Source organism: Bubalus bubalis, chromosome 3, assembly GCF_019923935.1.
Source record: "Bubalus bubalis isolate 160015118507 breed Murrah chromosome 3, NDDB_SH_1, whole genome shotgun sequence".
NCBI lineage: Eukaryota > Metazoa > Chordata > Mammalia > Artiodactyla > Bovidae > Bubalus > Bubalus bubalis.
The window spans coordinates 30,921,569-31,065,747 of record NC_059159.1 but is presented as its reverse complement, the minus strand read 5'-3'; the positions used below and the strand labels follow the sequence as shown (position 1 = coordinate 31,065,747).

General features: G+C 44.5%; 1 protein-coding gene and 2 long non-coding RNA genes across 3 annotated transcripts; 2 read left to right on the top strand and 1 right to left on the bottom strand.

Annotated features, from left to right (window-relative positions):
• Positions 1-27,915: 27,915 nt before the first annotated feature.
• On the bottom strand, positions 27,916-31,182 carry LOC112583714. The gene is made up of 2 exons (XR_003107886.3): positions 30,846-31,182; positions 27,916-29,220 (listed from the first exon to the last, which is right to left on the bottom strand). It is a non-coding gene; the product is annotated as an uncharacterized LOC112583714 (long non-coding RNA).
• Positions 31,183-31,297: 115 nt separating this feature from the next.
• Positions 31,298-141,787, top strand: LOC102397580 (protoheme IX farnesyltransferase, mitochondrial). The gene is made up of 7 exons (XM_006068247.4): positions 31,298-31,455; positions 36,326-36,459; positions 38,354-38,675; positions 54,918-55,042; positions 113,708-113,778; positions 127,561-127,793; positions 139,927-141,787. Exons 1-7 carry the CDS (start codon positions 31,413-31,415, stop codon positions 140,328-140,330), a joined length of 1,332 nt encoding a protein of 443 aa, XP_006068309.2. The 5' UTR covers positions 31,298-31,412; the 3' UTR covers positions 140,331-141,787.
• LOC123332638 lies at positions 39,730-51,160 on the top strand. The gene is made up of 2 exons (XR_006549560.2): positions 39,730-39,783; positions 50,834-51,160. It is a non-coding gene; the product is annotated as an uncharacterized LOC123332638 (long non-coding RNA).
• Positions 141,788-144,179: the final 2,392 nt, after the last annotated feature.

Genomic DNA, 144,179 nt, shown 5'->3' with positions numbered 1-144,179 from the left:
CCGTTTGCTCCTGGGGTTATTTGCCACCTAGAGTCTTCTCTTTGTGCAGCTGGAGACTGGGAACCAGAGGAACCAGCACAGCTGACGTCAGAATGTGCCTCTTTCCAGTTTTAGATGCTGAGCAGTTTCTTCTGTGGACTTTCCAGGTGGGGCTAGTGGTAAAGAACATGCCTGTCAATGCAGGAGACATAGAGACCCAGGTTCAACCCCTGGGTCAGCAAGATCCCCTGGGAGGAGGGCATGGCAACCCACTCCAGTATTCTTGCCTGGAGAATCCCATAGGCAGATAAGCCTGGCCGGCTACAGTCCATAGGGTTGCAAAGAGTTGGACACAACTGAAGTGACTGAGCACGCACAGGTTCTTCTGTATCACAAACCCAGGCCACCCCCATCTCAGGGTAACCTTTCCAATGGGACACTCTGAGTCTGCAGGGGGACTAATAGCCCTGGTCCCACAATCTTCTGGAATCTCTCTTGTCTTGACTTTTATTGGAGTATAGTCGATTTACTATGCTGTGTTAGTTTCTGTCATACAGCAGTGAATCAGAGACCCGTATACATGTATCCACTCTATTTTAGATTCTTTTCCCATATAAGTCATTACAGAGTACTGAGTAGAGTTTGCTGTGCTATACGGTAGGTCCTTATTAGTCATCTATTTTATGTACAGTAGTGTATATGTGTCCAACCCAATCTGCCTATTTATCCCTCCCCTACTTATCCCCTCGTAGCCATAAGTTTGTTTTCTACATCTGTGACCCTACTTCTGTTTTGTAAATAAGTCCTTTTTTTTAAATTCCACATATAAGCACTATCATATGATATTTGTCTTTCTGTGTCTGGACTCTCCTGATGAGAAAGTAACCCAGTGTCTGGGAGTGTGGCTGACCTGAAAAGAGTAACATCAAGCCAAGTCCCAAGGCTCCGTCTCCCCCATTCAGAGCTGAATATCATGCCGATGGCAGGCTGGCACAAAATAGACAAGTCCCAGCCTAAAAATTCCAGTGAACTTTTAAATAACTACATTTCAAAAAAATAAAAGGAATGGGTGGGGAGTTAAGGCCGTGAGAGCCGCGTTGGCTGCACATTTCCTTAACCAGACTCAGTGTGCGCTGTTGGTGGAACTTGGTTCTAGTTTCAGCAAATAGTATTCATTTCAAAGGCCCCCTTATTTGTCAAACTAAGTTTATAAACACAGCTATTTGCTCATAAATGTGACCTTTAAATCGCATTGCTCTAAGTACAGACTTAGCTTTGTGCAGGCTGAGAGGCAGAGGATGGCAGGGGGTTGCCTAGAGAAAAGCCTTGAAGGGGCCATACACAGACCATCCCTAGCCACTCAGACCTTAAACAAACCCCCCGTGGCCCATTTCTGCCCACGCCTTCACCAGCCTTTCCATCTAGTCAAAAGATTTCTTTTATTCTATTGAGTGTGCTCTATGTACAAGGTGCTAGGTGAACAGAGCCAAGACGTAGAACTTGAGAGAACATTCATTGTCTTTCAGGACTGCATGCAGGGCCATAGGACACCCACACAAGTAGTTTTCACTGTGGCAACTTTTGAGAAGTACGGTGTGAAATGGGTCTGGATAAAGTCACACTTTAAGATCCATCTGCCCTGTGATGAGTTGGACAGGAAGCTTTTGAAGATGTTGACATCTGAGTTGGTGCTGGAAGACAGTTATTATTTGGGGAAGCAGAGAAAACTTGAAGATTGTTCTAAGCAGAGCAAGCAACATTAAGTGCAGCCAAGGAGCAAATTAATAAAGTGAGTTATTATGTATTAAGCACCTCATGTGTACAAGACATTCTGCTTCCTTTGATGGGGACAGAAAAAAAAAAGGACAACAAGTTCCATCAGAGCACATTGTTCAATTATTAGGAAAGGAAAGGTTTATAATCTTAAATAGTTCATGTATCAGGACTGCAGGCTTCCCAGGAGCTCAATGGTAAAGAATCCACCTGCCAATGCAGGAAATGAGGTTTTGATCCCTGGGTCAGGAAGATCCCCTGGAGAGGCAAATGGCAACCCACTCCAGTATTCTTGCCTGGGAAACCCCATGAACAGAGAAGCCTGGTGGGCTATAGTCCTTGGGGTCACAAAAAGTAGGACACGACTGAGCACACACGCAAGTCAGAACTGCATAAAGCAGGAAGTGCTAAGATAATAGATTACAGCACAATCAGACACCATCTAAAAGGCTGTCAGCTCATTTGAAGACATTATCTGTAGTCTCTGACCCATAATGCAGGGGTAGGAAGAGAAATAAGGCTGGAAAGGTGGTTAGAAGTAAATTGACGAGGTATCTTAAATGCCCAAATTAGAGATTTACAGTTTGGTTTGAAGACACTGGGAGTCATTAAGGATTGAAAGGTGAATGCAACTGTAAACAATGTTTGGAAAGGGAACATAGCAACAAACTAGGCAAGTAGATAAACCAAAATGAGGGAATATTGAGGAAAGGAAAACCAAGTAAGTTTGGGGCAAAGACCTTTGTTTAACACCTACATACCAGGTAGTGCTTTCTTTGGCCTTCCCAGTGATAAAGAACCTGCTTCCCAAGGCAGGAGACATCAGAGACTCAGGCTTGATCCCTGGGTCAGGATTCCCTGGAAGAGGGCATGGCAATCCACTCCAGTATTTTTGCCTGGAGAATCCCATGGACAGAGGAGCCTGGCAGGCTGCACTCCTTAAGGTCACAAAGAGTTGGACACGACTGAAGTGACTTAGCGTGCAAGCTTCTTACTCCTCCTCCAAGACCCACTTCATCAACCAAATTAACAAATATTTTTAACACATGGAAGATATGATTTCACCCTGACTTCTGGCTTCTGCTGGTGAGAAGTTAGGCTACTTTCTAGATGATCTCTTCTCTCTTCAGCTTCATTTAAGATCTTGCCTTTGACGTCCAGTGTTCCACAGTTTCACCATGGTACGTCCTGGTAGGCTATCCTCTTACACATCCCTTTTAGAACTTTGACTTCCTGAATCTCAGCACTGGTGTCTCTCATCCATTCTGGCCATTTTCTTGTCCACCATCTATTCCTTCAAACATTAACTTTGCCCTCTCCCCCTTCATTGTCTCTCCTTTTGCGTTTCTGATTAAACTCTGTCCATCTCTTTTAAGCCTTTAACACTTATTTGTATCTATTTTCTAGCTCATTAATTCTCTCTTCTCCTGGGTCTTATCTGTTGTTAAGTTCAGAAAGTGAGTCTTAAAATTTCATTTATGTTATTTTTTATTTCCGGAGGAAGTTTTATTTGACTTTTCCAAGTCTACTTGATCATTTTTATGGTTCCTTGTCCCCTGCTCATTAGTTTAATCTCTTCTTCATTTCTTTGGATATGACCCTTTTACAACCTGTCTTTGACAATTCCAATATCTGAAATCTTTTTGTGTTTCATATTGATGTTCTTAGTTTCTGTGGCCTCTCCATCATGGTCCCTCACTTCATTATTATTTTGGCATTTCTTGTACAAACTAATATCTTTTGCAAGTTTTTGCAAAGGAGTGTTTTGAGGCTTAAACATGGGTTCCTTCAGAGAAACCCTCAAAGAGGGTTCATGTTGGTGTCTGCCAGATGCCAGCTGGCGTGGCTAACCCAAGATCACTTTTTTTTTTAAGTTTTTTATTGAATTTGTTACAACATTGCTTCTGTTTTATGTTTTGGTTTTTTTGGCCATGAGGCATGTGGGACCTTAGCCCCAAACCAGGGATCGAACCTGCACTTCCTACAGTGGAAGGTGAAGTCTCAACCACTGGACCCCCAGGGAAGTCCCAGCCCAAGATCACTTTAAATCAAATTCAAGGCTTGAGAATTTTTCAGAGATTTCAGTTAGTCTAAAATTTGCCTAAAATCATATGAGGAATAGATGGGCGTAAACACAATGTCAAAGGGAACCATTTATTTTATTTTTTCCTTTACTTGGCATACAGTTTCAATCAGGAAATTTTCTTTGATGTCCATTGGGTGTCAAAAGAATTTCGAATTCAATTTTACACGGGTAGCCTTTGGACCAAAGAGTAGTCCCGGCTTTAGTGATGGAGCCTTCTATTAAACACCACAACTTGGGCAGCTCCCAGGCCATGTCTTCTGCCCCTTGAAGCTTAAAAAACAAAAGCTTTAGATCACCAAGGTCCAGCAAATATTCTTTAGTTCTCTGCTCATCCCTGCACATTTATACTTTCACTTATTTATATAACAGCTTATTTATTTATATAACAGCTTAGCAATACAGGCTTTTAAAATTTTGATTGCATTTTAACCAGATTTTTATTGTTTTTAGAGGGACAGTGGGTCAGAGCTGCAAGTCTGCCACCCTGTTGAAAATAACTGTCTGAAATATTTGCTTTCCTAATGGCCTCTCCTGATATTGAACTTTGTGTAAATAAGGGACCATGGCCTGTTTATGCATCACCATCTTTGTATGAAGAGTTCAGTAAGGGTTTGCTGATTAAATTTAGGAGTGAATACAATTTTGATTAAAGCACACCTTCAAAGGGATACAGGCGTCCCAGGTGGCTCAGCGGTAAAGAATCTGCCTGCCAATGCCAAAGACACGAGTTTGATCCCTAAAGTGGGGAGATCCCCTGGAGGAGGAAATGGCAACCCGTTCTAGTATTCTTGCCTGGGAAATTCCATGGACAGAGGAGCCTGGCATGCTACAGTCCATGGGGTCTCGAAGAGTAGGACACAACTGAGCAACTAAACAATAACAACAACAAAATCAAAGGGATACACTTTTATTTTCTTTGATAACTAAGAATTGAATGAGTCACATTCTCAAAGTTTTTTCTTTAGCCAAAAATGACTTTTGCTGCAACTTAATCACTCTACTTTCAGGAAGAGAAAAAACAATTTAAGGGAGGGTGGCAGTACATTCAAGGCAAAATCTGGAGAAAAGAATTTAGTATGCTCAGGGAAACTTAATGACTTATAAACCTCAAGAAAAAAAAGAACTAGAATTTCACTCTACCTCAGTCATTAGATAGCACCTTATGTTAAACCCTGGCTAATTTTTTTTTTTAAATAAAGGAGGCTTAGCAAACTCTTGGTTATAAAATCCACTTGTAATGGACACATACCTTAAGTGGAAAAAACAGCCCAGAGTTTTGTGATCAAATACTTTCTTATGTAGGAAGAATCCCCATATCTTTACGCGGACACACATTGAGTGCAAGCAGAAATTCCCTCAGATGAACACTGTGTCTCCAGATTGGGAAGAGACGTATTCTTTGCTTATTCAGCTGCAAGGGCCACAAACAAGTCAGTTACACGGCACGTGGCGGTGGTGGCGCTCAGTCGTGTCCGACTCTTTGCGACCAATGGGCTCCTCTGCCCATGGAGGTCTCCAGGCAGGAATACTGGAGTGGGTGGCCATTTCCTTCTCCAGGGGATTTTTCTACCCAGGGATTGAACCTGAGTATTCTGGGTCTCCTGCATTGGCAGGCAGGTTCTTTACTAACTGAGCCATCAGGGAACACACATACACACATGCCTGCACAGACCTGTTTTAGTTTAGCCATTTAACTCATTTAGCCATTCTGGAATGAGTATCCAGGACCAGGAATAGTCACAGAAAGACCCAGAACTTGGGTAAGAAAAGGGAGGAGTAATGGTGGGGGGAAAGAATTATACCAACTAAAGGAGGCAGGATTTTTGGCTCCGGGAAGTAGCAGCCTTGGATCCCATGCATAGCCTCCCACTAATAACATACAGAAATGCAGGATAAAATATTACAGGTATTTAAATATCTATGACTTTCACAGTAGAAAATGGCACGATAGTTCCCCAAAAAATTAAACATAAAAATTACCGTCTGATCCAGGAACTCCACTTCTAGAATATATCTGTGCCCAGAAGAATTGATATTTGCACATCCGTGTTCATAGAAGTATTATCCACGATAGCCCAAAGGTAACAAAAGTCCAAGGGTCTGTCTATGGATGAATGGAAAGGCAAACCATGGTGTATACATACAGTGGAATAGTATTCAACCTTAGAAAGAAAGGAGATTCTGACACCTGGTGCAGCATGGATGGAGCTTGAGGGTGGTATGCTAAGAGAATAACTGAGGCTCTCAAGGACTGTATAAGGACTTCCCTGGTGGTCCAGTGGTTGAGATTTTGCCTTCCAATGTAGGGGCTGTGGGTTTGATTCCTGGCCAGGGAACTAAGATCCCACATGCCTTGGGGTCAAACCTCCCCCTAAACGTAAAACAGAAGCAATATTGTAACAAATTCAATAAAGACTTTTTAAATGATCCAGGTTAAAAAAAAAGTTAAAAAAAAAAAAGATCTATATGATTCCCCTATGTGAGGTATGTTGAAGAAGGAAATGGCACCCCACTCCAGTATTCTTGCCTGGAGAATCCTGGTGGGCTACAGTCCATGGGATCACATGAGATAGCAGATGACTGAAGTGACTTAGCATGTGAGGTACCTAGAGTCATCAAATTCACAGAGACAGGAAGCAGGACGGCGATTAGGGGGTGGGGAGGGGAGTGACAGGGCGGTTAGTGTTAGGCAGCTGTGGGGTCTGAGTTTGGGAAGAAGAAAGCTGTGGGGTCTGAGTTTGGGAAGAATAAAAAAGTTCTGGAGGTAGAAAGTAGTAATGGTTGCACAGCAGCGTTAAAGTACTAAATGCCAGTGACCTGTACACTTAAAGTGGTTTAAGTGGTAAATTATATGTTATGGAAAATTATCATAATAAAAAAAAATCTATGACTGTGCTCAAGAACAAGGAGGGAAAGCATACAGGTCAGATGATGGGAGAGGGGTGCAGGCCCCAGAGGTAGGGACATGACCCCACACCCTAGCCATGGTGGTGCGGGTGGGCATGGGTAGGGACTTATCTGGCTAGTTAGGAATTCGACCCTTGATAGATTGCTAACTCAGTGAAAACTGGGACTCAAACCCTGCCCGCTGGTCCAGAAGCACAATATGGAAGTTGTCTCAGCCATGACTCTCACTGGAAAATCAGGAAACTGAATCAATAAATAATTCTCCCATGAAAACTCAGCATCTCGGGCCAGTGTGTTTAGCATTTGCTGTGCCCTGCATTCATGGTGTGGGAAATCCCTGAGCTGAAAGCTGATGTGAAATTGCTCTTGGGCTAGGCTGGCTCTGGGGTGTTCAGAAGAAGCAAACAGAACACACTGCTCAGGTTGCCAGGAGTCCCAAAGGAAAATAAAGTCCTTCTTGTGATCCCAAACTACAAAATGCACAGGGAAATGATTCATTGTGAATGAAAGTCAACAGAGAAAGGAAACATGAAAACTAGAGTCCAAACATGTAAGTGAAAAATAATCTGAAGGAGAACATAGTGTGACAGGAAGAAGGAGGGGTTTTAAACAGTACAGAAATAATAAAGTGGAAAGAGAATTGATGAACTGGAAGCCAAATCTAGGTGAAATGCCCAGAACACAGATGGGACTATATTAGAAGACAGGAAATTTAAAAGACAAGTTAGAAGACATGGAACAGAGATTGAAAAAAGTCAACATCCATTCAACCCTTGAATTAGACAGACTTGAACTGAGCAGTTGGCTTATATATGGATTTTCCCCCATAAATACATACTACAGTACCACACAGTCTAAAGCTCCTTTGAATCCTTGGATGCAGAACCGGGGATCTCGAGTAAAGTCAGACATGAATTTTCAACAGCATGGAGGGTCAGCACCCACAACCCCCACTTGTGTAAGGGTCAACTGTATCTCTAATAACAATTCCAAAAAGAGGGAATAAAGACAATGGAATAAAACAGTGTTCATAATGATAATAGTTGATAGTTTTCCAGACTTGATCAAAATAAATAAATTCTTCAGATTAAAGAAGCAGGGGAAGGCTAAGCATAGATAGAAATACATTCATAGGCAGGCTTTTCATAGTGAAATGAGGAAGCCAGAATACCCAGGAAGAAAAGATAAATTATCAATAACAGAGCAACTTAAAGGGCAACAGAATTTCTTACAATAACATGGGAGGCTGGAAGATTCAGAGCAACAGTGTCAAAGAACTGACAGAAAATACTGCAACTTAGAGTTCTGTTACCAGAAGAGTAAAGGCGATGGGGGAAAATTTAGCTATATGCTTTTTATGAAATATAATGAAAAGGTGAGTGATAAAGTTCTGAAAGCTATATACCAGACACTGTGTTGTCTTAAGTAACAGATAAAAGAATAATTAAGGCAAAATATGCCGTTAAAGATAAAAAGGATACTGCTGCTGCTGCTGCTGCTAAGTCACTTCAGTCATGTTCAACTCTAATAAAAGGGAGAATTTATCAGAATGCTGTATTAATCACATATGCAGCTAAAACTTTAGCTTCAAAATATATAAAGTGAAAATTTATGGGAAAAAAAAGGAAATTACAAACCAGTATAGTGTAAGATGTTAATATTCCTTTCCCAGAACTGATAAAATAGCAGACAAAACGTTAGTAACGATAGAGACTGTTTGCACAAACACAATTACCAAGCTGATTAAAGAGATGTATGTGGAACCCTGAGAATTAAAAAATGTTTTCAACTATACAAAGAATATTTTAAATAAATTGACCATATAGTATGCTACCAATGAAGTCCAAACAAATGTGCAAGAATTGATATCCTACAGGTTACATCACTGCTAAGTCGCTTCAGTCATGTCCGAATCTTTGCAACCCCATGGACCATAGTTCTCCAGGCTCCTCTGTCCATGGGGTTCTCCAGGCAAGAATACTGGAGTGGGTTGCCATTTCCTTCTCCAGGGGATCTTCCCGACCCAGGGACTGGAGTTGTGTCTCTTACTCCCCTGGCATTGGCAGGTTCCTTATTACTAGTGTCACAAGAACATTAAAGCAACAGCAACAATAATAATGATGTAATATGACTGGAAATGTTTTAAAATGTATCTTTAGGCAACCAATGAATAGAGAAGAAATAATGGAATCTTAGAACCAAACCATAATACAAACGTTAAATACCAAATCTGGAAAACAAGAAGTGTTGTGTGGCTAAATATTTCCCGGGAGGCTCCCAGTGTTGGTGTGTGCTAGTGTGTGTGTGTGTGTGTGGCCGGCGGGGATGGTGAGAGCAGGGGTACACTTGTAGCATTTGCCCATCCATAGTATGAGTGTCCCACCAGGTCTATTTCCAATTGTCAACATACACAAAGAAATACACAAAATGAACAACCCAAAATGAGCTGGTTACTGTTAGTTCCAGGACACCATTGTAAGCAACTGAAATGTAGCTTTAAATGTACAGATGTAACAAAGAAGAAGGATTGGAAAAGATTAGACTATTCTTAGAAAAAGAACAGGGCAGCAGAGTAAACCCAAAGGAATTAGAAGGAAGGAAATAATAAAGATAAGAGCAGAAATGAATAACATTACAAACAAAGACACAGTCAAAAGGAGTAACGAGAGGGAAAAAATGGCTTTTTTGGAAGGCAAATTAAATAGGCAAACATCTGGCTAACAGGATCAAAAGAAAAGAAATTAAAGTAAAAATAAACAACAGTCTGATTTGAGAGAACATAATAGAGTCGCGGTAGAAAAATAAAAGATAAATGTTGCGAACAATGCCAATAAACCTGAAAATACAGATTGAAAGGACCACTTTCTGGAAAAACACAGTGATGAAACTGACTCAAGAGGAGATGCAAAATGTGAGCGTACGTGTTGCTATCACAGAAACGGAATCAGCCACATGCCTCCTGGGGCTGCTCTCTCTTAAGACGCATGCAGACAAGGTCACCGAGCCTGATTGGTTTTACAGGTAACTTCTGCCTTCAAGAGACGAATAATTTTACTGTTATCATAATATCATGAAATTGCTTCAGAAAAATAGGAAAAAAAATCCATTTGGCTCATTTTATGGGGCTATTAAGCCTTGAGACAAAACTGAAAATTTAGTCTCCTTTCATGCATGCACAAAGAGACAAATGTAAGACATCACATATTATTTTTAAAACCTGCAAAGTAATTTCTTATCTCCCTGCTAATTAAGATTTATCCAAGAATGTAAAGATGCCTTAGAAGGTGGATTAGTATTATCATTACATTAACAGATGAAAGGATAAAGATCATTTCAAAAGATGCAGAAAAGGCATTTAATACAATCCAACAATCATTCCTGATTAAACAAAGATACCTGCTCCAGGTAAACAAATAAATCTTCTCAAGGAAACTAGGAACAGGTGGGAACTCTCTCAATTTGATGAAGTATGTCTTCAAAAGCCCACTGCAAATATTGACACTAACTGTGGTTTTTCCATGAGCCATATATAGATATGAGAGTTGGACCATAAAAAAGGTTGAGAACTGAATTGCTGTTTTTGAATTGTGGTACTAGAGAAGACTCTTGAGATTCCCTTGGACTACAAGAAGATCAAACCCATTGGTCCAAAAGGAAATCAACCCTGAATATTCATTGGAAGGACTGATGCTGAAGCTGAAGATCCAATACTTTGGCCACCTGATGCAAAGAACCAACTAACTGGAAAAGACCCTGATGCTAGGAAAGATTGAAGGTAAAAGGAGAAGGGGCCAGCAGAAGATGAGATGGTTGGATGGCATCACTGACTCAATGGACATGAATTTGAGCAAACTCCAGGAGACAATGGAGGAGAGACAAGCTTGGCATGCTGCAGTCCATGGGGTTGCAAAGAGTCAGGCACAACTGAGGAACTGAACAACAACAAAAGTGTTAAAAACAACATGATACCCCCTTATCCCACTTTAAATGTTAGGCTATAGGTCCTACCTAACATTATGAGAAAATAAAAGAAAAGCTAAAAACTGAAACATTTATAGCAGCCTTATTCCTAATGGCCCCAAATTCAAAACAACCCAATTCTATCGACGAGGAGATGGGATAACAAGTTGCAGGTGATCCAAATGATGGAAGATTATTCAGTTGTACAAGGATGGATTCCTGATGCAGGCAACAACATAAATGAAACTGAAGACAACATTGTGCTATGCAAAAGTAGCCAGTCCCCAAAGAAAATATCCTGTGTGATTCCTTCAATACAATATTTAGAAACTGGGAAAACTGATTGATAATCACAAAAAAGCAGACTGTTGGTTCCCTAGGGTTGGGAGGAGGTAATTGACTGCAATGGAAATTCTAGGAGTGATGAAAACGCTCTGTATCTTTATTGGGGTGTTCACTGGACATGTGCGTATAGTTGTTGGCAATAATTGAACCAAATAGGTAGGACCAGTGCATTTTATCAGTTGATCAGTTCAGTTTAGTCGCTCAGTTGTGCTTGACTCTTTGCGATCCTGTGGACTGCAGCATGCCAGGCTTCGCTGTTCATCACCAACTCCCAGAGCTTACTCAAACTCATGTCCATCGAGTTGGTGATGCTATCCAACATCTTATCCTCTGTCATCCCCTTCTCCCACCTTCAATCTTTCCTAGCATCAGGGTCTTTTCCAATGAGGCAGTTCTTTATATCAGGTGGCCAAAGTATTGGAGTTTCAGCTTCAGCATCAGTCCTTCCAATGAATATTCAGGACTGATTTCCTTTAGGATTGACTGGTTTGATCTCCTTGAAATCCAGGGGGACTCTCTAGAGTCTTCTCCAACAATACAATTTAGAAGCATCAATTCTTTGGCGGTCAGCTTTCTTTATAGTCTAACTCTCACGTCCGTACATGACTACTGGAAAAGCCATAGCTTTGACTAGATGGACCTTTGCAGGCAAAGTAATGTCTCTGCTTTTTAATATGCTGTCTAGGTTGGTAATAGCTTTTCTTCCAAGGAGAAAGTGTCTTTTAATTGCATGGCTGCAGTCACCATTTGCAGTGATTTTGGTTGATCAAGTAATTAATTAATGATTAATTAATCAGTTGATAATTAATTTCAAATTTAAAAAACACAGTAGACACAAAAAGCTAAAGTCTGTGGAAAAGGTATAACCTAAATAATACAAAGAATACACATTTACATAGAATATCCAGGAGAATCTGCAAATAAATATTAGTACTAATAGGAAAGTTCAGTAAGTTTGCTAGAAATCAATATACAAAAATCAATGGTTATTGTTAAAGGACATTATTAACCATGACGATAAAAGCTTTTAAGGTGCCCAGAAATAAACCTGACAAATGATGTGTCAGATTTTTATGGAGAAAGCAACAAAACCTTATGGAAAGGGGAAAGAAATAAAGGATTTACTATAATCATGGATGGGAGGGGTCAATGTTACAAAGCGTACAGTTTTCCCCAAATTTACCTATGAATTCAATATGACTTCAATAAAAATCTCTGTTGAGTTTTGCAAAGAACTTGACAAGAATTGCAAAGAAAAAAGAGGAGGAGAAGGGAGAGGGGGGATCTTTTTTCCTATTGGTGCTCGTCAAAAAGCCACAGTAGTAGTTTGAACAATGTGCTATTGCCACAGAGAACAAGGACCTTAGAGACAGAATCACTTAGATATGGAAGTCTGAAATATGGCTGAGATAGCATTTCACGTTTCTAGGCAAAGGATGAGTGATTTCAATAAATTATGCTGGGACATCACCATACAGGAAAAGACAGGTCTAACTTTCACTTGAAAGAGGGTAAAAATGACTATCTACCTCTTTGTTCAGATCAGATCAGTTGCTTAGTCGTGTCCGACTCTTTGCGACCCCATGAATTGCAGCACGCCAGGCCTCCCTGTCCATCGCCAACTCCCGGAGTTCACCCAGACTCATGTCCATCGAGTCAGTGATGCCATCCAGCCATCTCATCCTCTGTCGTCCCCTTCTCCTCTTGCCCCCAATCCCTCCCAACATCAGAGTCTTTTCCAATGAGTCAACTCTTCGCATGAGGTGGCCAAAGTACTGGAGTTTCAGCTTTAGCATCATTCCTGCCAAAGAAATCCCAGGGCTGATCTCCTTCAGAATGGACTGGTTGGATCTCCTTGCAGTCCAAGGGACTCTCAAGAGTCTTCTCCAACACGTCAGTTCAAAAGCATCAATTCTTGGGCACTCAGCCTTCTTCACAGTCCAACTCTCACATCCATACATGACCACAGGAAAAACCACAGCCTTGACTAGATGAACCTTTGTTGGCAAAGTAATGTCTCTGCTTTTGAATATGCTATCTAGGTTGGTCATAACTTTCCTTCCAAGGAGTAAGCATCTTTTAATTTCATGGCTGCAGTCACCATCTGTAGTGATTTTGGAGCCCCCCAAAAATAAAGTCTGACATTGTTTCCACTGTTTCCCCATCTATTTCCCATGAAGTGATGGGACCAGATGCCATGATCTTTGTTTTCTGAATGTTGAGCTTTAAGCCAACTTTTTCACTCTCCTCTTTCACTTTCATCAAGAGGCTTTTGAGTTCCTCTTCACTTTCTGCCATAAGGGTGGTGGCATCTGCATATCTGAGGTTATTGATATTTCTCCGGGCAATCTTGATTCTAGCTTGTGCTTCATCCAGTCCAGCATTTCTCATGATGTACTCTGCATATAAGTTAAATAAACAGGGTGACATTATACAGCCTTGACGTACTCCTTTTCCTATTTGGAACCCGTCTGTTGTTCCATGTCCAGTTCTAACTGTTGCTTCCTGACCTGCATACAAATTTTACAAGAGGCAGGTCAGGTGGTCTGGTATTCCCATCTCTTTCAGAATTTTCCACAGTTGATTGTGATCCACACAGTCAAAGGCTTTGGCATAGTCAATAAAGCAGAAATAGATGTTTTTCTGGAACTTTCTTGCTTTTTCCATGATCCAGCGGATGTTGGCAATTTGATCTCTGGTTCCTCTGCCTTTTCTAAAACCAGCTTGAACATCAGGAAGTTCACAGTTCACATATTGCTGAAGCCTGGCTTGGAGAATTTTAAGCATTACTTTACTAGCGTGTGAGATGAGTGCAATTGTGTGGTAGTTTGAGCATTCTTTGGCATTGCCTTTCTTACCCCCCAAATCATCTACATGTTAAAGCAAAATTTAGAAAGAAAATATAGGAGGCTATCCTTATGACATCTCAATACTGTCATTTCTATCTAAGTTGCCAAAAGTATAAATCGTATTGAGAAAAGAAAATACTTAGAATATGACTGTATCAAACTAAGAACTGCTGTGTATCAGGACAACAATGAAAAGAAAATCAAGAAGGAAAAGAAAGTTAATAGTCCCTATAAGGTATATACAACCCATGTAACTAGTTTGATAGAACTGAAATATAATAAAATTCCAAAGAGCCAAGCAAACAATACTAGCAAAGAAGCGCAAATAAACAAATGGAAAGAGGTTTCAATCTCTCTGGTAAACAAAGCAAAATCCACACTAGAATAATAAAATACCATCCCATACCTATCAAATGACAAAACTCAATAATCAATAACCAACAATCAGTCAATAATTCCAATACTAATAAGAACAGGTGGGGCTACTGGGAATAGCTTATACAGTGTTGGCATGGCTACAAATTGATTCTACTACTTTGGGGCATTCCAGGGGTCAAAGAACCCACCAGCCAATGCAGGAGACTCAGGAGGATTCATTCCCTGGGTCGGGATGATGCCCTGAGGAAGGAAATGGCAACCCACTCCAGTGTTCTTGCCTGGAGAATCCCATGGACACAGGCGCCTGGTGGGCTACAGTCCATGGGGTCGCAAAGAGTCGGACATGACGACCATGCGTGCACATGGTTGCCACATAGCAACACACGCACAAGGAAGAACGTGTGAGACTGTTCATTGCGACATGGTTCACAGTAGGAAAAATCTAGGGAAAAGCCACAAATGTTATCAAATCATATACTATAAAAAAGTATACAAGTAAATCTGATGTATATTTATCATAGATGCATGTATATTCAGAGGATGTATATACTGATCCCCAGCAAAATGGGGACCGTGGTGGTATATGGGGCACCCAGATTGCCTGGGCCAGCATCCTGGATCCTCTGGTCACCACCTGTGTGACCTGGGCCAGTGACTTAACCAATCTTTCCTGAGCCCCTCGGCTAGAAAATGGGGGATGAAAACAGTATGGACGACCTCCCATGTCTGTGAAGGCTTTAAAGGGGCTAATGTATGCAAAGTGCTCAGATAATGGCCAGCATGTAGTAGATTTGCAGTTTCTATGGCTGTCATTATCATAACTGTCATTATTCTCCTCATCAAGGTAGTGGTTGTTTCTGGGGAGGGCAGGGAGGGACGTGGACAAACCTATAGCTTTATCCGCAAGGAAATCTGGCTACACGTGAACACACATTCACCCTGAGTTTAATCTGAGTTTGTAACCGAGGTTACTGCATACACAATTACTTGTCACAGAACTTTCTAGACTTCGCTGGTGTGTTTCAAATAGTTCATATATTAAAAGCTTTTTTTTTTTAACACTGTAACCATTTTATTATTTTTTATATAAATTTATTTGTTTTAATTGGAGGCTAATTGCTTTACAATATTGGCTTGGTTTTGCCATACATTGACATGAATCCGCCACAGGTGTACACGTGTTCCCCATCCTGAGCCCTCCTCCCTCCTCCTTCCCCGTACCATCCCTCTGGGTCATCCCAGTGCACCAGCCCCAAGCATCCTGTATCATGCATCGAACCTGGACTGGCAATTCGTTTCACATATGATAATATACATGTTTCAATGCCATTCTCCCAAATCATCCCACCCTCGCCCTCTCCCACAGAGTCCAAAAGACTGTTCTATACATCTGTGTCTCTTTTGCTGTCTTGCATACAGGGTTATCATTACCATCTTTCTAAATTCCATATATATGTGTTATTATACTGTATTGGTGTTTTCCTTTTTGGCTTACTTCACTCTGTAAAATATGCTCCAGTTTCATCCACCTCATTAGAACTGATTCAAATGTATTCTTTTTAATGGCTGAGTAATACTCCATTGTGTATATGTACCACAGCTTTCTTATCCATTCATCTGCTGATGGACATCTAGGCTGCTTCCATGTCCTGGCTATTATAAACATTGCTGCGATGAACATTGGGGTACACGTCCCTTTCAATTCTGGTTTCCTCAGTGTGTATGCCCAGCAGTGGAAAGACAAATGACCTGTGGAATATTATTGAGAAATATGTTTAAATTGCCTTGTGACTGTGAGAGGAAGATATTGTAGGATCATATTTTTGGACTGACACAACATTTCAGCCACAACTGAGCAACTTAGCACATACACACACCAGAATCCCTTACAACAGAAAAATCTCTAGATTCTAAAGTATGTTAGAAAAAAATCTTTAATTTCATAAGAGCAATCCTTCTTTTGAAATAGCTGCTCACATCTTAATAGATCTTTTTTTCCTCTGAGCAAACTGACAATATGCAGAGAAAGACAGAACATCCCATTTTTTTTTAACTTAAAGTGTTTTATCGTGATTATAACTGATTACAATAGACTTGGAGTTAGTGGAGTCTAGTTCAGTGAATCTTCACTGTATTTGCCTTTGAGCATGGTGATTTCTGATTTGATGGTTTATCTTTAAATTTATTGATGAAAATAGAGTTACCTTGGAGATGATGAAGAGCAAGCTGACCTGTTCACACTTGATGTAACACATTTTGGGATTTGTGGACAGAGCGCCCAAGGCAAGTAGGATTCTAAGTCCTGGTGAGTGTGCATTTTGCCTTCCTGAGGACCCAGAGGGAGAGGAAGAGTGGTAAGCCTGGGCAGGAAGGCAGAAACCCAGACATAAAATACTTCAGCTCTGAATGTGTCCACCGGAGCAGAAATTTATTAAAATCCTATTTTAGACCATAAGGCACACGCATCAGTGAAGCAGCAGCTCCCACGAAGTTAAGTCAGGTTTTGTACTTTGTTGTAGTGCTTTTTTTTTTTTTTAATGAAACTGTGAATGATTGAGCAGCCCTGGCTTTAAAACGAGTCTCTTGAGGACCCACGCCATGACTGGTTGTAGCAGAGCAGCCAAGTTGTTGCCTTCTCCATAAAACCATTCGCAAGCTTCTCACTATGGCTGTGTTGCACTTCCCTCTTCAGAAACAAGCAAGGACCAACTTGACCTGTAAATAGAATCTCTTCCTTCTTGGAAGATGGTCATTTTAGCTGAATCCCAAGTGGAAGAGTTTCATTAGATTGGGGAAAAAAAGGGGAAGGCAGGTGGAGGATGAAAGAAGCTTTAAGGAGAAAGAGGGTGTTTCTGCTTCTAAAACTTCTTCACCCTCCCTATTACCAGCTACTGTCTGTAAGGCTATCTGCTCCTCCTCCCCACTTTTCATGGAATCCTGAAGTCCTGGAGGAGGGTATGACTGCATTGATTTTCTAAATGAGCACATTGACTGTCAGGGTCGTGAAGGACAGGAACAATGGAGAACCATCACATTCTGGAGGAGACAGAGAAGATGTGATATCTAGAGGCAGTGTGGGATCCTGGATCGAATCCTAGAGCAAAGAAAGGACAACAGTAAAAACAAACAAACAAACAAACAAAAAACCCAGGAAGTCCAGATGAAGCTGTAGTTCCGTAAGGGATTTTGTACACTGTTACGTTCTTAGTTTTGATGAATGTATCATGGTTATTTAAGATGCAATTAGTAGTGTGTGAGCTATAGAAAAGCAATCTTTGTCACTTTACAACACATTTTTATTTTTTCTAGACATTAAAATACACTAAGTAAGGCTGAAATTAAAAGTAAAACATTCAAGAAATTGGTTGCTGTAAGACAGACGTGCCGTGTGTTTTTCTCCAATAAAAATGGTTAGCGTTAGTTGCTCAGTTGTGTCTGACTCTTTGCGACCCCATGGACTATAGCCCACCAGGCTCCTTTATCCATGAAATTATCCAGGCAAGACTATTGGAGTGGGTAGCCATTCCCTTCTCCAGGGGATCTTCCCAATCCAGGGATCAAACCCAGGTCTCCTGCACTGCAGGCAGATTCTTTACTGTCAGAGCCACCAGGGAAGCTCAAAAATGATGGTTGCAGAATGTTTATTGCCTGTGGAATCTGATACCAGCTATGTTGAAGAAATTCAGGGAACTCACTTGGCTAGTTAAAGATAAATATGATGTCCGGGGCTGGGCTATCTGCTCCTTGTCTCTTCAGGGCGTGAGGAGAAAATTCAAGTATGTCACTGGAGACAGTTACTCATAACCTACTTCCCGCATGGCAGTTTATTTCCCCGCAGTGTTCTGAGCAAGAACTAGAGTTCTGGGGAAGCCAAGCGGCAGGGTGGGCTTCCCAGGTGGCGTTAGTGGTAAAGAACCCGCCTGCCAATGCAGGAGAGAAAAGAGACGCAGGTTCCCTCCCTGGGTCGGGAAGGTCCCCTGGAGGAGGAAATGGCAACTCACTCCAGTATTCTTGCCTGGGAAATCCCATGGACAGAGGAGCCTGGCGGGCTACAAGTCCATGGAGTTGCAAAGAGTCGGACACGACTAGTGACTAAACAACAGCAACAAGGGGCAGGGCACGGAGGTGACAAGGAAGTCCATCTAAGAGGTCAGAGGCCTCCAGTGTGCCCTGTGGGTTCTTGTCCTGGGAGTTCTAGAACTTGTTGTACTTTTTCTTTAAGTCACAGTGAAAAAAGGGCAGTGAACCCACAATTGGCTAAGCTACCCAACTCTTGGTAGAATAGAAGCTTAGATTAGGAGATAAGTGGTTATGAAAAAAACAGAGGAATCAAATACACCAAAGAAAATAACATTTCTTGCTCACCTGTCTCTGTGGCTTGAGAATCACACCTGCTATACTTTCTGCCCAGCTGTGTACCGTTACTTACTTTTGAGACAGAGATTTCTAACGCCATGAAACATTATGTTTTAAATCAGCTTGTTATTGTTATTTAGTCTTGCAGTCATGTCTGACTCTTATGGCCCTGTGGACTGTAACCCACCAGGTTCCTCTGTCCATGGGATTTCCTAGGCAAGAATATTGGAGTGGGTTGCCATTTCCTTCTCCAGGGAATCTTCCTGACTCAGGGATCCAACCTGCATCTCCTGCGCTGGTAGGTGGATTCTTTACCACTGAGCCACCTGGGAAGTCCTTTAAGTCAGCAGTAAGTGCATATTTCTATATTTCTTAACTTGGCAAATGAAGTGGTTTATTAAAAAAGAGAGGTGGAGGTTTTGGCTTGTCTTTTTTTTTTTTTAATGGCAGAATTCTCAGCAACAACCTTGAAGAAGTTCTTAAGCAAATTCAAGCTTTTCTGACACTCAGTAATGGATATATTCTGAAGTCATACATTTTGGACAAAGTTTTCTAACAATATAAATATTTCATAATTTCTTGATAAAATAATAATCAGTATTAAATACTATTTTTCTGTGAATTTTTAAAACACCTTAAGGTACCTAAGTTCAGTGTGTTCATCTTCTTGTTTTTACGGAACAAATTAGTTTCAGTTCAAATGAAATAGGACAAAATTAAAATAACATAGGACATTTGACCCGTTTTAAAAGCAACAGCCCAGTAAATAAATGCAGGTGTGGTAAATAAAGGTGTCTAGCTACCTTCTCTATAAAGCAATGGTTGGAAGCAATGAATCAAAAAATTTGTTTAATACAGTAGTTTTCCTATTTGGCTCTTTTTCTAAACTTTCTTCAGCTCCATCATTTGCACCAAATTTGCCCTGGCTATAATTTGAAGGGGACAGTCATGGAAAAGTCCTGAGAAGTGTTGTCAAGTTTATTTCCTAATTGAGACACATTTTTTTTTTCCTAGTATGGATTTTCTCCTTCTGTTTTCTGTGTTTAAAAACCTCTGGGGACATCCCTGGTGGTCCAGTGGCTAAGACTCTGTTCTCCCAGTGCAGGGGGCCCGGGTTCAATTCCTGGTCAGGGAATCAGAGCCCACATGTGCCAACTAAAAGATACTACATGCCACAACTAAGACCCAGTGCAGCCAAATAAATACATAAATAAATAAAAGTAAATACTTCTCAAAAAGCCTCTGGTATGCAAAAACACCTTTCTGATTTACAAGTAAAAAACAAGAAAAAATACACATCATTTAAATTTCTCTTTCACAAAGATGTACATCTTGTAGGTGCACAGATTCAAACATATACCCTGGAATCTAAAGTACCCAACCCCAATAATAGCATAATCTGTTTTAAATCAGAAATGTTCTGTTTTTGCTTTCTTAGTTCTCCCACCCTGCGCTCAGGAATATGAGTAACGACCTCAACAAATGGGCAATGGTTATTTATCAGCCTGTTTGAAAATTCTGATGTTATGGAGGACTTTCTCTGCTTTAGGTTTTCTCTTTCTCTACTCTACATAGAGGAATAGAAATGGTAATAAAATGATAACTGAGGACCTGCTAGACACAGAGAACGGTGCTTGGTATTTTAACTGGACCACAAGTTTAATGTATTTAGTTGCTCTGTAAGTTGCGTACTGTTCCCATTTCACAGATGAAGATCAGAAAGGTTAAGTGGCCTAAGACCGAGCAGGCAGGAAACTGTCATGGTCAAGTCCTTCAGGTCAGGTGTGTCCAGCTCCCTCATCTTTCGCTTTATTCTCTCTCACCTCACAATTCACAGTTATGTAGCTTCTAACTTGAATTCCATAGCTTCAGGCATTGTGGTATCTAGTAGTTGAGATGGGAGAGTGGTGGGATTAGAAAGAGAATAAGACTGTCTGTGTGTTGATGGTTGCTGAATAGTTACACCTGCCCCTGTTTGGGTAGAGTCAGATTGCTCTGCTTTTCATACATTTGAAAATTTTCATAATAAACTGAGGTGTATGGGAATGTTCATGTTCTATAAAGACATTCAGTGGATATAAACGGCTCATCCCTAACTGGGACATTACAAAGGGTCCCCTCACCCCAACACCCCAGCTGGCCACACACACATACACACACAGAGTCACATAGTTAGAAACTTCTTCTAGCAAGAGCAGTGCTTCCCCTTGTTGCTCAGTGGTAAAGAATCTGCCTATCAACGCAGGTGATGTGGGTTCGACCCCTGGGTCGGGAAGATCCCCTGGAGGAGGAAATGGCAACCCACTCCAGTATTCTTGCCTGGAAAATTCCATGCACAGAGGACCTTGGCGGGCTTCAGTCCATGGGGTCGCAAGAGTCGGACATGACTGAGCAACCAAACAACAACGAAAGCAAGAGCAGGACAGATGTGAATAAGTCTTCAAGGTACAAAGCAGGAGTCTGGAGACCTTCGTGTCTCCAACACGTATCACATAAGCACAGCGCTCAGCCCCACTCAGCATCTCAGCTCCTCTCCGTTTGCTCAAGCCCAGCCAAACCCAAACAGGGATCACCAGTGGGGAGAACTGCAAATGTTTGCAAACTGTGAGCAAATTAGGAGAAAGCCCTCGATTTAGCTGTGAATGATGGTGCCCAGATATAAATAAACATTGTTCCCAGCGCAGATTCTGTCAACACCTCAGCGCCCTGGATGGACTCCTTAAAAGAGAGAGTGTTCCTCAGCCCTGCTGAGCTCCAAAAACCACCTGAGGGGGCACACGCTGTACTTGGCTGAGCTTGTCTGCAGACTTCAGCCCTTGGAATAAAAACCTACCACAAAGTATGTGGCCAGCTCTGAAATATGTGTGTGTTTTCAGGCAGCCATGAGGGCAGAACAGGCATTCATTTTTGATCCACACGTCAGAGTCTGGCAGTGGCCACTCTGGGAGTCTCTATTTTATTTTTTTTCCCCTCCACCTTCTTCATTTTTTCAGTGATACATACTTAATGGACATGAATTTGAGCAAACTCTGGGAGATAGTGAAGGACAGGGAGCCTGTCGTGCTGCAGTCCACGGGGCCTCTAAGAGTCGGACACATGACTGAGCAACTGAGCAACAATAACAAAACAAACACTTGTATTTTTTAAATACAGAGAATTAAAAAGATTTTAGATTGCCTTAATTCTATGAGCCAGAGATGACCGCAGCTCATTTTGAACAAACGTTTCTAGAAATTTTAGGGCATATATAAACTCCCTGAAATTAAAACAGGAACATACTGTAGGTAGCTTGCTTTATTCATTCAGATATAGCCTATGAATATTTTAATGCCTATAAACAACCTTTACAACCATATTTACAATCTCTGCACATATGGACATAAAACAACTTATTCAGTCAAGACATATTGGTTATTTACCAAGAATTATTACTGAAACTTTTCAAACTTTTGCTCCTAAAACTGAGATTGGATGATGATTTTAATAAATAATTATTTCTACAAATGTATTATTATTTCCTTAGGATAAATTCCTAGAAGTAAACTACCCAGCAGGAACTTATTGAGACATTTAACAAACTGCCCTCCAGAGAGTGCAGTCATCAGCATTCATGGAGATTGATTCCAGAACCTCTGTCTTTTCTAAAGTCCATGGATGCTCAAGTCCCTTATATAAAATGGTGTAGTATTTCCATAGGACCTATGCACATCCTCCCGTACACTTTAAATCATTTCTAGATTACCTAAAATGCATAATACAAGGTAAGGGCTTTTCAGATGGCTCTGTAGCCCTCCTGCCGATGCAGGAGACGTAAAAGACCCAGGTTCAATCTCTGGGTTAGGAAGACCCTCTGGAGAAGGGCATGGCAACCCACTCCAGTATTCTTGCCTGGGAAATTCTATGGACAGAGGAGCCCGGAGGGCTACAGTCCATAGAGTCGCAGAGTCAGGCATGACTGAAGTGACTGAGCATGCATGCATGCACAATACAAGGTAAATGCTATGTAAATAGCTGCTGAAAGTGAAAGTGTAGTCACTCAGTCATGTCTGACTCTGCGACCCCATGGACTGTAGCCTGCCAGGCTCGCTTGTCCATGGGATTCTCCAGGCAAGAGTACTGGGGTGGGTTGCTATTCCCTTCTCCAGGGGCTTTTCCTGACCCAGGTATCAAACCCAGGTCTGTTGCGCTGCCATCTTTCCACATTCTTTATCATCTGAGCCACAAATGGTCGCTGGTGTGCAGCAAATTCAAATTTTGCTGTTAGAAACTTTCTGGAATTAAATATATATATATATATATATATATATATATATATATATATATTCAATTTAAAGCTTGCTGCTACTGCTGCTAAGTCACTTCAGCCGTGTCCGACTCTTTGTGACCCCATGGACTGTAGCCTACCAGGCTCCTCCGTCCATGGGATTTTCCAGGCAAGAGTACTAGAAGGGGGGGCCATAAATCTTAGTTGGATCCGAAGATGTGGAACCTGTGGATATGGAGGGCCGACCATAAATAAATTTATACTCCGCATGTCCCTACACCCTTATCACTTTCTTTAATCTCTGCCAATTCAGTAGGTAGAGACTATCAGGTTTTCTGAATTTCTACTTCTTTGATCCTAATGATACTGAAATTTTATCAAAAAAGTGTCTTTCCATTCATATAATTTTCTTATTCAGTATGTCTTCAGATTGATACCTCTGTAGTTATTGTGATATGGGAAAACATGCTTTTTAAAAAAAGTATATACTTCCCTGGTGGCTCAGTGGTAAAGAACCTGCCTGCAATGCAGGAGACCTAGGTTCGATTCCTGGGTTGGGAAGGTCCCCTGGAGAAGGGAATAGCAACCCACTCCAGTATTCTTGCCTGGAGAATTCCACAGAGGAGCCTGGCAGGCTACAGTCCAAGGGGCCACAAAGAGTCAGACACGACTGAGCGACCAACACTTATTTACTTGGCTGTCCCTAGGTCTTAGTTGTGGCACACAGGATCTTCCATCTTTATTGCGGCATGTGGACCTTTAGTTGCAGCGTGCGTATGGGATCTAGTTCCCTGATCAGGGATCTAACCCAGGCCCACCCTCCCTGCCCCCGAACCCCTCATAGCAAGTGTGGAGTCTTAGCCACTGGACCACCAGGGAAGTTTCGGGAAATCATGCTTTGATTTATCATCGTATTACTTTGTACCAGCTAGGAGGTCCATTTGCCTGCAGGTGAGGAAGGGAACACAGACAGGGTGGGAACTTCACCGTGGTGTCTGGAAGCCTCCATATCTGACTGACATTCCAGCTCACACTCAGCAAGGGTCTTGGGCAACACTCCAGGGCAGTATTTCCCGACTCAGACCCATTTCTTCAGTTTGAAGCCCGCTTCACCGCTGGCCTTCTTTCCTTAGAGCAGGAACTCATTCCAAGTGTAAATGGGACTGAACCCTTGAAGCAGCCTCTCTGTCTGTACCTGATACGCTGGCTTCCAGGTTCTGTTTGTCCTGGCTCCCGGCCCCTCTGGCTCTCCGCTTGGGGAGGGAGGTCCTGGTTGAATTTTGCTTGGCGGCTCCTCTTCTTTCTCCATACGTGAGTTTTGTCCTTTACTTGCTATGAATCGCAGATTGATGGGCTCTTTTCTCACCTGGACCTGAATTTGCAGAAATGATAGCCAAATGGGCAGACCCTCGATTTGAAAGGCAGATGTGTTCTTTTACAGAGGATTGGGGAGGGAGAAGTCATTAAATGGGCGAATGCAGATCATTATTTTAAACCAGTGATCCTTTCATGGCTGTTTTCACAAGAGCTTGAAAAAGATTGAGTGGAAATCCAGATGTCAGCCGAGGGAACCAGCTATCTCCTCCTCTCTGCTCTCTGTATGTGGAAGGGAGTAGCACTGCAAAGATTTACTTTCCCACTGCAATTTTCCTTAGGAGATGGAAATGATTATGGTCAGTTTCAAACCATATTTTCCCCCCAGTGGCAAGAATCCTGAGCGCTAGCCAGAACCCACTTTCATTTGTCCTTCTTTACGTTCGCTCCTGTGATGTCCTGGTTCTCAAACACCCGTTCGTGGGTGAGATCTTATCTTCAGAAATAAGTTCTTCACTCCTCTGGGGTAAAATATATTAAATACAAATATTTTTTCATAAAGCTAAACTATTCCATGAAGTAGCTATCAGATTATAGCCTTTTTAATATTTTTGGCATTAAAATGGTCGATCTTTTATGAGGCCATTATGTGGACACAAGATGGTACTTTGATTTGTTATAAATGCCTTTATGAAGTTAAAAGCTGGCAATCCCTATGTTGGTTTCTAAATTATTTTTGAGATTTTTTTTCCTAGTCTATATATTCCAAACCCTCTGAACCACTGGAATGTATCTTCAAATAGTTTTTCAACACGTGGAATATTTTCTGAGCCCTAGAATTTCTTGAGAATGCTCGCCTGGCCCACTAGAAGACAAATTGCTGGGTATAAGGGTTTTAGCTCATAACTTTTCCCCCCTCAAAATGCTGTGTGGAGTCACTTGGCATCTAATTGTTACAGAGGAAATGTCTGAGACTCGCCTAAAGTTTTGTGCTCTTGTAAATAAATTGTTACTGAATGGTTGCAAGAATTTTCTCCCCACTTATCACTTCTCCTCCTGCTTGAGGCAAAATGTTCCGAGGGCCTTCTCGAGGCGGGATATGTAGTGGCTGGTGGCCACGGGGCTAGATTCTAGCATCACCCAAGTTCAAATCCAGCCCTGCACCCACTGTATCCTTAGTGTTATGGGTTGAACTGCGTCTCCCAGAAAGATATGCCGAAGTCCTGTACCCCACGACCTAGGAGTGTCCCCTTCTTTGGAAATAGGATCTTTGCAAATATAATCAAATTAGGATGAGGTCATTAGGGTGGGCCCTCATCCAATTAGACTCATGTCCTTATAAGAGGGAAATGTGGACGGAGACGCACACAGAGCCAAGAATGCCTTGTGAAGACACACACGCAGGATGATCACCAGGTGAAGACAGAGGCAGGAAGGATGCTCCAGAGAGGGTTCAGACGGAGCATGGCCCTGCTGACAGCTTGATTTCAGACTTTCAGCCTCCACAGCTGGGGGATGGTACACAAGTGTATTAAGCCGCCCAGTTTGTGGTACTTTGTCACAGTAGTCCTAGTACAAACAGATTTCTCCAAGACTGTGAGCTCCAATGACTTGATCGATAAATGTGCATAATCCTGTGTTATCTGCAAGATTGTTGCAAAAAAGGTAAAATGTTATTAGATGAGACCAGGTATGTAAATTCTGGGACAAGGGGAAGAACCTAAGAGGGGTTGTCTGTGGGGTTACCATCTTCATCATCACTACAAACACCCTCACCACCACCTTCCTTGAGGGCCCTTTCTCCTGGAAGTCTTGCTTTCTTTTTCTGTACTCTTGACATTTTTATACAAAGCTTATGTGATTTTTAAAATAACAATAAAGTCATTTTGCTTAACTGTGGATGCCCAGGCCCACCCTCAAAGGTTTTTGATTCAGCAGGTCTCTGGAATGAGCTTTATTTGAAGGTGTCCAGACATGAACTGTCATTAAGTTTGGAAAGCGCAACAGAATTGATGTGGTGGAACTGGTATTGGTATTCCTGTTCTATAAACACAGAAACTGAGGTCAGAGGAAATTGAACCCAAGTCAGAAAATGCAAAATCGAATAATTTTGGGGGGCTGGACTTCAATAACTTCACTTGTTTGATGAAATGTGAAACTCGACTAGTAGGGAAAAGGCCAGATAATAAGGACTCTATAATACATAAAATATGGGAGACGGCCCAGAATTAGGATTAAGAACACATGCCTTGGAAATCAGGCAGGTTTAAATTCTAGTTGTGGTACATGCTTTCTAGCTATGTGAACTCAGAAAAATTATTTCTTTTAAAATCTTTTAAGATCTCAAGCTCATCTTCTGAAAATGAGAATGACACACATCTGGGTTCCTGTGAAAGGTAAATGTCATGTTAAGGAACTTAATACATAGTAAGTGCTAAAGAAATGGCATGCTTTTGCAAACATGCATTGATACTTACTTCAAAAAAATCAACATCTTCATCTTCTGCTATTGTTTTAAGGGTACAAATGTAGGGGAAAAGAAGGTCCATAGATGAGAACTAGTAACTAACTTTGCTGCTGCTGCTAAGTCACTTCAGTTGTGTCCGACTCTGTGCGACCCCATAGACGGCAGCCTACCAGGCTCCCATCCCTGGGATTCTCCAGGCAAAAATACTGGAGTGGGTTGCCATTTCCTTCTACAATGCATGAAAGTGAAAAGTGAAAGTGAAGTCCCTCAGTTGTGTCCGACTCTTTTCGACCCCATGGACTGCAGCCTTCCAGGCTCCTCCGTCCATGGGATTTCTCAGACAAGAGTACTGGAGTGGGGTGCCAGTGCTTTCTCCAGTAACTAACTTTAGAAAAGATGTAATTGTTTATATTTTCCTAGTAGCTTGCTTGGAGAAGGCAACGGCACCCCACTCCAGTACTCTTGCCTGGAGAAGTCCATGGACGGAGGAGCCTGGTGGGCTACAGTCCATGGGGTCTCGAAGAGTTAGATACGACTGAGCCACTTCACTTTCACTTTTCACTTTCATGCATTGGAGAAGGAAATGGCACCCCACTCCAGTGCTCTTGCCTGGAGAACCCCAGGGACGGGGGAGCCTGGTGAGCTGCCGTCTATGGGGCTGCACAGAGTCGGACACGACTGAAGCGACCTAGCAGCAGCGCAGCAGCAGTAGCTTGCTAATTAGTTTTGTTCTGAGAATCTTCATTTTCTACTGTTGTTTTAAAGGTACAAATACAGGGAGGTATCATGCCTCCATAGATGAGAACAAGTAACTAAATTTAGAAAAGATGTGATGTTTATGCTTTCCTAGTAGCTTGCTAATTCTTTTTTTTTTCTGAGAATAACCTTTCTCAGATCCTTCTTATTAATTTTAGCAAATCTCCTTGTACCTTGGGACTCTCCAGTTTAACGTCAACAGGTCACTTACCAGAACATGTAAGAACGGTTTTTAAGAGTTCCTGGTAGCTAACAGAAACCTACTTGTTTATGGATGCTCTTTATGCGTAATGATTTTCCCAACCGGTAGTGCCTAATAGGATTTGTTTCCTGCGACACTTGGAACATCTTACCATATTCACCAGGCTTCAAGACTCTGAGCAGGAGGAAACCCGGAAAGGAATGCTTTCCTGATGTGGACATTCTGACATCAGCAAAGGAACTGGGCACACATTCAACAGCCAAGAAACAAGACAGGAAGCTAGTTTGCACAAAATTGCCTCTTTTATTTGCATGTCATTTAAACCACTGTGGATTGACATTCTAGGGAAAAGAGCCACCCTACTGAGTCTGTGCTACTTTTGCGTCTCAGCCATCTGGAACAATCTGGGCTGTTTCTCCACGTTGTCTTCCTCAGCAAGCTCTGGGGCAGGACCCTCAGCTCCCAGGTCCCACCTGTGACTGTATCATCTGGGACGCAATGAGCGGGAAATCCAGGAAGCGGCTTGAGCAGAACAGTCCACTTGCAGCCAAGCTCCAGTGGTGCCCCAGCAATTTCATCCAGAACCTGCGCTCTCTTTTTTCCCACCCCACCTCCCTCAGCTGCTTGTTTCATCACTTCACAGCTTTGAGGCGAGGCGGCTCAGCCCTGCTTCCTGGGGAAGAAAGGTAGGGGAAAGGCCCAGGGCCCCGCCCTATGCACGCCTAGCTTCAGAGGTAAAGGAGATTATCCCCAGCCACTTTGCCCAAGTAGCGAGAGCTTTCTCGTTCTCTCTCTGGGACCAGAACTGGGTCACAGGGCCTCCCTGGCTGTCAGAAACTCAAGGCAAGTGTGACTGAGATTCTCTGATGGACTGGAGGGAGGCACTCGTGACTCATCTCCTGGGCTGCCTGTACTGCTTCCCCAAATATCAGAGTCTGCTGATTAAAGAGGTGGAAGGCCACAGCAGGGAACAGAGTTAACTCTAGTGCATTCCCCTGCTGCCCTTTCCTTTTCTTGCATTCCTGAACTTTTCTTTTCCACTTCTGATATCCCCAAGCTCCTGGATGGAATCAGCCCTGGGGTGGAGAGCTGGAAAAGGTCACAGCTGAGGGGTAATGTCTGACTGGAGTGACCTTGCACCAGGATCCCTACTGGTCACCTTGGAAGAATTAAGTGAAACGAGGAGCCAATCTAGGTTATTAGAACTTGGAGGAGGTGGATTTGTACACTTATAGACTTCCCAGGTGGCTCAGCAGTAGAGAACCTGCTTGCCAATGCAGGAAACAAGGGTTATCCCTAGGTAGGGAAGATGTCCTGGAGAAGGAAATGGCAACCCACTCCAGAATCCTTGCCTAGGAAATTTCATGGACACAGGAGCCTGCATGGAGTCACAACGAGTCGGACACAACTTAGCAACTAAATAACAACAACAACCTGTACACTTACAGCAGAACAGCTATTCACCTGAGAACTCACAGAGCTTCTCTGTCCTGGCTCCAAACTTACCCTGATCCTGGGCCTGCGGTGCTATCGTCGGGAGTCTGCAAACCACACTAGCAGGCTCGCCATGCCCACTGCTCTGCTCTGCCAAGAAGCGACAGTGATGGGTGAGGGTGGAGGGGAGGGGCTCCGGGGCTCCTTCCTTCCTCCCAGCTGGGGCTTCAGGGCGCCTCCCTCCACTGCTTCTTCACCCCATTAGCAGTGGCAGAGGCCGCATGCAGCTTTCCTAACACCTGAAGTTCCCGCTTGGTCGGGTGGGCACTGAGACCAGAGCACTGGTAGAACGGCAGTTCCTCCTGGTTTCTACACTGTGATAATCCGGAACTCGTCCCCGTCCCCCAGGCACAGAGGCAGGAGCGCTTCCGGAAGCTGCTACCTGGGTGACACCTTAAGAGTTCTTTTTTCTCCCTTTTTATGACCTGGGTAACAACTCTGTATGTGTTCATCTCTACGCTAAATTCTACTGGTGCAATTTTGAAGCCACTGCTTATCATCACATTGCGGCCCTGAAAACACACACACACACACACACACACACACACACACACACACACACTGCTTATTATCACACTGCAGCCCTGAAAACACACACACACAGACACACACACACCCCCACCCACCCCCAGGAGCCCTGAGGTGTGAGTAGAGCCTCCCCCGCCCTCCCAGGGAGCCCAGCTCCTGAAGGACCTGAGCATCCACCTTTTCCCGGGCCCCTTTCTAAGCAGGGGGCCTCCCTCAAGCAAGAAGCAAACAAGACCTGTCTTGTCACCACCTATTCTATTGGTGAGTTAGTATGTCTTCATTTCTCCATTTAGGAGTGGAATGGCTGAGTCATGTGACAGCCCCTTAACTTTCTGAAAACCTGCCAGACTTCAAAGACAGCTCCACCATTTTCCATTCCCATCCGTGGCATACTAGGCTTCCCGTTTCCCCACACTCTCACTTCGGTGTTATCTCTTATCTGTACTTTTGCCTGGGGCCACCTCAAGGAGCATGAAGTGATATCTAAAAGAGATTTTAAGTCATATTTCTCTTACTGTTAATGATGTACACCATCTTCTCGTGTACTTACTGGCCACTTGTATATTTTCTTTGGAAAAACTCTATTCATATCCTTTACCTATCCTTAGGCTTTGAAATCTATTTTGCTTTTAGAAAGATAGCTCTGTGTCAACTGAGTGTATCCTGCATTTTAGGTTAGGATTTTGTCTACAGAAAGCTAGGTCTTTATCTATTGCAGTAAGTTCATCAAGGCTTTGAAAGAGTTAGCATCTACTCAGATGACCCAAACGGCCACCCACAACCTTATCACTGAAGACAGAGAAACACCCTCCTAGAACCAAGTTACCTATTTCTCTCTCCTCTTTCAGAAACTGAATCTCTTTCCTTCAGTGCACTGTTACTTGCAGAAATCCAACACCAAAACCAGACGAAGGGAGAGCTGCTGACCACTGCCCTCCTAACCAGGGCACAGATGCTAACTTAGTTCTTAGCCCTGGCAGGCTTCTGGCTGGGTACCTACTGCAGAGACATCATTTAATTCTCTCAACCATCTTAAAGAATATATACTATTAGGATCTGCGTCTTGCAGCGACAAAGCCAAGGTTCACGGGATTTGGGCCATTTGTTTAACAGGTCGGAAGGCCAGAAGGTGCAGCCAAGGATACAGAGGTCACTCCAGAGCTCGAAATCTTAAATTCTGCACGCACCTTCCTCATCCCGGGTTGCTCAGACGATTCCTCGGGGTGGCTCGGGGTCCAGGAGCCCGAGTTCATCGTTTCCCGCCTTAACGGCGACCATGGTAACACTGTAACTGACGGTGCTGGAAGGTGGAGGCACCGTCCCCAGAACCATTTCCTCCTGACAGTCCAGAAGGACCAGGAGGTAACTGCAAGCGGCCCGCGAGCAGCCCCCGGCCGGCCCAGCCCAGCCTAGCACCAGGCCCCTCGGGACCCGCCAGGGATGCCGGCCTCCGGGCAGGAGGTAGGGGCTCGCCGTCGCGCGCAGTCTTTCCTCGGAAGCCTCTGCCACCCCTGGGTACCTCGCGTCTCCGCGAAAGCACCTCAGACCCCGATCCCTCTGCCCCAGGGCCACTCTGCCCTGCGGTCTCCCTAACCCCTGCTGCAGCTCTTCGCTTCCGCCTCGAGCCTGCCGGAAGTGACGAACCGAACGCGTCGCTCTTCCCATGGAGGGGCGGGGAAGGAAGATGGCGGCGCCCAGCAACCGGTGAGGAGAGAGGACACGGGGCTCCCAGGGGGCGGCTGGACTCTTGCGTGATGGCCGCATCCCCGCACACTCTCTCCTCACGCCTCCTGACAGGTACTGCACCCCACCTCGGGCACGGATTTGGGGGAATTCTCTTCTCGTTGCCACGTGCTACACCGTGGTTCCGCCTGTCTGCAACCTTGGGAGCCCTTGGCGAGGTCGGCTGGGGCATCGGTGAGGGAAGTGACCTTCGGGGATGCCTGAAGTGAAGGGGCCTCGGAGCTAGGGCCTAGTCTTGCATTGGGGTTCCGGTGGTCCGCACACCGCGTCCATCTCTTAGCCCCCGGAGGTGGGTAGGGGACGCGATGTCTGGTGCGTCTTTCAGTTTTCAGAGGCTGGAGGCTCAGGAGAGAGGAACCTGGGGGCTCCTCGAGCCTCTTGGCTTCTCAGGGCCTTAGGTTCTAGCGATGTGTAAGTTACTCGTACGTTGCACTTATAAGAACCTGTCAAGTGCTTTGCTTCCCCGCCACCCCCCCACCCCCGCAACCCGGAAGCCTTGTTCCAATATAAAGGGTCATGATGACAATAATAAAGACGGTGATCACCTCGGACTGCGGGCCATAACCATCCCCCGCCCCCCAGGTTTTTGTCTTTCTACCATTAGCGTGGTCCCTGCTATAATCCCACCAGGCAAGGACCTGTCACAATTACATGTTTAGTGTACATGTGCTTTCTTGCCCTTTGGCTGGGTCTCAGCTCGAATATTTCCTGTTAAGAGAGGCTTGAGCACACTATCTAGGTAGAACCCCTGGCCCTCTCTTATCACATCACCCTCTTTCCTTCATTATGGTTAGAACAGCCTTTGATTGCTTGCTTATAACCGATTTACTATGTGTTTCTCCCAACTGCAAGATTGAATCTTGTAAAGGCTGGGATGGTTTCTGTCTGGTTCATCTTTGTGTCCCCAGTGCCCGAAACAATACCTGGTGTGCATTGTTGGTGCTGAGTAATTGTTTATGAATGAATGAAATTTGTCCTGATGGAGACATTCAAGTGGAGGTTGGGCATTGTTTTGTCCCCAGTGGTTTAGGGTGATAACTGATGTGTGGGAAATGTGTCACTGGTTGTCCATATTCAAGATGGGCTCCCTTTGGAAATCCCAGAAACTTTTTTTATTGGCTGAGCCACTGGACTTGTGAGGTCTTAGTTGCCCAACCAGGGATCAAACTCAGGCCCATGACAGTAAGAGAATGGAGTCCTAAACACTGGACCTTCAGTGGAATTCCCATCTGGCAATATTGATCACAATTACTCTGACATTCCTTTTTCTTCTTTTCTCCTAATATTGTTATTCTGTGTGTCTATTTTGGCCATGTGATCTCAGGGCATATCAACTGTATTTTCTGGAATTGAGTTTACTCCTCTATAAACTGAGGCTGTTCAGCTAGATGATCTCAAAGGTCTCTTCTGGTTCAAAGGGCTCAAAGAGGGTGAGAAATGGGAGTGTGCAGAGATGATGAAAACAAGATTAGCAGAGATTTGAGCATTGTTGAACCTGGGGGATCAGTAATGCAGGCTCATTGGATTCTTCTGCTATTGCATATGATTGGAATTTTCCACGATGAAACATTTTATTTGAAGGGTCTGTGGTTCTTTTTTGAATTTGTTACCTTCTCCCATCCCTGACTGTGAGTGTTCAATTCTGACCTGAGACACTCGTTCTCAGCTCATCCTTTCTTAGTGCTGTAATTATCTCCTCTGTAGGGAGGTTTTTTCCAGCATACATTGCTCAGGATGGGGTGCTTTTCTGCTTTCATTTCTGTATTTTCAGCTTCCTATAGGACAGATCTACCTCACTACTCAGAATTCCCCAGTTCAGGAAGTGGGCTGCTTATGGTCCAAATGGTTTGTTGCTGGATCTGTCTTTTTGATGCTGGTATGGGAGGAATTAATAGACAGCTTGGCTTCCTGAAGCTATGAACCAAAAGATCTGCTATTAAGTGGTCTGTGCAGCCTGCTATGATACACTTGGAAGGTCTACTGTAAGTGCTTGGTATGGAAGCAGCACTGTGGGAAGCGGGCAGAAAGGTTCACTGGGACTGTGTCAGGTGTCTACATGCCCTCCTGGGTTTGGTCATGCCTGACTGTTCTTCAGAAGTTTAACAGTGTTTTATAGCCATTGAAAACTTTCAGAACCTTTCCATTTCATATCCATGTACTTCATTTTTAAAGCCCTACAATCTTGACTCAGTGTTGATGGTGAATAATGGATGTGATCATTTGTGTCCAGATTTTTAATGCATTTGTTATAAGCCATGTGTACCTTCAAACCTATATTTCTTTACACAGGGCCAAAATGTCTTTAAATTTCTGGACACTGATTGTTTTGACTAAATGAAGTGTTTTCATCATTTAAAAGTGCTGTTTCCAAGCTGGTTTTGTTTCCATAAAGTCTCATTTTTAATCCACGTAATCTTGAGAGATATTTTCCAAGATGGTTCTTTTCCTCCCAGGAACATACATTTCTCAGTGGACCAGTGGAACTCACAACTGGTTTTGAAATTAAGGTGTAGAACAATAAAACTTGGTGTCTTCTTGATATAACCTTTTAATATTGAAATCCCATTATCCCAAAGAACAATGTCAAATCAAGAAAGGAAAAATACATACCATCAAAAAAAATAGACTATCAGAGGACTAAATTCAAAGGAAATTTCAATCAGTGGACTGATTTCAACACTACCATTCCTTCCTATACACATATACAGACACCACCTATTCATGGATGTGGAAAATAAGCATGTCGTATTTACCTGAGGGCTGAGGATATGATTTCAGTGAAGAGGGGACTTGTCTCCAGTCTAAGACAATTGCCGTGGCTACCATGGGGTGGTGATAGCTCTCCTTCCCCCATCCAGGTGAGCGATGTGGGTGAGCGATGTGGGCGACCGACTCGTCAGCCCTCATCTCATTCTTACATGGAAAACAGTCTGCTAGCTGTTGTAGCAGAGGTCAGGACAGAGTCCCCGCTTTCAATGAACTAAAAAAAAAAAAATGATGCAGAAACAATCTGCATTAAGAAGTGCTACAAAAAAGAGTATGGAATGATAGACTACTTGAAAGAAACTTCGACATTTGACAGGCAGAGTGGAAACAGGACGCTGCAGGCAAGGAGATGCATAAACAAAGATGAACAAACTGAAATCGTGGGGCAGGACAGTGAGTCACACGTACATGTTTGGGCAAATGATGTGTATTCTGGGCTTCAGAAAGAAACCCTCTGGCTTTGTGGGACTGGGATTGGAGAGGAAAGGAGTTAACCAAAGTCCGGACGTGTGGTTTGCATCCCACAACTCTACGGTATCCAAGTGTGAGATGATAAGGGTCTGTATCTCTCAGCGGCAGGGAAAGAAGTGGACAGATTTGACCAGTGTTTCCGAGTTGACTGGAGCTGATGGTTATTAGGTGATGAAGGAAGAGTTCAGGGTGGTCTTGGAATCTCAAGGAGGCGATGGTTTTAACTGCAGTAGAGGACAGAGTAGAGATAAGGGTGAGACTAAAGTGTTCTGAGAGACATATTACAAGCCATCCACGTGGAGATCCTCAGCAGATGGAAACAGGCATAGCAACTCTAGAAATGGCTTGAAGATTAAAAATTATGCTAGGGTTTGAGGAACAGAGAAGTGATGGGTAAGACTTAAAAGAAGGGGGCGGCAGGGAATGTCTGTGCTGTGTTCCTGTCAGAGGCTTTCCCAGGATGGGGCTTTACACCGAAGCATTGGGTTTGTTGATATTTGAGAGAAGGTTTAGAGATGAATGACTAAAAGCCACATTTGGATATACCAAAAATAGCTTCTTCCTAACTAGCTTGATAGAGTCATACTTTAGTGAGAGCAGTTTCCTCTGTCTTTTAGTTGGCTTACCCGATATGGCCAAAATATTAATCTGAAATTTATTTTCTGGTTTACTCTTATTTCCTGGAGGAAGAAATGGCAACCTGCTCCAGTATTCTTGCCTGGAGAATCCCATGGATGGAGAAGCCTGGTGGGTTACAGTCTATGGGGTCTCAAAGAGTCGGATACGACTGAGGGACTTCACTCACTTTACAGTTATTTATTGAGAAAAATTGGGCTTCTCATTTTATCCTCTTTAGAAAGTGACCAAGCTGATTGTTTTACATTTGATTCTCTAAGAGATTGATGGTTTGGTCATTTCAACGTTTGATGTAATAAAAGCATAATTATCCTGAGGGCTTCCCTGTTGGCTCAGACAGTAAAGAATCTGCCTGCAATGCAGGAGAGCCAGGTTTAATGCCTGGGTCAGAAAGATCCCCTAGAGAAGAGAATGGCTACCCACTCCAGTATTCTTGCCTGGAGAATCCCTTGGACAGAGGAGCTTGGCAAGCTACAGTTCATGGGGTTGCAAAGAGTTGGACACAACTGAGTGACTAACACTTTCACTTTTAATGATCCTGAGATGAACAAGTTCCCTAACTCTGCTGGAGAATTATACTTGGACAGTGAGCAGGGCTGATCAATAACCATTCATTCATGAGTCTGGATCAGATCATTTCAGAGTTCTGACGCATCACACATGCACTGCCCACCATGGTGCCGGCTCTGCTTCTGGGTAGGTCTAGTCATCGCTTCGGAGAAGGCAGTGGCACCCCACTCCAGTGCTCCTGCCTGGAAAATCCCATGGACGGGGGAGCCTGGTGGGCTGCAGTCCATGGGGTTGCTAAGAGTCGGACACGACTGAGCGACTTCACTTTCACTTTTCACTTTCATGCATTGGAGAAGGAAATGGCAACCCACTCCAGTGTTCTTGCCTGGAGAATCCCAGGGACGGGGGAGACTGGTGGGCTGCCGTCTATGGGGCCCACAGAGTCGGACACGACTGAAGCGACTTAGCAGCAGCAGCAGCAGCAGTCATCGCTTGGTGAGACATAATGGCCGTTTTAATTTTTTTCCTCTTTCTTTGATAGGCTGGGGAGGAGGATGCATCTGGTATCTAGAAAGAAGAGCTATGCAGGAGTCACCTCGTAGGTTCCTGCATCTTCTCAGGAACGTCAATCAGCAGTGGGTCACATTTCAACACTTTAACTTCCTCCGGCACATGGTAGGTTCAGAAGACCATGCTCACTGGGCTCTCTGCCTGTACTTTCCCTGTACAAGGGGATTTCAGAAATTCCTATTGTCAGAAGAGCTGCAACAAGTACTCTTTGAAAAAGACTTTTATTTCCTGCCCTCTTAAGTTTTTCCACAATGTTAATCCCTTGTTTTGATTATGCTTAACTGAAACCAGAATAACTCTGGTGTCTTGAGTTTTAAAGTATGATCTCAACCTTATTGATTAAGTCTGGAGAAAGACAGAAAGCTGCTGGCGTGTTTTGAGTAGGCCACAGTTAGGAAAAGCTGAACAGTATAATTCATCTTTTTTAATTCTTTTAAGTTCTGTGAATACATCAGTAATACAGAAATTATTGCTTCAAGAGTAGGACCTCCCTGTTTTCTTATATCAGCAGTGAGATTCAAACATGCACTTCTGAACAGATTCAAACAAATTGAGTTCTTGTGATTTTCTGGGCATTTTACAGTGGGCATTCATAATATAGCTCAGTCTGTTTGTAGACCTTGGACCAGGTTGACTCCATGTTGTCATCAGCATGGTAACTTGCATTTGCCACTTTCTCAAATCATAAAGTATGGTAGAATGAACAAACCACAGCTAAAAACTCATAATTTCAGTGCAAGCATGAGAGAATAGCAAATTCATAATCTGAAGTCCTATTTGACATTTCTCTTATCTTTTTTTTTTAACCTTACAATGTCCATTTTAGCTTTTAAAATCTTTTAACTTAATAAAACTCATTTTAATGAGAGATTTTAGTTTCCAATAATAATCAGACTTACAAAGTTGGGGATGGAGGATAATGGATATTTAGAAGAGAAACTCAAATACATAGGGTGCTTTTTTTATGTAAACAGAACTCTGAATTCATTCCTGAGTTTGTAACTCCTTCCTCAAACAAGTGTATGTAATTTCAAGCCTTTGCGATGTAACTGGAAAAAGTCACTTAGCTAGTTATTAGGAAAGGGCTTCAGTTCTAGGAGCATCTGTAACTAACTAGTTTTCTATTCTTGGCTCTGTCAGATTGTTTCCAAGCCTTGGTTTCCTCATTTGAAAATTAAAGTGAGAGATACTAGTAATCATCTGTCTTCTTTCACAGTTTTTGAGAAGACTGACTGAGACATGTCTCCTATAAAGTCTAACGATATATGTTGTTTAAAACTGTGAAGTGCCTCATGGGTGTTAGCCACAGGTACTCCTTTTTGCCAGTTAAGTAACAGAGGTTGCCTGAGTCTTCAGCCCAGTTCTCTCCACACACCCACTGCCCTGATGGTACTGAGCCCGGGGTTGTGACCCCCTTGGAGCCTCTCTCTGCACTGCTCCCTGGGCAACAGGGAAAGTCAGCAGGTTGACTTGGGCTCTTGAGTCTAGAAAACTTTTGCACTGTATTTGGAATGTTAAACCTGCAGCTTCTGAGTCTATGTTGGGGGAAATCCTGGGGGAGATGAATAAGAAATCAATTTATCTTTCTTTCAGGGAACTTAAACCCCTAGGATTTTTTCTAAGTCATAGAATCTGAAAACCAGTTAATTGTCCTCTCCATATCTTAGTAGAGTGACCCCCATGTAACATACTCTGCTGCTGCTGCTAAGTCACTTCAGTTGTGTCCGACTCTTAGTGACCCCATGGACTGCAGCCTACCAGGCTCCTCCATCCATGGGATTTTCCAGGCAAGAGTACTGGAGTGGGATGCCATTGCCTTCTCCGGTAACATACTCTAATAGGAGTTATTTCAGCGAGTATTTATAAAGGTGTAGGAAAATCTTTTAAGTACTGTAGAAGTCGGACTGATGTAAAGTGTTATTGAACAACCACGTAAGAGCATTTTGGGCCTCAGTTTCCTAAGTTATGTGTACTTTTTTTTTTTTTTTTTTTTATTCAGTATGTCACACAACTAAACAGAAGCCTGAAGCAGCAAATAAAACCGAAGCCAGAACCAGCAGAATCTCCTTTTCTTGAAAAAACTTCTTTGGATGAGGCTAAAGCCGAAATATGCGAGATGAGACCTCTTGTACCCCCCAGCCTGTCTCTGTCCAGAAAGCCAAGTGAAAAAGCATTGATAGAACTAGAACCTACCTCAGTAATTGAGGGGTCCATAGATCTGGGGAAAGAGACGAAAGAAGAGAAGCAGTGGAAAGAGATGAAGCTGCGTGTGGATGATTTGCCAGGAATTCTGGCCCGGCTGTCCAAAATCAAACTCACAGGTACCTTGGGATTTACTTGAAACTATTCTTTTAGTTAAACAAACTACTAATTTTATTACTGCCCCTGAAGGAATATTTTAAACTGCAGGTCCTCTTTTAGTATTTTTTCCTCTCTTCAACTTAATTGGGATTTGAAATCAAATTTTTGGAATTTTGTTTATGCAGAATTGTAAATAGTATTGCCATGAACATATTGTGGCCTTCCTTGGTGGCTCAGTGGTAGAGAATGGCAACCCACTCTCAGCATTCTTGCTTGGAGAATTCCTGTGGATAGAGGAGCCTGGTGGGCTACAGTTCATGGGATCACAAAAAAGTCAGACACAACTGAGAGACTAAACAACAAAACATTGTACTAAAAAGAGTCTCTCTGTTACTTGCAGTTAAACGGAATGTCTGTCCTGTTTGTTTCCTTGTCTTTTGTGTGTTTACACCTGCTGTCCTGTAAAGACGCAGTAAGAGAATGTAGCCCGATTCAGTTCTGAAACCAAGAAGGGCCACATTGCTGGGCTTGATGGGCTGTGGACCCACAGGCGCCGGGACCCCCAGCTCACTGCTGTGGTTGCTTCTCATAGGGCCTCTGGGATTGTCCCACGTTCCCAGGGATGTAGATTGCTTCTCTGCAAAGAGGTTTGGTACCAGATGTTTTTGCTGAAGCCTAGCAGACTGCACCAAATTTTATTGTATCTGCTGGGGTATTAACCCATGAGTCACGTCGTTCGGTTGTTACAGCCACCCTGGGAGTCTGGCCGAGCTTTATTGTCACCTCATCTAATAGCTCAACCTCAAAATGGCTTATTCTGTGCTAATCCTGTTAGAAGGCATGTTCTGGCCCACCCTGCAGACTGAAGGCCTGGTCTCTCCTTTCCTTCTTGGATAAGAATGGTGGTGGTTCAATTGCTCAGTCATCTCTGACTCTTTGCGACCCCATGGACTACAGCCTACCAGGCTCCTCTGTCCATGGGATTTCCCAGGCAGGAATACTGGAGTAGGTTACCATTTCCCTTCTCCAGGGGAATCTTCCTGATCTAGGGATCAAACCTGCGTCTCCTGCATTGCAGGTGATTCTTCACCGCCAGAGCCACCAGAGAAGCCCTTGGATGAGAATAAGGTGAAGAATACAGGTGGGGAATGGGTGGATAGTACAGTAACACTACGTATTCTTGGAGGACAGAAAGTGGTCAGTAATATTACTGAGGCAGAATTGGGAAAGGAACAGATGAGATAGAGCATTTTCGGAGTAGAGAAAATCAGGGAAAAAGTAGTGGTTGGTTGTTTGTTTTTCAAGAGTTGAGCCTGAAATTCAGGGTAGAAGGAGGTAAAGAGATGACTTTTTTCCTCAGCCACCAAGCTCACTTTAAATCTTTTTGGAGGGATGACAGATAGACAGGAATTTGACAGAGGAGCTGAGGAATCACAGTAAGACTTGCACAGGGCAACTAACGGCAAGCCTGATCACAGGTGCTGTCTGCATGTCTCGCGATGGCTGAGCAGTCATCACATTCCTGCAGAAGTTACCTTGTGTCACTTACACAAGCCGTGTGCGAATCATGTGTTGACATGTTAAGAATGACCCCAGATACGATCATAAGGATGTCACCCCCAAGATGAGTCCGCTCTGTCTGCAGGTGTCGGAAGCGAGTTCCCCCAGCAGCGGGACCATCTTTCTCTGTGTGCACTGCAGTATCTCCCACCCGCCCGGCACATTACTTCTCTTATCACCCCACTTCTGTCAGTAACACCAGCATTCTTCACTTCCCCCAGACGGGAAACCCTGGAGTCAGTCTTAATTCCTTGCTCTCCGTGGAGAGCGTCATCTCCAGTCTCACCTCCTTCGTTAGCCCTGCGTGGTTCTGCACCCCCTCTCTGCAGGCTGAGGTCCAGAACTCCTGAGGCATTTGGTCCTAACTACCCTCTCTGTCCCATCTTCCTGCCGTACTGACGTTCCTTTTCTCATCTACTCATAACAAACTCAAGAGTACCTTCCCTTCATGGTGCCTCCTGCCTGGACTCTGCCCGAGTTTAAAGGAACGTGGTAACCTGGAATGATTAAGCTCCTCCCCAGAAACAGGCTTTTTCCCTTTCCCCTGTCCCCCATTCCCACCCCTGTCCTAGCAGCTGGGCATGTCCATCCTCCCCACCGTGCTCAGTCCTCCCGCCTCCCTGGAGACCAGTCTGTCCCCATATCCAGTCAGATCCTTTCAAGGGTTTTCCCTTAGTCCTGCTCTGGCCTGCTCTTGGCAGTCAATAAATAAAGAACATCAGCATTTCATCCATCACATGCATGAAAATATTTCTGTCACATTTTTCTTTTTCTTTTTTTTCTTTTTGCTATTTCTGTTTATGATGTTTACTTGGTGATGTTTTGTTCTGTTTTATTTTGCCCCATGGGAATTTTTAACTTTCATGTATTAAGCCTTACTAGTTTTTTTAATGCTTAGAAATATTTTCACCACCCTGAGGTTATAGAAGCCTTCACTTGTGTTTTTTTCAGGCACTTCTATATTTTTGCTATATTCTTTAAGGTTTGGGGACCATGTCGAAGGTATTTCACTATAAGGTGTAGGGGTGATTGAGAAAACTGTTGATAGCACCATCGAGCAAGGCTTGCCTCTTTTTGTAAATAAAGTTTTATTGGAACATAGCCACAGCTGTTGGTTCTGTGCTCATGGCACACAACCTTGGCAGACTTGAGTCATTGCCTCAGAAAAGTCATGGCCTGGAAAGTGAGGGTAGTGACCTCTGGGCCAGAGTCCCTGCTCTCAAGTCATTGCTCTTACTAGTTTAGTGACCTTGAGCAAGTTCCATACGTCTGTGCCTCAGTTTACCCATCTGTAAAGTGGAATTAGTAATGATAACTTACTTCCTAGGGGTGTACTGAGTGTTAAATGGAATGACATCTGGGAACTGCATAGAGGCGACCATGTTAAAACCTACACACTCGTTTCTTAAATAAAAAATAAATTCATCACCCGGGTGATGTAACTTGCAGGCCCTTGAGTTTTTGCTGCCCTGCCCTTGGAGAACTTCCAGTGAAGACTGGATGAATGATTGTGTTGAGACTTAAGAATGGCAGTACTGAAGGGAGGAGAACCAGGTGTGAGGGGAGGGCAGTACTGGACACACGGAATTGGAGTTGCCCAGGGAACGCTAGCTGTGAAGGACGGGACCCCCGGGCTGGAAGAGCATAGCGTCTTCAGCATAGGGTTGACCTGAAGCCATGGTGGTGAGCAGGTCAGGTGTAAAGTGGCCAGAGCAGAAAGCCAAGGACAAGACTTTGGGGCCAGTCCACTTTTAAGGACTGGGCAGAGTGTGTAATGGGGCCTGCAAGGGAATATGTGGTCAGAGGAAGGGAAACAGGAGAGAGCTTCATCACGGAAAGGGCCCATAAGGAAGTGACCAACACTTAAATGCTAGAGGTCTCCTAAGAAGCCTGGCCATGGAGTTGTTTTACCTGGCAGTTAGGAAGTCAACATTGACAGGCTGCTACATCAGGAACTAATTATCAGTGTTTCTTCTTTTTAGAGTCTCAAATGAGGTACTCTTAAATATTTAATTTAGAATGACGTCTTAAAGTTTGTTTTCATAATGCTTAGTTCTTTAAGGGTATACGGGAAAGGGTGACACTTAGTTTAGGATCAGTTGGGTGCTTAGCGGGAGCATCTTCCTTCCTGTCATGTCAGCTGTTGTATTGCTTTTCCTGTTCTGTACCTTTAGAGTGATGTGTATCCAAGCAGGGCTTCATCCTGAAAACGTGGTCTGAAATCTCCAGCCATGACTAAATCGCTCTTTAGCGGCGGTTGTCTGTGTGTAGGATGTGCGTCAACTCTTCAGTCTGCTGAGAAGCTCGCATGGCACATGTGTGTGTTCCCGTGGCGCTTCCTGGACACCATCCCCAGGGATCAGATCCCGGAGCCCTGGGACGGGACCCGGAGCTCTGCACCTTGGCACGGGTGCAGATGATTGCATGCAGGTGGTCCTGGGCCACCCTTTGAGAAAGTGAGGGAGGCGATGCGCTGGCAGAGGCCGGCACAGACCCCCGTGGTCTGGTGGGCGTGGAGGGCTCGCCCCCTCCCCGTGAGAGCCTGAGCAACCCTGGCCATGACTGGCATGGGAGCAGCTGCAGGCAGGGGGTTGGAGGGGAGGTCTGGACCACACAGGAGAGGTGTGCATGGGCAAGATGCACATGTGGGCTGGGGAGCAGCCTCCCCTGCAGCCACAGATGGAAAAGTCCCAGCAGTAAACGTCTCTTGTATCATTTTATATATTCCCTGCCCCCAGTTCCTGGATCAGCTAATTGAATTCAAGTCATTTCCTTCTGCTTATTCCATTTAAAGAGGCAACACCCTTCGAGTGACCCCAACTCTCTTATTTTACCTCTTACCTCCCTGTTTATTTTATGACTTGAATTCATACATGTCTTGGAGTCTGCAGGATTTTTTTTTTTTTTTTTAAAGAAAATCCCTGGTGTTTATCAATTGGTTTCTTTTGGACTCTTTACATCTTGGGCAATTCATTTATAGGTCGTGATAGCCAAGGCAGAAATACCTGGGAGGCAGCTATCACTTTGATAGAACTTGTCTTTCTTCCTTCGCCTCCTTCGTGTATAGCTGTAACACACCAAGGATAATAAGCTGTAGACTAAGGAAGAGCCGCGTAGTGACCATGTGTCCCATTCATCTGTAGGACAGCAGAGTAGCAGCAGGATGGGGCTTTTGCATTTATACCAGGATCTGGGCCAAAGTCTGAAGGAGCTAATGCCGTTTAAAGATTTGTTTTTTTTCTATGAAAGGAAGTAAAACTGAGTTTATAAAGAAGTTATAGTGTGTCTCCCTTGAGTTTCTCTTGCCAGCCGAGCTATTTACAATATGTTTTTGGAGTTTGTTGCAAGGACCACACTGGGGTGAAGAAATTTTATTTGGAATAGGATCATAAGACACTTTGGTGACTCAACCAAGTTAACACTTAATATGGGTCAATAAAAAAGCAGAAATGTTTTCCTGAATAATGTCTGTGCTGAAAAGCTGCAGCACGTTTTTTTTTTTTGAGACCAGAACACTAAAATAATTTGTTTATTGAAGCCAATAGATTAGGCTGTTGACAGAACTGATGTGAACTGCAGCCTGCTAGTTTTTGGACTTCTTTCTCCAGAACCTAGAATGCTGCTTTTTATTAAAAGGAAAAAAAAATAAAAACCCCAAGAATAGAGGATGCAGTTTTATTTTAGGTTGCTTATTGTTTTTAAAGGTCAATGTACTATAATTATCAGCTCTCAGATACCACATAAAAGATTTTTCACATTTTCCTAAAAATATTGTGTTGTAGTTTCTTAAATTTTAATATATATTTTGAAATAATTACCTTAATATTTGTATGCTTGATAAATGTACTGAGTTTTACTTTTAGAACAAATAGAAAATACAGAGAAGCCAAAATGGGAAGGATGGGACTCTCCTTATAATTCTAAATATAATCATCCAAGTGATACCTGTTTTGATGATTTTGGTGTATTTTAGAATGTCTTTCTGGGGCTTCCCTGGCTCAGGAGACCTGGGTTTGATCCCTGGGTCGGAAAGATCTCCTGGAGAATGGAATGGCTACCCACTCCAGTATTCTTGCATGGAGAATCAACCCCATGGACAGAGGAACCTGGCGGGCTACAGTCCCTGGGGTCGCAAAGAGTCAGATACAACTGAACAACTAACACGCACACACAGAATGTTTTTCTATACATGCCCTTCAAATACTTTTGCTTTTTAAACAAAAATAAGATCATAATGTAAATGTTTTCTACAGTTAGAAAAAAAAAATCCTAATTCTGTGAATATCTTTTTGTGCCACTGTTTTTGGTGGCCTTTTCTTTTAATAAGTGGTGTTTTGTGAAGCTACAAAAGCGCACGAGAACACCCCTCCCTGTGTGACGTGGCATCCCTGGGTGCCTCTTTTGCGTTTTCAGCTCGAGGACGGAGACTCTCAGTCTGTTACTGGTAAAACATTCCTGTGGCCTGAAGGAGGTGCAGAGGGAGCTACCAGCAAGGGAACTTCTGCTTTAAAGAGGTTTTTCCAGTGTGGTTTTGAAACCACCGTGCCAGCGCCCTGCTTCCCAAGTCTGGTTTCTCTCATGGTCTGCCTCCACGCTCAGCACACAGGGCGTCTGTGCTCAGCATTTTCTCCAGCGCCCCTGCCAGGCATACCCGCTGTGGGGGGCCGTGTGGGTGGGGGCCTGCCCGTCGGGTTGAGGGCCTCCGCGTCATCTCCACCTCAACTCGGTGAGACCGACATCAAGGACTGCATCCTCTCTGCTCCGGCCCCTTCTCTCTCCTTTCCAGGGGGCGCAGCTGCCCCAGCACTGTCCTGCTGTTGCATAAAGTGGGTCCAGGTCACCACGGTTCACCCTGGCCTCTGCTCCTCACTCCTCACCCTCCACAGCAGCCAGAAAGACAGCGTCCCCTCAGATAGCCTTTATTCCCCTCCCAGGCAGCATTAGTGGTAAAGAACCCACCTGTCAATGCAGAAGGCATAAGAGACTCGGGTTCAACCCCTGGGTCGGGAAGATAACCTGGCGAAGGGCACGGCAACCCACTCCAGTGTCCTTGCCTGGAGAATCCCATGGACAGAGGAGCCCGCCAGCCTACAGCCCATAGGGTCACAAAGAGTCGGACACAACTGAAGCAACTCAGCACACACACACATCCATTTTCTCACCAGTTGGTCATTTTCTGCTATTCAAATAGTGAAAGGCACAAGTCATCCCTCAGCATCTGTCTTCAGTTTCATCTCATCTGCACTGTATTTAACAAACATTTCTTGAGGGTTTTAGTATCCACTCATTACCTAATTTATTGCTGATGTAGGTTTTTCTCTAATTTTCATTTTTATTCCATCATTTCAGTTGGTTTCTGGTGGGAGTGGGCCATGTAGATGCTTCAGCCAGTGTTCCAAGTTAGATGAAAACTATTTTTATCTGGGCTATTCTGTTTTCTGATGATGTCACTGCTTTAAGTACAGTTTGAGATTAATTCTTTCCCAGCTGAGCTACCAGAGAAAGAGCCCAAGATTAATTGGATTGATTTTAAGTATGAGATGGGTGGTAGATGCTAGAGGAATGTAGAGCTAAATTTCATGAGGATGGTAATCAGTCTCAAAAATGCATTGACAACTTTTATGAAGAGAAGGAGAAAAAGCTATGAGTTGAGAATGGGCTCAGCTGCATGTAACTGAAAACTTGAAGAACAGTGACTTAAGCAGATGAAGGGTTTATATACTCTCTCGTATCAAGGAGTCTGAGATTAGGAATTGAGAGCTAGTGCTCAGGGATTTTGTTAACATAGTTGGCCCCTGCTCTTTGCTCTGTTCTCATTAGCTTCTGGCTTTTGTCCTCAAGACCACAAGGTGGCTGCCACTCCCCCCTCATCATGTTGTATTCTAGGCAGAAAGAATGAAGAAGGGGATGATGTGGAAAGGCAGAAACCTCCTTAACAAGACTTGGCCTTTTTAGGGAATTCGCTAGTGGTCCAGTGGCTAGGATTCTGTGCTTTCACTGCCAAGGGTGCAGGTTCAGTCCCTGGTCCAGGAGTTAAGATCGAGCAAGCCAGGGCAGGCTTTTTACTTGGGAGGGGAAGGTTTTAATAGGAATATCTCCTTAAATTTTATTGGCCAGGGCTGTATAGCAAGCATGGCTTCTCCAGCTAAAAGGGACAGGGTAAAGAATACCTCTATCATTAAAAAAAAACCAGAGCATCTAAGTCCAGCCTGGGCAGTGCTGTCTGTAGCCAGCTTCCCTATGTCCTCACAGTGCCCACTAGGCTGTCTTTTTATGCAGCACGTCCCCTCCCAGGAAGAGGATGCGGGCTGCCTGGCTTTCCACCCCCAGTTTTCCAAAGACAGTAGAACCGCACCTCTAGATCTGCTGTGGGACCACACCACACATGCGCTTCCCGTGCAGCGTGTTTAAATAAAGCTGCTTTGCCGCCTCGACATACACTTTCCCAGGGCTGGTTATGGGTATGTGCCTGTCTGTCGGCAGTCTTCCCTGCCGTCTTGATCATCAGGTACGTGTTTGAGACTCCTCCTGTGTGCTGGGGCACTGTCCGCACTGGACTGTGCCATGGAGGAAGACCAGCTGGCCCAAGGCTGCACTGAATAGTTCAGGTTGATGGCGAAACTTCAGCAGAACAAAGAAGCAAGCCAGGCAGCCCCTCTCGCTCCTTTGTTACACTTAGAAGTCACTGAGGGCCTGTCATCCTGTTAAGTTGTCTTCTTTGCCCCGGATTCCATTTTCCACCTGGAGAACTCCACTCCCTTTAATGTTTCTGAATTGCCACGTGTGGTCCGAGCTACTTGGAGTGCTTGTTAAAATGCAGATTCCTGTGCCTCATCTCCATAAACTCTTTCACACTAGGTCTGGGGTGGGGGCTTAGGAATCTGTATTTTAACGAAGGGCCCTGGTTGGCATGGTCCCCAGAACCTACTCTGAGAAACTATTTTCCAAAGAACTCACTCAACACCCTCTCCACCACCTCGGCTTCATGCTCGGCAAACCACCTTGCTCCCCATTTCAAACAAAAATCGAGCTTTGGTTTTCATCAAGTGGGAACTCTTGGTTTATCTGGGTTCTCACAGGTCATTGCCTTTTCTCTTCTCTGCCTGTCTCTTCTATCAGCCCCACCTCCTATCAGCAGCCAGCTGCATCTGTGGACCCGTGGCGTTCTCTTAGTTCTGCACACAGTCAGGCCTCCCCCGTCCCTGGCGGCTGTGTTAGCTGCATCTCTAGAGGGGACTGGACGATGGCTCCCCAGCCCTGCGGGTGCCTGATTATCATTCTGGGGTGTCCTCGAGGGCCTAGTTTCTAGTTCAGAGTGAAGTACGGTAGCATCTCACTTATTGAGGTTAAGGAATGAGAACCTTACAGGAGTGAATTTAAAAGGCTGCTGGCAGGTTATCGCTTTAAGTGCTAAAAAGTTTTTGCACGGTAGCATTTTTTTTATATCTTAAGCAAGGGATGGTAAATTTGGAGGTTAAGAATAAAAAGAGGAGTGCTAACATAGCAGTGTTTTGTTAAAACACAAGGCATGTTTTTTGACCTGTATTCACATGGGTGGTGCTCTCTTCAGAGGAGGTGGGCAGGCCGGCTGGTGCTCCCTTACCCTGTGGTCCTGTGTCACTGTTTTTCTGCCTCTAGCACTCACACCTAGCCCTCCTCCCCATTCCCAGGCCAGCTCCTCCTCATCCTTCATCTTCACCTTTGACCTCAGTTTGAGCAGGTTTCTAGGTCAGGAGCCCTTAGCTGTCACGGCATCCATGACTTCACCCTCTGATGTGCTTCTGCGCTTTGTTGTTGTGCCTGTTGGCTTGTCTGAATCTCCACCAGCCTGTGGGCACCACGAGGCAGGGACCACATCCATCTCCTTGGCTTGTTGCATTCCCAGGGCCTCACTCCTACCCTGCACATAATAGATACTCAAAAAATAGAAGCTTATGGGGGAAAAAAGCTATAATGAACTCTCTTGCAAAAATTTGTGGAATTTAAAACAGCTTAGCTTTTTAAGTACAAATAATCATTTTCCTGTGATGTAATAGCTGAATATTTTGTTGTTGTTCAATCGCTAAGTTGTGTCCAACTGTCTGTGACCCCATGGACCGTGGCACGCCAGGCTCCTGTGTCCTCCACCATCTCCCAGAGTTAGCTCAAATTCATGTCCACTGAGTTAGTGATGCCGTCTAAACATCTCATCCTCTGTCACCCCTTTCTCCTCCTGCCCTCAATCTTTGCCAGCATCCGGGTCTTTTTCAATGAGTCGGCTCTTCTCTTCAGGTGGCCAGGGTATTGGAGCTTCAGCTTCAGCATCAGTCCTTCCAATGAACATTTAGTAGCAGCTGTGAAGTATTGTACCTGTGGCAGGTGACCTTGGGCCACTGTGTTTCATATTTCTGTCTGCTTTTCACCATGTCACCCTCACCCGTTGTCATTGATATGAAACTGAGAACAATCTTCATTATTTTAGCAAAAACTGCTCAACTAACAGTTTCTTCTTGCCAAACTGATTTTTCAAAAGGATTGTTTTTACTTCTTAAAAGCTTAATAAGCATTAGTTTTATGGAAAGTTCTTTTAGTTAATTACAAAGATCATAAAGTGTTGGTTATTGAGTCTACTGAGAAGAAATGTTTTTTTGTTGAAAAGGAAAACTAAAAATAGGATGACAAAGTAGAAAAGCTTCGGTGGTTCAAGGAAAAACTGTGATTGAAAGAACAATCTTACGGTCTCACTCAGTGTTGCCTAATTAACTTGGATGCAAACAGCTTTTCTGGATGTGTTTTTTATACAGACCTGATGGCTATTTCATTTCCCTCTTCTGAATGCCGTGGGTGCAAACCAAGTGCTTTCTGGGGAATTTCCTGGGGACTGAACTGAGTGCTGCATTTTCGTAATAGTGATGCTCAGTAAATTTGAAGTTAGGAGTTTGAATTTGGTCCTGGATTTTTAAGACCACCACCTCTGGTCACCAAGTATGAAAAAAATAAAGAGAAAAACTGGAAGGCCCTGCAAGTTCCTAGTTTTGCAGCTGTGTTATTAAAAATCTCCATTAGAAGTCTTTATCTTTTAACCTGATGTGGTCATGGTTTGTAGTCAGTTACTCTCTGATTGATTGTCTTTAATGTAGCTGAGGAAAAAAGTACCCTGTCTCTCATCCATTGACTTTTCATCTGAACGAAACAATAAGCATAAGAATTACCACCTTCCTCCATACGTGTGTGGGTAACAGAATTGTCAGAAGGTTCACGGAACGCAGCCAAGCTGTGAAGCCTACGAGACTCACTTAAATTAGAAGTTGAGCCATTTGAAGCTTATGGTGTTAACAGAAATGAAAAGAGAGGAAGAAGTCATAAGTACAGCTATCAAGTAAAAAATACATGTTCGTTTGAAAATCAGAAAAGACCTAATTCCCGCCTTTTAATTAAGTTGTATGGTTTTGAACTTTGAGATCCGTTAACGAAAACATTCCATTGCTTGGAGCCACCGGTGAAAAAAGCCACACACAAATTCATTAACTGTCTGTTCTCTGGCTGCTTTGTACATAAAAGAGATTTAAAGAAAATACACCTCAGGTCTATAAAATTTGGGTTATAATATTGCATAGTCCCTGCTCTCAAGGATAATGAGATATAATAGATCACAAGGATAATTTGAAATCTATAGAAAATCTCAAACTCTCATTTAGTCAGCGGTTTCCATCTCTCAAGCAAATCTTTTATCAGAGTTGATAATTATCTGAATTGATTTATTGGAGTTTTGTTTTTCACACTAATTCTTTTTGGGGCCAGGGCTGAGAAACAGTGAGGCAGTGCAAGAGAGAGATGAAGCAGGATGTAGATGACCAGGTTTTTAATATCATCTTTATAGTTATTTTTAATGGATGATCTCAGAAAAGAGATAAAGTTCTTTTTAATGGATGATCTCAGAAGGTGCATGAGTACCTTCATTATGCTTCTACTCAGAGACCAGCAGTTCTCAAAGTATTGAGCCTTTATCAAAAAAAAAAAATCATTCTTGATTAAGCCACTGCTTCAAGAAAACCTCTTGTGTACTGGAAAAGGGAAAACCTTTCAGCAGTTGCTTGCTGCTCTGGAAGCAAACCATGAGCTGGAGCTGGGGCGCCAGGACCCACGGAGCCACCCTCTGCAGGGACGGAGCCCCCTAGGTGCAGAAGCAGGGTCATGTCCCCAGTGGGTGGGGCGAGGGGAACTTCTCCCCTCAGTGTGGGCTCCCTGCTTGGGGACTTGTGGCCATTCTCCTTAGGATCTCTGCTGCAGGAGCATCATGGCTCGTGTGCAAGGATGTCCTGAAAGCACAGCTGACCTGCTGGTGGTGATGTGATCAGCTGAGTGGTGTGTATGTGTGTGTGTTTGCTCAGGTGGCTCAGTGGTAAAGAACCTGCTTGTCAGTGCAGGAGAAGCAGGTTCGATCCCTGGGTCAGGAAGATCCCCTGGAGAAGAGAATAGCAACCCACTCCAGTATTTCCTGGAGAATCCCATGGACAGAGGAGCCTGGTGGGCTACAGTCCACGGGGTCACAGAGTGTTGGACATGACAAACCAACTGAGCACAGCTGGTCTTCCCTTCCTTCAGTGGAATTTTATTCTGAAAATGTCTTTCTTTGCAGGACTTGTTACAGAATAACCCGTATAGCAGTGAGCCATATATCATGTGTAACTTACATGACCCTTGGTCAGGCCGAGGGTTGAGTTCACTGCCCTTGGCTGGCTCCTGGATCTCCACGTATAAAATTGGACATGCTACCCACCAGTGCTTGCCTTGCTGCTTATTTTAGAGCAGGCCTCTCCAAAGTTTGCTGGTCATGTATTTTATCAGTAAAAAAATTTTAAGTGCATGTGTGTATATTTATAAAATATTTATGCTATTGTATATAAATGCCGTATGTAACAAAAATGTATAGTTATTACTTGTAAATAAAATTCATGTGCTCTCATCCCAATGTATTATATTCATTTTATGATATGCAAAATATGTGTTTTAGAAGAAAGAGTTAAAAAGTTGAAATAGGAATTAAAGTTCTCATGTTTTCTTCCCATAATGCTGAAGTATCCACACACTGCTTTGAAGTGCAGTGTTTCCGGGGTATAAATAAATGTAAAAGCACTTTGGCATTGCAGAGCGCTTCCCAAATGTATGTTTTGTTTTTGTCATCATCATAGTTAGTCCACAGTTATTAAGGACTGTGCTGTGGTCCCTCCCCTGGATGTTGTAAAACTGGGGCACACGGAGCTTGTGTGAAGTGTTTTGTTGTTTGTCAACGTTCCTTAAGGCACTGCTTTGAAACATTAAGTCTAAGCGTAGTGGCTGGAAAAATAGATCATCTCGAACCACATTTTAACAATTACCAACAGCACCACTTTTTAGGCCCTTAGGATTTGCCAGGCACTGGCCTGAGTGCTCTTGTTATGGTAGAAACTAGTGCGTCTCTGAAAGGTGTCACTCGGTGTGGACAGGAGCGTGGAGGTCCCGTGTGGCTGGTCCCTGCGGATGCTGTGCCTGGAGAGACAGGGGCTGGGGTGGTGGGCATTTGCATGACTGAAGGTTGTGCAGTGTTGCTCCAGAGATAGGAGTTACACCCAGAGCTAGGTATTTCAAGGGAGTTGTCTTGAAATGGCCTGGAACAGAGGGACAGAGAGACTGAGACCCATCCCACAGGAGGCTGCCCCTGGTGAAGCCACCCCTCCATCAGGACAGAGATTAGCTGACCCCAAGTTCCCTTTGACCTTTTGCGGTCCTTTTGTTCTCTGAGTTCCTGAATTGTTTGGCTCCTTTGCTGTAATCACTTAGGCTTATTCCCTATTGAAGGCCTGTGCCTGCGAGTGATTTGCTCTACCTCCATCTGCACCACTGCCGTCCTTCCCAGGCCCTTGTCCCTTCCCTGAGGCCCTGCAGGCCTCTCCGTGGTTCCTAAGCCATCTTCCCTCCACTCCAGTCCGTCCCCTGCGTCCTCAAGTCTCATCTTCCTCAAATGCCACCCTCCTTACAGTATTGCTAGTTTTCTCTTACTGCATTAACAGCTTTGCAGGTTAATATAGCACAAAGCTATTATTTCATAGTTTCTAAAGGTCAGAAGTCCAGGCCTGACCTGGCCAGTTCTGCTCAGGGTCCCTCCAGGCTGAAGTCACTGTGTGGGTCGGGGCCTTGCTACTCACCTGGGGCGCAGAGCCACTTCCGGGCCCATGGCTGTTGGCAGAGTCCATCTCTCTGTGTCTCTGGGACTGAGGTCCCTGGACTGCTGTGCTCCTGGGGGCCTCTGTACCACATGGCCCCCAGGCAGCCCACTTCAAGGAGGTTTGCTTTTTTCTGGGCCAGCCAGGGCGTGCCTGCTTGTGACTGTGAACTTTAAAAAATTTTTTTTAATTATAGAGAACATAAGGGCTTCTCCCAGAGGAGGCAGGCAGACCAGAGACCGTATCTGGTGGCTCCTTGTCAGTGATGTTGGCCAGTCGGAGGACGTGGTGCGGCCAGTCTTAATGTCAGACCCGGTGTCAGCTCCAAGCAGAGTAGAGGGCAGGGCTGCAGCTGTGTAGGTTGTTGGGGCTGCCTTCTCACCCAGCATCTCCCCAGGGGCCTGCGGAGTCTGTGTGGGGTAGACACCCACCCACGAGCAGGGTTGCTGTGGGGAGTTCATCGGAGTGGGGCTGTCCCTCTTCCCTGGGTCTCCGGAGTCCCCCCTGGGACTACAGGACAGCGCTCCTGGGCCTCTACTGGATGGGTCAAGCTTCATCGGCCACATTGATTTTCTGTTTATTTGTGAAGGGACAGAATACGAGATTACCAAATAAAATATAATTTCCAGTGTTATTAATGAAAGACTATATTACATTCACTTTTAATGAGATCCTGGTGTTGCAAAATGATTCCACGTAATGAATCCCCTGGAAATCAATGAAAAGTTTAATTACCATCATGGCAGTGCTGTGCGAGAATATTGCTTCGGTCAATTTTACAATTTATCAATTTTCTTTCCCTTTCTCTTTCTTTAATTGCTTTGATGAAGTAAAAATACATTCTTCATTAGCGTTTGATCTTTTTCTGGAAATGTGTTACAAAAATTCAGATTTCTTCCTCTCTAGTAATAATGGTCCCTGTCATTTTTTAATCTGTGTTACCATTTACAATTTGTATATTTTTAAATGAGGCAGTATTTCCATTTTGTAGATTTAATCATTACTAAGTCTTACTAAAGCATTATCCTTTTCTCTCTGTCAGTTTTTTTGCAAACTACTTGGTGTCTCTTCTCAGCTCAAGAGTTGACCCATTAGTCAAAAATTACATGTTCTGTGTTTATTGCTTGTCACCCAGTCAAGCTCTGCTGCTGCTGCTAAGTCACTTCAGTCATGTCCGACTCTATGCAACCCCATAGACGGCAGCCCACTAGACTCCTCTGTCCCTGGGATTCTCCAGGCAAGAATACTGGAGTGGGTTGCCATTTCCTTCTCCAATGCATGAAAATGAAAAGTGAAAGTGAAGTCGCTCAGTCGCGACTCTTAGCGACCCCATGGACTGGAGCCTACCAGGCTTCTCCGTCCATGGGATTTTTCCAGGCAAGAGTACTGGAGTGGGGTGCCATTGCCTTCTCCGCAGTCAAGCTCTGGGGGCAAATAAAAAGAAAAACCATTGGTTTTGTGCAACTACATACCCTTTTTGATTTCAAACAAAGTGAATTTTCTTCTTACAGTATTTTTAGTTTGACATTTCACTGATAATGGTACTGTCTTTTCCACCGTGATGGTAATTGATTTTTTAAACCTATTTACAAAGCTCAATGCAAAATGTTGACCTGGTTTTTTTGATCTAAGGTTGTTCTTTATATTGGTAACTCTAGATTTTGCTGACGATATACTGAGAAAGTCATCCCTTCTGTGTATCTGGTTCCCCATGGTTCTGCCCTCGTTCCCTGTGGATTGATAGTCGAGCCTCTCAGATGGTCCCTCTGTGTGTTCTAAGTCAGGGTGCCCACTGCTCCTGGTTAAACAGCCAGTGATAGGGGGCTTCTTGACCAGACGAGTGCAAACTCCTTAGCTTGCCGTTCTGCAGTGTGACAGCTAGCACCCTGCCTCCTCAGCCCCCAGTAAGTACTCCTTGCCTGGCGCAGTGGGATCCCCGAAAGTAGCAGCGAGCCAGACAGTCAGGGCACCTGCCTCCATGGAGCTTATATTCCAGGCGGAAGCCAGAGAGTGACAAGCGCCAGAAAGGAAGCGCAAGGGCACTGTCAGCCTGGAGGGCTTTCTGCACATGAGATGATGGGGCAGTTCTCCCTAAGATACGATCTCTAAGGCAGGACCTGGAAGATGAGGAGGATCCAGCCAGGGGAAGAGGCAGAGGGAATAAAAAGTACAAGGACCTCAAGGCAGAATAGAGCCTAACCTGCTCAGCACAATGCCTCACGTCTAGTAGGTACTGATTGTGGATTAGGTATACAGTGAGTGAGTGTTGAGTGAATAAGTGAACGACTGGATCTGAAACACCCACTTAGTTTTTACTCTTGAATGTAATGGCATTTTTCTGTAATAAACATAGAGTTTTTATTATCAGAATGATGTTCTGTAAAGCTTAATTTTCCAATGAAAGGTTAGCCTGCAGTCCATGCTCTTACGGTGGGGATTGGTCTGCCTGGAGGCGGGCTTGCATGGCCGGGACCCTCCACCCTGCCTGGTGACAGCCCCTGGTTTGTTTCTGTGTTGCAGCCCTGGTCGTCAGCACCACCTCAGCTGGCTTCGCCCTGGCTCCAGCGCCTTTTGACTGGTCCTGCTTCCTGCTTACCTTTGCTGGAACAGGCCTGGCTTCCTGCGCTGCCAACTCCATCAATCAGGTTAGTGCAACACCTTTCAGCCGGGTCAGGCTATCGTCGCTTCTTCTGAGATTGTCATATTGTGGCATTTAAAAAGAAAAAGACCCCTCCCAAATCACACCCATTGCTGGGAAGGTCCTGTGAGCCTAGAACGCTGCGTGTCTTGCAAGGTTTGGGGCCCCGAACCAGTCTGTCTTTTTCTTTTCAGGTGAAACGTTTTCAGGTATATTCAGAAGCGAGAGCAATAGAGTATCTTTCTCAAATGACCAGGCTTTGAGGTTGGAAAGTGTTTTAGAGAGACTTCCCTGACAGTCCAGTGGTTAGGACTCTGTGCTTCCAATTCACAGGGTGCATGTTTGATCCCTGGTTGGGGAACTAAGATCCCACATGCCACATGGCACGGCCAAAAAATAAGCTAATTAATTCAATTCAATTAAAATAGTTCATTTTTTAGAAAGTGCTTTAGAGCTATCAGACTCGCTTCTCTTTCGCACTTCAGGCACATTCCCCCAAGCTTACATTATTATGTGTTGTTCTTCCTTTGGTTTGACTTGTTTGCATTTTAAAACCACCACTATGCAAAACAGTGTATTTTAAACAAGCACATCCATCTTTAAAAAAAAAATTCTTTAATTCAGTCCTCAGTAAACTTGGCCCGTGGAATCAGAATATATCAAAAAACTTAATTAGCACATTATTTTTAATACTTCTTCCCCTCACTATTATTTTAAATGTCAAAATAATTCTCTAAAATGCCTTCCCCTCCCCAGCCTGGTCACTGCAGTGTGTGCCCCAACCTTGTGGCTTTCTCATAAGATATTGTGGTGGAAAAGTCTTGGCTAAAATGTAAAGAAAGTCATTCTCCTCACCAGAACACCCAAGAGGAGTTGGCATGGTTTTAAAACAGGAATTGAAGTTACCAGCAGGAAAACAGCTTGGCCAAGTGGATGCATGCGCTGGTAGTCTGCAAAGCATGAGCCTTTTCATTCGGAAACATCTACAGTGTGCTTTTACCATGTGTTATCAGCTGCTTGGAGAAGGGTCAATGCATTTCAAATAAAGTTAATTTTCTGTTCCGATTTTACATCAAAACAGTGCTGCAGGAGGTTCAACCAGCTCTACTCACCACCACCCCCCACGCCCCTCCTGTAAACCACAAGCCATCTCTTCCTGTTGTACCCTCCCTTGTTCCCCAGCGAAGAGATTGATGACGGTTTCACAATGAACACGTTTTTAATGACGATTTGAATAAAAAGCAGTATAAGCAAATTGGGTTTATGTGACTATTTGTGGGTCTATTTTTCAAAATATTTAAAATTAAAATTTAAAATATTAAATTATCACTTGTATGTATTCAGTAGTTATAAATCCAGGTCATAAGATTAATAATATCAATTGCTGTCTTCTGTTCCAGTTACATAGATTTTAATAGAGGCTTCGGACAAAAGTATGGAGACTCAGAAAATAGCAACACAAGCTCATAAACATCAAATGGTCCCTAGATATTATAAAAGATGACACAGAGTGGGGGACTTCCCTTGCAGTCCAGTGGTTAGGACTTTGCCTTCCAAGGCAGGAGGTACGAGTTCGATCCCTGGTCAGGGAGCTAACATCCCACATGCCTTGGGGCCAAAAAAACCAAAACATAAAACAGATGTAACAGAGTCAATAAACACTTTAAAAAATGAAATAAAATAAATAAATAAAATGATCTACATCAAAAAGTCTTTTAAAAAAATAGACTGGCCTTGAGTTGGAGCTGTCTGACGCCCCTCCCCCCCACCATCACCACCAAAAGGAATAAAAAGGTGGTCAAGAATTCATGATGGAGTAAAACCATTCAATTGTAGCAAAGAAATATCTGGAGGAAATAAAGTGGAATGATTTATATTAGGCAGAAGTTTATTATGGAAGCTGAACATAAACCAAGGTTTTAGAAATGTTTTAAGTTGAAATGCGTTTAGATGGCCGTGTTATTTCACAGTTTGCTCCAGGGGCTGAGTTGGGTTCTGTGGGTTTTAAACTGCTGGGGAAGCTGCAGCCTCCATAGGGGGATTCTTTCTGTGATGACAAATGCCAAGAGTCTTGTCCTGCCTCCTCCTCAGGCTTGTGTCCTAGCCCTGCCTACCTTTCACACACACAACTGTCCCGCTCTTCTTCTAGAACTTTCTCATACCCCCCACAGGCATCAGCAGCATTGGGCATGGTGTCCACCCTCAGTCAGGGCTGTTGGGCACACAAATACTTTCCTCATCCTCTCCTGTTTATCCGTATTGCTTCCCTCCACTTGTCTTGGGCTCTGATTTCATTCGGAAGCCTTGTAATACTTAAAAAAATCTCACTGATTTCCATCATCGAATTTCATCATTATAATAGTGTCAGTTAGCTTCTCAAATGACAGTATTTTCTAAATAACGGTGGGGATATTTTAATTCTAGTGTTGTTAAGCAGTCTCATAAAATAAAGGAAGGTGAGGCCATTTTCATCAATGCTTTTCTTTAGCATCAAAGAGCACAAGGCCACAAGGATTTGCATGAGCTTTTGAAAGCATGCAGAGAAAGAAACAGTCGAAAAGGAAGAGCTTCCTGGTTTTTTAAAGGAGCTGGCTTCCCACTAAAAGAGTGCAGAAGTGTGGTTGGTGTGCAAGACTGATCTCCAGCTTCTGTTGGAGTTCTGTGGGAAGAAAATGTCCCCTGTCACATTTACAGAAGGATTCAAGTAACATTTCATGTTTTTAAAAATACTTCTCATTGCTGTTATTCATTTAGTTCTGAGTGTTTCTTCTTTATACCCTACTTCTGTGATCTCTCTGTGTAAAAGTAGGAAACATAAAGCTTTGGAAAGCAGTTCTTAACCTTTCTTTTAAGGAGGGAAAATGAGATTTAGCCTCTGATATATGAAGTCCTGACTAATGCATAAAGAGATACATGTATATATAAGAAACCACTAACATGAAAATGTAAAAAGCAATTACACCCATGTTTTGTAAACCATACACATGCTTCATTTAAAGCCATAGGGCAGCTTGAGAGTGGGAGTGCCTTCCAGGGATGAAAACAATCCATAAAATTCAGCGACTGGAAAATAAAATGTTATAGATGGCCTTGACTGATCTTATCTTGAAAACAGAGAGGCCAAAAGGAAAAAGCTGAGTGAGCTCAAGTAGAATGAATTAACAAACTGAAAGATAAAAATTATCAAAAAATTATCATCACAACCATTTTGATTGTTTGACATGACAGATACTGTTTTAATAAGCTGTAAGTGGGATTGTAATTGCACTCATCTCACATGCTAGTCAAGTAATGCTCAAAATTCTCCAAGCCAGGCTTCAGCAATACGTGAACCGTGAACTTCCAGATGTTCAAGCTGGTTTTAGAAAAGGCAGAGGAACCAGAGATCCAATTGCCAACATCCGCTGGATCATGGAAAAAGCAAGAGAGTTCCAGAAAAACATCTATTTCTGCTTTATTGACTATGCCAAAGCCTTTGACTGTGTGGATCACAATCAACTGTGGAAAATTCTGAAAGAGATGGGAATACCAGACCACCTGACCTGCCTCTTGAGAAACCTATATGCAGGTCAGGAAGCAACAGTTAGAAAGGGACATGGAACAACAGACTGGTTTCAAATAGGAAAAGAAGTACGTCAAGGCTGTATATTGTCACCCTGCTTATTTAACTTATATGCAGAGTATATCATGAGAAATGCTGGACTGGAAGAAGCACAAGCTGGAATCAAGATTGCTGGGAGAAATATCAGTAACCTCAGATATGCAGATGACACCACCCTTATGGCAGAAAGTGAAGAGGAACTAAAGAGCCTCTTGATGAAAGTGAAAGAGGAGAGTGAAAAAGTTGGCTTAAAGCTCAACATTCAGAAAATGAAGATCATGGCCTCTGGTCCCATCACTTCATGGCAAATAGATGGGGAAACAGTGGCTGACTTTATTTTGGGGGGCTCCAACATCACTGCAGATGGTGATTGCAGCCATGAAATTAAAAGACACTTACTCCTTGGAAGAAAAGTTATGGCCAACCTAGACAACATGTTAGAAAGCAGAGACATTACTCTGCCAACAAAGGTCTGTCTAGTCAAGGCTATGGTTTTTCCAGTAGTCAGGTATGCATGTGAGGGTTGGACTATAAAGAAAGCTGAGCACCAAAGAATTGATGCTTTTGAACTGTGATATTGAAGAAGACCCTTGAGAGTCCCTTGGACTGCAAGGAGATCCAGCCAGTCCATCCTAAAGGAGATCAGTCCTGAGTGTTCATTGGAAGGACTGGTGTTGAAGTTGAAACTTCAATCTTTGGCCACCTGATGCAAAGAGCTGACTCATCTGAAAAGACCCTGATGCTGGGAAAGATTGAGGGCAGGAGGAGAAGGGGACGACAGAGGATGAGATAGTTGGATGGCATCACTGACTGAATGGACATGAGTTTGGGTGGATGCCAAGAGTTCGTGATGGACAGGGAGGCCTGGAGTGCTGCAGTCCATGGGGTCACAAAGAGTTGGACGCGACTAAGCAACTGAACTGAAGTAGGATTATTTTACTTATGTTACATATGCATGAGTTTTTTAAATAAAGATCAAGAGTGTGTGTCAATAAGTGCATATATACAGGTTGATTTTAATAATGATGCACTGTTTGATTTCATGGCTGTGCCAGTCCTCTGCCCTTTTAGCTCTGCTCCTACAAGTGATGCCACACACACCTTTGTTGTTAGAGGACAAAATACGGGAAGTAAAATTGCTGGGAGGAAGGCCACCAGCCAAAGCATGTGTGACAATGGTTTAACTCTGGAATGTATGATTTTAGCAGAATAATTAATTTCTAACATTCATGCAGTGCCTTAGCATTTACAGAGTGTATTCACACAAATTATTATTTAAACCTTACAACCCTGAGGGATAGGTGGCATTATTTCCATTTCTATTGTTAAACATTTTGTTTTACCATTGAATTATTCTTTTTTTAAAAGCAACATTGAAAAAATTATTGTGCCATTAAATCCCAATAAAAAAGGTGAATCATTGTAAGTAAAAATAATAAATAAATACCATTGCTTTATGAATGTGAAAAAAAAAGCCACAGGAAGGAAGAAACTATTATGCAAATTAAGTGTTTATTGCAAAATCTGTAAGAAACTATAAATAAGTAAAAATGACATTTTAAATGTTGTGTTTTGCTTGTGCCTGGCACTGTTCTGAGTGTTAGAGTCACAGTAGAGAAAAAGCAACAAGCCCTGCCCTCGTGGCCTGTAGCCCAGCACTGAAGAGATCCACTGCTTAACATTTTGATTTATGTTATTGCTGTATAGGCCTTTTTCACACACATACCTTCAGGCATATATTAATATCGCACAGAAATGGTTTATGTAATATGCATAGTTTCTATATATTTTTTCCTTTAAGTAGTATATCACGAACGTCTTTCTGTGTCAGTATTTGCCTTATAGCATGATTTTAAGAGTCTTCTGTAGATGTACCATGATTTGTTTAATCAGTTTCTCTTTGTTTAACATTTTAGGGATTTTCAGTTTTTGCCCAGATAAATAATCCTAAACTGAAATTCTTATAGCTGAATCTTTGAACCCCGTCCTTCACTATTTCTTTAGATAGATTGCTGAAACTGTGTGATTTAACTAAAAGAAAGTTAAAATTTAAAACGATGTGTGCTTTAAGTGCAGCTAAATTTCTTCCTGAAGGTCTCTGTTTGCTTTAATCTGCTTATACTTCCATTTGGTGCCATGGGACTGCTCCTCACTGACCCTGAAATCTATGCTGGGTCTATAGGTGTCCTTAGATGTTGCCCTTTTGATTCAAGGTGGTCTGATTACAGAGGAGGTGGAGTTGGGTTTTTTTCATTGGGAGACTTTTTAAATGCTTACTTGCTGTTTCTGTTTGTCAGTGTTTGCCCATTTTGCTGTTGGACATATGCCTTTGTTCAAGAGATCTTGCAGTCTGTAGACTGGATTAACTTTTGTCCTGTAGGGTTTGAATATGTTCTGCGGTCTTTGGGCAGGGGTTTTGAAATGCCAATGTTTCATATGTTAACTCAGTCAGATCTTGTAATTTTTAATAGAGGAATTCTGAGTCTCGGCACTCCTGGCGGTTGGGCTGGAAAATGGTCCTCAGCACCGGGGGGGTGTTTCCCAGTGTCCCCATCTTTGCCAACGGGGTGCTGTTGGCACCGACCCCCCCCAGTGTGACAAATGAAAATGTCTTCAGACTTTGCCAAGTGTTCCTTGGGAACCACAGTCCCTCCAATGAGAACTGCTGCTTTGATAATTTCTCCTTCTGATTTTACTTGAGATCCCGGCTATGGTTTCAGCCTCGGGCAGCCTGGCTCACGTTTCTTCTGCCCGCTGATGGCCAGGTTGACCACACGGCCTGGTTCATGCTGCTGTTCCTTGTGTAATAACTCTTCATGCCCCTTTTGACTCTCAAGTGTTCCAATTCAGACAGGAAATCACCAGTCTCTCTATTCGTAGCCCACCCACACTTCATCTCTTTCGCTGTAAATGAAAGTGAAAGTCTCTTAGTCATGTCTGACTCTTTGCGACCCCATGGACTGTACAGTCCATGGAACTCTCCAGGCCAGAATACTGGAGTGCATAGCCTTTCCCTTCTTCAGGGGATCTTCCCAATCCAGGGATTGAACCCAGGTCTCCCACATTGCAGGTGGATTCTTTACCAGCTGAGCCACAAGAGAAGCTCATGAATACTGGAGTGGGTAGCCTATCCCTTCTCCAGCAGATCTTCCTGACCCAGGAATCAAACCAGGGTCTCCTGCATTTCAGGCAGATGTTTTACAAGCTGAGCCAGAAGGGAAGCCCTTCACTATAAGTGAGCTGTGCTAAAAGCATCTTTGTATCAAAATATCGGGGCTCAGGCGCTGGCTTTTCTCCTCTCAAGTGCACCGACTGGACCCAGGCCACCTGGCTTGCCTCACTTTCACCCTCTCTGTAGGCACCTGTTGGACCTACTGTCATGCCAGTTGTGGTGCTGGGTGTGAGCACCTACAGCTCAGACAAAGAGTGTTTCCCTCCGTTACTACTCTGCCATCAGTAAGCTGTTGAAGAGGTTTGATGAATTCTTTAGCTCTTACAATACCCCTGGCAGAGATCGATTACTACACTTGTCACTTGCTTGCAGGGTGCATTAGTCGCTCAGTCGTGTCTGACTCTTTGTGACCCAATGGACTGTAGCCCACCTGGCTCCTCTATCCATGAGATTTCCCAGGCAAGAATACTGGAGTGGGTAGCCATTCCCTTCTCCAGGGGATCTTCCCGACCCAGGGATCGAACCCAGAGTACCTGGCTCTATTGATGGGCAACCTGGTGACTAGAAATGTCTTCCTTCTATTGAGCAGATGTCGGCCTCCTCCTGCCTTCAACCAGCGGGTCATCTTCTCCTGTCTGTGAAAGCTCAGTGTCCCTTAGTCCACGTGACCGGTGCTCCCAGTCACTTTCCAACTGTGGTTACAGGTACTTGTGTTGTTGCAGGGGAACGCTTAACTCCTTGATACCGGTAAATAGGATTCCCTGATCTCGAGCAACCATCCCCTCTTCCCACAGCAGAGAGCAGGCCAGCAGGGTGAAATTGCCCAGGAAGTCATAATGGAAAAAAGAAATATTTACGGGGGAAGTGAAGGGAAGTAGCAGGAAGTTTCCATCATAACAACAGTCATAGCTGATACCTGTCAGATGCCAAGTCATGTTCTGAGCATTTCACATGTATTAGCTAGGGCTTGTTTAAATCTAGGTTTATAGGATTTCAGAAACTGACTCTTTTGAAAGATCAAATGGATGACAAATGAATTCATAACTTAGACTTAGCTCTAAGAAGAACTATTGATGTTCTCTGAGACGTTATTTTGGAGAAAATTACAAGAAAGGCCCAAAACGTAAGTCAAGTTTCAGATCTGAGGGGTAGGTTATAATTAGAAAGGTAAAGGCGATAAGGCTCTGTTATCTTTGGGGTCTGGTGTATCTGTGGATGTTGAAGAATTTTTATGAAAGGAAATGAAAGAGATCAAGAGGTGTGAATGAAATGGGGTCAAGAAGAGACGTGTTTTTTGTTTGATACTGACAATGCTTGAGAGACTTTTCACGGCTGAAATAAGGTAAAAAGGAAGAGCTTTGGATAAAGAGCTCTGAATTATAGGGTGGGCAGGGCAGAAGAAAATCCACAGGCTTTTAAACTGCAAGAGGGGAGACAGATAAAGATTTTCCTGTTTTCCCAGTGAATACTTGATTAATATCTAAAGCGTCTCTCTCCATTTTCGCTTTCTCTGATGTTTCTTTTGTTTTGACTCTGCAGTCCGCCTTAAGCAATAGGAACTGACTTTCATCTTCCATGGTGGACAGAAGTGGTTAGGGAACCCAGTGTTGTATCCTGGGCGAGTCCGACTGATGTCAGCGAGCGCCGGCGATGTGATTTATAGAACATCGTGTGTATAAGGAAAATCAATATACGAGAAATGTATTTTTCTCCCGAATGTTGTGACTTGTTGGGCTTTGATGTTTTAACTGGTGGGCGACTCTCATTCCCTCGAAGACCTCTGAAATCCACAACTTGTGGCTCATTCAGACAACCCGGATTAGCTACTGCTCTAAGTTGGGTCTGCAGGGTCTCTGAGTAGCACATGGGAGTCTCCAGCTAAATGTGTTTTTCATAGAAGGCAAATGATGAGCATTACTGAGCAACATCAGAAAGAAAATGCACGTTCAATGCCGAGTCTCTTTTCCTGCATTTATATATATATAAAACCCCAAATACTTCCTAAATTACATTTGATTCTCTGCTCCAGAATGATCCAGCCGAGTCGAGTGAGTTTGGCACTGGAATTCATAACCTAAATACCTCCAGGTGAAGCTCTGCCTGCAGATGTAGAGTCGACAGTAGCCTGAACATAGGTTCATAGACAGTGTTTATGATTTACGTGCTGCATTAACTGGCTGTGTGGTGGCATCATCCCGTTGTGGTGTAGAAGAATGAAGTGACGCTTAGCTGTGCCGTTGATTACACACCTGGCGGGGTTGAGGGCAGAATTTTTGGATGCGACCCCGAGCTCGCTGCTTCTTCCTCTCACTCGGAATGTTTTAGTCTCAGCACCACTCAGATGAGGGCCGTTACCGCTGAACAAGTCACCTTTGCTCAGGTGACTGCTGGCATTCTCGCTGTGGAGCCCCGAGGCGAGGGGACCTTCATGGGTTGGTGACATCTCCGTCTCTAGTGAGATGGGAGGATTTGAGGCACTCATCTCTATGAAAGCCAAGTGCTCCGTTAATGTTAGCTGTTGTGATTGTTGTTAATATAAAAGTTTGGCCTGTTTTGGGCCCACTTTGAGAATCTGGTTACCATCCATTTGTCTCCAGTTAGGGTCGTAATATAGAGAATGGCAAGGAGACGTGTTTGTTTTCCTCAGTGTTAACCTTGCAAACTATAATGTGTGTGTGTGTGTGAGTGAATATGCGTATTTATGTATTCCTAGTGAGCCTGGTAGGCTGCCGTCTACGGGGTCGCACAGAGTCTGACACGACTGAAGCGACTTAGCAGCAGCAGCAGCAGCAGCAGTGTGTAATACCTGCCCGGTGTTTGAACATGTGGTGACTTAGGCTCAGCAGCTGTCATTTGTGCTCTGCCTCAGAGGCCTGTGGAGTTGCGTTGTCAGTTCCAATAAATCTAAAAAATATCGGTGAAAAATATTGGGTTTCCCTGGTGACTCAGATGGTAAAGAATCTGCCTGCAATTCAGGAGACCCACCTTTGATCCCTGGGTCAGGAAGATCCCCTGGAGAATGGAATGGCAACCCACTCCAGTATTCTTACCTGGAAAATTCCATGGACAGAGCAATCCTGGCAGGCTACAGTCCATGAGGTTACAAAGAGTCAGACATGACTGAGCGACTAATACTTGTACTATTGGTGAAAAAAGGTTGATAAATCAAAAAAGCAGGTATTTAATTGAGACTCGCATGGAGATGACAGAAGTGAGGCTAATCTGGGTTTCTGGAGCTGGGCTTTGTGGCTGCATCTCTGAGTAGTGGGTCGTGCTTGACTGTGATGTGGAAGATAGAAACCTGCTTCCTCCCTGGCTGGCTCCATCTCACCAGCCGGCAGGGGTCAAGTTGAGTTTCTTCCCAAATTATCTTTCTTTCCCCAAAATCTTCAGTTATGTTTTGCCTTTCCCAGTAGCTTGTTCTGAATCCCGTAAGCATGTCTGTTCTCTGCTCTGAACCACAGACCCTCCTCCTCCTGACCCTGCTGTTTTCTGGGTTAGATGACTCTTCATTGATGGCACTGCTGTTGAACCTGACCATGTAGACTGACCCTGGGAGACCATCTCATACTCTCTTTGCCTTAGTCACTGCTTTTAAAGTTTAACGCATGAAAAAAGTGGATGCTTTAGTATTTATACTTTAGAATTGGAGTCATTTGATGGTTCTGAATTCCACACCAAACTCCCAGACTCTTGAAGAGGAATCAGGGTGTCGGCAGTGGACAGTGGAACAGGTCTGTGAGGCCTGTGCTCTTGAAAACAGACTGACTTCTGAGAATCCTTTGTCTCCTGCTAATTTCTAACCAGTAAAGGAGCTCCATACTGCTTTAGGCAAGCTATCAGACCTTTAAAATGTGTGTGTAAGTGATTAAAGTAAATCCTAAAATTCACATTGCCACGACCACCCAGCCCTGTCTTATTGATTTTCTAAGAAGTTTTAGAAAATACTGTTTGGCAAGAAGGGGAAATTGCTTACCTGTGTGATTAATCTTAAGGAAAACCTCGCGCTGGCGTTTCCTTTAGATGCTATGCCAGATTTCTCCCGGAAGCAGCAATCACAAGGGGGAACAAAGACATTCTGAAGGATCTGAGTGATGGAACATAAAGATAGGATGAAACAAAAGAGAAAATTTAGTAGTTAATAAGATTTATGTATACTTGTAACATAGAGTATCTTTGTACCTTAAAATATACTGTGTAACCTTACAATGCTAAGATAATATGCTTTTGTTCCAATGAGATTCCTTTAATCCTGGAGGATGTTTACCTGCTAGCTCATAAAAAAGGAAACTAATGCTGAAATGAAAGTCTAGTGTAACATCCTAGTATTTTCATTAACATATCTGAGTAAAAATTATGTTAGTCTGGTGTTGCTTTTAGCAAAACTATGGCTGATGATGTAGAAAATTGCAGTCGTTCATATTACTGTTATTAGGTGAACTAATAAGAAGGATTAAACAGTGCTGTGTATAATTACCTTAAACAGCTTTCTGAAGATATGTGAATAAAGATTTCTCTTCCAAAGTTAATGCTGTCAACTCCTAATTTAAAATAATGGGGATTAACCAAAACATCGGGTGTTAAGAATATAAAACTGTCTTAAGTCCAGATTATCAATTCTTATAAAAATATTCAGGGATTTGGTAAATTAGGGTATTAGTAAGGGACTGAGCATGGATTCTACCCCTACCCCCTTGATTTTCACTTACTCTTGAATAAATGACTGAATGGCAACATAGCTTATTTAAATAAGCATGTGGTTAACCTGGAACAATTAGACAGGCCTTCAATTCAAAGTCTGACATGTTTTCACAGAAGAAGAAAAACAGTTCCTAAGTTTTTTAGCAGAGAGATATTTAGCCATCCTGGCTTAAGTACAGTCAGCTTGTATTAAAAAATGACCCTTTCCCTAAGTGCTCAGTGAACATTTAGGCTTCAGGACTTTGCTTTAATGCCTTTGAAAGTCAGGAATATGCAACTGAACTAGTTTTCACTTGCACAGAATTTTGTTTATTCTGCTTAGTTCAAGTCAGAATTATCAAGGAGGGGTAGGCTGTTGAAATCCCCTTGATGTTCCCCTGCCTGGTGGAAAGAAGTTCTTTAGGTAGTAGGAAACGCTTATCCAGTGTGGCCATCTCTTCTTGAAAGTTATTTTCAGGAAGAATCCTCACACAAGTATTGACTCCTTTCACGAGTGATCAAAAAGAGCAGCCCCCAGTGTGGCAGAGGAAGGCAGTTGTATAAGTAAGTGCAGTAAAACAATACAGCAGAGCAGCTCTACACAGGGCTAGAAGTCGGGCCGTGCTGTAGGTGTACAAGGGAGGGGTCGACAGGGGTCATTGCAGCCTCTGGAGGTCAGGAGAGCCTCCTGGAGAAGGGGCCAGAGCCTCTGAAGGTGAGGTGGGCACTTACCAGGTGGATGCTATGAGGGGAGATCTTTCCAGGCAGAGAGAAGGTCATGAGTAAAGACCCAGAGACGTGAAACATCAGCCAGAGGATGCGTGTCCAGCACAGCACAGCAGAAGCCTGAGACACGGGGTGGGGAGGATGCTGTGAGGTTCCACTGCAGGGCTTTTAGTGGGGGTGGGGGGTCAAGCACCCAGACTCCCCGGGAGGTGCTGGGCAACCGCTGGTGGGTGGTCATAAAGCCATCACACCTGTGCTGGCTCTCAAGCTCTTGAGAGGGTAGAGAAGAAAATGCTAGCTTTGACCCACGGAGGCTGTGTGGTCTGGTCCCTCTCCAGCCCCCACCTCCTTCCACCGCAGGGATCGCAGCTCAAGTGCTAGCCACACGGCAGACACTCCCTGGGCACCTGTGTCGTGTGCTGGGCTGACAGGAAGGTTGATTCTCTCTCAGAGTCTACGTGGAAAAGCAAAAGCTGGGCAATAGATATTGTAACAAGGAGACACCACCAGGCAGAGGGGAGGACCGTGGTGAGGGACCAGGCAGTGCAGTGGCAGCAGGCCCCACCTGCCCCCTGACTGCTGCCCTGCGTCACACCCACACTGTCCCTTCACGGCGCTCTTCACGATTTGTAAGGATGCATCTGACTGCCCCCATCTGTTTATCTGCACAAGAGAGGTGCTTAGAGAGGTCAGGAGCCTGAGGGCAGAGCCCAGGCTCGCTGACCAGGCTGGTGTGCCAGCTCTGTGTCTACCTGTGACTTGGGCACCTAACTTTCCCAACAGAGGAGGTTGCTGAGAAAGTTAAATGACATATTTGGTTCTTAAAGAAGGGCCTGGTACTTAGAAAGTAGGCAATTGATGTTAATTATTATTACTTTTTATTGGGCTTCCCTGGTGGCTCAGATGGTAAAGAAGCTGCCTACAGTGTGGCAGACCTGGGTTCGATCCCTGGGTTGGGAAGACCCCCTGGAGAAGGGAACGGTTACCCACTCTACTATTCTTATGAATAGAAATTTATTGAATGAGGAAAGGAGGTAGGCAGATTTTCTTTCTATAAAAAATTGATTTAGCCATTCTGTGAAGCAAAGCTTGAGGACAAACCTGTTCAGACAGGAAGCAGAGATCATGAGAGCCTGAAAGGGCGCCATCAGGAGAGGTATCAAGTTAGAGGACTCGATCCTTCATTCAGTGTCCTAGTGCTGAAAAGAAAAAAGTAAAAATGTAGTCACTCAGTTGTGTCCAACTCTTTGCAGCCCCATGGACTGCAGCACTATCTGTCCTTCACTGTCTCCTGGAGCTTGTCAAACTCATGTCCATTGAGTTGGTGATGCCATCCAACCATCTCATCCTCTGTCTCCCCCTTTTCCTCTTGCCCTAATCTTTTCCCAAAATCAGGGTCTTTTCCAGTGAGTCGACTCTTCTCATCAGGTGACCAAAGTATTGGAGTTTCAGCTTCAGCATCAATCCTTTCCTTCCAATGGATATTCAGGGTTGATGTCCTTTAGGATTGACTGGTTTGATCTTGTTGCTGTCCAGGGGACTCTCAAGAGTCTTCTCCAGCATCACAGTTCAAAAGCGTCAAATTTTCAGCGCTCAGCCTTCTTTATGGTCCAACTCTCACGTCTGTACACGACCACTGGAAAAAACAAATACTGGGTAGATGTGGAGTGATGGATAGAGTGTCATCTAGTGAGATGGGGAACACAGAAGAAGGAGCAGGTCTTGGCAAATAAATGATCGTTCAGTTTGGGCTTTTTTTTTTTTGGCGGGGGCTGGGGGGGTGGGGTTTGCTGCATATTTTGCGTAGAGATGGGTAGAGGCAGCAGGAGATAGGAGAACATGGAGCTGAAACCGGAAGCTGACGGTTGTCATCAGACGAAAGTGAAGGAATCTGGGTGGGGGAGAGCAGTCTGCACTTGAGGACAGTGGAGGGGCTGCAGTCTGTGGGCTGGGAGTGGCATGAACATCCAGAGTGTTTCCTGTGATGAAAAGATAAAGATCTTGGACAAACAGAAGGAAGTTATGTCAGAGACCGGTGATGGATCAACTCAGAGTAAAACCCCAGGTGCCCTCTAAGGGTTGCCCTCCTCCCCCTGGCAACCTTGCTCACCCCGCTCCAGCCACGCAGCTTTTTGCCACCATCCCCTACCCCTCAGGAAGTCTCCTGCCCAGGAGTCCCTCAGGTTCCCGTGCCCACCACCTCCTCACAGGTGTCCAGGCTTCATTCCAGCTTCCGCTTCTGTAAAGGGCACGCCCACCCTCTGCACTCCTCTCCTCTGCTGTGATGAGTCCTTTGGTTTCTTGTCTTTCCCCTACTTGTAATGTCGGCACCACAAGAACAGAGCCTTGGTTTTATCCTTAAAAATTGGCCGACCATCGTAGGAGCTCAGCATATGAATAAGTCGAAGATGAATGTTGCTTACTGTTTGGCGAGAGAACTGATGTCAAAAAATGACACAGAGACTTTCCTGGTGGTCCAATGGCTAAGACTCCATGCTCCAAATGCAAGGTCCCAGATTCCATCGCTCGCTGGTCAGGGAACTAAGATCCTGCATACTGCAACAAGATAGAAGACCCTATGTGCTACAACTAAGACCCAGAGCAGCTAAATTAAAAAAAAAAATTTCTTAATGACACAGATAAACGTAAACTCACAACTGTGGTGAGCGGTTAAGGCGTTCAGGACACACAGAGGAAGGTGATGAGGGGGTGATGCTGGAAGCCTGTGCTTGACCTCAGCACTCACCTGTGTCTTCTTGTGGATGGCATCTGGGCCTGAGGAGGGACTTCCCTGGGCACAGATCTGGCTGGGCAACCCCCTTCCCGATAGGCTGCCTAGTTCCTGGGACTCTTAACAGTGTTTGTAGGAAGCAGTCTTGCTGGAAAGTGAGTATAGACATGCCTCAGAGATGAGGGATTTTTTCTTAAAGCTATTCCGTGATTACAGGGAACCCATCTCAGTTACCCTCAGCAGTTTTTTCCATTTTCAGAGGCAGATGCTTTGGACTCTCCTCCTCCCACATTTTACTTCTCGTCAGGCTGCGTGGTGGCCTTGATGAGCTGGAAGGCGAGTGCCCAGGAGCAGCTGCTACGTTTGGCCTGAGCAGAACCCATGCAGCTAGAACCTCCGTCTTTTTTTCAGTAGACACTTGGGTTTTCCTGGGAAATTTCCTGAGCTTTCAATGTGAAATGTTGGCTCAAAAAAAAAATTTTTTTTTTAATCCCATGTAGACCAGACAAAACCTGCCAGTGGATTGAATTTTCCCTGAACATTCAAGGAAATTCTTTGGTCACCCCCAAGTCTGGCCTTTGAAATAGGACATAATTTATATATTATCATTTATCAACACTTTTTTTAAGAAGAAGAAAAAAAAAATCTGCCTTCTGAAAATAGAATTCTTCACAGCTAAATGGTGGCATGTACTTTTCTCCCCTTATTTTCATCACGCCAAGAAAAGTGAAGTACAAACTATCTCAGTAGATTAGATAGAATCAAGCCACTGAATCTTTTGTTGTTGTTTAGTCACTAAGTCATGTCCGATTCTTTTGAGACCCTGTGGACTGTAGCCCGCCAGGATCCTCTGCCTATGGGATTTCCCAAGCAGGAATACTGCAGTGGGTTGCCATTTCCTTCTCCAGGAGATCTTCTTGACCCAGGGATCAAACCCATTGGCAGGCAGATTCTTTACCACTGAGCCACCACTGAATCTTAGCTTGGAGATGAAGTGCCTGGCTTTCCTGAACACCTGTGTCTTCTCAAACTGTACCGTAGAAGAGCTCATTATTTTCAATTTTAAAAAAGGGGGAGTGGTACTGCTTTAGCATCCAAAAGGTAGAGTGGAGGAAGGTCAGTTGAAAATTGCTTCAAGAAACAATTTGAAATTTTTCAAATTGGAAATTTCAAATGTGTTTACAATTGTTTCTCCACCAATGGTGGTGGCGGCGTTATGTTTCAGAAAGTGCCATTAATTGTAAGAGAGTACCACACAGTAGTCTATGAAATTTAATTCCGTTGAGCACCAGCACCTTCAAAGACAATAAAAATTCCAGCCTGCATTTATCTATCCCCCTGTGAGAAGTTACTACAATGGATATTGTATCATTCCATGTGAAATTCTTTACCTTAATCGTCTCTCATTTATTTGCAGTTGTCTGAGGTCAATTTTCCATTTTGCAGTTGTCAAACAGCTGTCAAATTAAAAGACCAGATCCTGTGTTAATTTACATTTCGTGCCGTTCCATATTAGTACATTTCTTGGCTTAAGTATTTAAATAGTGATCCACATGTCTTAATCAGCCTTTCCATGATTAGCCCATTTTTTCCCCTACAAATGTCCACCTGCAGATGAAGTATGATACTCTAAGTATCTTTATTCTTTTCTAAGCATAGTTTTAAACAATTTGCATGAACTTTTAACAAAATCACTTGAATTAGCCAGTTAATTACACTATTCCTTTCACAAGAAGAGAAAATCAATATAAACATGTCATTCTTACTTTTTTTGTCATGCCTGTTTGCCTCCTTACTTTTATCACTTCAGTCAAATTGAAATCTAAACAGTCATCGAACGTAGAATTCTGGATTTGCTTTCTAAATGTCTGCAGAGAAGAGTGTAAGAGTAAAGAACTCAGCATTCATTAATAGTTCATTGATCAAAGACTTGTCTCTGGATGTGCTATTGATGTTTTTACTACAAAGTGTCGGAGGCTGCCAGCAAATGACATAGACACTGTCATCCTCTGTGAAAGAGATGTTAAAAGGTAAAGTGAGGTGTCTTCAATATTTTAAGAGTTTATTTGAGCAAAAATCCATGCAAGCTGGGCAACACCAAACCAGAAGTGGTTAGGGGTGCTAACCACTAAGCAAGAACCAAGGAAAGACTTTGCACAGACAGAGGCCAATAAAACCAGGAAATGGTCTGATTGGCTGTGGCTGCAGGGATCACCTAATTTGGGAACCTGGCTGGCAGTTTGTGATTGGCTGTTCTTAGGTATTGAATCCTTCACCTTGAAACATTTACAGGCTTAGGTTCTGTTTTGGGTATGCATGCTGCTGAGATATTAGAGATACCTCAATCTAATGGGCTTCTTATTTATTGAATTCAAAAGAGGTCCACTCTAGGTGTTTGAGGAATATGTCAGAATTAAGTAGTTTAATGGAAGAATTGCAGTCATAAACATATGTAATTCTTAGTGACTTGATAGAAAACACCTTAAATGGTTTATCTTAAGTACAGCCATTAGAGATTAGTATGTGGTAGCACAAAAATATTCCCATATTATCAATATAATGAACCTTTTACACTAAGATCACTTTTTTCCAATCTCTTGTTTCATCTGTTTTTATTTTTTCCCAATCTCTTGTTTGTTTTCTTTTCATTTTATTTTTAATTGAAGATAATTGCTTTATAATTTTGTGTTGGTTTCTGCCATACATCAACATGAATCAGCCATAGGTATACATGTGACCCCTCCCTCTTGAACCTCCCTCCCACCTCCCACCCCATCCCACCCCTCTAGATTGTCACTGAGCCCCAGTTTGTGTTCCCTGAGTCATACAGCAAATTTCCACCGGTAAGATCATTTTAATCAGTATTTGTTTAGTCCATGTTTTCCGTAAGCTTTTGTGTTAGGACTTCATTTAACCTCTTCTGGGTTTTCATGCCTTCTACTCTCGTCTCATAATTCCTCTTTGCTCTCTGTGACACCATTTTTTAGGTTGCATGTTATGTTTTACACAGCCGAGTGTTCCCTAGCCTCTGAGCCCCTTTTTGGCTGTAAGGGCATTATTTTTTATTATTCTTAATCCCTGGCGCCCAGCACTCACTGAAGGCTGTTGAATGAGAAAATGAGCTGGCAAATGATCAGGTAGCTCAGTGGTCAAAGGGGCCTAAGTCAACATTGTTGCCCTGGGCATTTGTTATTCTAACCTCATGGCAGCTGTTAGTCAAAAAATCACATTTTACAAGGTGGAGAAGAGGATAATCCTATTGTTTGTACAGATTGTCTCGGAAACTTATTAGTCATCTTTGAAAGGGTTAGCGTTAAGATTGCGATAAAACAAGTTATATTAAAATTGAGTAATACTGCAGGGGCAGATAGAATCAAGCTTAAGTTAATGATGATGTAAAAGTTATTTCTAATAGCACAGCAGGTTTTCTCACACAACACTAAAGAGAGTGTTTATTCCTTTCATCTTTGTCATTCGAAGACTTTTAAAAACTATTCTTCACCAGTTGGCATTACAGAATGGTTTGGAGGTCGTGAATTATGTGTTCTCTGTGCTTACAGCAAGTAGCTGTTAGTAAAAACCTAGTCCACCGATGCATTTCCTCATAGAAACATCGTGGGGACTTCCCTGGCTGTCCAGTGGTTAAGAATCCGCCTTGCAGTACAGAAGACTTCACAGCGAATGTTCTGGGTAGTTGAAGGCATCCAGTTCACTCTCAGCCTTTAATATACACGCAGGTTCTATCCTGGCCTGGGGGACTAAGTCCCCGCATGCTGTGGGGCAGCTCAGCACACGCGCCACAACTAGAGAAACCCATCCATTGCAACAGAGACCCAGTGCAGCCAAAAGAGAAAGAAAGAAACAACTTTACCGGAGGGAAAAATTAGATAAAAAATAAAGAAGCCCAGACTCTTCACATATCCTGCTGCCCACTCAGCAGTTCTGCTTGGATTTCTGTGAGATGCCAACAGAAAGGCAACTTCTAAAACCCAGCTTCTGGTTTTCCCCCAGAAACTTGCTCTGACTGCCAGTCTCAGCTGCTGTCAGTCCAATTGATGGTTGCTCAGGCCAGAGACGGGAGTCACCCACAGTCCCTGGTTTTCTCTCAGACCCTATATTCAGTCCATTGGGACACTATGTTGATTGTGTACACACACATACACACATACACACAGCTGTAGAGGTTGAGGAGTGGCTGGAGGATGGTTGGTATGACTTGCCTGGGTTATGCGTAACCTCTCACTGGGATTTGCTGCTTTCCAGCCTGTTGTCAGCACAACATTCTGGTGCTCAGTCCTGTCCGACTCTGTGACCCCATGGACTGTAGCCCACCAGGCTCCTCTGTCCATGGGATTCTCCAGGCAAGAATACTGGAATGGGTTGCCATTTCCTACTCCAGGGTATCTTCCCAACCCAAGGATTGAACCCGTGGCTCCCGTGGTTCCTGCATTACAGTCAGATTCTTTACTGCTGAACCACCTGGGAAGCCCATGACATCCCGGGGTGACCTAAAACCCGAATGAGATCAGCCATCCTCTGCTCCAAGCCTGCCAGGGAACCCCCCCCCCCCCCAGGCCCTGGTGAGCATCCTACCTCCTGCCCCCAAGTTCAGTTTCTTCATATCAACCAACACACTTTTCTCATCTTACTTATCTTGAAAAAAATGAAAGTGAAAGTCGCTCAGTTGTATCTGACTCTTTGCCACCCCGTAGACTATACAGTCCATGGAATTCTCCAGGCCAGAATACTGGAATGGGTAGCCTTTCCGTTTGCAGGGCATCTTCCCAACCCAAGGATCGAACCCAGGTCTCCGTCATTGCAGGCAGATTCTTTACCAACTGAACCACAAGGGAAGCCCAAGAATACTGGAGTGGGTAGCGTATCTCTTCTCCAGCAGATCTTCCTGACCCAAGAATCGAAGCGGGGTCTCCAGCATTCTTTACCAACTGAGCTATCAGGGAAGCATCTTAGGTCTTAAGAAAAGGAAACGAGTCTTAGGTTTGTAGTGTGTTAATTACAAGTATTCATTAGTCATTGTACTTTCTAGTTTGTCAGTGGCCAAGGCTGTCCTGTCATGTCTTTTTGTCTATTTTAGCATGAAGACACTTTCTTTTCAAATGACATGTAAAGGCCTTTGGTGTGTGTAATAATTTGTTGCAGATATTTTTCCAAAACTGTCCTTGATATTGCCCTTGATTTACATTTATTTGTTATTTTGGAGTATAGGGAAGCCTTACATTTTTAAATATTCAAATCTGTCATTTTGTGATGGTATCTCCCTTGGGAAGGCTAACTAGAAAGGCCTTCTACCTTAAAAAAAAAAAGTTATGAGGTGGTGATTTAACTTAATATGGTTTTAAATTGTTAACTTGTCCTTCCAGGGATCATTTTGAACTGCCAGTCTTAAAATAGCTACCATTCTATTTTATTTGGATTTATTTCTATTTCACTAATCTGTTCCTTCTGTTGTTTCCAAAACCACACCCTTTAAAGAAGCTTATCTTTGTAGTGTATTTTGATATCTGCGAGGTCAGGGGCAACTCTCTTGCGGTGCAGTTCTTTTTTCAAGACTTTCTTTGGTTGCTTCTCCTCAGTTTATTATTTCAGATGAAGTTGAGAATCATTGTTTTGAAGTATTTTTAAGAAATGGGGTTTTCATTAGAACTGCATTGTATGTGCGAATTTATTTGTGGAAAAGGCATCTTTGCATTATTCAGTCTTCTTATCCAAAAGCATCTCCCAGCTCCTAAGACTGTTTGCTAATCTGCCTACAATGCAGGAAACCCAGGTTTGATCTTGGGGTCGGGAAGATTCCCTGGAGGAGGGCATGGCAATCCACTCCAGTATTCTTGTCTGGAGAATTCCATGGACAGAGGAGCCTGGTGGGCTACAGTGCATGGGGTCACAAAGAGTCGGACACAACTTAGCGACTAAGGGCAGGAAGGTACAGGTATAACATGAAACAGCATCGGCTAGAACAGCCAACGTGCAGATGGATCCCAGCTCCAGAAAGTTTAAAATACAGGGAGGAAATGGGCAGGAAGGTACAGGTATAACATGAAACAGCATCAGCTAGACCAGCCAACGTGCAGACGGATCCCAGCTCCAGAAAGTTTAAGATACAGGGAGGAAAAGGGCAGGAAGGTACAGATATAACATGAAACAGCATTAGCTAGACCAGCCAACGTGCAGACGGATCCCAGCTCCAGAAAGTTTAAGATACAGGGGAGAAAAGGGCAGGAAGGTACAGATATAACATGAAACAGCATTAGCTAGACCAGCCAACGTGCAGATGGATCCCAGCTCCAGAAAGTTTAAGATACAGGGGAGAAAAGCACATAGAAGAATCAAAAGAATACACAGGGTTTTTTTTTTTTTTCCTGTTTGCTCACACTTTATATTCTTAGTAAATGTAATTTCTAAACTTCAGACCTTTTCCCTTTTTTTAACATTCATTCCTAAGTTTTCTCTGTCAGCTCTTAGATTTTCAGTTCCTTTAAAATCAAGTCCCAGAACTTCCCTGGTGGTCCAGTGGCTAAGACTCCGTGCTCCCAACGCAGGGGGACCAGGTTCAGTCCCTGCTTAGGGAACTAAATCCCACATGCCATATCTAAGACCCAGTGCAGTCAAATGAATGAAAAATCAAGTCCCATTTTTCCCATTTTTCTGTCTACCTATACCTATACTCAAGAAGCTTTTCTTCTCCCATACAAGTATGTTGTCTTGTCTTCTTTTACGTCTTTTATGAATTGAGAGTAAAAAGCAAATGCTTTCCAAAGATTACTTTTGTTATTACTGGTAGGATTTTTTTTGAACGTACATTCTACTACCTCTCGGTACTGTTTCCACTGTTCGTGTGGGCAGGTTTCAGCGGCCCCACTGGCATTTCCCCCGTTTATTCCCCACTCAGCTAACAGGTCTCTGCAGCCCAGATCTGCCCTGGTGCGGGCTGTGCAGGGTTTCACTCGAAACTGCAGGAGGTGTGGTGATCTGCCACCATGGGTTGTCTCCCCTTCCCACCAACTCTGCTGTTTGGGGCTCTTCATCTGCCCCTGGGTGGTATCTCCTGGTCCCACTTTGCATATTCTATGTAAGTTTGTAGTTCATACCTTTATGGAAGCAACTGGTTCATGTGTTTGACTTGTTTTCATCTATTTTGTCTTGTATATGTTGATGTCGGTCGCTGGTAAAATGCAGATGGGAATAATGGCATCTGCCTGTATCACGTGCTGGCATTGGAGACGAGCAAATGGAACATTATGTCTGTTCTTGCAGAGCCTAGTGGGACATAGATACGCCTGTGCGTGCGTGCTAAGTTGCTTCAGTCGTGTCTGATTCTTTGTGACCCCATGGACTGTAGCCTGCCAGGCTCCTCTGTCCAGGGGTTCTCCAGGCAAGAATACTGGAGTGGGTTGCCATGCCCTCCTCCAGGGGATTTTCCTGACCCAGGGATCGGGCCCACGTCTCCTGCACTGGCAAGAAACTAACGCCACCTCGGAAGCCCAAGAAGTAGGTACGCACACAGGTAGCTTGGGTTGAAGGTAGAAAATAAACAAGAGAAATAAAGTTGCATAGGATGTCTCAGAAGAAAGATGGTCTCAGGCTTCCAGAGATTTAGCCTGGTAGAGTGTGCAGGATTTGAGGCTGAAGAGAGGATGGATCCAGTTGGAAGAAGTAGCCTGAGCCCCAGGCATTGCACGGACGTGACTGGGCCATAAGGAGAGGGGGGCCTCTGACGGCAGGAGACGGAGGGGAGGTCGCTGGTCACAGAGCGGAGCCAGGCCATCAAGTGTGACAGTCTTCAGTCGGGCCTGCTTCGGTAGCAGAGTCACCGACTGGGAAGAGCCTCGAGGCGAGTGGCCAATTGTGTACTGTCACCACAGCCCCAGTGACTTAGGAAACAGGAACCTCAGAGGTGCTGGTGATAATAAGGACGAAGAAATGGATTTGAGGGGAAAGGGGCCTTCATTCTGAGAAATGAGTTCACGCAGCGCTTTGACTGCACTAGCTTGCAAATGCATCTGCCGGCCTGGGTGGCGGCCACTGTGCTGTGACCAGAGCCCCTTCCTCCAGGGACACATGGGGCTCAGAACCTTGGACGAGCTCTGGCAGCCTCCAGTGTGAAGTCGCCGTCACCCCGCAGAGCCCGTCGGTAGCTGCCATCTGTGATGTCTCCGAGTCCTTGCTCGCCCTCTTTTCATAGTTTGTCATAGTTTTATCATAGTTTCTATGCTTAATGTTTTAAAAATAGTGAAACTCAAGAGATGTTTAATACAGTTATAAATAAGACTGTGATGAGAGAAAACATTTTTCCTGGACTTTTTTATGGTGAGGGAACCATCAACAATGCTTTTCATAAACTTGGGAAAAGAAACTTTTTTTTCCAAGAGACGCCAGACTTTCTCTTTAAATCTCCTTAAGTAGTTAATTCCCTAACTTCTGCTTTCATGGAAATTTCAAAAATGTTAAAATTAGGCTGTGCTAATTTTCGGCACATTTGGTTGCCTGAAGATCATTTCTTACGCATTCTTACTCCCATTTGACTCTCCAGTGTGGTGGTTGGGGGACCACGAACTTGTTAGTTGCTGATCTGATGAGAGTTGGTCACATCAGTGGGAAATGAACCTGGTCGGCTGGCATCCTTCGTTTTGGATGATTTTTCTTTCTGTAGATGTTTTTTATTGGCACGTGTCCAGTTTGTCGAGGGAGCAGTGAGGGAGATGGTAGGAGGCCTGCTTCTCTAAGGGGGATTGTGCCTGTGGGTGTCCATGAACTGTTAGGAAAGCTCACCTCCCACTAAGAACCTCGCTATTATCAGAGCTGTGAATATGGGGCTAACATTTAACTACTGGATGCTGCCCCTTTTCTCATTCCACACAGTTCTGTTCAGGTGTGTTCCCAGTAATCTGCTTTCATCTTCCATCTGCTTTCATCTTTAATCTGCTTTTGATGTTGTTTAGTCGCTCAGTGGCACCCCACTCCAGTACTCTTGCCTGGAAAATCCCATGGACGGAGGAGCCTGGAAGGCTGCAGTCCATGGGGTCGCTGGGAGTCGGACACGACTGAGCAACTTCACTTTCACTTTTCACTTTCCTGCACTGGAGAAGGAAATGGCAACCCACTCCAGTGTTCTTGCCTGGAGAATCCCAGGGATGGGGCAGCCTGGTGGGCTGCCGTCTGTGGGGTCGCACAGAGTCGGACACGACTGAAGCGACTTAGCAGCGGTAGCAGCAGAGTCGCTCAGTCCTGTCCAACTCTTTGCGACCCCATGGACTGTAGCTGCCAGACTCCTCTGTCCATGGGATTTCACAGGCATGAATTCTGGAGAGGGTTGCCATTTCCTTCTCCAGGAGATCTTCTTGACTTCATGGATCGAACCTGTGTCTCCTGCATTGCAGGAGGATGCTTTACCACTGATCCACCTGGGAAGCCCCTATCTAATCTGTTACTAGATTGATTTTGAGGGTTGGTTCCTGTCCCCACTGGAGCAGTGTGAATGCCATATGCCTCAGGCCAGGGGTAACCCTGATTCTGCCCCTGTGCCTGCCCAGGGGTACCTCACCCCTAAGTTCTTGTGACTCCTTCTTCCTTGTCAAGTAGGTTATGCTTTAAATAAATATATATTCAGATATATAATTTAAATATATATATATATATTTGCTCTGCTTGTGGCCTGCCAGGCCTCCAGGTGACTCACTGCTTCCTCCGACTTCAGCTTGTTGCTCCACAAATAACCATGATCATAATGACGCTAATAATAGCATCACTTTAGGTCGCCGAGCACTTTATGTCCATCATCTGATTTTATCTTCATAGCAACCCTGTAAGCCAAGTCTTGTTTTCACCACTAGACAGATGAGAAAATGGATACTCAGGAACTTCCCTGGTGGTCTGGTAGTTAAGAATCTGCCCTTCAATGCAGAGGACTCGGGTTCAATCCCAACTTAAAGTAGAACATTTAGAAAAAGAGCAGATGCTTGGAGAAGTTAAGTGATTTGCCCCAGATCACTTGGCCAAATGACAGAACTGGAAGTTTGCTTGAGTTCAGAGCCTTCTTTGACCAAACCTCAACACCGGGGATACCTGCTCCCAGAGTCTTGCTGCCCCTTCACTGGCAGTGCTCTCTGGATCTGCCTTGCTCCTCTGGGGTTTCTACATGAGGACCGGAAGCCTTGCCCCATCTGTCTGCTTTCCACCCTCTCCCTGTAGTCGGAGGTCTTCTAGGCTCAGGGCTGACCGCAGTCTTGGTTGGTGGCAGTGACTGTTGGGATGCTCTGAGGAAGAAAGATGCCCTTGGCCGACTGAAGGAAGTCCTGCCAAGTGACTGGGGTAGCTGAGACTCAGCCTCTTGGTCATCATGAAAGCCAAGTCCTGGATGGTCCACTGACCAGCATACCATTCATTCAGTAAACCATGTTGAATTAAGCATGCATCTGCCAGAAACCAGCTAAATCCTCCCTGAACCTTAAGAAGCTTAGCTAATGTTTCTAGCGCTTGCCTTTGGGGGAGCTGCCCCTACATGGGGCCTTCCTGCTGCAAGAAGGTCTTGAGCGCAGAAGCCAAGCCCGTCCAGCTTCTAGAGAGGATGTGGATGGAGAGAGGGCCATGGGAGAGCACTGCCTGGCTTTTAGGGGGCCCCTCTCAGTGCACAGAGCTGTCTCCTGAGCCCATCTTTGGTCTCCCTCCCTCCCCAGCTCTCCGAGGTGCAGGGAAAGGGGCTGAGCAGGAGCACAGCTCGGGATCCTGAGACTCAGAGTTGAACTCATTGTGCCGGGGGCACCAGAGTCCAAACTTGGCCTTCGTTTCTCCCGTCACAGCACCTGTCCACCTGTTCACAGTGCGTGCAGTGAACGTTTGGTCTGGGGAGGCGACGGTTTCAGAGCTTTTCTCTAAGTTGCAGACTCAAAATCTTTCATCATGAATCTGAATTTCCCCAGTCGTAACTCTCTTCTCAGCAGCCTCAACGCAGTAATTTTCTTAAGACTATTGGAGTCTAGAAATGGACTCACATAGGTCATATTATTGATGCACAAGCTGTGAAAATGAAAGCTTTTCTCAGAACTCAGGGCTTTTTTTCCCGGAGTGGATAAAGTAGCCCGGAAAAGGATGGAGACATACGAAACTAATTTGTCTGATTAAAAAGAAAAATTTTATACCAATCATAAAACTAGGAAGGCAGTTTATAAGGAAAGGCATTCAATAGAGAATGTGAATGTTATTTCTGTGGTCTATTTGGTATGACATGCTAATGCAAATCATGGATCCCAAAGAAACTGTGAAGTTGAGGAAGAAATCCGCTATCCTCCAAAGTTAGGCAATGTGAGACAGTGGGAGCAGGGCGTTCTATGCAGAGAGCAGAGTTCTCATGCTCAGGGGGCCGAGGAGGGGCACCAGCCTGCGAACAGCAGGTGCCTGCGTGTATGTGCAGAGCCCTTTAAGGATCTCCCATCAGTCTGTTTTTAAGTCAAATCATATGATGTGCAGACGTGGACCATTGGCCCTTCATTGTCAGGTGCTTTTCCCTCTTCTCCTCTTTTCTCAGTGCCCACGTCAGTGGTACCCAGCTGTGAAACCCGACTTGCCCTGTGTTACTGAAAAGCAGATCCAGTGTTTACAGAGGTTACAGTTGATTGCATGGGGTTGGTTTCACGTCTCTCTCTCTTTCATGCTGCTGCCACAGTGGGTCTCTAAAGAATAAATCAGGTACCTGACTCTGGTTTTCTGCTATAAATAGGTCAGTTGTTGCGTCAAATACTGCAGAGTGACCACTCTGTTAGACTTGGACAGCTCCATCCTAGCTGTAGAAAGAGCTGCTTCATCTCTTGAACTTGGCGTAGACTTTGTGAATTGGGGGCAGCCCCTTTAGAGAGACTGGTATTTAGTGTTTATTACACATCAGTGCCACTCCATCAAGGATGGAGCAGTGGGGGATAGTTTCAGTGAAGTGCGTCTTCTTCTAAGAATCCACCAGTAGTTTTTTTGCCCCTGATTTCCATGAATGGAGGATTGCCATGAATTGATCTAGAGTTGATTATTTTTTCTCACTTCGCTCAGAACACGAGCTTGGAGGTGTTGCCGCCTTTGTCGGTGGCTGTTGGTCCCTGTGGTCCATGTTACATGTGTAATTTGTTAATGGGCCTCTTGATACTTAGGATGGTGATTCATCTCATGGCACCCGTTGTTAGATGATTACTTGTGGAAATTACGTACAGAGGGGACGTGTCCATCAGGGTCTTGCCGTCAGGGGTCCAGTGCCCGGCACCCTGCATGCTCTGAGTGCCCCTTGGCTCCCCTGCCCGCCTCTCCCTGCACTGTCAAAAGTGGAATCTCCATTCTCACTCTTAGCAGCCATGTGAGGGTTGGATGTTTTCAGTCTGCGAATGTGGCAAACACCAGGGAATTTTTTTGTTGTTGTTTAATGTTGAATCAGAACCAGTGTATAAGTTATACGTGAAACAAGTGTTCCCCAATTTTAGAAATGTTCCTTTTCGTGTAGAATTGTTTCAGTCTCATTCTTTCTCCTACTGCGTTATCAGTTTTCACTTTGGTTTGAAACCCAAGAGAAAATGGCCAGTAAAAGCAGGTGACAAATTGATTTATGAGACGCTGGTTGGGTTTCTTCCCCCCTGAAATGTGAACAATGAAACGTGAACTTCATCTTTAAATGTATTTACACAGGTTGTCACTGATGAATGCACCTTGGTAAAATAGCTCCAGGAATGTTTTTATCCTGTCACCTCCAGTTGAAACGTTTCACGGGGGGCATAGTTTTCAACACACACTGAAAATAGCAGGCTCTGCTCCTGCAGCTGATAGAAGCTGACAGCGTGCCCTTCTGATACCGCATTGTCATCTTATTAATAAAAATGTAATAAGGTTCGTGAAACCATCAAGAGTGAGGTTTTAGGTGCTTATTGGTGATTCTCACAGCGTTCAAGCCATTCTTTGCCAAATTAGCCTTGGACCAAGGAGGTTCATTGAAAGAAAAACATTTGGGCTATTGAAAAATAAAGTTTTACTTCCATACCAAAAACCACATTGTAAAATTTAAAACATGTTCAGAGGCCAGCGTCCAGAGCCAGACGATGAAACGCAGCTCTTTGGGGAGGAAAACAAACTGGAGCAGAGATTACAAAGGGAAATGCCTAAACTTTGAAGAGCTGAACCAGGCCTCGGGAGCCGAGGCCTGTGCGTCTCCACATCCTTTGTCCAGCCCCTGAGAAGACTTCACAGCGAATGTTCTGGGTAGTCGAAGGCATCCAATTCACTCTCAGCCTTGAAAATACACGTCAGCCCTTAAGTCGGGTAGACAGCAGCACTAATCATATTAAGCACAGTGTCTGAACTCACAGCGAATGCATAATTAACACATTGTTTCAGGAGACCCGATGTATGAGTCAAGGGCAGGCCTCCACGCACAGTCCTGCGGGTGAGGAGGGGGCCGTTCCCGGGGCCACCCCTACCACCACGGCCAATGCCGGGCACTAAATCTATTTTGTTACACCTCTAATATGAGCCAAAGCCATCAGACAACCTCCATTAAAGTGTTCGCCACAGAGAGCCCTCTCTGGGATAGTAAATGCTAATTCAGTGTCAATTAGAAAAATGCTTCCAACAAAACACCGCGATTAATAAGGGGGTACTTGTGTTGATTCATCGCCGGGGGTTTTTTCTTTTTTTTTCCTGCCCCTCATTCCTTATAAGGATGCATCTTTCATTACTTTCTATTTATTATTTTAAATATGTTTAGCTTGAAGGCACTTTACCGTTTTATCTTTCTTTTAAAACGTAGCCAAATGTTTACTTCTCCATCAATATCCATTTAAACTTAAGCCATTTGGGTCTCACTAATTTAAATTCCTTTAGTGGACCCATTGAATAAAAGGTTCAGTGTATAAACTCTTGAATTACGGCATTCAAACACACTTTTAGAAGTTTTTGATTTCTATAATCCTCTTCCCCGTTTTGAAGATGTGTAGTGTATATTTTTTAAAAAATAAATCCAGCTTTAATAAACATCCTGTTACCACAACTAATTAACTGAAAGTAAATCTTTTTCTCTTTGCAACTTTCAGACTTTATACAGATGTGTTTAAATGTTAATAGGGCATTCTATACTTTTATTGGTATACATTTTTTAAGCCATTTAATCGAACCAAGTGTGTTTAATGGTGACAGTGGTTACAGTTCTTTTTTTTTTTTTTATGAAAATCATCTTTATTGAGCTCTATTATGAGAGTGTTTGTAGGGGACTGGGGGTTGTTGGATGGGACGTGCAGGAGGGTGCACTGGGGTGAACTTGATAATATTCCTTTGGTAACTTGGTGTTTAATTCTCTCAAGCTCTTGCAGTATTAAAATCTATATATTTTTTGCTCCCTGTGATGTTTGATTAGTTAATGTTTAAAATTGCAAGGAAATATTTAAATATTATCAGTATGGGCATTACTGAAATATGCTAAATCATATTGGTTTGGTTTCTGACTTTTTTTTAACTTTAGAAGAACTAAAGTGTTAATAACTGTAATTCATCTTTCCTTAAATGATAGAATCCTACGTCTGATGCAAAGGACTGAAAGTCCCAGGCTTTGTATTTAAATCTTTGAAATATAATCTTGAAAGAAAATAGTTTAATTTGACCAAGACTATGGTATAAGTTTTGAATTAACTTCAGCTCTTTTAAATTAAGAGAGTTCATTTTAAAGTAGATTATGGAGCAATGTATGAATTTGAGCTATTTGCTTTCTACTACTAAATCAACTTCTCTACTATACGTGTATGTTTTTGTGAGTTTAATGTTTTGAGTAACTTATTTTCTGAAGACTGTTCTTCCTCTATCTACTTTTCCTGGTAGTAAAGTTATACCATTGAGACATTCGAATGGGATCGGCCACACGTCTGCCATAATAAGCACATTTCAGCTATTTATTATTCTTCCCTCAGTTTTCTGATGTTTTTACATACTGATGGTGAAGAGGGAGAGAGAAGATATATTCTAATGTAAAGCCTTAACATTTATAAATGAAAATAAGCCAGACTCACTTTAAATACTTTCTTCGTAGCAGAGAAAGTTTTAAGATTATTGAAGAAAAGTTCAAATGCAGTAAATACATTCTACTTCTTATATTCAGATAGGTCAAGACTAAGAACTAGTTATTTGAGCTAGTGAGTTCTATTAAATAAAAATGTTATGTATGTGAGTGTGCTTCACTGAGAATTTATGCATTTTGCCCTATGTTTAAATTATTAATATCCTGTACTTAAAGATAAAAAGTAATTTTTTTTTTAAATTTTGTCTTGCACACTTAGGTATTGTTCTATCAATTAGATGCTACTGAGAAGTTACTCTTTTGCCTTCAGGTACCAAAACAGTCTGGTAACAGGGCCACATCAAAGTTAGCACCACCTTCAGAAGTATTTTTAATTTGTTCAAAAGTTGCATTTTTAATAGTAATTCGAATCTTTGTGTGAGTGTGTGGTTTTTAAATTACAGCATGGAACCTTAAAGCCCTAGCCAGTACCTCAAATTTGTTGCAGATGCTGTATATAAATCTGATTTATCTTTTTTTTTTTTGTACAGTGTAAACATTTTCTGTTTAATTTTACTCTTTTTGATACCTCTCATAGTTTAATAAGCAATTTCACTTAACTGAATTTTTAATTAAAAAAAGATATGAAAAATTACCATATGCTTATGAGTAGATTTTAAAACACAAAAGGGTTATAAATCAATGTTGTTTCATCCACATTTTAATGCTGTAGTTTTGAGCATTTACATTTTCAGCTGTAATCTTTTTTTCCTTTAGTTTGTCATATACTTACAGGATAAAATGTGAGCACTGAACATGCCCATTTGACAAAGCTTTTCCTGAGTCATTAATAAAAAACACTAAGTGTCAGATATCTTTGTTTCAGCTGTGACTTGATTATAATTCATGCTTATTATACTTCTTATACTGTTTTATATTTCTGGACAGAAATAACTTCACAAATATTCTTTTGGTGAGAATAAACCATCAAAATTGAGTGACTTACTATACAAATTATGAATTCTCCAAATAGGGTGTGCCTATTTGGAGATTCCTAATTTTTTTTTTTTTTTTGCATGCGTGAATTCTTGTAAAAATGCTTTCGCCTCAAATATTTAGATAATTAAATAAAAAGGTTCTTGGAGGAGGCGGGCAGGGTGCTTTGAGAGGGGTCAGTTAAGTACATTACGGATGGATTTATGATTGTACAGCTGGACTGAGTTACGGCAGGAGTACAGAACCCAAACAAAAGTGTTCAGCTTTAAGAAGAGTGTATCTCAAGGTGCATTTCTAAAATCTGTATTTCTACATTTATTTTCTTTTAAGCACCCATTTTGCATTAGTAAAAATAAATCTTTTTCTGTAGATTTAAGATACAGCCAGGCACATCAGGCTTCAGTTTTAGTTTGCACAAATGAAATTTCTTCCCTTTGATGAAATAGTACTTTGTTTTTCTGCATCACCATATAAATAATGTAACCTTTCCTCAGCCGATGAACCCCTTGCCATGAAGAACTGTTTATTCAAGTTCCCAGCTTCTCCTACCTGAATCCCGTTGTTTGATTTCTAGGTATACACATACTGTCTGAATCAGCTTAAAACTTCCTATGGTATTTGCATCCTTTATAATCTTGGCCAGGATCTTACTCTTTGTGGTTATGTAGGAGAGCTATTTTTATTTTAGGCTTATCTGGGTAAACCAGCTTCTTTCAGCCTCCTGTATTCTTGTTTGCCTTTACCCTGTTTCTTCAAGGCCCTTTGAGAAAACCACTCGTAATCGCCTCAGTCATTTTCTTCATTGTGCTGTAAGCCACGTGCCCCTTTAGCAAAAGGGGTGAAGATGCAGGCTATTGGTGCTCAACAAAAACAAACTTCCGTACATGAAAAGCACGTCTGCAGGAAAGTCCACTTTTGCAGAAGTGTTTTAGCAAGAGGTCAGGATGACTGGGTGAAATCGAGCCAAATAGGATCAGTGGCTTTGTTTTTATTTATTAAAAAATAAAGATTGTAAGCCTCCTCCTCCTTTTTCAGCCTGAAGATCAACTTGTATAGGAAACCCTGTAGTCGCATATTGAGAAGCCCACATAAATTAGCTTGTGATACTCCTTAGTCCCAGATGTGCACACCTGTGAGCCCGGCATCTTCTCTCATCTCCTCTTCTCCTGGGGGAATGGAGTGGACATGCTGAGGTCAGCCCCTGCCACTCAGGCGTTCCAACAGAAGTCAAGGAAGTAAAATCCTCTGGACATAAGTGGAGAGTTTTTACTCCCCAGTTAAATTGCACTGAAGAAATAAGTATCCTGTGAATGAATGTGTTGTACCTCCCTCAGAATAATTCCTCCCTCCTGGGAAAACAGGCTCCCCAGGTGGCTCAGTGGTAAAGAACCCACCTGCCAATGCTAGGCGACTTGGGTTCCATCCCTGGGTCGGGAAGAGCCCCTGGAGAAGGAAATGGCAGCCCAAGTACTCTTGCCTGGAGAATCCCATGGACAGAGGAGGCTGGTGGGCTGCAGCCCATGGGGTCACAGAGAGTCGGACACGACTGAGGCACTAGCACTTTCACTTTTACTTTTCTGGGAAAACATTGCTCCCATAATTGTAAACTGTTATCACAAGTCAAGGCACTATTATATTCTTGTTATTGAGTAATTTTGCCTCTTTTAAGATAAAATCTCAGTAATGGTCATCAGTGATTGGGAGATTTGAAGCCCAATCACTGCCTCTGTAATGAGCACCTTGCTTTTAATAGACAAAAGCCCCTGTAATCATATACTGGTGAAGGTCACAAGTTTGGGAGCAGAACAGGCGTAGAATCAAATGCCAGCTCCACTTAATAGGGGTGTTTATATGTCACTACCCACGAAACCCCAGTTTTCTCACATAGAAACTGAGGCCTTTAACGTGTACACTGAAGAATTTTTCTCTAAGAATTAAGTGAGGTCTGTTGGTTTTAGAACTTCCTTCTTGGTCGTCGTACTCACCATCACACTTGTTTCCTTGGCCGTCGTCTCTGTGGTCCTCACTGTCTCAGCTGTCTCCCATCTTAAAATTTTAAACATCTTCTTCACAGTTAAATACACCATCTCTCAGCTTAATCCAATAAATAGAAGCCAAAGGGTGCAAGTTTATGGGAAAATTTTTCCTTTAAAGTTTCTCTGGGGATTTCCCTGGGTGGGCTGGTGGACTCTGGGCTTGGGGAACTAAGATCTGCATGCCACACGCTGCGGCCAAAAAAAAAAAAATTTCTCTCATCACTAGTAAAGTAGCTACGTTTTACATACACACACACACTCACTCACTCACTCGGTAAGTATGCGAGAAGACTCAATAAAATATTTAAATACCTTTATAAAAAACCTAATACTACTGTTGAGACAAAAACAACAGTACAACCAAAGTCAAATGCGAGAAGATAGAAAACCACACGTGGTAACAGCGCAGATGTTTTATTTGTCAGCTGATGTACAAAAGTTAGAGTTTATATCCCAGAAGGCCATTTTGGGGGCATCTGCCATGTATAACGTGCACAGACTTCCTTGGTGGTCCAGTGGTTAAGACTCTGAGCTCCCAATGCAGGGGGCACGGGTTCAATCCCTGGTCAGGGAACGCTGATCCCTCATGCCTCTTGGTGCAGACAATAGAAAAAACTGTATAATGTACAAGAAGGGACATCAAGGCATCAAAGACCATGTGTGAGATTAGAACAATGAGCCCTCAGGACCCATTGGTTCCCGTAGAGCCAAACGGTCCACTTTAAACATAGGGGTAAAAACCTTGTGTGCAGGGCCGCTAGTTGGCAGACACTGGCTGTTAATCTATGAGTTGGTAAATAAAGCAGTCTCTCCCCACCCCATCCCCACCAACCCAGGACTCCCAGGACCTGAAACCTGAGAGTGGGGGTGGGGGGCAGCATCCCTTTGGATTGGCCCCAGGCCCATGCTGCATTGGTGGTTAGATATTTTGAATTGCTCCCACGATGTATCACTGACATGTTGTGGTTCAAAACTTGGCATCAACAAGTCTTTATAGCAAAAAGGACCTGCATTTTATGCAGTTAAATCTTAGCCCAAGAGAAAATCTAGAAGCAACCAAGCAGGATATGACACGCGAAAAATGGCACAGACCTCCCCGTCTTCATTTTGCCTAAGGTTTAATAAAAACGTGTGTATGAAAAAAAAACACTTCCAAGTGAAATAATGTACGTGAAAACATTATGTAAGCTGTGAAATACCATTTAAAGGTAATTTACTGATAAATCTTTGAGGCTGAAAAATTTCAAACATTCCGTGAGTAGGTTGATTCAAACTAAAAAACTGTTGAATGCTGAGTTTAGGGTGAGGATAAATAAGCACATAGCATATGCCAGGCGAAGATGCCATAACTACACGCTTCCCTAATTAACCCGTGCAGCAGCTTGGAGTGCCAGGTATGGTCGTCTGCAGAGCCCAGGAAACAATTTGAGGAGGCACAGAAAGCCCTGTCTTAGCTTGTTTCCTCTCTGTTCCCCGGCTGATTTCTTACCCCCAGAGGAACTTCTCTGCCTTTGACTTTTCTCCTTTCTTGGGCCTTTTGTTGTGGCTTAGTCGTTCAGTCGAGCCTGACTGACTCTTTGTGACCCAATGGACTGTGGTCCACCAGGCTCCTCTGTCCATGGGATTCTCCAGGCAAGAATCCTGGAGTGAGTTGCCATTTCCTTCTCCAGGGGATCTTCCCGACACAGGAATCGCACCGGAGTCTCCTGCATTGGCAGGCGGGTTCCCAGGCTGAGCCACCTGGGAAACCCCCTTGAGAACCTAGGGAGACGTTAAAACTGCCTCCATGTCTGGCAGGACCCCTTAGCAAAAAATCAAGGGAGTAGGAGAGGGAAGCTCCAATTCACAGCTCATTTTCCTCAGGGAAACTTAAGTCTTTACCCCTGGGAAGGGGCTCTCTTCTGGGCCCAGCTTTTCCCAGGGAGTTAAGGTCGCTGAATGTGACCAGGTGATCACATTGTACCATCAAATATGCTGGATGGAGCCAAGGGCGCAGATGGCATTCCATTTCAAATACTCGAATGGCAGTAATTCAGAAAGCATTGATATTTAAAAAATTATGAAACAGGTTTTTCCCTGAAAATATTATACAACATTGTCAGCATGTGACAGCAGTAAATGCAGAGGAGTGTTTAGACAGACTCAGTGCAGTGAAGAACGCTGCTTTGTAAGTTGCAGTGCTGATGTTCATCAGCGGGGAGAGTGATTACAAAGGAGATTCTGAAACCAAAGTCAGTAGCTTGTTGACAGAGTCCCTTTCATTCAGAGGGTTTTCCAGCTAAAAAAAAATTGGGGGATTAAATGATAAAATGAAGAACCAATGAGTTGTTTACGACTTCCCTCTAACTAGACATTTCCTTAAGGATCTGTACATTTTCATCCTTTGTATATATTTAAAAATGCTTAAGCCTGCTTTTGTCTGGGTTTCCTTTTCCATAATATTCCTCCATCCTGCGTTAGAATTTAATCACGAACAAAATGCCACATCATTCTTTATTCAAACATCATGAAATCATTGCAGATGAGATGAGGAGATAAAGTAATTGGATTAGAAATGGGTGGTTTAAGTTTACACCATTTTATTATATCAGGAATTTTTGATATTTGAGACGTAGATTTCCACAGCTGTGCGATCACTTGTGCCTAAGATACTTATATGAAACCAGGTTCTGTGCTTTTGTTATTTTAAATTCCGAGGGAGGGTAAGTGTAGATGGTCAAACTATTCACCTGAGAAAGTTTTATCTGAAGTTAAACAACTGATGTATCAGTTTTAAACAACGTGGAGGTATGATCTTTATACCTTAACTTGATTCTCTGCTTTCTCTTGCTTTTGGTTTATAAACAATTTAATGAATGGTCGTCATGGTATATGAGCATAATAGTTTTTTTTTAAATTTTCCATCCATGATGTTCTCCTGATCTTAAAAATTAAATTTTATGTATTGTTTTCCATCTTACAATTATTTTGGCCTATTGTAGGATAGTTTTTTGATAAAGTGTTGCATTTTCACTTAGTTTAACCTCTAACCTATTAAGTCATTTGAGAAGAAAAAAAATTGTTTGTTGCCTTAAGAAACTATATCAAAGAATAATCCTGGTTATTTTTACTTATATGCTAAATCATAGCATAATTTAGATAATAGATAAAAATTATGCACTGTTACTATAGACATTTAATAATCTAATGTTGAAAGAATTATGTCATTAGAACTTTTTAATTGTTCTTATTTTGAGCTTAGTTCATTTTAGATTTGTTCCTAAAGAAAACAGTACAATTCAGTCAACTGGAGATTTTGTTGAACTTTTTTTTTAAGCTGGAAATAAATATAAATTTACTTAATTCTTCATAATATTATTTTTATATATCTTCATAATATTCTTAATCGGAAAGCTAAAAAACAATGTCTAAATAATTTTGTAAATGCGATTTCAGTGAATACATTATTATGGGAAGAAAAGATATGTTAAAAATAATCCTCAAATATAGTTTTATTTTTACTTTAAGCTACCATCTTATATTAAACAGAGACTAAGAAATGGAAGGAGAGAGGACTGTGGAGTTTAACCTAGCATATCCCTTGTTTTAGATAAAGAAAAGTCAAGAAATTCCATCTTATCCTTGATTTTGATAATTAAAAGAAATGTAACTTAAAATTTTTTTGTGTAGTGAAGATAAGCAGGCAAGGTGGAAAAAAAAGAAAGAAATAGCAGTGAAGCAAACACAATACAAAGGACAAAGACAAAGACTAATAATTTCTCATGTTTTCTTTTTGCTTTTATGTAATTTCCTCTCAGCCTCTTGCAGGTTAGTTGATTGGACTGCAGTGCCAACCATGGGAAAAGCCAGTTTTCTTTTTTTTAATTTATTTATTTTTAATTGGAGGATAATAACTCTACAGTATTGTGTACTTTTTAAGTTAAAAGTGTGTAGTGTGGTAACGCGTGTAGCTTCCCCCTCTGTTGAGGGGATGTGTGGTGCTTGTAACATTCTTTCCAGAGGAACCAGGTGAAGCTTGGGTAAATGTGAATTTGAAAAACTCTCCTAGAATTTCCCAGCAACCTATTAAAAATAAGCCATTTATTCACTAGGTTTCTTGGTTAGAAATTATAGAATAAAACTTTAAAACTTTGTATATAGTAACTAGACTTTGTATCCATCTAGTTGGATTGGGCTACAGGTTACTTTTGTACTTTCCATAAAAATAAAAAATCAAAGATGTCATAACTGCAGTTTGTTGAATATATTTTTTAAAATAACTGGAAGTATTTTAGAAAAGCCTATTTAGGACTAAATAAGTAAATTGTTAATAAATTACTTCTGTGACATACATTAAAGGCAGTTTTGAGGGGACCTCTGGTTAACCATTAAGCTGTATTATTGCAGCTACAGTTAAATTGTACTAATTTATACTAACTAGATTTGTGAAAGCTTCAATTTATGGAATATTTCTGAAGAAACCCAATATTATTTTTCAGATTAAATCAGAATAGTCAAGTGCTTGAAGAGCTTCTTTTAATTAGGGGTCATCTTTGAGTATGGGTGCTATATCTTTGTTTGTGTGCCCTTATCATAGCTAATGGTGTGATTCATTGAATTAACAAAAATGGTCTGTAATTTTACTTGATGTGTAATACGGAGAACTTGACAAAATATTCATATATTTGAAGACACTTAAACAGTTGGTATCAAGTATTTTAAATGCCTGCTGTCACTACCAACACCAAATATTATTTAAAATGGTATTCTATAGAATGAAAGAGTTTTCTACGTGAATGTCAGTTTCACCCTGATTCCAGTATGGATGATGGGAATGACTAATTAAATAAAGTTTTAATTCATGAAACTTTAATCATAGTTGAAATCAAGGAAGGAAACATCCTTTTTTAAAAAAAATTGTCTGTAATTCAGATTTTTCATTAACTCTAATAAAATCTTAATTTATGAAGTTTTGGTCTGCGTTGACTTTGGGCGGCATAAGTGAGGCTCTGTGTCACCATATGAAGTTTTGGTCTGCGTTGACTTTGGGCGGCATAAGTGAGGCTCTGTGTTACCATATAGAAATCTTTTCTTTTTGTAAAACATGATGTAGATGCTGAATGACTTAACTTTTACAGAGAGGAACTTGGTGTTCACCACAATTCTTTGAGTCAGTGTTAAATTGTAAATATTAATAATAATTTTTCATTTACTTGTAATTAAAAGACTTCATGATATAGACTGCATAATGTCTTCAAATTCAACAGATGTTAATGTCTGAAGGGAAAAGCAATGATTATTCACAATCCATTCCATCCAGATCTTTAAAGAGCATAGTTTTTCACATTTCATCCCGTCGTCGCTGACACTTGTGGCCTTCTGGAATATTATTGATGATACGCTTACATGCTTGTTAACGAATTCTTAAAGAAAATCGAGATAAAAATACAAAGTTACAGTCTCTGTTTGCTTTAGTAAACAACTTGTGTGTTAGAAACTGTCTGTTTTCTGGAAAAAATTAACTGGGTCTTAGAGTTACCTTAGTGGTTGCTCATATTGGGAGATGAAAAGCATCGCGTTTGTCGGATAGGGTTTCAGAGCAGAGAATGACTCTGTGCAAAGCCTAATTTTGCTTTGTATGTGGGACACAGATGTTTTCACCTTTAAAAAGAGATCACAAGCACATAAAAAGGAAATTAAACCTGCTCCCAAGGAATATGTGTGGTGTAGCACAGTTGCGGAGAGAATTTTGAAATCAACTGGCTTAATAAGGGCTGAAAAAGCCGGCACTGCCGTTTAACTTCAGTAGCAGAAGGTACAGCTTTCAAAGTGCTAGTTCTTGCCTAAAGTAAATGCCCTTGGAGGTTGGTTTGTTTGTTTGTTTTCAAATTAAACTGTTTACCTTGAAGTCATCATAGACTCACATGCAGTTGTGAGAAATGATACAAAGAGATCTCATATATACTCCACCGGCTTCCCCTCCATAGTGGTGTCTTGTAAAACCATCGCAACATCAGAGTCAGGATACCCACTCGCCTTTGTTTTCAGAATGCTTTTTGGTCCACACAGCCAAATTATAGCACTAATTTTTCCTTACATTCTGAATAAAGAGCAACTGTGCATAACTATGCATATAAAAATTATCTTAAATATATATATGATGAGATCTCTGTTCCTACGTTGTGGGCACAAAGATCCATACTGTAAAGCTGTTCATTTGTGAAGAGTTGACTCTTAAAGATAAATTTACGTGAAATGCTCCCTTTTTTCCTGCACAGTTTAGTTCATTGGTTCTGTTGACACATTTTATTTTGTTTTTGTTTTTTTTTAACCAGAGGAACATGCAGATTATATTAAGTTAAATCTTTGAATAATTTTGGCAATAAACCGTTACCGTAATGATAAAAGTTTCTTTGGAGCTCATGCAGCTATTTTGTTGGGAACAAAAACATATTGGCATGTGGCAAGCACACCACTGGTTTTAGGTGCTAGATTAGTAATTTTCAGGTTTTATGGATATAAAGAATCACCTGCAGAGCTGATGGAGAATGCAGACTCCTGTCTCCACTCCTAGATGTTCTTCTGTTTCAGAAGGTCGGGGTGGGGCCTAGGACTCTGCGTTTGTAATTAAGCATCACAGAGGATTCCCACGCACACGGCCCCTGAACTGCACTTTGGAAAAAAACGCTGTATTAGACATGGAAACTCTCTAGCATTATATTGTAGAAGCAATAAAATATTTATACTTTTCTCTAAATGTATATAAAGAACATCATCTTCATTTTTCAGAGTTTTGTCCAAATTTGGACTTACTGTTTCTCATCATCTTACTACTTAACCTATTGGAATTTTTAGATTTCTTTTTAAGCTGAGATATAATTGACATGTAACATTATATTAGTTTCATGTGTATAATATAAGGATTTGCTATTTATATATATCACAAAATGATCACCCTACAGTTTCAGATTTGTTTTCCTTGTGAAGAGAATTTTTAAGATCTATTCTCTTAGCAACATTTAAATATACAACATAGTCTTATTATAGTCACTATGTTGTACCTCAGATCCCCAGGATATATTTCTTCACTGGACTTTTGTACCTTTTGACCACCTTCACCCATTTCAGCCATATTGAAACTTTTAGATTTCAGGACTGCAAGTCAGTCACACCTCTGATTGAAATCTTTTTCAAACCTAGAAATGTTTGGCATCTGCACAGTAAACAAAAGAGGTTGGAATAGAGATTGAGAACTACCCTAAAAGCTCTGCCTTTGATAATTGCATTTAATCAAGTATATAAAATATAATATTTAATCAAGTGGTTTGGTTGGTTGGTTGGTTGTTTTTTTTTTTTTTCTTTCCCTTTCCCTTCTAGTCTTTTTTGTGTTTAAGTAAGGACAGAAAATTAAAAATAGTAATTTAAGGGTTAGAGATGAAGATAAAGAAGACAAAAACGCTGGCATTAAACAAAAAAGGAAAACAAAGGTGATACATTTTTCAAAGCTGAGGAATTAGAGCAATCTGTGAAGACAGGCACCCTCAGTTACTGCAAACAATGTCAGACGAGGCTCAGAAGTAAATAGTTTTGAAAGCTCAGAAATAGAAATTTTAGAAACATTTCCATCAAAATTTGACTTTAATTTTACAAACATTTGGTTATTCAAAATAGAAAATTACTCTGTTAATCTAGAAAATTAATTTGTGTGCAGCAGTTTCTTTTTCAGATATGACAGAAAAATGAGGTGTGACTTACACACTTGACCTTTGAGTAATAAGCGTCCTTTCAAGGAAAGACCGGGTAATTACGTAGACATCTTTCTAGACATTTCTCTCGCTGTTAACCCAAACGTCTAGATTTGCCTTCATGCATTACCAGTCTGCTTCACCCTCTTTTTTGCAGTTGTCTTGGCTGCAGCTGTATACTGATATTTTCAGAAAATTTCTCCCCCTAAAGCCCAGTTGAGTCTTTGGTTGGTTGACCGCTGTACTTACTTGTTTTCTTAATATGTGTGTGTCAAAACTTAGAGTGAATCTCCTCCTTCAAAACAGTTTTTGCCAAGGTGTTCTTTTTTTTTTTAATTATCTTATTTATGAGGTTAGCAGAACAAGATGTCTACCTTGACTCACAATGTTAGGAATTAATTTAGGAATTAATTATAGTGAAAAAAGACAGAAAAACATGCTTGACTGTAGCCTGTTCATACAGATATTTGCAGGTGCTGATGGCTTCATTTTCACAATCAGTGCTTTATTAACTTAAGCCTTTTTATAGGGTTGTAAAGTTTAGTTTATATCCTATGTTGAAATTGTTTTTAAATCAGTGAAAAGACACATGTGGTGATTAACAACTAAATAGGTAAATATGCTTTTGTTTTGTTTTTCTCCTTTTTTAATTGTTTTACATAATGTTAGTGAGAACACTGGAAGGCAGGCCCTCTCAGTGCTGTGGAGAATGTAAATTGGGACAATCTTTCTGGAGGGAAATTTTGGTAGTTTAAAATTGTTAAAAATGTATATTCTCTTCAACCAAGAAAGTCCATTTCCAGAAATGTTTTAAAGTAAATTATCAAGATATGATATGATAGCAAATATGATACGTAGTAAAATCTGTTGGACATGATTTCAACATACAAAACGGACTCAGTTAAATTATGTTTTATCCATATAATGGCATACTATGAATATCGTAAAAGTCAGCATTTCCAAGTAACACTTAATGACATGGGAAGTTTGTGAGTATTATCAAACAAATATTAGATTATTAGAGTGAACACAATACATGTATGTCTGACTGGTAGGTCCAAAAGTATTTATAGCTTTTAATCTAGTAATTTTCCTCTTGGAAATGAATATATACAAAGTGGAAGTAAACAATTAACACTTCTTTTAAAATATTAAGCAAAGATAAGGAGAATACAAATAATTCTCCCTGCAAGAGTTATCATATATTTTAATGTTTTAATACAGAAAATCTTAAGGATAGTGTTAGGAGTGTGATTAGGAGTCTGATGCATGTTTATCTATAGACTATGAGAGATTTCTGAAGCAAATCACTTTAAAATAAATGAGTGAATGTAGGAAAAACTAAATAGCATTAACGTAGACTGGAAAGGCCGTGCTCTGGGTGTCCGAGGACAGAGGGATTTGAGTCCTGACATTCCGGGCAGTGGGGCGGAGTGGGGATTTTTCAGTCCGATATTGGGAAATCACCGCTATTTTCAGCTGTCAAGTGCAGTTTATGTCTAGATTCATCAGCATGTTCTTAAATAAATTACTTATATTTCTCGTTTTTTTTTCACTCCATGCAGACCTACAGTTTTGTGATTTTTATCAGAGCTCTTTAATTTCAAGCTGTTCTTGACTAACAGAGACATGCAAAACATTTCTTTAACATATTTCTGCAACCTGGCAATTTTACTACATTATTGTTTAGCCGCTAAGTCATGTCCCACTCTTTTGTGACCCCATGAGCTGTCCATGGGATTTTCCAGGCAAGAATACTGGAGTGAGTTGCCATTTCCTTCTCCAGGGGATCTTCCCGACCCAGGAATCAAACCCATGGCTCCTGCCAAATCTCCTACATCATAGGTGGGTTCTTTACTCTTGAGCCACCAGGGAAGCCCTTTACTACATTAAAATAAACTAATTCTCTAATTTCAGTTCTTTCAAGTATTTCATACAGTGATGACCATTAAAGGGACACACATGAATAAAATTTCCTTTCAGTTCAGTTCAGTCGCTCAGTCATGTCCAACTCTTTGCGACCCCATGGACTGCAGCGTGCCAGGCCTCCCTGTCCATCACCAACTCCTGGAATTTACTCAAACTCATGTCCATTGAGTCAGTGATGCCATCCCACTGTCTCATCTTCTGTTGTCCCCTTCTCCTCCTGACTTCAATCTTTCCCAGCATTAGGGTCTTTTCAAATGAGTCAGTTCTTTGCATCAGGTGGCCAAAGTATTGGAGTTTCAGCTTCAACATCAGTCCTTCTGATGAATATTCAGGACTGATTTCCTTTAGGATGGATTGGTTGGATCTCCTTGCAGTCCAAGGGACTCTCAAGAGTCTTCTCCAACACCACAGTTCAAAAGCATCAATTCTTCGGCACTCAACTTTCTTTATAGCCCAACTCTCACATCCATACATGACTACTAGAAAAACCATAGCTTTGACTAAATGGACCTTTGTTGGCAAAGTAATGTCTCTGCTTTTTAATACGCTGTCTAGGTTGGTCCTAACTTTCCTTCCAAGGAGTAAGCGTCTTTTAATTTCATGGCTGCAGTCACCATCTGCAGTGATTTTGGAGCCCAAGAAAATAAAGTCTCTCACTGTTTCCACTGTTTCCCCATTGATTTCCCACGAAGTGATGGGACTGGATGCCATGATCTTTGTTTTCTGAATGTTGAGCTTTAAGCCAACTTTTTCACTCTCCACTTTCACTTTCATCAAGAGGCTCTTTAATTCTTCTTCACTTTCTGCCATAAGGGTGGTGTCATCTGCATATCTGAGGTTATTGATATTTCTCCTGGTAGTCTTGATTCCAGCTTGTGCTTCCTCCAGCCCAGCGTTTCTCATGATGTACTCTTCATATAAGTTAAATAAGCAGGGTAACAATATACAGCCTTGATGTACTCCTTTCCCTATTTGGAACCAGTCTGTTGTCCATGTCCAGTTCTAACTTGCTTCCTGACCTGCATATAGGTTTCTCAAGAGGCAGGTCAGGTGGTCTTGTATTCCCATCTCTTTCAGAATTTTCCGCAGTTTATTGTGATCCACACAGTCAAAGGCTTTGGCATACTCAATAAAGCAGAAATAGATGTTTTTCTGGAATTCTCTTGCTTTTTTGATGATCCCAGTGGATGTTGGCAATTTGATCTCTGGTTCCTCTGCCTTTTCTAAAACCAACTTGAACATCTGGAAGTTCACAGTTCAGGTACTCTTGAAGCCTGGCTTGGAGAATTTTGAGCACTACATTAGAAAGGAGTAAATATTGGTTTATAGCTCTTGTCTAATCTTTTTTCAATACACATACACAAGCGTTATACTATATATGGCATGTCATAATTTTATTTTTTCTCTTCATACCAAATCATGAACTTCCCATGTTACTAAATATTATTTGCTTTTAAAAGGTTTTTTTTTTTTTTATCAATTTTGTATGTTACACTGTTTTATAAATAAAGCAAAATTTGCATTAACTAAGGCAACATTGTTGGATATTGGAATTGTGTCCAATAATTTATAACTGATTCCACTGCAAGTGAGCATATCTTTGGTTCTTTTTGAAAAGAATAAGATCATTTGAAATGTAGTCTCCAGATTATTGTGTTATACCCCTAATGATAACCGCCATGTTGGTGGCAAGAAATGTTACTTTAGGTTCTTATTTCTTACTTGTGAAGGGTTAGCCCAACCATTCTTAAGCAGTAGCTGGACAAGTAAACATAGACTTTTTAAAAAATATTTTATTGGAGTATAGTATACATGTAAAGTGGAGAAGGCAATGACACCCCACTCCAGTACTCTTACCTGGAAAATCCCATGGACGGAGGAGCCTGGTAGGCTGCAGACCATGGGGTCGTGAACAGTCAGACACGACTGAGCGACTTCACTTTCACTTTTCCCTTTCATGCATTGGAGAAGGAAATGGCAACCCACTCCAGTGTTCTTGCCTGGAGAATCCCAGGGATGGGGAAGCCTGGTGGGCTGCCGTCTATGGGGTCGCACAGAGTCGGACACGACTGAAGCGACTTAGCAGCAGCAGGAGCAGCATACATGTAAAGTATACATGCTTTACAATGTTGTTAGTTTCTGCTGTACCGCTGAGTGAATCAGCTATACACATAAATATATTTCCTCTTTTTGGATTTCCTTCCCACTTAGATCACTGCAGAATATTTGGTAGAGTTCCCTGGGCTATACAGTGTGTTCTCATTAGTTACCTATTTAATACATAGTATCGATAGTGTAAATATTTAATACATAGATATCGATAGTATCAATCCCAATCTCTCAATCCAGCCCATCTCCCCCCTTCCCCCTTGGTATCCATACATTTGTTCTCTATGTCTGGGTCTCTGTTTCTGCTTTGCAAATAAGTTCATTTGTTCTGTTTTTCTTGATTGCACTTATAAGTGATATTATACAATATTTTAAACATAAACTTTTGCTAAAAGTTCTCAGGAATCTTGTACCCCAGTCCTGGTGGGCCATATTTTGGATGTACCGGTCCTGAGACTCAGAGTCTTTCCTCCCCCTGAACCTGACTTTCAGCAGTGATCATCTGCATTTCTGTGAATCTTACCATGCTGCCTCTTATTAAATTATAGATTAAGGATCTTAGGGTTGGATGGTATCACTGACTCAATGGACATGAGTTTGAGCAAACTCCGGGAGATGGTGAAGGACAAGGAAGCCTGGCATGCTGCCTGCAGTTCATGGGGTCACAGAGTCGGACACAATTTAGCGTTTGATCTGGAGCCAGGGTCTCTGTCTCACAGCACCTTAGAACCTCCTCATCCCTGGGGTGTCTCATGCTCAAGCCTCCAGTGCTGGATGGCATGTAGGACCATGATTGAACACAGGGACTCAGCCTGCCCGCTTTCAAATCCAAGCCTTACAACCTTGGTTAATTCCTTGTCTGGGCCTCAGTTACCTCATCTTTCGAAGGAACACAGTGGTAATACTTACCTAACAGAGATAAGGTTTGGAATTTCCCTGGTGGTTCAGTGTTAAGACTTCACCTTCCAATGCAGGGGGTATGTGTTTGATTAATCAAGACTTCAAAAACAATCCATGATTTTTAAAAAAGTATTTTAAAAAGAAGATGGGGAGAGTGGGGGATGGGATAAGACAATGCACAAAACACTGAGCCCAGGCGTGGAAATAGAAAGCCCCCTGTGAGTGACAGCCACTAATGGAACGTTATTCCTGATTCGTTCAGAATAAGTCAGTACATTGCTTTAGCCTTATCAGTGTTAAGAAGGCACTGTCCCGTTGCTGTTCTGTGTTTGCTTGTCCATTACATTCATTTGGTTATGAAACCTACTATAGGTCTTCACCTGCCTTGGGTTGTGACTGGTTATTATGAGAAGCTAACATTTGAATGAACCCTCACAAGATTAGCCAGGTTCTGTCAATTATTTCTTTCATAACAAATTTAAAGAATGTTTCAAATGGAATTACCTATCTATTTTTGTAGTGTCTAAACAAGACAGTGGTTTTTTTGAAAGTAAAATAAATTACATAGTGATTACAGGCTTAGATATTTTGTTCCTCAGCATCACAGCTCAAAGTGGAAACTGCAGGTGTGCTCATATGAGGCTTTCTGTTGACACCTAGAAGAATCCCTCTGTCGCCTCTAATATTTAATATTGGAAAGGGTTTCGGCTTGTAGTCCTAGCTTGCTGGTCTCAGTGTCTGTAAATTCTTGAGCAAATTAAACCATGCTGTAAAAGTTAAAAATAAAAATTCTGAGAAATATGGCCTTAGCAAGCTACAGCCATGAATAAACAAATAAAGCTATGGAAAATATAATTTAAAGGAGAGTTCTTAAAAGTGAAGAAACCTTTGCTAAAAGGAGCTTCTTCTCGAAGTCTGTTTGACCTGCCATGTTTATAAAGACTTTCTCCCTCAAACTAACCTTCAAAAGCATTTGTGATGAAACTTCCACGTATCTGATGGGTTTTGGAAAACCTAAAAGATTTAATGTGGTTGGGAAAATGTAACATAACATTTAACTTTTAAAAAATATTCTCAGACCATCTGCAAATCTTTTAAAATGTAGCCACATGTATCTGTATAGTTTATTCTCTGTGCTTATTATTTTTCTCATTATAATAAAAACAAAATTTAGAAAACAGAGCAAAAACCCATAGACCCAGCATTCTGGACAAATTATAAACTGCATTCTTAGTGTTTGAAGCATTTTTCCACACTATTAGAGTCTTAATTATCATTTTTAATGACTGCTTGATAGTCCATAAAGTTCTTACCACATTTTAACCATTTCTTTAGTTCTCTTCCAGTGTTTATCTGTTAGAAGCAACTGCAGACACTTAACTTTTTAAAAATATTTATTTATTATTTACTTAGTTTGGCTGCATCGGGTCCTAGTCGTGGCCTCTTTTTTTGCAGCTCTTGGGCTTAGTTACCCCGTGGCATCTGGGATCTTAGTTCTCTGAACAGGGATTGAACCAGTGTCCCCCCTGCATTGGGAAGTGGATTCTTAACCATTGGACCGCTAGGAAAGTCCCCATTTAAATTTTCATCATGTAGTTTTCTCCTCTACTTCTAGATCATCTCCTTAATATGTTGTTTCAGAAGTGGAATTTATTAAAAACGAACTAAACTCATTAAGTTTCGAGTTCCTTTACTGCCCTTCATAAGAATGTTTTTTCTTTTGTAAGTGATATTGAAATAATATATTCTTATTTTCATGTTCCTGTTTGTTTTTGTTTTAATTCAAGCATTTCATATTCTTAATAGTAATTTCATTGACATCTTATGAAACAATACAAGATTTAGATTATTCAATATTATGTAATATGTGTGACCAGTAACCTTCAGCCAGCCTGTTCATTTAATTGCAGTATTACATCTGATCTCTTGGTTGCGTAGCTTTCAAAATCTTGATTTGTGATGGTAATTTTCTTAAAAAAAAAAATAAACTTCTAATAGAATTGATTTTAATTTTAAAAAATTAAAAATGTCAGTATGATAAATAAAATGAAGTCTCAAATATATTTGATTATAAGAGCTATCATTTTGAAAAATATGTTAGTATACACTAGATTCTGCTTTATTTTTGTTCCTCATACATTCTTCCAGGAATTCATATGCAGATATTGTCTAGGATCTTTAACCCTAATTGTAAGTCATAGTGCTGATTTATCTGTTAAAGATCAATTGACAAAATCCCAACCCTTTCTTCCAAGAATGACTTGTCTTGTTAATTTGTATTATCCCTGTAAAGACTGCCTTTTAAAGAATGAGAAGTATGTTAGTCGAGTCTCATTGAGGAATAAAAGTCACTGTCAACTGATAAACTAAAATAAATGTCTTAATGGTTAGGTGATTTGGGAGACTGTTTTTTATAAAGACACTTATTATCTAACATTGATTTTTTATCATTACAGATTTAATTATAAAGGGCCTGTTTACCTTTACATTTGTTGTGGATTTTGAGGGGGTGGCCGTGGTTGTTGTTACTTACTATTAATATTTTATCCTGGCATATAAATGTAGGATTTCAATACCTCACAGGAGAGAAGCAGTACCTGATATGGAAGATTTTTTAAAATATAGGTGAATTGTGGTCCATTTGGTATTTCTAAAGTAAAATCTCTGATTGAATGTGCATTCAAAGAAGTTCTTTACATGTTTCATGTGTAAATTGTGACCCTGGGTACTAGTTAGCATTTGCCTGGTGCCAGCACCTGGTCATTTGCTATTGTACCCATCACCACATGGAGGCTTCCTTCTGCTATCGTCCCGCATCACCAGCAGTAAAGAGGGAAAGATACACATCTCTTAGAAAACCTGCCCTCCCACATGCCATGCCAAGTCCCTTCAGTCATGTCTGACTCTTTGCAGCGCTGTGGATGGTAACCCACCAGGCTCCTCTATCCATGGGATTTCCTAGGCAAGAATACTGGAGTGGGCTGCCATGCCCTCCTCCAGGGGATCTTCCAGACCCAGGGATCAAACCCGTGTCTCTTACATCTCCTGCAATGGCAGGCAGGTTCTTTACCACTAGGCCACCTACGAAGCCCTCCCATGAGAGTGTATTTAAAAAGAAACTGGAAAGAAAGGTAGTCATTAAAATCAAAACCTTTCCTTAATAAGTGTTTCATTAAGACATTATTGCTCTTAGAAAACTAGATTGCCACTTCCCACAGATAGTTGTGCAAACATAGAGAAGCATGTATATTCCCGATGTTCTAAGAATTGCCTCTGAGGCAGTGATACAGACAGAAAGTACATGGACATGTCATCAGTTACAGTGCTTTAAGTATTGGGATTTGATGGCCGATAAGTGGCTTCGCCATTCATCTAAGCTGCATAATCATACTAATAAATTCACGGACATTAGTCAACTACTGTAATTCATGGGCATTTTTAAATGTTTGTCCACTTTCTGGGATTACATTAGTATTTAACAGAAAGGTTAAACATATTTAAGTTCTCTATATGCTGTGTTTAATTAAGTTAAAACTTTTAAAAAGTTCTCATTGAAAAACTCAAAGTGAACCTCAGAACTCTATTCTACCTTTTCTTCCTAGAAACTCTGAGTAATCTGGAATTTTTATCCACATATCTTAGAAAAGGAAGCATGTATTCCTAGTCTGCTTTTAACAGGAGGGCTGAAGGTATTCTGTGTACAGATGGAAAGCTTTTCTTCTGTGCATCGACCACTGTGTTATTTCTGGGTCTTTCTGTAAGGTGGTCAGTGCACATGTTCTGCTCTCAGAAAATGAAAACCATGTTGTATCACTAGTTTTTGTTTAGCTCCTCAGGAAAGAAGTTATATATACTTCAACTTTTGAGGGTCCTGGGAAGTTACCCAATATCCCATCCTTGTGCATGACAGGTGTCTTGCCCTACCAAAAGTATTTTCAGCCGTTTCCTGTCTTTCAGCAAAGGAACCATAGGCCCAAGTCTGTGCTGAGATATATATTCTGAATATATCAGACACAGAATTGAGGCATGTCCAGTCATTAGACTAAAAGAAAAGCAGTGGGAATAGAGGAACAGAAAAGATTGTGAAAAGCTGTCTAAAGTGTTCCACTTAGTGACGACTTATACATATAACACCTGTGTTCCCTTCTTAAGGCTTTGAAAGTGCCCCATTATATTTTATGTGCTATTTTATTTTTTGATACAAGTATTTTATCTCTATTACTATTTTGATGTAATAGTCATTGTTTTTATTTGCCATTCCAGTTTTTTTTTTCTCTTTCACATAAGTTCCTAAAGAAGCACATTTTATAATACACCTGCTTTCAACAAAGACTTTCAAAAGCTTATTTAAAAATAACTTTAGCTAATTGGCAGGAGACTATTTGAGAATGATCTGGGAAAATGGGCAGCAGAGAAATTCTATTGAAGTTGAAACACAACTATAATTGTACCCCCATCATAGAATCTCAGTGACAGAAGGAAACAGGGTCATTCAAGAGAGTTTCAAGTCACTTTGCTTAAGATAATATAGTAAGTAAAGTAGTTGCTTACTCACAAACATCTCCCTTTGCACCCTCTAGGATCTGAAGTTCAAAAAATAAACCGTAGTCTTAGAAGAAATGTGTTAATCTTCTAACACTTTATTGAACATTTACAGAAAGCACATGTAACTATTTTTTTTAAGGTATGCATTCTCTGATAGGCAGAATGAATGAGACGTATTTTTCCCCATTCCCCTGGCCTCCTCCTCTCCGCACCCCCACCCGCCTTGGGTGTCTGGAGTAATGCAAGGATTAAACCAACAGGTGCCCGGGTGCTGGCGCGGGCTGGCTCCGGGCCACATCCAGTTGGTTGAGATTCTGTGTCACTCCAGGTTTCAGCGTATCGCCGTGTCCTCACTGGAGGAGAGATCACCCAGTTGAAATACATACTGCAACCCCTCCGGGATTAAGTGTATTTCCTTCACTTTATAGTTCAGAATTTTACAGTTTCTTTGTTTGGAGCGTCTCAGATGGCTTAATGATTTCTCTGGCTCCCACCCCCCAACCCCGCTGGGACCAGATGTTATTATGGCAGCATCTGAGCCTTTGCAGATTGGCCAGTTTTATTGCTCAACTTGTTATACCACCTTTTCTTGTCGAGTATCATCATTCTTCTGCTGTGAATTCCTCTATAGACAAAGGTGATCTTACTTATTTCTTGCCTTTTAAAATGTTCATCTTCTATGCTCTGGGTGGCATTTAAACTCTGTATAGTATTTTAGGGGACTATTTCAGAGGTCAGAATGTTGTCGTATTATCACCATTAATGGTTTCAGTGAACATGCCTGTTTTTTTAATAGTTGTGGAGGAATCCGCAGGAATTTATTAACTTGCTAGTCTTATGTCCTCTTAGATTAGGATGAAGTATCACTAGTTGAGGAAAGGTTTTTATTTTTTTTAATCTGTGAAATCTGAGTTCAAAGGTGGGCTTAAAGAAAATATTTGCGATTTAGTCTGTTCACATAAGTCTTCTTTAGTGGACATTCATGCATTTATTTGTTTATTGTTCTCCAAAACTGGCCATCAGAATTAACTACTTTAAAAATGGTTTCTGCAAAGATAGGATTATAGTCCTTGGCAGCTGTTAGAATAGAAATTCCTTGGAGCTTACTGGGAGATTTCTGGAGGGTTCATAACCTTGCCACGGACACCTCCTGCTACTAATCGTGCTGGCTAAGATGAGGGCCCCAGACTTCACGTCGTCTTAGAGACCATTTCCTTTCGTTTCCAAATGCTCACCTTGTGCTCACATCAGCTGATGATGTCAGGAGATGTGCGGGGTTGGAGGAAATGAAGCACATTGAGATATGGATAGGAACAATGCAGCCAAAAGATGCAGACCGGATGTGCTGTAGGGAAAGGGCTGACACATGGAATAGGTGTTCTGGGAGGTGGGAGGGCATGGGGTCGCCAGCCCAGGTGGAGGGAAGGCGGAGGTTGCATGTGGGTTGAGAATGCATCCTGCCAAGTCGCTTCAGTCGTGTCCAATTCTATTCAACCCTCTGGACTGCGGCCAGCGAGTCTCCTCTGTCCATGGGGAGGGTTGAGAGCGAACCAGACTAAAAACCAACTCTGTGGAGAGGAGCAGAGCCAGTGGGCTAGAGAGGTCAAAGGGGATGGCCCAGGAGTGAGTGGTACGAGCCCCTTTGACGCTGGTGACTGTAAACTTGTAGTGAATCCTTATGGTCCTGTGGGTGGTTGCTGGGCAGAGCTCCACAGCTGAGGTCACACAGAACACCAGAATGAAGGGCAGACCCCTGCCCTACATCCTGCACTGATGACCGATGCAGCCTGGCAACAACGATGGGTCCCTGCAGAGAAACGTGGGAGACTGTGGAAGAACTGACAGCAAACCGAGGACCCAACAAGCAGTTCAGACCCTGAGAGCAGAGCCTGTCAGGGGAAGAGAAGAGAAGGCTGGGGGAGGTAAAGGGGCCAGAGCTTCTGTGAAGGGCTTTCCATGCCATGTGCGAGCGCTGGACTCCACTCCCTGGGCAGGAGGGAGCCATGGAGAGTTTTGTGCTGGGAGCTAGAATAATCAGGTCTGTACCTGAAAAGATGGTGCTGACTATTGTGTTTGAAATTGATGGGGGTGGGGGGAGTGGTCAATACTGCAGACAGGAAGTGTTGGGAAGTGTTGTAATCTAGGCCAAATGATAAAATAGTTGCCTGAATGAAAGAAGTGGCACAGAGGATGGGGAAATGGGTGTCCCTGGAAATATTTAGGATCCACTTTTCACCCTGTGGTTCTTTCTGGGGGGAACAAGGTTCACCTTGTTGGCTAAGGCTTCACTATGGGCTTTATACTGGATACATTTAGTAATTCTTTATTGGTTAATCCAAAAAGAATCTGTTCAAGTTTTGTATTTGTCTCATGTAGGTAAAAATTTTTATTAATTTTTCCCCCTAAGTAGAAAATACATGGTCTTTATAGACAGTTGTAAGATACAAAAAGAGTAGTCACCTCTCCATCTTCTCCGCTGCTGCTGCTAAGTCGCTTCAGTCGTGTCTGACTCTGTGTGACCCCATAGATGGCAGCCCACCAGGCTCCCCTGTCCTTGGGATTCTCCAGGCAAGAGTACTGGAGTGGGTTGCCCTTTCCTTCTCCAATGCATGAAAGTGAAAAGTGAAAGTGAAGTTGCTCAGTCGTGTCCAACTCTTAGCGACCCTATGGACTGCAGCCTACCAGGCTCCTCCATCCGTGGGATTCTCCAGGCAAGAGTACTGGAGTGGGGTGCCATTGCCTTCTCCAATCCATCCTCTCTACCCAGTTGTAAATATTTCCGTATACTTTCCTTCCATCTTTTTTCAGAAAGCAGTGTTATAAATTGAGAGCCCTCTGGTAGGAGAAAGGGTTCACCATTTCTGAAGCTCCTCAAAACCAGTGTGACTTTTTGAGTTTTCTTTTACTCACAGGATGTGGTCGTTTAGGGCTCTAATAAGTGTCATGTGACCTTTTGGGGGTGAAGCCTTAACACACAGCTTAATGATGACTTGAGTAGCAGATTTGGAGGCGAACTTTGCCCCAGTCACCATGTGTGAACACACACTCCTTATTTCAGACACCGCATGGGGAAGAACCAATGGCAACAGTGAGCCCCACTTAGTTTCTTGATTCTTGGTGTGGCAATGGGACACTGGTACCAACCGACGAGCCAGGCTGAGTGCATATCCTAACTGCCTTGTGAGCTGCGAGCAGCAGTATGTGAGACCCTGCTGGATAAGGTGCCCCTCCGAGGACTTTAACTTATTTATTTAACATCCCTTTTAACTTGGTCTGAGACGTTATCTTGGACCTGGGAGGCTCTGGGCCGTCTTGGAATGACAAACACTTGTTGACAGCTTTGAGAAGATGGATGGAAAAACAAACTCCGACAAGGCTCATGCATTTGTTTTTCCTTTGAGTCTTTAGAAGAATGTCACGTCACTCCCGTTATTTAGCATAGAGAAAGAAAAAAGCTGCACCTTGTTATCAAAGTCAATATTTCCTGAGCCTGACTTAAGGACGGCTCTAGAATATGTCTACTTTTTGCATAACGTATAATTAATCAGAGTGGGAATAGGAAATTTATCACATGGGCCGAGTTCTATTTCTCCCAACTTTTGGTGCCTATTTCATTTTAGCTCACAAAAATTCAGTAGTATCTTACGTATGTAATTATCTGTTAGGAGGGCTAATAGGTATGTTTTATATCAGAGCAACATCTCTTTGGAGTATTAACAATTATCTTCTAATGTAAAAAGCATGGTATAATAGAAAAGTGAGGATCTCATGTTTATTGTTGTTGTTTAATTGCTCAGTCATGTCCAGCTCTTTGCAACTTCACAGACAATAGCTGGCCAGCCAGGCTCTGTCCATAGGATTTCCCAAGCAAGATTACTGGAGCTGGTTGCCATCTCCTTCTCCAGGGGATCTTCCCGACCCAGAGATCAAACCCGCATCTCCTGCACTGCAGGCAGATTCTTTACCACTGAGCTAATCAGGGAAGCCCATGTTAGAAATCTAATAAATATTTATCTATTGGTATAATAGTGACTTGTATCTACATGTGGCTATGAGGAGGAAAAAATGATCCATTTACCAGCCTATTAAATAAACAGATAGAACTATTGATTCCCAAACTGATTCTGAGACAAGATTAATATAAATTATTTATTACGTTTCTATTGATTAATGCTTCTCATCTTAAACTAGGACGAAAGTGGGCAAGTTATTTTATAGGTATGACGTGTGAAAGGAAATGATTTGGGACCGTTAGCTTTGCAGTGAGTTAGAGGTAATTTCACTGCATCTGTCTGTCTACCGTCCTCCTGTTTTCCTCCGGGGATAGCATTTGTCTTGGAGGAGGCAATGCTCGTCGTTTGAGTGGGGTACTGTGTCTTTATGTCTCTCCACCTCTCCCTGCCTGTGGTCGCATCACCCCCTCGTCCCTGGAATTCATGGCCATGGTGGTTCTGGACTTCTGTTTTGGAGCTGTCAGGAAATAAGCTTTTCTGCTGGGGTCAACTAGGAGCTTGAGCGTCTAGGGTTGCCAGGGCCATTTTGCTTCCTAGAAGACCTCTGCATGCGGGAGCACCCAGAAGAGACTCGAGAGATGGAAAGAGCCAGAATCATGGCAGTACATGTGGCGCCAGACTCAGAAATTCCTAAAGCAGGCACAGCCCCGTTATAGGACATAAAGGCCCGTTTTCCTCTGAGCTGGTTTCAGTTGTGTTTCTGCCACTTGCAACCCCAAGAGTCTGCCTCGTAGAACAGTTCCTGGGATAGTGGAGGGCAGGATATGGGGAGGAGCATCGGAGAGCTGGGAAAGTGGATGGTGGGGTCAGGACCCTGAGTAAGAGGGGAGATTTTCAATGAAAGGAGTTCCAAAAGGTTGATGGGTTTTTATAAGGGAAAGAGACTAGGACAAAAACTTATTTTGGAAATGAACATAAGTGGAAAAGAAGTTGTTTGCTGAGGGAAAAGCACATATCATTACCTCCTGGACAATGCAACTGCTCTCATGTTTGACGTTCTTACAGTCTTCCTCTGTTGGGACGTTGAAATTAAAGGGATAGACCCATATTGGGTTGGCTTAAGCTGGAGATCCCCTGGAGGAGGGCAAGGCAACCCACTCCAGTATTCTTGCCTGGAGAATCAGTCCATAGGGTCACAAAGAGTTGGACACGACTGAGTGACTTAGCACGCATGCACGCAAGGCTAGAAAAGGTGGAGATGGAGCTTTGGAGGTAATGGATCCAAGGCGTCAGTGTGGGACCTCTCCTCCATTTCCATTTATCCTGCTCTGTGGCCACAGGCAGCCCAGGAGCGGGGAGGGCATACTTTTCTGGGCTTTTGGTTTGTTAAATCCCCAAGCAGAGACTGTTTGAATCAGATACCCCCTCAGTAAACCAGCTACTATGTCCAGGTGTGGGGTAAAGCACGGGGTGACATGGCCATTTGAGACCTAATGACTGGAGCCTTCAGAGGAGGGGCCTGGGCTGAGCGGTTGTCCACGTGCATTCCCGAAAGCAGCGAACCACTGCGGGCATTATTCAAAGCAGGGAGGATGCATGAAAAAGTCGGCGAACAGTATGTTCTAACGGCTGGTAAGACTGCATTGGTATTTTAGTTTCAACATCAGTTGTAGGAGTTTTACTTCTTTGGCTCCAAGTAGTTGGAGCCAACTTAAATGATAATAACATTATGAAAGGATGATAAAGCACAGGGGGAGAAATGTGAGTAGATGAAACCAGCTCTATGTTCTAAAGTGCTTAAATGTCTCACCTGAAGATACACTGCTTTATGTTCTGGGAACATGTCTTCGATAGCCAGACCAAAGCCGTGACCCTAACTGAAAAGCATTACAGAAAATGCATGAGAAACAGCATAACGAGCTCTGATCCCATGGTGCTGGGAGGACTTGTCGATCCCTCCCTGAAAGGACCCGAAGGTCTTGGTTAGCTGCTATTTGTACCCAGATGTTGCTTGTCCTGATACATTTCGGCATCCGTGAGAGACAGAAGCTGATGCAAGTTGTGGCACCCTGAGGTTCAGTCGCTGCGTCCCAGACCTCGGTTCCCATCTCTGGATGGCAGACTTGCCAGGAACATAGAAACAATAACATCTCTTTTTCATCCAGATGAAATTTTTCAGTAGAATTCCTGAACTGAGTGTGTGTGTGGGTGCGTGCGCACAGATACTCGAGAACTGCCAAGAAAGTTATTTACACAAGAGTTTCTGGGTTATATTGGATAACACCTTACCCACATTTAAATAACATGATTTGTAATTGGAATCCTCATTAGTCCTGTGAAGTCAAATTAATAGGTCATGAAGGAAAGATTATTAGAAATACTTACAGAATGTGTTTGAATACTGAGGGAGGGAGGGAAGGTGAGCAGACGGGATATGTGTAACTTGAACTCCTTCAGTAGGGAATATAGACTCTCACAGGCAAAGAATTTTTTAACACTTGTAAATCATTTCAAAGTGTAACTCACTCTACAAATAGATTTATCTTCAGGGATGGTTTATTTACTCTGTCATTTATTGAGCGCCTATTTGTATAGCTCTCTTTGACATTAAGGATGATAAATTCGCAAGTCTTAGGAAGCCTGTCATTGAGATCATAGATAAGGTGGACATATCGAACAGTTGTGTTGTGTTGTCATTTAGTTGCTCAGTTGTGTCCGACTCTTTGCAACCCCATGGGCTGTAGCCCGCCAGGCTCCTCTGTCCGTGGGATTCCCCCGGCAAGAATACTGGAATGGGTAGCCATTCCCTTCTCCAAGGGCATCTTCCCAACCCAGGGATCAAACCCACAACTCCTGCACGGCAGGTAGATTCTTTGCTAGTGAGCCGCCATTAACTACTTTTGTAAACAGTGGCCCTGTTGAAAGTAGTAGAGAAGAGGTCTGTATCAGTTAAGGTTTGATCAGGATGCGGTACTGTGAGCGATACGAGGGTCTACCATAGGGGTTAGGCCTGGTACAGATCCTGGTAAGGATGCTGTGGGCTGGCGCAACCCTGGGTGGGATGCTTGTATCTGGTGCTGGGCCTGGGGAAGGCAGAAGAGAGCAAACAGGAGTGACCCAGAATCCGCGGAGGATCCCAGATGTAGGAGAGCGGACTGGACCACGGTGCCCGTTTCCCGCTGCTTTGATGGTGCGGGTGGCCATGGAGCAGCACGCAGACGTGGCCCAAGGTCACGAGACATGGACGAGCTCGGGCGTGGGCTGCAGCCCAGGGAGGTCCAGCAGGAGCCGGGGCAGCTGCGGGCCCAGTGTCCCTCAGGGCCAGCAGTGCAAGCCGACAGGTCCCAGCTGCTGTGTAGCCACAGTCGTGCCTGACCTCACGCCAGTTTTGCAGGTGTAAACATGGCTGCTCCTGCATTCCCACCTTCCAGGTGCTTCTGCAGGTGCTCCAGACTAGAGCTGGGAGGAGGGGGCATCTGGGCAGCCTCATTCCCCGTGAGCTGAATGGACATGGCACTGACCCCTCAGGGCTCGCCCTGGTCAGCCTGGTGCTCGACATACCCTTCAGTCATACTTCCAGATAAGGTGATGGCAAAATAATTGTATTAATAAACAGGATTAAATTCTCCCCCTTACAACCAACAAGTCACTGATAGACTCCTTGAAAAAGGAGGCAAAGCCCCTTTATTCATCTCTAGGGCATGTTCATTTCTCTTCCAGCTGAGTCGCAGTGTCCCTTGCTTCTCTGTTGCTATAATCCTGTAGCACAAGAGTAAAGACTATTAACATATATTCAGTGGTTGGAAATGGGGGGCTTCCCTGGTGGCTCAGTGGTAAAGAATCCACGGAGACACAGGTTCGATCCCTGGGTCGGGAAGATCCCCTGGGGAAAGGAATGGCAACCCACTCCAGTATTAATAGGCAAAACTGAGAAACAACCCCAGTATTCAGCACATGAATGGATGTACAGCTGAGTCATGGTCTCCCTCTATCCTTTGTAACTTCGATACTGAAACGTGAGAGTAAATGCTGTTAACATTTATTCAGTGGTAGGAGAATGGGAGACGATTAAATGCTTGTGTACAGCCCCATCTGACTTCTTATTAATATTTCCTTCAGACCTGGCCTTTGACTCCAGCAGCCCATTTTCCGAGGTCAGCTGATTCTTGGTTGATTCACAGTCTTCAGGATGCGTGAAAGGTTCTGAAATCGTGTATGGCACTAATGCTGTAAACCTGAAACAGTGGCTTTGAAGAACGCTGCTGCTGCTAAGTCACTTCAGTCATGTCTGACTCTGTGACCCCATAGACAGTAGCCTGCGAGGCTCCCCCGTCCCTGGGATTCTAATACATCCATGTACTTAACCCGTGATTTTCAAAGTATTACGTGTTCTGGACAGAGAACTTTTCTCTCAAGAGTACCAAGAGTATTCACAGTATCAAAATTAAAATGAAATTTGCTGTGGAAAAAACTGTAGAACTAAAGCAGAAAGAAAATAACTATTTCATGCTGTATTTAATTGTTTTTTCAATCTTTTTGCAGTTTTTTGAGGTTCCATTTGATTCAAACATGAACAGGACAAAGAACAGACCTCTGGTTCGTGGACAGATCAGGTAAAATCATGAATGTCTGTCTCTTCCATGTTACAAAACATTCCATTGCGCATCCGTTCCAAATCATTTCCCTGTATTTTTTAAAAGTATTTGTGTATTTATTTGGCTGCATCAGGTCTTGATTGTGTCCTGCAGAATCTTTCCTTGCAGTGGTCTGACTCTCTCACAGTGGCATGTGGGCTTAGTGGCTGCATAGCGTGTGGGACCTTAGGTCCCCGACCAGGGATGGAACCCTGGTCCCCTGCATTGCAAGGCAGATTCTTCACCACTGGACCACCAGGGAAGTCCCCTTTTTCCTGTATTTTGCCTTGAGTAGTAAAGTGAGAAGAATACCGCCGTGCCCCACCCCCGCCCCTGGCCTCAGGAGCACAGCCAAAGTCCACGCCTGTGTCATCAGCGTGAAGACAGAAGGGCGTCCACCACCTGGACGTAGAACCCTCTTGGCTCTCCACCTCTCACCTCTGCAGAGCTGTCTTGGAGGCAGATACTCTGAGGGCCCAACCCTGTAAACACAGACTTTTTTCTTTTGTTCCCTCTTAATTTAATTCAGCCATCCTCAAACTTCAGTGGACCTAGTCATTGTTTCCCAGAACTGTACACACATAAGCCCATGTGTCCTTTATGGTGACTTCAGGGGATCATGAAGGATGACTCTGAGTGGAGTCTACTTCTGCCGTAGGGCTGATCTACATGGGCTGAGTGGACTGCACCTCGCAGCGTCTTAAGAAAGTCCTCCTGGGGCTTCGTTTGCCAGACTTTGTGCTCACGCCTTGCTTTTTACTGAGCTACTGTTTGTCTCTGATGCTTCAGATATTGGAAAAACTGACCCTGAATACATACTTGATAAACAAGACATATTGAGATAACTGGCTAGTTTTGAAGTAGTTACACACCCTTTACATCTTAGGCCACAAAAACTTTCTCTAACATTTTTGAGAATCAAAGGGAAAAAAATCTTTACAGCTAAAATGCCATTTCATGGCCATAAACATCCATGACATTGCATTATTCTTTGCTTCGTTTTCCCAAGGAGAATACAGAGGACAGCACTTTTAACTATCTGTCGGTTACCTACATAAAATGCCAATTCTGCGTGTCTAAAATTTTTAAGGTTAAAAAAAAAAAAGTGTTAACTATTTGGGAAAAGACTGCTTCTTACGTCTTTAGCAGAAAGAAGAAGTGTTTTTATATTAAGATGACGTGTGTGAATCCCTCCTCACTCTCGCAGGGCCGGTTGTGAGTTTCTCTGGTGGTCTCGTCGGAGAGCAGTAATCGCAGGTGACTGGTTCAGTTTCCTGTGGAAACACTTGACCCCGAGGCCCTCTGCTTTTTACTCTGGCTCCTGGCCTCTGTGGCAGAATTATCTATCTGAGTCTTTAATGGCTCGGGGGCCACCTGATGAACTTGAGTACCGTGTCCTCCACATCACTGAAGAAGCATTCCTGAGGCCCGAGGCTGGACCGGAGTCTCGGTGCATTTGGTAGAGAGCTTGGCGTCTGCGTCTGAGGACATCTGGAGAGAGGAGCTCCGGGGTCAGGACGGCACTCATACCCCCAGGATCAGCTCCTCCCCGCAGACTTGACCTCTGTTAACTGGGGGCCACACCCCTGCATCTGTGCCCCTGAGGCTGAGCGTCAGCATGGCCAAGGCTGTGCCCAGGGGACCAGGGCTCTGGAGCCTGGATGACGCCAGGGGAAGGGAGGCAATGTCGGGGGAGCGGGCAAAATCAAGACGGAGTTTGACGCCCCGAGCTGCCCGTTCTTCTGTTGTTTTACACCCTCACGAGTATCGTCCTTCCTTCTTGTCACTTACCTGTCACGCACACGTCCAGTGTCCCTGAACACCTTACGTGTGATGAAGCTCTGAGTTTTGCTTGCAGCACTGATCCTAACTGGATAAAGAGGACTCTGTGGTTTTTAAGTGGCAGAGGGGAGGGGTCAGAGGATGAGGAGTGGTCCAGAGTGAATGTCCTCAGAAACTCCTCCTCAGATAGCCCTTGTTTCTTCCGGGAGGATGGGACCAGGTGTCGTCCACCACAGGTTATCGCCACCAGAATCTGACACCTGTTTTTGGCAGCTGGGGACCCTGCCTTCTGATCCCCAAGCTCAGGGCCAGGAGAGCAGCTTGCAGAGTGCGGGTCCTCGGCTCAGCCTCCCTGGGCCTCCAAGCGCTTCTGCCAGCCCCCTACCACTCCACTGGGTCCTTCCCCTCTGATTTCAAATCTGGATGAGCAGTCCTTCTGTCACGGAGAGGAGCCTGTTCAGTCAGCTGCTCCATCTGGTTTTTCTTTCTTCTCCTCTTTTTACCACCAGTCTTCTAGAAGGCGTGGTCCCCTCATCCCTTCCACCCCCATGTCCAGGCTACTGTTTGCTTCCACCTCATTCCTCTGCATGTTGGGTCTTCAAGCCCCAAGCATGTGTGCTAAGTCACTTCAGTTGTGTCCGACTCTGTGCAACCCTATAGACATAGCCCACCAGGCTCCTCTGTCCATGGGATTCTCCCGGCAAGAATACTGGAGTGGGTTGCCATGCCCTCCTCCAGGGGATCTTTCTGAACCAGGGATCGAACCCTCGTCTTTTATGTCTCCTGCATTGGCAGGCTTCCTTACCACTAGCACCCCACTCCAGTACTTTTGCCTAGAAAATCCCATGGACAGAGGAGCCTGGTAGGCTGCAGTCCATGGGGTCGCTAATAGTCGGACACGACTGAGCAACTTCACTTTCACTTTTCACTTTCCTGCATTGGAGAAGGAAATGGCAACCCACTCCAGTGTCCTTGCCTGGAGAATCCCAGGGACGGGGGAGCCTGGTGGGCTGCCGTCTATGGGGTCGCACAGAGTCGGACACGACTGAAGCGACTTAGCAGCAGCAGCAGCAGCAGTGCCACCTGGGAAGCCCCTTCAAACCCTGCTTCCACTTAAATTGACTCATCATCGAACTAGGAACCTCAGCCTTGACCCCCAGGCCTGCTGGCCGAGTCCTCTGTGTCAGGCCCAAGGCCCTGTAAGAGAAGGTTTGCTGGCCGAGCCCCGGTCCAGTGCCCAGGGCCGAGGGCAAGGTGTGGAGGACAGTTAAGTATGGGTGGGGGGGCTCGCGGGGGGGCAGCACCCAGGCCACTCCTACATGGCTGCTTTATCCAGCAGCCTATGCCGCCCTTGGCCCTGATTCTACTTGGTCGCCTTCTAACTGGGGTCCACTCCCCCACCCAGAGCACCCTCTGCATGCCCCAGTCCTTCTCTGATTCAGAGTCGGAGCCTCAGGGAGACGTTCTGAGCAGTGATGTCAGGTCATGGACCTGAGCATCCTCTCATTGTCCTCCTGGACCCGGCCACTCTTCTGTGGGAGCATTTCCTGGTTCTAGTTGGGGTTTTCTGTCTTCTCTTCACTCTCCTGTTAGTTTTCAGACAGAACAGAGATATACATCTTTCTCTAACTTGAAGTCCTGCAGACTCATATTTCTAAGAGAGATATATATAGCTTGTGTATTTTTTTTTCTAAGTAATAACCTTTTTTCATGGTCTCTTCTAACTAAAATTAATCTTAAGGATGTCAAGACCATCTCTGTGTTTTAGAATTGAATAAGTCCCTTGTTTAATTCAATTCATTAAGAATGGATTGATTGCCTAGAGTGGAACCAGCACTGTGAGTTTTATTGTTAAATCATGCTCAAAAGGCCTTGAATCTGGGTGGAAAAATTATGCCACGTGCATAAAGTGCTTAGCAGATGAGATGGGGCAGCCCATAGACATGGATCAAGGGAAATGGAATGAACTGGTACAAACAAGAAGTTCTCTGGGAGGTTAGAAAGGGAAGACTCCAATAAAGACCAGCTGGGCAGTGAAAGCTCCCTGAAGAAATCAGACATGGGCTGGGCCTTCTTGGTTATTTTCATTCCATCTCCTTTGAATTATCCATTTTCCAGCTCCCTTACATTGACAGGGAAAGAATACATGTCAGCATTACTTTTCCCAACTTAATGGATCGAACGAGAGTGATCCAGAACTTGTAAGCTTTAGGTGTGGGCTGTGAGCGGAGAGATGGAGCGATAAGAGCAGAGAGGAAGGTTAGTCTTCGAGGGGATAAATTAAAACACTCGGAATTGGGGGCAGCCCATACCTGGTTGTGAAATGAGTGATGAAGATTGAGTTTTCGAAGTGAAATGAATGGATTGTTTAGTTGGCATTATTAACTTCAAGAACGAGGTTTAGCCAAAGTATTATAGGGATTTACAGGAGACATTTTTCACATTTACTGAAGGTTTTACCAGTAAGCACTTAAGCAAATGTAAACATTTAGCGGGCTGCAGGGGACCTGGGAATGTTATTCATCCCCCTGTCACGCTGGTCTAGTAGACACATACCGGCCCGGGTGAAGCTCTGCAGGGTCCGGGTGGTTATGATTAGTCTCTCGGTGTGTATATACTGCAAATGTAATAAGAGCATAAACATTTTATAAGTGTAGAAATTTCTTTTTCTTTAGTGTTCACCAGTCATTAAAAGTGGCAGAAAGAACAGATTTGGTCTCAACTTTAAGAACAGTGGTGCTAATGTCCAGAACTTTGTCCTTAAAATCATTCCATCTTGCCGAACCATAGTAGGAAGAACAGGCAGAGGAAAGTCTGTTTTCATATCATCACGCAGAATCATCACAGTGGGTGAATGAGAGGGACACGGGTGTCTCCTCAACATTAATCTCTCTCTCTTTCTCTCATTGTCATAAGAAGGAAGAATGCATTCATGACTTTTTGGAAGCATCGTGAGTTGTCAGTATTTGGTGACAGCAGTCCTGGGCATGGGAGATCCTTTGGGCCCCAGGCCCCTGTTTACAACCAGAAAATACCTACAATATTCTAAGAACCATGAGTATAAAGAGTTAACTATCACATCACAGTTACACAGCCAATCCTTTCAGTCACGTGAAAAATAAGTCATAGGAGCAAACACCTTTATTAATACCTGGATCATTTGGTCTAACCTCCTGTCACTTCACTTCCTCTCTTTTCAAATGTGCTGTGCTGAGTCGCTTCTGTTGTGTCTGACTCTTTGCAACCCCACGCACTGTAGCCGCCAGGCTCCTCCGTCCATGGGATTCTCCAGGCAAGAGTCCTGGAGTGGGTGCCGTTTCCTTTCACAGGAGACGATGTGAAAAGGTTTGTCATCATCAAAGGCTACTCGCGTTGATTGATGTTGGGGGAGCAGTCATCTTAAGATCACGTTCTCTGTCTTGCCTGATTTGTAAAGGTTTGTTTCAGTCAACATTTTGGGCCCCAGCCTTAGGTACAGGGCATATAAAGATGAATGGTACAATGTCCATCAACAGATGAATGGATAAAGGTGTGGTACGTATATACGATGGACTACTACTCAGCCATAAAAAGAAGTGAAATTGGGTCGTTTGTAGAGACATGGATAGACCTAGAGTCTGTCATACAGAATAAAGTAAGTCAGAAAGAGAAAAATAAATATCATATATTAACTGATATATTTATACAGAATCTAGGGAAGTGGTACTGATGAACCTATTTGCAGGGCAGGAATAAAGACACAGGCATAGTGAAGGGGCTGTGGATACAGTGGGGGAAGCAGAGGAGGGTACAAATTGAGATAATAGCATTGACATATACACACTACCATGTGTAAAATAGATAACTAGCCGGAAGCTACCGTATAGCACAGGGAGCTGAGCTCGGTGCTCTGTGATGACCTAGAGGGGTGGGATAGGAGGTGGGATGGGAAGGTGGCTCAAGAGGGAGGGGACATATGTATACATCCAGCTGATTCACACTGTTGTACAGCAGAAACTAACACAGCATTGTAAAGCAAGTTTATACTCCAGTTAAAAAAGAATGTGCAGTTTGCACCAAGGTTCTGGAATTCTTGAGGAGAAGATTCCTATTTCTGTCCATGAAAACCAAATTTCCAGTGTAGTGGTCTCAGTGTTTTCTCACACCCGTGAGGGCAGGGACCACCTACTGAATTCCTCTATCACCCCCAGGTCCCTGGAAGATCCGGGATCTCTGTCTTACCTGTTCACCTGCTTTTATGATCTTTCCTTCATAAATTCATTTCAGCAATATCCACTTACAGAGATATTAATTCCTTGGTTCTCAATAAAACCCATCACAGCTAATGTGGTAGATTTGTAAGAGCACCTCTTTTCAAAACAGTTATTTGTGGAGACTTCCCCAAAAAAACTCAGGTCAAAGATCAAATGTGGGATTTATTCAGGAAATTAAAGTTAAATTGGCTTGGTTTGATTACGCTTTTGAGTTTTTCGTTGTTGTTGTTTTTGAAGAAATGGAATTTTATAATTTAAAAATCATTTATTCTGGAAAAATGACCAAGCAGTATGAGATTAGTTTTTGTGTAAACCAATTACCTGCAGAGCTGCTTAGAATATAATGCGTTCTTGATTTCATATAACATTTCATAGACCTCTCTGACACATTACTTAAACAGAAAGGCCACGTTTCTCCAGTAACTCATTTAAAAGTCAGGCAATTTAAATTGTGTTTAAATGGAATAAGTAGATATCAAAGCTTGTATATTCTCATTTGTTCCTAATTTCTATAGAAAATTACACTTTGATAGAGCTAGTAAAGGTTGGTGTTTAGTAAACAAAGAAGTATTAGATTTTATGGGAAGAATAAATAATTCATAGAAACGTGTTAGCAAATTCCCCGCCACTCGGATCTATTAGTTTCTTTTCCATGGTAGCCTTGGGCAGGAAACGCAGGAGTAGAAAGACCTCACACTGGTGCTCAGTAGAAAGGTCTCTCCATTTAAAATGTAATTCAGTTTTGAATGTGAGTTTAGAAATGAACAATCATTCCACCCTCAGCATGAGCCGTGAATCTATTTGCATGAATGAGTAAACGGATATGAAAGAATTTTTTTTTTTTTTTTTAGTTCAAGAAAATTGCTGGACCTTTTACCACCTCTGTTCCCCATCCATCAAGTAATGCTGTTTTCCTTATTTGTACTTTGTTTTCCCCTGTTTTGTTGACAATTAGAAATGTTCGCAACATCATCATGCCCATTCACCTGCTTTTATGATCTCTCCTTCATAAACTCGTTCAGCAGTATCCACTCACAGACATATTAATTCCTCGTTTCTCAATGAAAGCCATCACAGCTACTGTGGTATAGATTTGTAAGAGCACATTTTTTAAAAATGTTTTGCATGTGATCAACCTAGTTTTTTCTGGCTCTGATTTATATTTTGGTGATTTGCTATAATCAAATTCTTGATTTAAAGTTTTAATTGAAGATAGAAATATTCTTCCATTATAATTATTATCTTTAGAAACATGTTTCACACTGTCTTACCTTTATAATTTATAATTAAGAATTGACATTCTGGAGGCCCTCTTTCTCTGGGGTCACCCCCAGCCCGGGGAAATCCAAGGAAGCTTCCTTATTAACCTTCCTTCCCATCTTAGGTCTAGAAATCAGGCCTCAGAGTAGCACTTGAAGTGGAGATGAACTGCTAAGGAAATTAAATGATGAATGGAGCAAAAAAGAGTGATAAAAATGTAAACAAAAATTTTAAATGAAGAATAACTGATAAAAGGAGAAATAACGGGGCAAAGGGTGTCCTTCTCCAGGTTCAGGGTACTTACCAGAACCCATAGGAACAGGGAGAGGAGGTGGGTCTTTTGATCAAGGACTGAGCAGTATGATTAGGAGAAAGGGTATGATAAATAATTGACCTAAAATAATAAGAAATCGGTGTTTGACAAAATTGCCCTTCAAGTCTTTGAGATTTAGCTCTGAGCATATTTTATGAGAGTAAGGCAGAAAACCATAGTTATATGTAACCAAGATGAGACATGATCATTCTTTTCTAATCTTTCTCTATATCAAAAACAGATGTCTTTATTAAAACAGCTAAACTTAAGCAACTTTTAGTATCACCATGATATTTAAAGATTTCATGGTATATCAGAATTTTAAAAAAATAACCCAGATACCCCACTTGATTTATTTTCTCTTTATTCTTGCTCCTCCTCTTCCTGTTTCCAGTCTCAAAAAGAGCCCTTTGCTTCTTTCACTGATGTATTTTCACTGTAAACAAAGATTCTAACCAAAACCCTCACTTTTCTTTTATTTAACTCTTTTATTCTGCCTTATTTCAAACAAGGCTTCCTTTAACTTGTGAGTGAGTGAGTGAGTGAAGTCGCTCAGTTGTGTCCAACTCTTTGCGACCCCATAGACTGTAGCCTACCAGGCTCCTCCCTCCATGGGATTCTCCAGGCAAGAATACTGGAGTGGGTTACCATTTCCTTCGCCAGGGGATCTTCCCGACCCAGGGATCGAACCTGGTTCTCAAAATGTAACAAAACTGTCCAGGAAAAAAAAAAGTCAAAAAAAAAAGAAGCCTTGAGAGAGACAGCCCTGGTGTCAGTCTGCCCAAGGCCACTGGGCAGAAGGGGGCCTGCTCCTTGCCACCTTCCCTCTCTCCACGTGGGTTTGGGGGCATCTGGAGGGTAGATTACAGGCTGTTGTTTGTTGTTGTTTAGTCAATCAGTTGTGTCCGACTCTGCAACCCCATGGACTGTAGCCTGCCAGGCTCTCTGTCCATGGGATTCTCCAGGCAAGAACACTGGAGTGGGTTGCCATGCCCTCCTCCAGGGGATCTTCCTGACCCAGGAATCGAAACCGAGTCGCCTGCATTTTAGGCAGATTCTTTACCGTCTGAGCCATGGGAAGCCCTCTCTCAAGTAAGCATGTGATAAAAATTGTATAGTGGGGTGATGGCAAGTCACTTTCCTCAAAAAAAGTACCTAACGTGGACTTCTTCTGAGAGGGAAGTGAATGGTGTCCCCCCTGGCAGGCAGAGGGCTCCTTCTCAGAAGCAGGTCAGACCCTTTTCTTCCTCGATTTAAGAAGCAGAAAGGACTTCTGCCCAGAGGCCTCCCCATGGCCTCCGCGACCTATGCTCTCTGACCCCTCCCACCCCTGAAACACGCTTCCCCACCCTTTGCCTGCCCCACCCCCCATGTGTCCATCCAGGCTTGGCTTAAAAGGCCCTGAACTTCTGTGTCCACCCCAAACCCCTGCTACCCCAGAACTGGGTTCCTGCTCCCTGGCAGCTTGCTCCCCACTCAACTGTCCTGCCTATCTTACTGTCTCCCACCCCAGGATAATCGCCCCCAGGATGAAGACCATGTCTGTCTTGCTCAGTGTATTGCATCCCAAGTCTGTCCCTTTTTATGAAAATAATTTGTGCCTCCCAGTCATTTCCATCTCAGGGGACGCAGTAGGAAGTTAGGCTACATATGCAGTGGTGTGAACTAAAGGAACTGTGAGTCCACGGGAGGCTGCTCTGAGCCAAAGGCCACCAGCCTAAAGACCCCAGCAGACCCCGGAAATGGTTAGTAAGTGGCATTAGACCAGTGTCCCCCACATACTGGTTAGAGGGGAACCCCCAGGGTACATGAATGAGCCCAGAAGGAAACCTGAGTACAGGTCCTGGTTCTGAGTCTCAGTTTCTCATCTGTAAAATGGGGATAAGACTGTCTCAGTGAACTTGTTTGAGTTTGTTCAGTTTTGTTTTGTTTTGAATTTCATGCCCAGTATTAATACAGATCCTGGGAATAGACTTTCTCATACAGCACTGGGAGGGAGGTAAAGAGTATAAACTCTCGAGTACAGGCTGGGGTACAAGTCAAAACCCCTAAAAATGTGCATGTCATCTGCCCCAGTAACTGGGAACCTAGTCTCAGAATTTATCGTAATCAGAGATGTAAACACTGACCTGTCTGTAACATATTCATCCCAACATTATTTCTAATTAAAACAATGGAAAAATACTAAGTGGACATACTGATTGAATTTATCATGGCCTGCCCACCAAATAGGCCATGTAGCTATTAATGATAATTGCAGGAGGATTCTTTACCAGCTGAGCCACAGGGGAAGCCCAAGAATACTGGCGTGGTTAGCCTATCCCTTCTCCAGTGGATCTTCCTGACCCTACATTGCAGGTCCTCCTACATTGCAGGCGGATTCTTTACCACCTGAGCTATCAGGGAAGCCCCATTAATGATAATGATGTAGTTATTCTTAATGGCATAGGGAAATTATTAAGATATATTGAAAATAGAATAACAGAGCCACAGTTCATTGTGTTCTCAGTTAAAAGTAGACATATCAAGTAGACATAAAGTAGACATATTTTCCCATTGGAAAAAAAGCTAGAAAGATATAAACCAACATGTTTCTTTGAATAGCTAATTTAGAATATTTTGTGTGATTTTCTAAATTTAGTTCTAAATGTTCTGAAATGAATGTATGTTACTTTTATAACATGGTTTTTTACCTCCCCCCCCCCACCGCCTTTTCTCAAATGTAGGGTGAGAATACATACTTTTTATTTTATTTTAAAAAGTTTTAATTGGAGTATGAAAGTGAAGTCACTCAGTCGTGTCTGACTCTTTGCGACCCGTGGACTGTAGCCCACCAAGCTCCTCCATCCATGGGATTCTGCAGGCAAGAATACTGGAGTGGGTTACCATTTCCTTCTCCAGGGGATCTTCCCGACCCAGAGATCGAACCCAGGTCTCCCACATTGCAGGCAGACGCTTTAACCTCTGTGCCACCAGGGAAGCCCTTAAATACAAGAATACAGTCTCTCAGAAAACCTTCTATCAGATCAGATCCTATAGAGACACATAATTGGAGTATAGTTGGTTTATAATATGTGAGTGTCAGGTATACAGCAAAGTGAATCAGTTATATATATACATATATTCACTCTTTTTTAAGGTTCTTTTCCCACATAGGCCATTACAGAGCACTGAGTAGAATTCCCTGTGCTATTCAGTAAGCTCTTATTAGTTATCTGCCTTACATACAGTAGTGTGAATATGTCAGTCCCAATCTCCCAGTTTATCCCTCCCGCTCCATCCCCTGGTAACCATAATTTTGTTTTTTACCTCTGTACTCTACTTCTGTTTTGTAAATAAGTTTGTCTGTATCTTTTTTTTTTTTTTTTTTTAGATTCCACGTATAAGTGGTATCGTATGGTATTTGTCTTTCTCTGTCTGACTTACCTCACTTAGTATAATAATCTCTAGGTCCATCTATGTTGCTGCACATGGTATTCTTTTATTCTCCTTTATGGCTGGGTGATATTCCATTGTGTGTGTGTGTGTGTAAAGCATCTTCTTTATCCATCCCTCTGTTGATAAACATGTATGCTTATGAAAAGTAAACCACAGGAAAATAAACTTCACAGAATTAGCCACTGGAGCACCTTTGCCCACAACATGAGCCGACCCCAGCTCCTTGAACCAGCAGGAAGTGGGTCCCTCAAGGATCCAGGTGCTGAGGATGGTCATGGCTTCCTGGGTAAATATCCTCGTTTTTGTTTACATGCCTTGTCAGCCTCCCCAGTTTTCATTTGTGCCCTTGAGCGCAGATTTAAACACCAAACTTGAACCTCATGATTCTCTGTGATTCTGACAAAGATCAGAAACTAAACTTCCGGGTTAAATCACCTATCTCAATCAATTAAATTCAAATGTGCTTTTGTGAAAGGTCTTTTCATAACACTAATACCGTTGAATTGATGGGCTTCCAGAGCCCTTGGAGAAGGAGTGAACAGTCTTTTTTTTTTCTTTTTTTACACAAGGTCCAATTCAGGAAAAATAAAAATGTTTATGAGCCACATCTTTCTCCCACCCAAAATAAAACTGGCTTTTTAGAGTGCCATAGGGAAAAAAAAAATCTTTCTTATAAGCTATAAACTACTTGATTGAAAGAAGAGCAGATATAATGCTTGCCCTGCTTTTCAACCATTTTGGGTCTTCTTTCTAGAGCAGAGTGAGAAGTGACCCCAGGCAGCCCCCTCCCCTTGCCTCTGGAAGATTGTGTTTTCTGCCCGACAGGAACACTAGGGAGTCCAGCTCCATGGTGTGCAGCAGGAGAGGGAGGGACCAGGAGGCGGAACCGTGGGCGTAGTCGTTCCACGGGCAGGCTTGGCCTCAAGAGGATGGCTGGAACCTTGGGGGAAGGGTAAACAAGGCCGTTGAGGTGAGGATGCAGGCGCTCAGTAGCCGTGGAGGCAGAAGGTTCAAAGCCCGACCAGGAAGGGGATTATGCAAGAGCAAAACTGGAGAGTCTACCTTGAAAAATGAGAGCAAACACGGGGGGGAAGAAGTCACGATGAGGGCGTCTGTGACTCTTACAGAAGAGCGACAGCTGTCTCCTGAGGGCTGGAGTCTACGAAGGCAGGAGACGAGCTGCCACCAGCACTCTGAGGGTCGGGAAGGGAGATGAGCCCTGAGGAACCCCAGCTATGGGTCTTCCGGTGGGAGGGATGGAGGGGGGACAGGGTGGCTTGGGCGGCCTCTAGGGGGCCTCACAGATGCGAGATGCAAAGCAGGTTGGGGGAAGGGGATGGCAACTCACTCTCAGATTGAACACGCACCAAGTCTCGGGTGTGGTTAGAGGGTCTCCATCACCGTTGCCAGGACAACATACCCCTCGGATGGTCTCTCTTTCCATCAAGACTCCCATTTCATTGAATTCCACCTGCAGGCCCAAGCAGTCTTAGCCTGGGAGAGAGGGGTCAGTGCTGGTCCCCAGGTCAGCATGGGAGCCAGGATTCTGCGAGGGTCCTACCCCCTTCACATGCCAGCACCTCGACACCCCCTAGTCTCTGGCAGGTGGGCTCTGCTGCCCTCCTATCCACCCCCAGCTCGTCTTATTCCTTGAGGGGCAGGTGGGCAGTGTCCCAGACACAGGCCATGCCTGCAGGGGACAGACGGCCACCCTCACCCTTATGGCCTCGCCAAAACCAGAGACCCTCAGAGCTGTGCACTCGCGACTCCCAGGTCCCTGTGGGCACATGCTGGAGACTGGGAGTGAACCGTGGCTTCTCCTCGGGGAAGCAGGCTCGAGCACCTGCTTAGATTGCTTCGGGAAGGATGAGGACAGGCAGGTACTGGTAGACCCAGTTCATCCAGGCTCCCACAAAGCCTTTCACAAGATGCCACACAAAGTCTACTTCAGAAACCAGGCTCTGTTGAGGGCCAGGCTTGCGGTCATCTTTACACTGTAGACGTTTATTTGACATACAGCCTTGTGCCACCTCTTTTGAAAGTCACGTGTTCATAAACCGCGCTCCGGCCCAGGAAGTGCCGTCACTGCGGACAGTCTCCTCGTTGTGTGGAGCTGGTGCCATGCTGAGCCTGTAATTTATTATATGTAGGTGTACTCAGACACGCTAGTCTTACCCATTATTGCTAACCGGGCGATGTTTTTAAATAAAGGATAAATAAATGGGGAGAACTCTGCCAGAAGTAAGATGCCGGTTGTGCCCATATCTTAAATACTGGGTTCCGAGGGGTTCATCAGTCACAACCACTTGCTTCCCACCAGCTGTGCAGCCAAACTGTGTGCAGAACTGGCACAAATCTCGCGGCCCTCCCCTCAGCCTGGGTTTGGGGGGTCGTCATCGCTCCTGCCCAGATGAGCATGGGGAGGTTGGGACAACCCGTGGCCAGGGAGGGGTAGGGTAGGGCCTCCCTTCAAACCTAGGGTTCAGAGACCTCCGCCCTCCTCGCTCTGTGAACCCTGGTTGGCAAATACAGGAGGAGCAGCTGCGCTCTGGCAGGCAAGTCCCTCCTCGTGTTAAATGACATCCAGAGGAGGTCCTGGGCCCAGGAGGAGGCCAGGCCAGCGCTGCCTCCAGCTCACTCCCTGCCCCAGGCCCAATTGCCCCTGCTCAGCTCTGACCCCGCACACTGACCCGTGCTCCCTGCTCTCTCTTCCAGCCCGCTGCTCGCCGTGTCCTTCGCCACATGCTGTGCGGTTCCCGGAGTCGCCCTGCTGACCTGGGGTGTTAACCCACTCACGGGTGCCCTGGGCCTCTTCAACATTTTCCTGTACACCTGCTGCTACACCCCGCTCAAGAGGGTCAGCATCGCCAACACGTGGGTGGGGGCGGTCGTGGGGGCCATCCCCCCCGTCATGGGCTGGACCGCGGCCACAGGCAGCCTGGATGCTGGTGAGTGTTTCAGCTTCTTTCTCCACAGGCCTGAGGCGTGGGTGCCCCCCGTGGCAGCTCCCACGGGTGGCCACCGCGAGTCAGAGCCCACTTCCTTCCCTGGGCTGCGGTGCTTGGTGGTAGACGTCTTATTCTGTGCTAGTGCTTTGCCAGAGGCTTCCCCGGTGGCTCAGTGGTAAAGAATCTACCTGCCAATGCAGGAAACATGTGTTTGATCCCTGAATCTGGAGGAGGAAATGGCAGCCCACTCCAGTATTTTTGCCTGGAGGATCCCATGGACAGAGGAGTCTGGTGGGCTACAGTCCATGGGGTCGCAGAGTCAGACAGGACCTAGCAGCTAAACAACAGCAGCAGTCCTTTGGCAAGAGCACGAATGCGGCCATGGGAAGCAGTGAGTGCAGAGCTGCAGGGCGACCGTGCGGCCTGGCCTCTGGGTGAGCAGACGCTCTCTGCATGGGGAACGGCTGGGAGGAAACAGGACGACACGTAGAATGAGAAGAAAGTGCCTGAAAGTCAGGAGCCAAGTGAGGCCTGTCTGCGGAGGGTCGGCCCACATCCTGAGGAGGTGTCGGGGCTGGGCCCCTGCCCGCCTGGCTCAGCAGACGCAGCCTCGTCAGCAGGTTCCTCCCTCCCCCAGAACCAGGTCATTTCCCCCTCTTCAGAGAGGACAGACTATTTTCATTAGTTTCTAATTTATTTTTATATGATTTGCTTAAATTGTTCATGCTGTCTACAATAAAACCATTGAAACACTCCTCCAGGTTTTTGGCTGGGATGTCACGGCTAAATTTGTGGGGTGAAAATAGGTCCTTCTTACCATCTGTAAGGGAAGTTTCACAGTCTAATTAGTCAAGTAATTAGTGTTCCTGACCGACACTTAGGAAGGAAGTGGTGAGGTTTCTTGCAGTCTGTGTAAGTACATATTTTTCAAATGAGCGATCAGAAGGCCGGTGACCATAAACCGTTGCCCCAGAAGCCACATCCCTCAGACTTTCATAAAAGCCCTTACACTCCATCCTGGCGAGCTCACAAAGGCGAGGACACCTTGACTGGATGGTCTCTTAGAGAGGCTTTAATATCCTGTAATGGCGGAGTCTCACAAATCTGCAAATATAATATCCTAACGCGTCCTTGCCGTCTGTTCTGTGACGAACCTGAAACCAGAGTCTTTTGCGAGTGGGAGGCAGTGCTGGCCCTGGGGGAGGGGGCCTGGGTTTGGAACCCTGGCGCCCCCTTCCCCGCTTAGCTTTTGCCCTTTAGAACAGAACCTCACCTCCTCAGCCACCTCTTCGCCTCCCACATGAGGCTGTCACGGCCCGTCTCTCCCGGAGCTGTTGTGAAGACTCAGTGAGTTGTTGTTAAGTCTTCCTCATTCATAGAGATGGTGTGTTAGTGCAGATGAAGGAAGGTCGTGAGATTTCATTCGTCTGCAGACTCTGAGCAGTTCTTAGTTGTGACTTGGCTGTGGCTTTGCAGACAAGGAGATGTCTACTGGCTTAGCAGGGAAGAGTGCAGGGGTCCATTGTTCAGTCTCGAAGTCATGTCCAACTCTTTGCAACCCCACACCATCTCATCCTGTTGCCCTCTTCTTCTTCTGCCCTCAGTCTTTCCCAGCATCAGGGTCTCTCCCAATGAGTCATCTCTTCACATCAAGTGGCCAAAGTATTGGAAGCTTCGGCTTCAGCATCAATCCTTCCAGTGGATGTTCAGGGTTGATTTCCTTTAGGATTGACTGGTTTGATCTCCTTGCTGTCTCAAGAGTTTTCTCCAGCACCACAGTTTGAAAGCATCAGTTCTTTAGCGCTCAGCCTTCTTTATGGTCCAACTCTCACATCTGTACATGACTACTGGAAAAACCAAGTCACTAACAGGGTCCGATAGTGACCTCTGTCTTGGGTGAGGGAAGAGGGAGGGGAGGGCACAGATCTGGCATCCCTGGACTGGATGACCTGTGAGTTTCTCCCCCGGTTTTCAATTGTAAACTTTTAAGTGCACATCTGGGTACCTCCTGCTCAGATTCCTGCTGCACAGCTCTGCCTGGAGCCCCAACCTTGACCCAACTAGCCTCTCCTGCCTCTCCCCTCCAAGCCTTTCCAGTGATGCCCAGACATTCGAAAGCAAGCAGGTGGCTCCCTGGCTCTGCCTCCCCAACGTGCTCCGTTCCCACCCGGGTCCTGCTGCCCCAACACGTGGACGCCTGCACCAGGCCACCCAACCATCTGTTGGACACAGCCCCAAGTCCTATTCAGTTTCCTCAAACCTGGCACAAGGAGCAAGGCACCCCAAACTGCCTTTTCTGTCTAGGGAATCCCAGCCAGGGCCAGGGTCAGGGCCAAGTGTGACAGCCCCCGGGGCAGGTACCTCTGGAGGGATGCGAGGGCAGTCAGTCTGCGGCCGTGGAGAACTCGGCCAGCTCTTCATGCAGGGTGCAAGGACCAAGGTTCCCACTGAAGGCTGGAGGCCCCATCATCCTCCCAGCAGTTCCCCGCGAGGAGCTTGGGCCTCAGGACACGTTGGCTCGAGCCACATCCCCGGAGGCCAGAGAGCAAGCGCTCCTCAGGTCCTCCCACTTAGGACGCATGTCCAGGCAGAGCCCTTGTTCAGCCACAGTCTGGATCTGGCTAAACGACTAACAGTCATATTTAAAGTAAATTTTTTTCCCCTTGAATTTGAGTTATAGTGTTTCTGCAATCCAGATCTCATCATTTGTGTACGAACTCATTTACACAGAGCAGCTCAGGCCAGGCTGTGCTTTGTTTAGACCACAGCCGAGAATGCACATTCAATGCTAAGCAACAAGGCTGTGACTGCCTGGACTGACCCTGGTGTAGCGCAGAGCAGCCTGACAGGCTGAGTAACCACACATGCAAGGTCCTTCTGTGGCCTCTGAAACTGACTTCTGTTACATCCCTTCGCTACAGATCTCTAAAATGCACTGAGGGGCACACAGGAACGGCATGGTTTACTGCCCCCAGAACTCTAATCCAGCACAGATCAAATCATACACCTGAAGCCTCATCGGGTTTTCCCAGGTGACTCAGTGGTAAGGAATCCACCTGCCAATGAAAGAGACATGAGTTTGATCCCCGGGTCAGGACAATCCCCTGGAGAAGGAAATGGCAACCGACTCCCGTATTCTTGCCCGGGAAAGCCAATGGACAGGGGAGCCTGGAGGGCTACAGTCCATGGGGTCGCAAAGAGTCAGACAACTTGGTGACTGAAACAACAAAAAGCCTCGTCAGGTTTATACAAAAAGAGTGATACTACTTAACGTGATGCTGCAGATTGCTTCAAAAGTTTCAAAACATTGATTTGATAGGCAGAGCCAACTCAAGCTAAGCCATAAGTCTTTGAATGAATTGGATAAATGAAATAACGAATCAGTGAATAAGTACCTTCCGTTTTCGAAATGGAAAAATTAACATATTCCGAAGTCAGTCACCGGATATCGATCGACACGTATTTCTTGAGTATCAGCTGTGAGTACAGGAGAAAATGACACACAAAAAGATAAGGCAGAATCTGAGAGAATACAGTCGAAAGATTTGTATTGCTGGGACTTCAGGGACTAAGTTGGCTAGCATTTTATATAGTTTGCTCACCTTCTAGAACTGCATTTTCTAACATGGAAGGCACCAGCCAGAGTCCAAAACGATGGTTCTCAAACTTCAGTATACATCATTGTCCCTGGATGGAGGGCTTGTTAAAACTCAGGTTCCTGGGCCCTGCCCCCAGAGCTTTGATTCAGTAGATCTGGGATGGGGCCTGGGAACCTGCATTTCTGACAAGTTCCCACGTGATACACATGCCCCTGATCCAGGGACCACATTTGAGAACCGCCAGTCTGAACAGACAGAACCAGAGAGCGTTCTCACTGCAGAATGCTCTGGAAACACAGAGGGATTTGGACCGAGGGCGTGGCAGATGGTCCTGTCACTGATGCGGTATCGGGGCCATTTCTGTTATCCACCGAGGTGGTCATATCGCTTCTGGGTTCTTATCTTAGGGGTCGTGTTTGTTTGAAGGACCCCTTCTGAGAGGGAAAAAAAAAAAGCAGCCAGAAATCTTTGCTTTCTTCTGTGGTATCTCCAACCCTTCTTGTCTTTAAACCTCCAAAGACTGATCACCATGAGCAGCCATGAGGACAGAGGTGTTTGGAAATCTCTGCTGAACTTGCTGCTGGGGGGCACAGTGCGGGGGGTGGCGTTTGCGGAGAGGGGCAAGGTGGTGATAGAGGCCGGGTTGCTGGTCTCACCCCCCTGCTGAACCATCCCCACAACCGACTCCATGCAGGGCCCTGAGAGATGCAGTCACCAAACCCAGTCCAGTTCCCACGGACTCCTCCTGTCGCAGCATCTTCAGGGAGAGGCAGGCAGGCGATCACTGAGCAGAGAGCTTTAGCGGGGCCTCTGGGCTCTCTTAAATTGGCCCCCTGAGTCTGTCCATGAAGACTTTGGAGCCAAGTGACTTCTGAACTAAATCACGGCCCATTTACTTGAAGAGGGGAAGTGCTTTCCGAGAAGAAGAGAGTGTGTGCATGGGGGCCGGGAGGCATGAGTGCCTACATGAGAACGTCATCCATGCCCTCCCCACTCCAGCTCACTTTCCCCAGCTGGTCAGCTAGGACTTCACACTCCAGCCCCAGCACTCTATAGATACTGCCCCTGACCAGGCAGACCTATGCTATAGCCCTTTCCTGGGGCTTGGTGGACAGTGATCGCAAGTGAGGGGCCACAGCTCGGGCCATGTGCAATGGGGATCCCCAAGCCTCACCTTGAAGGTCCTTCCTCAAAGGAACTGGCCACCCCGTTGGGAGGAAAGATACAAGATTAAATAGCTGCAGAAAACAGTGCTTCGCAGACGACTGACAGAGTAAAGACGTCCCATGTTTAGAATCACCCTTCCCCCTTCTTAGCATCTAATCCTTTCCCCTGGTGGCTCAGATGGTAAAGTGTCTGCCTGCAATGCGGGAGACCTGGGTTCCATCCCTGGGTCGGGAAGATCCCCTGGAGGAGGAAATAGCAACCCACTCCAGTACTCTTGCCTGGAAAATTCCATGGACTAAGGAGCCTGGTAGGCTACAGTCCATGGGGTCACAAAGAGTCGGACACAACTGAGCAACTTCACTTCACTTCTTAGCATCTGGATCTTTCTGTGGTTTTGTGGTGGCCACGGGGCCATCAAGACCTCAGGGCCCCGAGCACTGAAGGGTCTGCTGTCCGGCCTCCAGCGAAGATGTAAGAGAAGCGTGAGGACAGCCCTGGGCTCTAGTTTCTTTTTCCCACGATGGCATCGTCACTGTCTGCTTTGTTTTCATCACACGTGAGACAGAACTTCTCCCAGTGGTGGTCTCGATGCCCCAGTGGTGAGGGTACAAAGCCCGTGCTGACCCGCCCCTTGGGAATCCAGCCCAGGGTGGGAGGGGTGATTGTGAAGCAGGACTGGGGGGCCAGGTGGAAGGTGAAGACAAACAGATTAATGGGTGGAAATTGTCAAAGCTAAACAAACGCTAGGTGTTCTTGGTGTCTGCTGTTTTGCAGCTGCACAAAGAACGGTAAAGAGGTGGCTCTTCTCTCCCAGGGGAGTTTTGGTTTCAGAGGGGCCAGGCCCAGCCAGGGCTCAGCCCGAAAATACTCTTTTGTGCCAATCAAGGTGACCATGACAAGGGGTTTTCCTGTGTCCATTCTCCTCTGAGACCCTTCCTCCCACCTGCCCAATGACTTTGCTGCCTTTTTTTTTTTTTTTTTTTGGCTTCACTGCTGTTAGCAGAAAATATTAAAAGTGCTTACCACCTAAAACTCAGGAAGACTGAGTAAGAGGGCCAGCCCCTAGCACAGCCAGCTCGCTGTCTGAGGCATGGAAGTGCTTGGTTTGACTCTGCAGGCAGTGGCCAGCGAGGAGAGTGGTGACCTGAGGGCCTTAGGGAGGGTCGGGGGGGTGGGGACTGTGGGTGAGGGCCCGACAGCAGACACTCTGGCTCTGGAGCCACACGCATTAGCCTCTCGACAGTGTTTACCTCCAGAGACTGTCTAGTTTATCTCAGAGGCTTCAGGCTAAAGTCCTGCCCTCCCCTCCCCCCTCCTCCTCCTCCTCCTCCTCCACGCCAAAGCCACCTCTCTTCCCATTGCCCCCCCGCCCCCCATTTCTTAAAAAGGCTCAGATTCTGTTTTGTCATTTCCCTAAGTCTGAGTGAGTCCCAGGTCTTGGGAGTTTATGGGATGGGTCTGGTGACTGGCTCGTAGAGGTCTGTGAGTCGCCTTTGGTCTGTAATTCCTAAGGCTAGGTATGGAAGAATCTCACACGAAAGCAGCTCACTCGTTTTCTAGTCTGATTTCCACTAGAAATCAGTCGCCTTTGGTCTGTAATTCCGATGTCGTTGTGTGGTTGACATTAATTATGTCAGCAAACTTTCAGATACAAGTGAGGACTCGGGAACAAGCTCTTATCAGGCAGTGACACTTGACAGACGGATGGTTCTAGTAACAAAAAGAGAATGAGGATTTTTAGCCCCTGCTGGTAAACTACAAAATGTTAGATACTGTCTCACCTTATTTACCTCCTTTATTCCAGGATGAGAAGGTAGGACAGAATTCATTCACTCATTCATTCTGCAAATATTTATTGAGGGCTTACAAGTACCAGCTGCTGTTTAACCCAAGCACTTTTGAAGATTCTCTTTAAAATGCTGCCTCGCTTTGAAATCAGATTAGAAAACGAGTGAGCTGCTTTCGTGTGAGATTCTTCCATACCTAGCCTTAGACCACGAGATTGATTAAGATAAATGACATTTCTAAAGACAGGGTGAACGGGGAACATTACGGGAATATTAGCAAACCAAACAATACTTAGAGCTCTATTCTCTTCAAAGCCGAAAAAACAAACTCCTAAGCAGGGAGGGATGAGACACACACCGCGAGCCAGAGCTCAGCAGTGTAACTGGCGACCGTTGGGTACACAGCGTCCGGCCTTGTCACCCCTGGGTCACGTAACTGGTCAGGATCACAGGAGCTGGGCCTTGGCGGACGCCACCCGGCCCAGAGTAGAGTCAGTTCTGTTCAGCAAACAGATTCGTGTTTGTGTGATAAAGGGCCAGACCTTCAAGTGTGAGTTGAGGCGTGGGGAGCAGGTGAGGAAACCCCCAGGGATCGGGAGGAAGGGGAGGGAAGCCCCGACTTCCTGGGAGTCAGGGCTCTGTGCTGCCTCTGCTTTCGACTTTGCTTCAAACAAAACTGCGAGGGGCTGCTTGCCGAAGGCGATGGATGGCGGGCGGGGACCGCCAGGGGAGCGGGGAAAGGGTGAGCGTCTCCCCCTCCTTGCCTCGCCTCTCCATCCCTCTCTGTCCCTTCCGGAGAACCTTCAAGGGCAGGCAGCCACTGCCGACCCCGTTTCCTATTTTCAGGGGACTTTTCACCTCCCCTGTGTCGCCATGCCCCTTCTGCGGCATCCTGGAGGCTTGTCATACGGGAGAGGCTGATCGGTCTCATGAGCGCCTTCATGTTCACCCTCGGAAACAAGGCTGTGAAATCGCTGGCCGTGAAGCTTCAGGCTTGGCCAAGCCAAGCCCTACCCCCCAGCGAGCCCCCAGTTTACATGAGCCATCACCCCGAAGCTCCCAAGGGGTGGGGGCCGCGTGGAGAAGGAGCCCGTTGTTGGTGGGGGAGGGCCCCTGAGCCCAGCACAGGCTTCGCTGGGGCCGCATCTCTTCCTCTTCAAGGCCCTGCGTGGACAGCGGCTGGCCGCGAGTGGTTGGGGTCGGAGTGGGAAGGGCTGAATGTGAGCCCGCAGGGCAGCAGAGAGAGCAAGTGAGCTGCAACCACTGCAGTCCGTTTGAAGGGATTAGTTTCTGGAAGAGTTCCGACAGAGCTGGAGCTCTAGCTTGGAGCATCTCATCTCCACTGTGTTGGGAACTCACTCGGCTGGGATCACCTTGACTCGGTTTGCCACAAAACACAGAAGTGCTTCACGCTATGGGCCCCGGCACAGGGTGAGGCTTTCCGCACGTTAGGGCGGTGTGGAGGTGGCTGAGAGAGGCTTTGAGAGTATTTTCCAGGAGTAGCTGGGAAGACTCTGGCTGGCCTTGCTCACCTAGGTGCCCCCCTAATCAGGGAGGGGCCGGGAGATATGGGTTCTCCTCACGTCCGCACACACAGCACAGTTGGCGAGCTCTCGTGTTCTCTGTGTGTGAGGAGGGAAGGAAGGAAGGCCCCCGACCCCCGGACCTTCTCCGGAATTGCCTGCAAACAGGATCGTGGAGTCGTCCATCCTCACCCATCCTCTGGAGCGTCGTCAGCACGGTTGCGGCAACCATCACAGACTGCCGTATTCTGTGTATTCATTGACCCACAGATATTTGCTTAAAAGAAAGGAAGCAGACATGCCTTCTGGATATGATTAAACCCAGTAGATAAGAAGATTCTGCGGCTAGGCAGGAAAATGAGGAAATACGTTGAAAAGAAGAACATGCATCGCTTGTGTGAACGGACTGAAACTCAAAGAGACCATCTTCAGATCTCAGGTCACATGTCACCTCTTCCAGGAAGCCCTCCCTAATCTCCCCAGGGCCGACTGAGGTCTTGCTCCTGTGAGCTCCCCTCAAGCCCTGCACGGAAGGTGGCATCCCCCGGCCTGTGCCTCCTGTGTTGTCTCTGTCCCTGGGGAGACGCTAGCAGAAAGAGGGCCTCAAGGGCAGACCAAGCCTGCCCTACAGTGGGTGTGCAGTCCATATCTGTTGTCGCAGAACACAGGCCCAGTACAAGCTGACTGCTCTGTGGGGGCGAGGGTGAGCAGAGGCCTTCGAGTCAGGAAACTGAGGGCTCTGTGTTTCCCCCACAAGGAAGGTGGGTTCCCCCAAGCCCCCGGACTAATTCCAGGCTTCCTGTGCTCACTCGCCTTATCTCAATGGAGACGGTCATTTGTTTCACATCTTTCATAGGAGCTGAGGCCACTGCAGCCGGTGGAGGAGAACTGGGCGGGGGTGGGGACGTGTGATTACAGTCCATTAAGGCTCAGCTGTGATTTCTAAAGCTCTTTTCATTTGTGACAGGAGCCAAACCCCTACCCCAATTTCCTCCTCCCGGAAGAAGCAGCATGCTACTCTTAGGAAAATGATTTTTTTTTAAAATTATGTTATTTTAAGGAGGAGCATACCTGAAAATGTGTATTGAGCAAAACAGAACAGTCCGGCTGGCACACGAAAAAAGAGGGCTTTCGAGAAAGACAAGCGAGACTCCACGTGGGAGCCTGATGTTTCCACCGTTTCCAGGCTGGTTTCCCAGCTGCGCTGGCTCTTTCTCGGCCATTTCAAGAGCAGCATAGCTCCTGAGCCCTGGCTTACCTGTCCCCTCCCCCACCTCTAATGATCGCGATGCCGGTCCCCAGGGGACACAACTTGGTCCTGTTGGTCCCCCTTGGGCTGGCGCTGTGCTCAGAGCCTCTCAGTGGCTGGTGCCCCAAGAACCAGTCACACTGCCTCCTCCGTGCTGGTCCCTCCGACATCCGGGGATGGCTCTACTTTGTCATCAGACCACGAGGGAGAAGCGGGCCTTCTGTCGCCCTATTTTCCACTTCACTTGTACCTGGGTGGTCCACCCTTGCCTTCTGTCTCAGCTAATTCCCTGAGGGTGCTCACTGTCAAGAAGAATATCGTCTGTGTGTTTGTAGGAAAACAAACTTTTTTTTAAAGGTACCAGCACTCTTACTTAATAAACGGACTTTGTCTGTCCAAGCCTTCCTCTCCCCCATAATGTGGCCAACATTCTGATGACCACCAGGCATGCGTGTGTGCCAAGTCTCTTTAGTCATGTCTGACTCTTTGCGACCCCATGGACGGTATAGCCCACCAGGCTCCTCTGTCCATGAGATTTTCCAGGCAAGAATACTGGAGTGGGTTGCCCTGCCCTCCTCCAGGGGACCTTCCCAACTCGGCGGTTGACCCACATCTCTTACGTGCCCTGCATTGGCAGGCGGGTTCTTTACCACTAGTGCCACCTGGGAAGCCCGACCACCAGGCAGAGTCCCCTGCTACCAGTGCCAGTCGCTGTTTGGCAACAATTTTGTAGGAGAAGGTGCCAGGGGTGCAGAAGAGCCTCAGGCAAGTTGATTATCTTCCTCATCTGTGAGGTGAGGGCAGCCCTGCCCGTAGGAAGGTGCCGGGAGCATGAGAGCCTGGACGTGTCTCCTCTCCACGGGGCCTGTGAACGAGCCGCCAGGTTTTCACGGGGCAGATGTCTGATGGGCAAACTTAAGACGGCCTCTAAGAGAACCTCCACGTCTCCACCAAGAACTGTGCACGTCCACCGCCTGGAGGAAAGGCATCAGCGTCTGCCCCCGTCACCCCTCCTTGGTGACCCCTGCACTGGGGGCTCCGCCCTCACCAGCCTGTCTACACACACACACACAGCCCTGCACTGGAGGAGATGCCCCCCCCATCTGGGAGGCAGGTGCCCCGTGACCCAGCCCCACCCTCACCAGCCTGTTACACACACACAGCCTGACTGCAGCCTTCACGTCGCCGCAGACACACTGAGCCAGCCCGCGCAGGACAGGAGTTGGCCGTGGCTCTCCGTCAGCCTTGGGAAGGCCTTCCCCGAGCGGTCGCTCCCAGGTCACGCGTCCTGCCGCCCCGCTGGAGTCTCTGAGTCGCAGCTGTTAATGTCACTGCCTTGCGCGCTCCCCGCCCTCTGGACTCCTTGCTGCCCGCTGCCTCTCTGGCATCCAGGGGCATCCCCAGTGGGTGGCAGGCACCATCCTTTCTTTGCCAGCAGATTCAACAAATAGAAGCTCCTTCTTTTACTGTTCAGATTGGAGAGTGTTCGCATGGACTAAGATGTATATGTGCTAGTTACAGATAGGGTCAGAATGGATGGGGGGACTTGACAGCCTGCCCAGGCCATGCTGGCCTCTTAGCAGGCACTCGGGGAACACGTCCTGTGTGCGGAGAGGAGGAATGAACCTGAACCGTCTTCCCAGGAATGGCTGCGGCCCCCTGGGGAGACACAGCCCCGGTGCAGCCGGGGAACCAGGGTGAAAATCAGACATGCTCCTGCCGAGTTCCTCCTTCACCTCTTGTTAGAGAACTTAGCACCATCTGATTTGTTTGCTTCATGAGGATTATGTGTTATTTTAGTCGCTCATGTCCAACTCTTTGTGACTCTGCACTGTAGTCCACCAGGCACTTCTGTCCATGGAATTTCCCAGTCAAGAATCTGGAGTGGGTTGCCATTTCCTTCTCCAGGAGATCTTCCCAACCCAGGGATTGAACCCAGGTCTCCCACATTGCAGGCAGATTCTTAGCCACCGGGGAACCCTCATGAGGATTATAAAATCTGCCTAAAGTCCTGCAGTCACATTAAGTCAGGTGACAGAGTGTCTGTTAGTAGGAGGTGCTCAGTAACTGGTAGCCTTCACCCCAGGGTGTTTTAGGGAAAACCCCGCTCCAGAGAAGAGATGCTCAGGTGTTCACCTGTCCTAAAAAACTGCAGATGACAGGCAGCTGTCTGCCCTGCCTTGGGCACAGCACCCCTGTGCCACTCCGGGTTCTCCACTCCCGCTGTGGAGTACCCCGCCCTCCTGGTGGTGCAGGGCGTGTACCTGTGTGCCCTGTCTGTGGTGCCCACCCCCGCATCTCCCGGGCTGCCCACAGCACTCAGGTTCTGTTGGTGGTGCCCAGTAGGGAGCTGCCGGGAGGGTCCTTCCACCTCTCACCCAAGCCCCTCACTCGCAAGCCAGCTGGGGGAAGCAGAGAGAAAAGCGCAGCCCAGCGTTCTCACCGGGACAGTGCTGCCCTTGAACGTGTCTTCCCTTGTCATGGTGTGGGCACTTGGGGCGGGGGGGAGGGGAGCGGGCAGGAGCCGCAGGTGCTCAGCCCCGTGGGAGCCCAGGTGCCCGGCCTCCCTCCCCCGCCGTGAGGACGTGGGATGCGGGAGAGGATTCAGCGCCCCAGCCCGTCTCCTCTTCCATCTCCATCTCGGCCTCTGAACAGAGGACGCGGGGGAGGCTGGGAGTGTGGTTGGGGGTGGGGGGGGGGGTGCAGCGCTCAGGCCTGGCCGCCGCCATCGGGGGGCGGGCGGAGGGGATGCCTGTGTAAACCTCTGACGACAGCCTGTCTTGCTTCCCCGCCTCCCCCTCCATGCAGGGGCCTGTCTTCTGGGAGGAATCCTCTACTCCTGGCAGTTCCCTCACTTCAACGCGCTGAGCTGGGGCCTCCGCGAGGACTACTCCCGGGGCGGCTACTGCATGATGTCCGTCACCCACCCGGCCCTGTGCCGGCGCGTCGCCCTGCGGCACTGCCTGGCATTGCTCGCCATGTGCGCCGCCGCACCCGCCCTGGACGTCACCACCTGGACCTTCCCGGTCATCGCCCTGCCCATCAACCTGTACATCTCCTACCTCGGCTTCCGGTTCTACCGGGACGCGGACCGGAAGAGCTCCCGGAAGCTGTTCTTCTGCAGCCTCTGGCACCTGCCTCTGCTCCTGCTGCTGATGCTTACCTGCAAGCCGCGGGCGGGGGAGGAGGGCACGGGGGCGCCGCAGAGCTGACGGCCACCCGCTCTGGGAAAAGCAGAGAACGTCCAGGGAGACGTGCAGGGTTTCCGGTTGTTTTTTTTTTTTTTTTTTTTCTTCACTCTGCTGTTAGGCAAGAAACATTTTGGTTATTCCAAAGCACCAGGAGCAAACTCGCTGCGTTTGAAACGAGGCTGTAAAATAATTTGGTGCTCAGTGACCACTGGACAACTTTTTTCATGGTGATATCCAATATGTTCCCCAAATGAGAATCGGGGTGGCTCTGTGGATTGACACAAGGAGAGGGTGGGTTTTTTGTTTGCTTGTTTTCCTTTGAGGGTTGTTACAGAGGCCTTCCTCCGACCCCACCACTTGGTTCGTCTTCTCCCTCAGGTCGAAGTGCAGGTTCACCTTGCTTCTCGGCCCTCCCCACCTGCCGGCCAGGGAGGCCAGACAAGGTGCTCACTCGCACGCTGGCATCTGTGGTTCTGTGGCCTGTGGTCCCTCATAGGCTGCGTCAGAGTAAATGCAGCTGCCGGCCGCAGCCCCCCTTCTATGAATGAGCCGGGCCCAGCTCCTTCTGCCCTATGTTCTCAGCCTCATACCCCCTCAAATGCTAATAGAACACCAAGTACTGGCTGCTGCCCACCTTCTCAGGGAGGATTCAAACGGTTACCTGGGAATCTCAGACCGGCCCTTGTCCCCATCCTGTTAGGTAGCAGCATTTCAGAAACCCCAGGGAACCGAGGGCATCTTTGAAGTCCACTGTACCACACAGGTGGTGTCAGAGCGGTTCTTTCTAGAAGGGGCGAGTTAGACTTAAAGCCAGAAGCCCCTCGGGCTCTGACCCCCCTCTCCCTCTTCAACCACTGCTGCAGTCGTCAGCTGGGCTCAGGGTCCAGTGAGAGGGAAGTCAGAAGGGGCTGAGCCGGGCCAGCCAGCCCTCACAGCTCACATCCTTGTTCCTTTGGTGAAAAACACATTTCCACCCTGCTATCTTCAGGACTCAGAAATTGGCCTCCACACAGCCAGCGGCTTGGAGAGCCAGAAGCAAGAGCCAGACTCCTGGTGGGGATGCTTCTGGTCCCCCCCTCCAAGGGGGGGTGGGGGGCGGTGCATGGGTCTCCGCAGGCAGGGGTGGCCTCTGACACCAGCGGTTCCCCCAGCCCCCCAAGTCCGCCTCATCATCCAGTTACTGGATGTCCCATTTGCCTGAAGGCCTTGAAGCTTAACAGGATGTTTTAGTTACTTTGTCTCCGGGGCACTGCTGCCCTGGGAAGAATTTATTTGGGAGTTTCAGCCACATTCAACATGTCCCTTCTCTGAAAATGCCCAAAGCGATTGCAGGTAGCATCTGATTTTCTACTGCACTTACTTGGCCGTGTTCAGGTTGCGCTGCGGGAACTGACAAAGTCGCGTCTGGCGGGCGGTCCCCAGCCCAAAGATCTGTAAGGCGCGTGGGTTCTCTATGCTGCAATAAACCTGCACCGCGAGCCGCAGTGTGTGTGGCGTCATTCCACTCGTCTGCGGCTCCTGGCAGAACGGGTGACACTTGCCCGGCTGTCACGAGCGGCCATGGGACTGGCAGGCGCGGGGGTGGAAACGAGTAGGCGGCGCGCCTGAAGGAATCCCCCCGCCCCCCACCCTCTGCTCAGAGTCACCCAGTCTCCCTTCCATTGCCCTGGAAGTGGGCCTGGGGGCCTCCCCACCTCCTGACCTGTTGTTCTCCTGCTCGGAATATACAATGCCCGCTGCACGGTCTGCACAACGAACAGCGCCCCTGCTCCTCTGCGCTCAGACCCCAGGACCAGAGAGAACCTTCTGCGCAAACCCCTCACTGCCCCGCCCTCGTCGCTCTCACACCTCCTGGGGGCCACCCTCCGAGGACCACCTTCCCAAACCCTGTCCCCTGGCCCTCATGGGAATGTGGAATTCACGCTCCCAAGAGCCCAGACCGCTGCTCGCTCATCCAGGCCTCTGGACATCTGGGGCTTCACCTGTAGAGCTGGGGGCTCTGGCCCTGACCGTTGACCGCCAGCACTTGCCAGGCGGATGAAGCCCCGGCGCCCAAGCATCCTCCCGGCAGGTCACTGGGTAAGCCTGCAGTCCATGCTGGGGTGGCACGAGCGCATACAGAGGGCCTCCTAAGACTGAAGGCTAAAGACAGGAAGGTCTGAGTTTGCTCACCCCAGCGTTTCCCTGCCCATGTCAGGAGCCCAGCCTGGGATGCACGGTCTGGACATGAGTGCCACTCAGCCATAAGGCCATCAGGCCCCCGGGCTGCAAGAGTAGAGGGGCCACGCAGGCAGGAGCAGGAGCCTGAGCTTCAACACGGGATTGCACTTGAACTTGGGTTATTTCATAATACAGCAAACTAATTTCAAGGAAAAGGGTCGTTCCAATTCCCTATTTAGCTTTTTAAAAAGCACGACTCAACACAATATTCCTTCTGACTGGGAAAATTGTACCAGCTTCCTTTTAGTAAAAACACTGCATCCATTATGGATGAAACCTAATTTCACCCAGGGTCCCTCTCCCTGGGCCCACAGTGAGGGGGACGCTGTTGCCCGTTCCCACAGTTGGTTTGTCTTCAAACAGAAAAATGGGGTACGTCTTGCCCAATACAAGTATCTTCACTGCACTTTAAATACATTTTGAGTGCCCCAGGCCCTGATGCTGAAGGAGAAATACAAGGCTGTTGGAGACTGCTTTGCTCTGAGGATGTATGGAGTTGAATTTCCCTCTGACAGTTTATTTTTCTGTCAATCCATCCTCATCTGCTGTTTGTTTTGCTAAGAAAGTAGTTTGGGACTCAGGGCTTCCCAGGTAGCACAGTGGTAAGAAATCTGCCTGTAATGCAGGAGACATAAGAGATACAGGTTCCATCTCTGGGTTGGGAAAATCTCCTGGAGGTAGGAAATGTCAGCCCACTCAACATTCTTGCCTGGGAAATCCCATGGACAGAGGAGCTGGCGGGCTGCAGTCCATGGGGTCGCACAGAGTCAGGCATAACTGAGCACGCACGCACACACAGCCCTCGGGTACCCCATGCAGTGCCAGGACCTGAGCAGAGCTTGTTCTGCTTGCTGACTCCAGTGTGATGGGAGACTCACACCTCTGAATTTAGTTAGAGCTGGAAACTCCGTCCTCTGACACCCACCCACCCCTCTGGACACACTCTAAATAGTAGGACCCTTGTAACTGACCTCAGGAGGAACTTAGGGGAGAAAAGGTGTGGGGACATGCCCACTTGACCTTTCTAACGACATGCTCAGAGCCCAAGAGAACGCACTTGACTTAAGAAGTAGGTCAGAGTGCTGCTGCCTTAGCGTTTTCTCTGCCATGATCAGCCAGCTGGCGATCCCCCACAATGCACTTCATCTGTCAAGGGCACACTTTCTCCATCCGTCTTGTAGGATCGATGGTGACAACCAACAGGCAGCTAAATACAAAGCAAGTGGAAGACAAACAGGGTGCAGCAATTGCCTTCAGCTTTGCCACTCATGCTTTAGGTCTTCTCCCATCAGCTGTCAAACATTTTAAATAAGTTTATAAACAGCCAAGAGGAAAAGTTAAGTGGGAGCAGTATACTTTTGCTTCTTTTTTTTGGCCTCGCTCCTTGCAGGATCTTAGTTACCCAACCAGGGATCCAACGCACACCCGTTTGCAGTGGAAGTGCAGTCCTAACCATTGGACCATGAGGAAAGGCCCTACTTGCTTCTTTTTTATTGAAAACCCATGCACAATTGACCTGCTGGACAGGTCAATCTGCTGGACAGATTACAATTTCCAACCAAATGTGAGCGGTAAAGAGGTGTTCTGGATCAAAGAACCTCCGACACTCACTTCCTAATTCAGGTTCTGTCACTCTGTTGCTGGTCTCCC

What these genes read in the sequence shown, in the direction of transcription:
- LOC102397580 (XM_006068247.4), top strand. Translation starts at nt 31,413, where the DNA reads ATGGCCGCATCCCCGCACACTCTCTCCTCACGCCTCCTGACAG. An exon ending in CTGCCAACTCCATCAATCAG is followed by an intron (nt 55,043 to 113,707) that starts GTTAGTGCAACA and finishes ATCTTTTTGCAG; the next exon opens with TTTTTTGAGGTTCCATTTGA. An exon ending in CACAGGCAGCCTGGATGCTG is followed by an intron (nt 127,794 to 139,926) that starts GTGAGTGTTTCA and finishes CCCTCCATGCAG; the next exon opens with GGGCCTGTCTTCTGGGAGGA.